Below are 137,782 nucleotides of genomic sequence, written 5' to 3' on the forward strand. Positions count from 1 at the left end.
CGTCATAAATGGTTAATTTAAAAAAATGGTGTAAAAATATAACTACCACAATTTTATTGTAAATAATAGTAAATGTTCATTTTTCGGTTTTCATTTTTTGAATAATACAGTGACTGTACGCACTGTAGAACTCACATAGGGATATCTAGTGATTGGCAAATGTTTGACCTGTTTTATCGACTAACTGCCGCATATTACTAATCTTTCCATTTTCCTCAATTTTGGATAGAAAATCGACAAAAGGAAAATTGTTTCGTAATCTTGGAATAAGGAGCTATCACCCACGATCGATATTATTTCTTTTTAAACAGGAGAAAAATGTTTAATGCATGTTGCGCTCTGTCCGAACGCCCGATTTTTTTTCGCAATTTTCTTAAAAACGGAAAATCCGGAAATAAAATTTCAAGCGGAGACTTAATCCGGAAAAAGGGAGAAAACGTTTTAGCTCATGAAAACTCCGTATGTGTAGCATAACATACATACGTAAGATGACGTAACATTTTTTAAAAGATTAAGTTAAATAATTATAGTTGAAAATTCTCATTTTGTCGATGGGATAGTTTATGCATTATTTGATGATTCTTATGAATATAATTAAAAACACATATTTCATCACTCAAGTAATATGTTAATAAATACACAAAATGTCACATTTTCAAAAATAATACCTAAAAACACATACAAGCAGTCATTATCACGTGATATAAACCACGTGGTATTTTCAGTTTAACTGTTATATCATTAAAGGCGAAAATCGAAATACTATTTTCATATTACGATATGAATACGGCAAGTGGCAATATGTATCATGTAGAAAAAAAAATACAATATACCTACTTAGTAAAGTAGCAGTAAGCTTTAAAACACGTTTGTACAATTTGCAACTTTATAGATCATGTATAATTTTATATTTATTGTATTGAAAAAAATAAAAGTTTCATATACAAAACACCAAATGCGAACAAAACATTGGTAACTATTTCAAGTTGAATACTAATCAGTTATTTATGTCGTAATATTTTAAGACTGATTTTATATTTATTCAGTAAACACATTTTCGCTCTAAGCAAGACGCGTACGTCGCCAAAGAAGTTCTATTGAAATAAAATATATATATCTATCATTTTGGCTAGTGCCTCAACTTTCGTTTGTATAGAATTTGTATAAAACAAATCAAGCATATTAATGCAAGGCAACAATGGACGAAATTTTATTTCGATTATCCAGTCAACTGGAAGCTCTGCAGGTAACAAAGTTCAATATTACGCAAAATACATAGTTTTCTAATTGTTTACGTCTATTCATCACAGATCATCAATGCTCATAAATCATTGACCTTGATTTCAGAACTTGAGAATCATTCCAAGTGAAATTGATATAGGTTTAGTTTTAAAATTAGATTTTCTATCAATCACATTACGATTTACACAAGCCTTTCTTCAATTTGTTGAATTATTATTTAATATTATGATTGTGATTGTAAACATAATGCTTTTATCAGACATTACAGTATTTTTAAATAAATTATGTTAATTATATTGAGAATTTTCGGCTTAAAATATATAATTCATCTTACTCTGCATCATAATTCCTTTAAGTTAATATTTCATTAATTTTCTTGACATTAAGAATAAATACAATACAAATTTCAAAAATAATATAGTAGTCATATAAGTTTCATATTACCTTGAATATGTTGACAGAAAATCATTTTATATTTAATATTTCAAGCTATTTTAATGTTTAAAAATGTTTTAATCACAGATTCAAGCATCTGTAACCACACAACAATGTCAGCAATTAGTGACTACATGGTTATGTCAAGGTCAAAGACTTCTTGAAAGTATTAGTAATGATTTACATGGGCTAGAAGTCAGAGAATTCATTTATCAAGTTTGTTTGTGGTGTCAAAAGCAAATTCAAACATTACAATATAATTTGGCATCGATAAGTTTTAATGCCAGATATGTTCATCAACAATTAAGAGATTTATTAACATTAAAAGGTACACTTTGGTCTTATAGAATAAATTTAATTACTCTCATTCCTTACTTTTTGTTAATTTTTTTGGAAAACAAACAAAATCAAACTTTACATTTTTAGTTTCTAAACGAGAATTAATTTACTTTCTAACTGGCTTACTTGCTGGAACATTATTTGGATATTCATTAGCTTTGAATTGGTATAATCCTCGACATCTTCATCACATGAAAGCAATTGTTTGCCATAATTATGTTGGTATAGAGGTGAGTAATTAAATTTAGTAAAACGTAGTACAATTAAATTTTGCAAACTTTAATTAAAATTAAAATGATAATAACATAGGGGGTGTCAACGATTGATGATTCTGAAATGCCCACGATCAAAAAGTCAAATGAACTATTGATTCAAGTTAAAGCTGCTTGTATTCATGATGTAGATATAAAAATTTGTTCTGGTTATTCAAGAACTTATAGAAGACTTTTAAATTCAGGAGTAAGTTAGTACCTCACATTATATCAGTAAATATTTACTATTTTCTGAAAAATCATCAAACATTGTAGAATTTTTCCATTATTTGAAGATTTGTTTATTAAAATTACAGAAAAATAAAGACTTACCAGTAATTCTTGGTAGAGATTGTGCTGGAGTTGTTGTAGATATTGGTCAAAATGTGATAAATTTTGATATTGGTGATAAAGTATTTTTAGCAGTACCATCATGGTCTACAGGGACAATGGCAGAGTATATTGTTGTAACTGAAAATAGAGTCGCAAAAATGCCAAAAATACTACCTTATGAAGCCTCTGCCAGTTTGCCTTACAGTGGCTGCATAGCTTGGGATGCTTTAATTAATGGTTCTGTTATCAAAGAAGGAAATGCAAAGGGTAAAAGGTATTTTAACGAATTTCTCTTTAACATAAAATACAGAAAGATAACAATAATTTAAAAAATTAATTGTTAGAGTATTAGTTTATGGAGGAACTACACCTGTTGGTTGTATTTTAATACAACTAGTGAAACTTTGGGGTGGTTACGTTGTTGCAACATGCAGATCTGAAGCTGCTCCAATAATAAAGGCTTTAGGTGCAGAAGAAATAATCTTTTTAAATGATTTGGATGCATCCAAAGAATTGGAGCTTCACAATAAGTAAATAGATTTATATTGCATTACAGATTTTAGACATGTATTATTTTCTTTATGAAATTTATGTAATAAATTTAATGTTATTTCATTTTTCGACAGTTTCTTTATGAAATTTATGTAATAAATTTAATGTTATTTCATTTTTCGACAGATATGATGCCATTTTCTACACTGGTGGACAACTTAAACATGAAAGTAGTCTGAAAAAATACATGTTACCTTATGGATCTTATGTATCAACAATACCTGAATATTTAGCATCTGATTCATTAGGATATGTAAGTGGAAGTTTATTTTCAGGGTGTATAAGAATCAAGTTACTGTTTCAGGTAAGGCAATCATATTTAAATACTTTATCAATTTCATTAATGATTATTTTAAATCTTTTTACAGTACTTTTTAGGTGTCAGTACTTATCATTGGAAAGAGGGATCTAAACTGAACAGTTCCTATTTACAATCATTGCAAGAACTTGCTGATGCCAATAAGCTTAAACCAGTTTTGCACAAAATCTATGCGCCACACAACATTGACCAAGCTATGGCTCACATTGTGGATTTTAGTGCAATTGGTAGTACTGTCATTAAGTTTTAATGGCGAATTTTTAAAACATTATATCTACAATAGATTATGTATTTTAAATGAACATATTAATTCTATTAAATTGAGTAGCGTTAAAATAATAGATAGTAATATAAAAATGTATATAACACAGTTAATAATTTTTAATTATGTACATCATGATTTTCCTTGGTTAGATATTGGTAAAAAAGTTGATTTTTAACTTTTTGTTTACGTTTAAATGCACAAAGTACATATTGTTGAATTTTCTAGACGATTCTGATAAAACTGGTATTTTTCAAAATTCACTGCATTCGTATACAGCGAATATTTATATTTCGAATTCAGTTATAAGAATCTTGCAATAAGAAAAAACTATTTTGATAATCTGTTAGACTTTTATAGCGTTGTTATAAATATGAACTTTTATTAAGTCAATCTGTATTAATGCATAATATTTTGCAAAAATAATTAATACAAATAATTGTTATAGTTCAAGTTTTAAGTATATTTTTTAAAAATTATTCATTAATTTAAAAATGTACAAAATTTTATGCAAATATTTTGTATGAACATTTGAGAAAAGCCACACTAAAAATAATTGTATAAACCACTAAATTTTATAATTCATGCAATTAATAATAAAGAAAATAAAGTTAATAATTGTTTTTTGACTACTTTGGTTTTCGTCCTCTAGTACCTCCAGTGGTTTTTCCCTTTTTGGCTGGTGTCTTTTTTTCATCAGCCTGTCATTGAAAAAAAAATAACAGTTAAAAAAAATGTAATATAATAAATATTTCAGTTCTAGACAAGGTTTATTTTACCTTCCTCTTTGTTGGTGTTGGATTAGAATTAGGAAGAACTTTAAAGAATGAATCTATTCTTCCTTGTGTTCCAACATGTCTAGCTTTCAATAATTTCTTTGCTCCATTTCTTACTCTTTCCTCGTTAAACTGTTTATCTCCACATAAAAATTTAACTAAGCCTTCTTCATCTGGATCATTCCATTTCAACTAAGGAAAAAAATATTTATCAAAGTATAAGATTTAATTGAATGTAAATTATATTTCAATATAATTTATATTATAACTTAAATAAAACAGAGTAATTTACATCAATCTCTTGCGTATCTTGAACTTCTGGTTCAATAAAAAGTTGCCTTGCATCTTTGTAATTCCAATCCTCTGGCACTGGAAACTTATTTTTATCCAGATTTTCCAAAATTTTTTCAAGAGATTTATAATTTTTTATTAACTCTATGGCTCTTTTAGGGCCAACTCCTTTTATACTTGAAGTATAATCACAACCCAACATTATACATAAATCTATAAACTTCGAGTTTGTTTTAATTACAATATCAGTTTCTTTTACCTATCAAAATCCATTAGTTTAATCAGACTTACTTCATCTCTAGTTAATCCTAAGCCATTTAATACTTTATCATAGTGTATCTCTTGAATAGGCATTTTCCGAGCTTCACTAAATGTCAATCGGCGTAATAAAACATTACACCCAAAAGTTAGAGCATCCATATCTTCTGTAGCAGTAGCATAAACTTTTCCTGACTTTACCAATACAGCACATTGAGCTTCAGCTTCACATGGAGCCTGAAACAATTATTATATCTTATTTATTGCCTTGATCTTCTGTATTCTATTGACTTACATCAATGTACGGTATCCCCATAAGAGTGAGTAATTGTTTTGCTTCCTCTGCATGTTGTTTTGTTACTTTTACCAATCTTCTATTAAATTTATCAATATCTTCAATATTACCTAAAATGGTTTATTTTCAATTACATTTAATATATTAACATAAGTCATTATGCATAATTTCAATCTACTATTCTAAATTAAAAATAGTAAATTAATTTATTATCAGTCAGTCTATTGTGATTCATCATAATTATATTGTGATTAAGTTAAGTTTTTTAGATGTAAACATTGTATCCATTACAATTTTACCACACATATCTTTTCAGTTAATACTAAATTTGAATTCCTACCTGCTTCTTCAGCAGCTTGTAATTGCTTTTGTGCTTCCTCTCTCCTCTCTGCACGTTTTGCTAATTCTCCACCTTTTAATGTTGGTGGTTTACCATCAAAAACATAAACAGGTTTTATGCCATTTTCAACCAACCTTATAGTACGATAAAATGTACCCATCAAATGACTGAAAAATTATAATAATTCTTTTTTATTATAACAATGATTTTTAACTTTAGATGGTTGGTATTTAGGTAGGTATTATAAGTAATATATTAAACTTGTACTATAAATACCTTGTTGTTTCGCCGTCAACAGAAGTCAATTGAGCACCTTCTGCCCTCACTGCTATTAAAAATTGATACAAACACATAGAAGCATCGATGGCAATTTTTCGACCTATTAAAAGGGAATGCTTTGATTAAACTATTATTTTCGAAAAGAATAATCAATATTTACGTATTTACCAAAAAGATGTTTTAATTCGCATTCTTTAATAGCTTCTGGAGCAATATCAGCAATTAATTTTGCAAGTCCTAGAATTCCCATCTTTTGACTGTCTAAATGAATTAATTTTGAAATAAATCCAAGAATATTTTTCCGAAGGTTATACTCGATTCTTCGCGAATGAAAGAAGAAAGCCGGCTGTAACAAACACTTTCCCGCCAGAAGCATTCGAGTTTCGACTAATAATTGGGAACACGGTATCCTCTATACTAACCTCGTATATATATATATATATATATATATATATATATATATATGTCGTATGCAGGGGAGTCATATATCTGTCATACTCATACATGTTAAGATATTACTTGGCGGAAAATTAAAAACTCAAAATTAAAAATTCAATTTTACATAAAAACATCAATATTTTTAATTAAATCAATAATTTTAATGAATTATAAGAACATCGGATCATTTTAAAAAATGGTTTAATTTTTTTATTAAATTGGAAAAATGTCTATGTAATAATTAAATAAGAGTAAAACAGGAATCTTTACAGTCTGTCTTCCACGTCCACTATATAAATTTATACTTACGAAAACTATGTACGAAATGTTTACAAAAATAATATATAGCAAAATAGTTATTGTAACATTTTGTTACAATATGTTAAATACATTTTGTTAATATATATGAAAAGATATATATAAAAATTATTTTTAAAATATAATACAATAAAATATAGTAAAAAAATATAATAAAATAACCGATTGAAATCGAAACCGAAAAATAACTGAAAAATTATATTTGTTTGCTTTTTATTTTTTTCATTTTTTAAAGATTTCTTTCTACAGAATTTTAAACAAAGCTTTTCGGTTTTCATTATTTTTGCGTGTTTTAACATATTAGCAAATTATAACTAGAATAAAAAATTCTTAAACTTTAATTTGGCGAACGTAACAAGCGTGCTGTAGCAAATGTGATAATTTTAACGAATTTTTCTAAAAGCTGAATGTCGTGCCATTCTTCTTGATGATTTTTTTTAAAAGCTTCTAATAGACTATATAACTATTGCAAAAAATATTTTGTGGGTTTTTTTAAATAAAAAATTTCTGCGTGATTTGAATAATCTTTATATAAAATATGGGCAAATTCACAAAACTTTTAATATTAAGCGAGACGGATAATATGATCAAATAATAACAGTAAACGCAATAGCATTATTCAGCCTCATTATTTTTCCTGTTTCAGTGGATATATATATATATATATATATATATATATATATATATATTAACATTTTATATGTTTTAGAAGTATGAAATGATAATTGATGTATCCAGGAAAAATTTTGCAAAAACTAAAATATGGTGAAAACGTGTGCGAGTTTTAAAAAATTACTAACTCTTAACAATTTTTTTAGAACGCCCTTGAATATTTCGAGTCACTTTTTGATTTTTCAAGTACTTTCCTACATATATTATAGCTGCACCTATAAGGTCGCGTATGTGCTTTGTTTCATTCAAAAATTACAAGGCTAAGAAAACGCGATAAGAGATTGTTGGGACGACAATCTCAAAGGAGTGGGAGTAATCTAGTATATTGGTCCGTCAGAACGTAAAAAAAAAAGATCAAGTCGTCGCCGCGCTGATAAACTTGCGAAATACGTTGACCGTCGTTAATTGGAAAACTGTTCTGCTTGCGTTTTTGGTGCTGTGGTTTTCCTCAAGCTGTGGGCAAATGCCAGAACACGAACTTGGGTTGGACCACAGAGCGTCAACTCCCAACCAAGTTCAATTTTCTATATGTCCCCCATAATATACTCCTTTCGAAATTTCCTGGCGTTCAAGAAACGGGTCCTTTATTTTCTGGAATGATGATTGGCTTGGGGCCTAGAGTTGTTATTAGAAGATTGAAGATCAACCTGCTTGGAGTCAAGAGAGAAGATTCAAGAATCAAGAGACGGGTCCCAGTTTTCTTCTGGAATGTTGGTTAGGCTGTGCTCGAAGATTTGGTATCTTGGGCAACCTTGGAGCTATCATTGGTTGAAGACGGTTTAACCCGCTTAGTTCAAGATTTTCTTATTGTCGAGGACGACAATTTTTCAAAGGAGGGGCTAGTGTTACGAATGCGATTTATAATATCGAATTCGTACGTTTGTATCCACGGCAACGTCAGAATAAATATTGTTATTTAGTTAGTTCACGCCTGAGCGTCAAATTGAAAGCATCACGCTCGTGTTTCAATAAAGTTTTAATTTGTATTATTTACGTATTTTTATTGATTATACGAAAACGTAACAATATGATAAACAATTAATATTAAAAGTAAAATATTAGAAATAATTTATTTCCACAAAATAGTCATCAAGATCTTACGCAATTTCTTACACAAGTTCTTGAACAAGAACTTATCCATTGTGAGAGCTGCGAAAAATGAAAAACACTTACTAGAACTTGCCTAAGGACTTGGCTAAGTTCTTACAATATTTCTTATGCAATTTCTTACTCAAGTTCTTATTCAAGATCTTTACTTCAAATTTTCACGAGGGTATCCAATCAAAATATCATTATAATTATCCGTTATGAAGAAATAAATATTTAGGATGACGTGTAGGCTCAAAAAGTACTACCTTCTGAAAAAGGCTGTACCTATAAGCAAGGGGTATTTTTCAAATATACAGTAATGTTAACTACTTTAACATAGACAATACCTTCCTATAAGAATGCCAGTGTATAAGTGAAATGATAGGAATGGCTTATTTTTTCAATAACTATATTTAGAATAAAAAAATTTACTTCTAATTAATAGTTGGCATTGACGGTTGTTTAAAATAATAATCCATTCCTATTAATACAGCTCTTATAAGAGTATATGCCTTTACTATAATAAAAGTGTACAGATCTATGTTATCGACTGATCTTTCAGATGCATATATATGTATATGACTGTAGTGAGAAATAATATTTATTTTCTAACGGATGGTTATAATAATATTTTGATTGGCTAAAAAACACTGCGTGTAATTTTTGCTAACAATTGAACAGATTTATTTCTCTCAAAACTTTATTAAAACTCTATAGCAGATAAAGTTATCGATAATCTGTAAGTGATCAACTTTGATAATTTTTTTATCACTGAAAATGAAATTACGTGGAGTTATAAATAATTTTTGCTATCTTTGTTAACCACGCGCAGTTTTCTATAATTTTTTATGGTCGATTTCCCACTGAGTTCCTTTAGCTGTCATTTACCCGTCACTGGACCTCACAATTTTCGTAAAGCGGGAGCGAAAATTGTGAGGTCTGAAGGCAACTGCTGGAAGCTTTGTGACAGAATCGCCTGAACCTACACGTGGTTGACGAATTGCGATGTGTATGTCATCGTACCTAACCTTATTTTATAATATAATGTAAGCTTTGTATATTGCAATCAAGATTTCATTAAAAAAATTATATGATGGCTGATTTAATTAAAACTATCGAAGATGATCAAGAAGTCCCAGATTTTTCAGAACCATCTGATGAAGAGGACGATGTAAGGTTTTAATTTTTATTTGTAAAAATTATGATTGTTTTTATTACAGCGTAACTGCGATTCTTGAGTTGCATTTTGGATTGCGGATAATTGTTTATTTTTAAAAAATGTTTTAGTTCCAACCACGTAAAAAAGAGAAGAAAAAAGATAAAAAAAATAATATCGAAGACTTTCAATTTATAACTAGCATAGAAGATTATAACAAAGATACTTGGAATGACCTTAGCAAATACATCAAACGAAAAGTTAAAACGAAACTTGATGATAAAATTAATAAATTTCGAAGTTTACACAATGAACAGGTAAGGCTACTTATTGCAATAATGTTGTAAAACACAACGTAGGTCGCATTTAATTTGTTGTCATTGACTTGGGTTTTTAGAATGATTCAGCAGGTAATCCTATAGAGATGGAGAGTGCAAATGACATATTTGTTTCAGAAGAAGATTTAAGAAAAGGTTAGTTCAAGTTATGCATATAATAATTCAATTACTTTAATACACTAATTTGCAAGTATATTACAAATCTAGCTTCCAAATTCTTTCTTAGATTGCTTTTCATAAAATAAACCAAATTCACTTAAAATCCTTAAATGTATTTTCTGTAACTGTTACAATTAAATGAGAAAATTTCAGACTCCATCAAGACCAAGGATAAAAAATTTCAAAAGCAAAAGGCTGCTAAAGACGAAAATCATCTTGTTGAATTTGAAGAGTGCTCCAGTTATGACATATCAGCATCATTTCAACAAATGCACTTGTCAAGACCATTGTTGAAGGTACAATCACTCACTTGAAATATCATTAACCATTCACTTTAAAATATTATGTTTAATTCATGTAACATTATACTAATGCACCAAATGTTCTATTTTAGGCTATTACATCTATGAACTTTGTTAGTCCAACGCCTATTCAAGCTGCAACTATCCCAGTAGCATTAATGGGCAGAGACATTTGTGGTTGTGCTGCTACTGGTACTGGTAAAACAGCAGCTTACATGTTACCTACACTTGAAAGATTATTGTACAAGCCAGTTGATGCAACTGCAGTTACCAGAGTTTTAGTTCTTGTACCTACTAGAGAGCTAGGTGTTCAGGTTTACCAAGTAACCAAACAATTATCTCAATTTACTGAAATTGAAGTTGGATTATCAGTAGGAGGTTTAGATTTAAAAATTCAGGTGAAAGAAAACTTAAAATATGATTTGAGTTATAACTAAGAAACACTAAATCTATGGTTTTTCTTTTAATTAACTTTAATGGCTATTGCTATTTCATTCTACAGGAAAGTATACTTAGAAAAAATCCAGATATTGTTATAGCAACTCCGGGTCGACTAATTGATCATCTTACAAATACACCGTCTTTTTCATTAGATACAATTGAAGTCTTAATTTTAGATGAGGCAGATAGGTAAGTAACATTGATTTTTATAAGTTGGTTAAAAATAATTGCTTTTAATTTACCAATCTCTAATCACAATTGCTTGCAGAATGTTAGATGAATATTTTGCAGAGCAAATGAAGCACATAGTTAGACAATGTTCGCGATCTCGTTCAACGATTTTGTTTTCTGCAACTATGACGGAAGAAGTGAAAGATCTCGCTGCAGTATCTCTTAATAAACCTGTTAAAGTGTTTGTGAACAGCAACCAAGATGTTGCTTTCAATTTACGTCAGGAGTTTATAAGGTGAACTAAATTATTTATTAATAAATGTTAAATGGCCACAGTGTAAATAATGTATATTTAATCCTTGATAAAGGATTCGAAAAGAAAGGGAAGGTGACCGTGAACCCATATTGGCTGCCTTAATTTGTAGAACATTCCATGATCATGTTATGGTTTTTGTACAAACAAAGAAACAAGCCCACAGGCTACATATTCTTTTAGGACTATTGGGAGTCAAGGTAAGTTAGCCTAATTTTGCTTCTTTATTTGGCGGTATTGCTTTCAAAAATGGAATTGTTTGTATCAAGGTCGGTGAACTCCATGGCAACTTGACGCAACCACAGCGTTTAGAAAATTTGAGGAAATTCAAAGACGAAGAAATTGATGTATTGTTAGCAACAGATGTCGCAGCAAGAGGTTTAGACATTAGCGGAGTAAAGACAGTTATCAATTTTGTCATGCCAGCCACTCTTCAACATTACATTCACAGGTAATATATTTTTCGACACTCCGTGCGCAAAGTGCGTCTTTCCCGCACGCTCGGCAGAAAACGTGCGTTGAAAATCGCACTTTCCACACGTCGTATCAAAAAATACGGTACAGCACATGTTCGGGAAAGAGTTTCTCGTCTCGTGTACCCTTCCACCCTCGCTTCGCTCAGGCGTAAAAGCCACACGAGACAATGAATCTACTTTCCCGCACTTGTATCGTAATGTACTATTTAAATAGTATCCAAGTATGTATTCTAACATATCTAACTACAATTATACTATATAAAATAGAGTAGGACGAACTGCTAGAGCTGGCCGAGGTGGAGTTTCCGTGTCGTTAGCTGGCGAACAAGAACGTACTTTAGTCAAAGATGTCATAAAGCACGCCAAAAATCCAGTCAAAAATCGTATTATACCTCCAGATATTATTGAAAAATATAATAGAAAACTGAAGTCACTTGAGGAGAATGTAGAAAAGATATTAGAGGAGGAAAGACAAGAGCGGGAAATCGCAAAAATAGAAAATCAAGCGAAACGTGCAGAGAATATACTTAAAGAATCGGATAAAAAAGGTGAAAGATCATGGTTCCAGAGTAAAAATGAAAGACAACAAGAAAAAGGTAATTTTTATGAAAATATTTGGAACTCTAAGTTTCAATCGATAATAAAATAAATGACTGTGACATTATTTTTTATAAAAGTGATATCCATTTCATAATAAAATATTTTTATGTAAAAATAATTAATTTGTAACTGTGTGTTTTAGAAAAATTGAATTTAACTGAAAAACAAAATAAAAACGCAAAAGATAAAAATATGAAGAATCACAAATCTCTCAAAATGGTAGATGAAAAAGCAAAAAAATCTAAAAAGATCGCTCAAAAGTTGGATCCAGCTGAAGAGCGAACTATGAAAGAATTGAACAAAGTAGCAGCTTATCAAGCAAGACTAGCGAAAAAAAATAACAAACAGAAAAAAATAAGAACAATGATTGATGACTCAGAAAGGAATCACGATCCTAAAAAAGGCAAGATTTGAATTAGAATATGTACTAATTTTTCTTATTCGGAAATTTACTCAATTATAATATACTTGCAGCTCGAAAACGAAAGGCGTCTTCTTTTGCAAATGACTTGACAGATACTAGCCGCAAAAATGTAAAGAAAATTCGATATGAGTAAGTATTGTAATTTGATGATGTACAATAAGCGCCCTTTGTAATGCCATTGTAGGATATATTTATTACAATAGACAAAACAAGCTACATAAAACAATAGAAAATTTTCTAATGATTTTATTGATCATAATAGATAGTTCCATAATTATTTTTCTAGTCTTGTATTCTACAAAATATTTATTTTTCTTTCAGAGCAAATGTGAAGGGTAAGAAAACGAATAAATCATCAACTAAATTGAAATTCCAAGATGGAAAATCTAAAAAACAAAAAATTTTTAAAAAGAAGTAATTATTACGTACTAGCATTAAGTTTTGTAAAATAAATCACATTTTAAATAAAATTGCAATGTTGATATTTTTACTCATGAATATATCATTACCATAAATAAAAAAGCGTAAGTCACTTGTTCATTTATATATATGATTTCAAAAAATGATTGTAAATAAAAAAAGAAGAAAAATAAATCTGCAGTAAAATTATTATCGAAATAGTAATATTTAAAGTATTAAATTTTCACTAAACTGCGTAATATAAGGTTTCATTTTATGTGGCATTATGTTATAAAGAATAATTGTTATTCATGGATTGTAACTGACAGAAAGTGCAATAACAAGTTATTATTGTAAGAACCGGATACTTTTTTTAAAAGATCTAGAAACTTTTTCATTATACCATCCTGCTTTACGTTAAATTTCTCCAAAGAAATGTAATTATTTTCTCGTTTTCTCTTGTTTTATAGTACTTTTTTTCAGTCAGTGAATTCATTCCGATTAAAACTTCGAATATTTTATTACAATTTTCAACTACACATGTTTGGTAAAAATTTTTTGTTTGCAATTTTTGTAAACAACCATATATTTTAAACTATGTGCTATTAAAATAATAAACCAAACTTATGATATGATATTTTTATAAATATTATTACTACGTGAATTCTCATCGTGTATAAATGGAACAAACAGTATTCTAAAACCGTTTTATCAAAATTTTTATAATTTCGAATTAAAAAAATAGTTATGTGAATCTAACTATTTTATCTTTCATCGCAGTAATTTTTATATTAATACTTCCAAAAGGTTGAATAAAAATATTAAAATCCCTTAAACATACGTAAATTACATATTCATTATAAATTTTGGAACTTCTGATCTCATAAGATATGTCTGATATTATGTCATTATGAATGTTGATGTGAAGTGAATGTTAAGTATATATTTTATTTTTGCTTGATTAATAGATAAATTTCATAATAATTCGAATGCATACCTGTACCATCCAGTGAGAAGCTCACTGAAAATGAAATACATACAATACCAATTATTGTACAATACAAATTAATCACAAGATTTATATGCCGTTACCCCATTTTGCAGATTCTATTTTCTAAATTAAATACCAAATTAAGTACCATTTTATCTTAAGGGGGTTAGTCGATTGCACTTTCAAAAAATCGATTTTAATCAAAAAGAAGCCGAAAACAACGAAATTGCTGCAAGGAATGTACTTTATAGAGTTGGAATCAATGATTGGATGTAAGTTGAAAAAATTTTTTCGTCACTTTGTTATAGTTTTTAAGTTTCAAACGTGTTTTTCTTGAAATCACTTTTTCAAAGTGCGTATCCATTGTAACTCAAAAACTACTCAATCGATTCTTTTCAAATTAAGTATATATTCTACGTGAAAACACGTTTTTTTGGTTCAAATGACTATAAAAAATATAAAAATGAAAAAATAACAATTAAAGACCGTTAGGGGGTGGCTTTAGTAACGCTTTAATGAAAATTGTTCGTTTTTTTTATTTCAGATAATTTTGGCTGAGATACAGTGGATATCGCAAGCAAATCATCTTTCTTGAAAAAGCTCCATCACTGGCATATTTTTCAATTTTTTTCTATTGAAAACATTACAGAATATTATTAAAACCATAATTTATAATGTATAAAACGTTTGAATAAATCTGCTTTATCCATATCTCTAAAAAAAATTTGCAAAAAAGTAAAAAAGTACTAAAACTAATAACTCCCCTTAACAACTATTTTAATAATACAAAAAACGTAACATTACCTAAATTATTCTAGTATATTAAAGTTGCCTAAGAAATAAAGTTTCATATTTTTAGTTATCGCTAGTAATTTCTATAAGTTGAATAGTTCGTACAGATAGTTATTGGTGTTAAAGTGTGATTATCAGTGTCAAAGAGAGAACTATTGTCTTAAATACATAAGTGACTGATAACTTAATCTTTGTCTTCCTTAGACCTATCATTAATTCTATAGAAAAATATTATAAAATTATTATAATATTATAAAATTTAAAAAATTATTTTACTCGCTAATTTTTTATTATAAATACAATGAAAACTAAAGTTCGTAGTAATCAAAAATTAAAGTTGTGACAATATGTTAATTCAATGCAGAATTATGAATAAATCCTAATGTGTTAAAATGTAAGGCCATTATTAAATCAGTATAAAATATGATGTAAACATTGTAAGAATGTAAGGTGAAAAGTAAAATAAAATAACATTTTTAAATTTAGAAATAAATTATTAAATACAATAGAATTACGTAAAACTATAGCCCAAAACGTAAACTTCGACTAAATTATGTTTATTCAATAAATCTGAAAAAAAACCCAAAATAAAGTAATCTTAAATACGACGAAATAATGAAGTTCTCGATTTAATGAAATGTTCTTTATTTCTTATAGAATATACAAAGTAAGTTTTAATTAATTAAATTAACAAATTAAATTATTTTTAGAAGTATATAATAGAAAGTTTGTCAGAATGATGATACTTTATTTTGTTTTGTAAATTAGGCTATCAATGCCCATCACACTGTAAATAAAATCAACTTTACTGTATAGCAATAAACAATTGTAAATAAAAACAAAATTATCGCTTATTTCACGCTTGTCCAAGTTCGGAATAATGTACACACACTGTTCCTCGTTATCAGTTGTTTTTAAATAAAATGTATAGCGATTTCAAACCAAGATGTGATGAGTCTCACTAACATTTTTTTACACAATGCAATGCTAAACTGCCACCAAGATTATATGAAAGATAATTTAATGTAAAATATTTTTTATACAGATATTGTGAAGCGTCATTCGATCTCATTTAAAGTTCAGACTTTCAGCAAAGTTTTGACGATCTGCATATACTGCTTCTGAACTTTCAACTTGGTTCAAGCTTACGCTTCATCTTCGCCTTAAAAGTTAAGATTTCTTTCGTACATGAACGACTCGAATATTTTATAAATTGTATTATATAACCAAAATAATCTGTTTCTAATTCGTGAGATATTCACACAAAGTTTGTATCGTATAATGACGTTATCACATCTTTAATCTTCAATTTTTTTCAGCAGCTTGAATTCTGTTTATTTTTTATTTATTTTTGTTTGTTTGAACAGCTCATTTACATGCATATTTACCCATCTTCTCAGTATCTTTGTGTGGTTTCTTTTCCGGCGGTTCATCAATCTAAATTATTAAAGGAATGTTTAAAATCTCGTTATACAAAAACATCTCTATTTCTACACAGCTACAAAATCGAAGAATTAAATGTTCATATCAGATACTTACTTCGTCTACGAGTCCAGGTAAATGAATCCTTGTTTCTGATGCCTCTGATGGCTGAAATCAGTTGAGTACTTTAATAAAGTTTCAAATGTACTTATAATAAAACATGCGATTGAAGGATAACGCGACTTAGTATATCATGCAGATTATGACATAAATTTCGATAATACAAATTCAGACAACGTCATACATCATATTTTAGTGCTATTACCTGAGCATCAATACATTCCTTTGCGCCAACATGCAGCTTGAAATAACAGTTGTGATTGCTCATGGTTTTTATTTTAGTTATTAGTTACTTTGTTCCCCAATTGGAAACGATCAAGTTACTGATCAATGAATGAACAAGTACAAATAATCAATAAATGTCAACTTAAATTTTAGAGCAATAAATTCAACAGTCAATGATGGATTAGAAATTATTGAAAAATTAAAAACGAATTAAAATTACAGGTGCACAATATCATTAAAATCTTTGTAAAATATACAAATTTTAAAATATTTTACTTAATTTTTTAATTTTTGATCGCTGATTGAATGTTAGTAATTACAAAAAAACAATACTAACTTTTCGATACAACTTTAATTTGAGCTTAAATCATTTTTCAAAGGATTGTATTGGCATAGATGGGTGTTTTTATATTGGTTAGTCATATAATAATAAGTAAATAGGTTTATATTTTAAAAACGGGATTGGTGGCGAAAGATTTCTCATATAATAGTTTAACAATTGAGTATGATAATTCAAATCTTCGTAATGTAAAGTTTTATACGATTTCTAAGCTAGCATATATAAATCTATGAGATCATAAAAATAAACAGCATATCTAAAAGGTATGGAATATTTTTTACAGTGAGAAATTATTTCTATTAGAATAATAAGTTCTGAATAATAATGAATTATAAATTTAATAAATATATTAAAAAATAAATAAAAATTCATATAAATTTGTAAATTTAAAATAAAAAAAAGAAATATATTAAATATACCGTTATTACAAGTGTAAAGAGGAACCTACATGTTGATATTAAGCGCGAAAACAAACCGTTCGTTCATTGATTAGTTTGTCTATTTCGAAAATAAGAAAAGCATCGAACTAATCTTACCCTTGCATCAGTTTCGTTTGGTCCAACGCCAGTTTCCTTTTGTTTGGCTTTCGTCTTTCGGGTAGTTCTTTCATTTGATACTGAATTTATACTCGTCCCTTTTCCCTTTGGATTATTCATATTAATTTGAAATTCCTCAGGTAAGTAATTTTTAGTGTTAGATATGATTTCGTCAGCTTTCTTGAAATACATAGTAGGTATTCGAGTCTCGCTCGGAAATTCCTTCATATCGAAGTTTGTCGTTTTCACATAAATGACGTTCATCGCCATATCGCAAACCGCCCACAGTTTCTGCAGAAATTCATGTAAAAAATTATTAACATTGAAAATGTTAAAGGATTTCTTTATTTTTTATATTGTATTGATTCTTAGACCGAAACTCGTATAATTTTTACTTACGTAATTCATATCTTCATCATCAGGCCTTAATGCATCTTTATAATTTTTCATTTTTTCAATGAGATTTTTATAGAAACCAAAGCAGTAGTATTCATTTTTCATAATTAGATGTTCTAAGATAAACCATAAGCACTGCTGTACAACTTTCAAGTGACTAACCGACGTGCAAGTAACAAAGTCGGGATCATGAGCAAGTATGGGAACCGCAAAAACTAACATATAATCCGGTAAGATATGGGGAAGTTTGCCTAAAATATAAATAAAAATATTTTATTCATTCAGCCATATTCATTTTTCTTTTGAAAATATAATTATTTATAAATATACCCATAGCTCTCTCTACTGTTCCTAATGACAGTGTTTTTACGTAATCCCTTCTTTTGTTGATATCTGTTTGCATGAAATTCTTTAATGTTTGTTTCAATTTTTTGTTCTGCTCCTTTCCTCCGAGAGCATAATAGCCCATAAAATCTAAAGGTAAACATTTATTTGGTATTCCTCTGCCAAGTCCTTTATGCAGTTTAGTACTGAATGCTTCTCTAACTTGATAAACCTCATCCACCATCAGCTGAGATAAATTGTAAAATTGTTCTGCTGTATACTGATCGCCGACTCCTTTCTGTTCGCAGATTTTCAACATGGAGCATCCAGCTTGAAGTCGTAACCAGCTCATTTCTGCTTTGCTTAAACGGTTTTGCTGAAGCAAGTCCCCTTTGTTAACTATAAATGCATTCAACATTCTAAAAGTTTTCTGAGCTGATAAAACATCATTTTTCAATCCTAAAAGCCATCGAGCCATGCATTTGAGCCCTTCAAGCCTGCATCGAGTTTCTTCAGGAAGTTCATCTTCTCTGCACCACTCTGCATCACCGCTTTGTTGCTGTTCACTGCTCTCTTTAACAAGTAATTCTTTAACAATCTTCCGAGAAACCATATTCTTTATTTGCAGATGGTACTTTTCCGGCAGATTGTATGCTATGTGTCCAAGAGCAACAATAGCAGTGCGGTAATGTTCCGATGTTGGAGAAAGAGCATTTTTTATTTTATCTATAATTTCCGGGAAAATGGTGTCATGATTGTCAACCATATTGACGTACAAACATCTAATAGCTTGTTTTGCTTGTTTTGGCGTTCCGGATTCTGCAAATTCCTTACACTTTGGCGTTAACTGCGACACTATGTCTGGTGATACCTCACATAAAGGCTTGTACTTTCCTAAAAATGTGAAAATTGAAAGAACAAGAGGAGCAACCATTTCATCATCCAATTCCAAAATTTGTAAAAGCTGCTGGAGAATATCTTCGTGTAAAAAATGCGGTGCAAACACGAAAGAAAGCATCTAACAACGAATAAATAAAGATTAATTATGTTCACATTATTCATATATTATTAAAATAGAAAGAATTAAAAATACTAACCAGTAATAATCTGAGGCCTTTTTCCCCAGCATTGTTAGGATTTAATCCAACTTCTTCAATAACATTCCCACTTTGAAGACAATCTAATACATACTTTATCAAAACCCTAATAGCTTCTTCATCGATCATCACGGAACTAACTCTTTCCAGCAGCATTTTTATAGTATTGTAATACAAATTCGTCATTACAGGTGGGCCTAATTTTTTCAAAACTGCGCTGATAGCTTCTGCACAATCTTTACACGAAACTGTTGACTGTAAAATAGTCTCCATGCCTTGCAGAAGAGCTGCATCTTTTTTCAAATGTCCACTAAATTTTTGTAAAAATTCTTGCACTTTTGTGGGGTCAGGAAGGAAACGAGATATTTGTAAAATCTTTTGAGACTGTTCAGGACTAACTCCAGTTTCCGTTCTCTTAATTATCTCGATCCATTCAGATACTGATCTTCTTACTCTGTAAGAATTTCAATAGATTAATTAGCAGTTATAAACGTGGTCATTTAAATAGATTAATGATAAGAAATGTCATAACGGAAACTTACGCGAGTTGATGTTTTTGTAGTTCAACAAAAGCTTTTGAGGCATAATCATCTATAGTACCCAATAAATGATAAAGTTTCTTCATTCTGTCTTCTGCTGGTGATTGATAAGGCACTAAACATGTGTTTAACAGTCTTTCTACTAGCAATCGATCTTCCATTCCCGCCATATAATAACCATGCAAAATTTTGTCTTTAATCCATGTCACAGCTTTCTTTGTAGCTTGTGGTACATCCGCATCGTTCAAGTGCTTTTTGTAGATCATGGCTAAGCCGGTCATTGCTTCTTTTCTAATCTTGAATCTCTTGTCCAAAGTTCTTTCTTTCACAAACTCCAGTAAATCTTCACTGTCGGACACTACTTCAAAATCTTTACGAGCCGTTGTTACAATTGCCATGACAACCTCGTATCGTACATTCTCATCAGCATCGTGCTGACGCATTTTCAGGGTATCGGTAATATCTTTTCTAAGTTCTGGATGATTAAGAAGAAAATGCATCGAGTACTGCACACACTTGGTACGTATAGCTACACTTATATCATTGAAACGCCCGAGAAAAGCTCGCCAAAGTTGCGGATGCTGCACTGCCAGTTGCGAGCCTTTCTCGGAAAACATTCGAGCAAGTAAAGCTACTGCACCAAGACGTTCTTGTTCATTTGAAGACTTCAGTTTACATTCAAGTTGAGGCAGGACGGATAGCAATACACTAGGGCATATATGATTAAGCTCGTAAATTAAATCGTATACTTTGCTGGAAATTTGAAGATTTTTTTCCACTTTGCCCAAAATTAGCACATGATTGAAAAACTGCAAAAAAAAAAAGTTAAAAGATTAGAAAAAATGACCATAATAAAACATCTTTTACTATGGACAAATTTAAAGATTACTTACTCCTTGAATATATGTTTCTAGAGTATCACTGCATTTTATTACAAGTTCTTTAGCTAGTGCGTAAGCATTTTTTTTCTGAGTCTTGTTGGGTTCAACAATATTTATAAGAATAATATCTAGCAGTTCATTACTGACAACGTCAGATTCAGTTATAAGTGGACATAATACATCAAGCATAAAACTTTTAACCTTTCCAGAGTGTTCGTCACTAAAAATTTTGATATTGATTTTATTTTCATGCAGTGTTTTTCAAGTGGGAAGCTTACCAAATAACTTTTACTCACTTGACAATTTTAAACATCAACGAGAACAGAGCACAAAATATTTCTTGACAGTCTTCAAGCTCAAAACACATATTAAAAGACTTAACATAAGCCAAATTTTCAAGAAGATAAAAATATCTCTTAAAAGCTGGATCTTTTGGATCTTTGAGACCAGCCAACTGCTTTATTAAAAATAAGAATATTGTTTTGACCTGAAATAAGTGAATTTGTATATAATTATGCAATAGATATTAACAAAAATATAAACAATCAATAGATATTGTACAACTTACTTGATCTGGATCCTTATATGGAGCTTCTGGAGCATACACACGAAGAACATCAGCAATACAGCATGCAATAAGTAATTGAACATCTTTGCTTTGATGCTGTAAGAAGCAGTCTTCTGCCAAATGTAATGCTAATGGAATATATTGTTGATACATTCCTTCATCTTGACCCATAGCTTGCAAAGTATGGGCTAAGGTCTATTACAAATAGTAAGTTATTTTAAATCAGTAAAAAAGATTAAATGAAAATTGATGATATAAACATTACCTTGAGTCGTCTTATTAACTCATCTGGCCCAAGATCATCTGTAACGGGTCTACACCCTTGTGGATACACAATTTCTGACATTTTCTAGGTTTATTTATTATATCCAACCAGTTAATTAAATTAAGTTTATGTTGTTTTAAAATACTTTCCAAACTCTGCAAAAACAAATAATTGATGACATATTGCTAATAACTTATATAGATTAATAGTTTATTGCGACTGTGAGTTTGTTTAACATTTTAAAAAATTCTTCAGAAAATCAAAGGAATTTACATTAAGAGGTTCTATAGGTAGTTGAGTTACACGATAAAGGCCTTGGTTACAAAGAGTTACTCCAATCAAGCGTATGGTATTCGTGAAATGGAAATGTCACCACTCAAGAAAAGCGTTAAAAACCCGCGGGACTCGCCGTCTCGAATTAGAGGTTATGTAGTTTACGCCAATTTCCGAAGCTTTCTAACGTATATTGACACAATAACTTTGTCAATAGCGTAGATGTAAAAGTCACAAAGGGCGCGGGTCGGTAATGATGTAATAATTAGTGGATATACAAGAGCATATTTACCTGAGGATGAGCATAAGGGAAAAGAGTGATGAGCCTGCGTTGCTAGAAAAGTCTGACTTCCGACCGCAAGAACGTAGGAAGAATGATGGAGGAACTAGCCTGCACTGCAGCTGCGGCGACACCTCGTCAAAAAATGTTTATGTTTACTCGATAAACTCCACTACACGCGCAAGTACTATTGCTGGGCTGCCGAATAGAGTGCGTTGAGTAAACAATACACAAACGTCCTGAGGTGCGAACCGCGCGAGACGTAAGCAAGAACGCGCGGGATCGAAGCACGGTAGCTAGCACAGTGCGTACACACAAGACAAGTCCGTATGAGTGTTTGATGTACGACAAATGCGAATCGGCGGTAAAGGCGTCCTGCCAGACGAACACTGTCGCTAAATACGGTCGTCTGCACAATATCCTCGGTAGTTCTTTACAAATCCGAGGAGTCGAAATTCCGAGCTGTCTCTGTAGCTGACACTTGGCATTGTGTTCGCGTCCGATAGCTGCTTGCCGAACGGCAGATCCTTCTCGTTCGCACGCTGCCCCGACTTTAATGCGGCGTTTCTCTACACACTTGCAACGCAATCACGACTGACCACCTTCTGTTTTAACTATTAGTTAGATACTTGTAGACGACCTCGCACCAGACCGCGACGATGTTTATCCTGCGGTGTGCGCTATTCGTACGGCGTGTCAAAGGACGCGACCGCCAACGCACTCCATCTACACCATCGACTATTTTGTATACCTAGTTTGGCTCCGTAGCTCTCTCCTGACCACCTAACTATAGTAAGATTATTTATAGTATACCAACCTAGATGGCTACATATATATATGCTTAAATTATGCTTTTCACGCCGATACATAGTATGTCCTAACTTACCTACAACATATTTTACACCTTCTATCCAGATATATACTTTTCAATTTTTACGCTTTTTATAGTCATTTATTTTTTTCTCTTATTTTTTATTTACACATAAGCTATTATAAAGTGTCATCTTTTTTACATTTCTTTTGAAGTACGAATATGACTATTCGCTTCATGTACGTTTTATCAGATAGATTTTTGATATGCCATTCGAAACAAAAGTTCCAAAAAAGCGGCGCTGCCGATCAATTTACGGAGCAAATCGAATATTTTCATTGATTATAATATTTTATAGACTTTTAAAACAGTTTTCAAACGGAACTTGACACAATTTTTAAATAGTTGTTTTGCACTAAAAAATATTCTGCTAAATAAAGCAACGTTTACATAGTCATACTCAGTAACCAATCAGGAAATCAGTTAGCTATATTGTTATTCCTCATAAGGTTATGTTTGCTACAACATCTGTGTAGAGATAGCCTGCGGCTCTCAGGCTGCAATATGGCAGTTCTAATTCTGGATAAAGTTTAATGAAATCATCGAAATTCGCTGAGCTTGTAACGCTCGGGATTTTAAAGTTAATCAGTTGGAATCATTTTATCGGTATGAAGCATGCGAGACCATCCAAAAACTAAAAAAAAAATGTAAAATCAGAATAGAACAATAAAGTGTAGTATTTATTGTGTTAAGCAAAGTACAAAATAAAAAGCGCATAATTGAAACTGCATTCCGATTGTATTACTCGAGTAGCATGACGTATACGTCCCTCCAATGCTCCTATATATGTAAGTACAAATACATTAATATGACAAATGCAGATTTTATAATTCTGAAGTTGATATTTCAGGTTAATTATAAAAATTAAGAACATATCCTAATTTTTTAAAGAAATATTATTGTCAAAGGGATATTTAGCTGATGTTCTAATTATAATTTGTCTCTGGTTGAAGAAAGTAATTTGTATATAATTATTTCAAAGAAAAGTTGAAATAATATTGATACATTTTATTTTTCTTATTATTTTTTTTAAAGAAAGGTGATATAAGTATTACAATGGCAACTGGTGGTGGTAGTTTTATTAATAAACCTGCAAGAGGTTGGTTGCACCCTGACCACCTTGTTAGCAAAGAAGGAATTACCTATGCAGTTCGTGTAAGTCTTATTTCATATATTTTTTCATAAATATCATTTTATGTTTAACCTACATTTACTTTACGTATTTTTTTAGTATATTGGGTGCTTGGAAGTTAACACATCAATGAAAAGTTTGGATTTTGAAACCAGATCATGTGTAGCAAAGTAATGATTATAAATCTTTTCATCTGTTGAAAAATTTACTTAATGTTTCTTTATTTTTTTAGAGAATGTATAAATAGAGTTTGTGAAGCTGCTGGATTAAAGTCTGCAGATAAAAAAAGACGAGTAAGGAGTACACACAGATAAAAATAAAATTTTACTTAAAAGCCAAGTTTCCATACTTATCTGGTTTTCAGGTTGATCGAAAAGTTTTAAGGGCAATCGCAGATAAACCATGCATGGACCATGCAGGAACAAATATAAATTTAACAATTAGTAGTACTAGTCTTATATTAACTGTTTTAGAAACTGGACAGGTTATTGCAAAACATGAAATGCCACGCATTTCGTTTGCTTCTGGAGGAGATACTGTTAGTATCATGACAATGAATTAAAAAACTTTTTTTTAATGAATAAATTTTTAAGTTTTGATAGAGTAATAACAAATTTTTATTTTAGGAAATTTTAGACTTTGTGGCTTATGTTGCAAAAAATTCTCAAGACTGGAGGGCTTGCTATGTTTTGGAATGTGGAGGTGGCTTAGCACAAGATGTCATATCTACCATAGGACAAGCTTTTGAACTGAGATTCAAAGAGTTCCTTACAAAACCCTCTTCTTTACAGTAAAGCATTTTATATTATTTAAAATTATGTAAGTTTGTAGTAATCACCAATTAACTAATTCATATGTACATGTAGTTCTTCGCTCAATGGATGCCTAAGAGAAGCTGATCGAGATTATTACAATGACCTACCAGGCAAAGTACCACCAGATATTGGACCACCTCCAGTACCACCTTTACCAATTTGTTCATCAACTTCACCAAACTTGAGACGTGCAAATACAGCCAATGCAGGAGCCACTTCTAGCAGCATCCAGAGTATTCCTCTTCCAGATCCATTAGGGAAAAATGCAAAACCATTACATCAATCGCCGGGTTAGCTTAATATTATTATTAAATGATTTTTAGTACATGTATTAATTTTTATATTCCTCTGCAGAAACTGGTAATTTGATAGATTTAAGTTCAGATGGTGGACTTATACCAAATACAAATCAGGAACATAATTATGTTAATGATACGGTAATAGCAGCAAGTCGTGAAAATCGACGTGAGCCTACAACATTTTTTGACGCATTCGACATGCGTATGTAAAAAAGATAATTTTTAGTCTATATATCTTCCATTACAAGTGTAACAAACTTGAATGAAATTGAGTAATTGCAGAGCCATTCAGTACAGCCATATCAGAACTGAATAAACTGAGTCCACAACTACAGAAGCAGCAATTGAAACAAGAGATTTGGTATCACGGTAGTGTCAGTCGCTCAGAGGCAGAATCTATGTTAACCCGAGTAAAATTTGCATTCAAATATATTATTTTTCTACCTAATTATTCAGCTTTTAATTTTCACTTGATTTAAGGATGGAGATTTTTTAGTTCGTGAATCGCAGGGTTCCCCAGGACAATATGTTCTTACAGGAATGAATAATGCGATTCCAAAGCATTTGTTACTGATTGATCCTGAAGGAGTTGTAAGTAGACTCATAACTTACTATGGAAACGAAATTTAAATATTCTTTTTGCCTATCTAGCCTCTAAATTTTTATACATTTGTTAACAGTTGAAATAATACGTTGTTTCACAGGTAAGGACCAAGGATCGTGTATTCGACAGCGTCAATCACCTTGTTAATCATCACTGCGACAACGCACTTCCAATTATTTCAGCAGATAGTGCTCTCGTTCTTCGATATCCTGTGCCGAGACGTACATCGTGTTAACTCTTTAATACATATAAAGTTTATTTCAATAGATTTTTTACAGTAGCAAAAATTCAATCAATCAAGTTAAAAAAAATATATCTCAAGTATGTTGCTTACTTACGATACTTTTGTATATAATACCTTTGTAGTATGTTCTTGTTAAACTCATAACGTATAATGTAAATGCACAAGTATTTAACGTCGAGAATCTAATTTAAAAGATTAAATTCGTTTTATGCGTTGACAAGATTTACCGAAATTTTTCAACTTGATTATAATGAAATAAATTTGAAATTTTATATTTTTATAAACAATCGATCGAATTCCATTGCGTACTACTTTTCGCGAATATATATAAAATCGATAAACGTAATTTTTAATTATTCATTTAACAATTTTTTAAATTTGATGTAACTCATGTTTTCTCTGTAAATTTTATGATAAAATAATATTAAGAAATATCAAGTAGTAATAAAACTTTTATTTTACATAACTTCATATACTTTGTTCTATCCTTAAAAAATGATTTTTTTACATAAATATCTTCATAAAAAATCTATCTACAGATTTTGGCAGCAGATTATTATTTTAAACAAGAAACATTGAAAGTTTCCTATTGCGGTAAGACGTCATCCTTGATTCAATCCAGGACCATGTAACTCAATGAAGCTCTCCAAAGAGCGAGGTACATTACCACTATACGACAAATTGTACGCTTTAACAGCTTTGGCTGCCATGCACTTTAATGATAGCTTTGTCTGCGTACGAAGAATTATTTCTGCAACTCCTACATATGAGCATTCGATCATTTGTACACAAAGAACATACGAAAATCGCTATATTTTGATAATTTGCTTTACCAGTGGTAGCAGCGTTGAAAGGAGTTTTTCCTTGACTATTTACAATATCCATGTGAGCACCAGCTTCCACGAGATCTAATATTATTGAGTGAAGCGTCAGAAAATCACTTATAGGCTTTTCGTATTGCACAATAATATGCAGAGGCGTGTTTCTTTCATTATCCATTGCATTCACATTGGCACCACATTGAATGAGTAATTTTGCAGTCGCCGCACATGGAAATCTAATGTCAATTATTCATTACATTAGTAGTTGAATTACTTGAACGGTCTGCCATTGAAGTTTATTGATTGTAAAGCATTTGTGCAACTCACTTGCAAACATCACTCGTATGAAAGTCGTCTACCGGTGTGTCCGCATTCACTGCTAAATGTAGCAAGGTTTGTCCATCTTTTAATGTCATTTGAAGGGCACATAGTTGGTGGACCATGTGGTGAGCTCGTCGAGTATCCGTCTCGTTATATCCTTTTTCGTTCAAAGTCATTAGCTTGGTTAAAATTGCTAAAATGTAGAGCGTTGTTGTTAGATTTGATTCGACTTCTTCCTAGAGTAGTGAACAAGAAAAATCGTCACAAGAATGGATGGAATGAAATGAGCGTGTAGAGAGCTGTTCGTACTAACAGATACAGATTGTTCGGAGTCATCTTTCAGGTCGGGTTCTACAAGTTTCTTTTGATTGGCGCCCAAGGCAACGACGCTTGCTTCCAAAACATTCAAAACTTGGGCAAATTTAACTTGCACTCCGACGTGTATCATTTGCGAGAAAACCTGAAACGTGAAGCGATAGAATCGAGCAATGAAGCGTCGCCTCCGTCAGCTGGTCACATACTTGAGCAAATCGTAATAAGTCTTTGGAAATGGCCATGTTGTTCAGTTGGCGTAGACTTAAAGCGTGTAGCCACAGATCTATGCAACGATCGAATCTTGCATTGTCCGCAAAAACAGCTCCCCGATAGATTACAGGCTGAGGCACGTCTGGATTTCGCCTTCCTTAGGTGCAGGCAGGAGCCATGATTATCAAAATAGTATACGATTGGACGGTCGGATTTTCGAATTTTCGGAAGCTAGGCTGTAGTAAGTATTCTCTCATACCAAGTATTCTCTCTCTGATGGTTAAGGACTCCATGTGAAGGGCATTGTGATTATTTTTGATAATTTCTAGCCTGTGCACGGTCTCCGATTCTCGCCAGTTTTCATAGGCAGGAATTGGCTCGGAGAGAAGCTTTGCAACAACGTTGTCTGGATCGGAAAATCTAAAAGAAGAGATCGCATTGGGAGGACGGCGGTGAGGTTGCGAGCGGTTGCGAGCGGCTCCGAGCGAAGACCTTAGCACGCGCCTACCTTAGCAGCATGGCCTTGTGCAAGTATTTGTATGCTTTGTCAAGACAATAGTGATCTTTGTCGTTGGCAAAGGAAGCGCCAAGAAGCTCGTAAGCTTCGATCGTGTCTTCCTTACTCACGTCTTCGTGCTCAACGAGGCACTCTACAATGTCTGCCCTTGCTCTTTCCGCTGCTGAAATTAAAGGAGTCATGTTTTTACCGCTTTTGGACATTTTCGCTCCGTGCTTAAGCAATGCTTTGACTACGCTATAGTGTCCGCACTCCGCTGCAAAATGCAAAGCCGTCTCTCCGTACTGAGCTTGCTCGTTGGGGTCCGCCCCATTGTCCAATAGGAAGCTGACCTGGCGTGTGAATAATGTTTTTTGTAGCAGGCACATCGAGTTCTAGCCCGAGACAGCCGAGGCTGCTGCCACAGAACAACTCACGATGTCGAGATGGCCTTTGTAAGCGGCGATCATCAAGCAAGTGTTGTTATTTTTGTTCGCCATGTGGATGTTGGCCTTGTGATGCGCCAAGTACTTGACGATGTCCAGTCTGCCGTCAAAGCAGGCTGCCCTCACGGGCGTCGAGTTGGTTTTCGTCGGGTGGTTAACGTTCGCGCCCGCTTTCACCAGCGTCTTCACCACGCTCAAATGTCCCACTCCTGCACATTTTCAATTGGTTCGGATAGCCATCGGTTGTTGACCCTCGACTCATTCTTACCCGCCGCGCACCACAAGGCACTGGCGCCCTCGATCACGTATCCGTCGAACTTGACTCTTGCCTCCTGCTCCAGGTCCAGTTGGAATTTTTCCAGCAGCATTTTCACCACTTTGTTGTGGCCGAATCTCGCGGCCGCGACGAAGGGCGAGCAGCACTGGCCGTCCGACTGCAACAGCTCCTGTAATCAACGACGAGAACGCGAGTAAGAGGCGATTGGCGCGATCGAATGGAGGAACGCCAGCGATATTGGCGACCATTCGAGATGTCTTTGTTGTCGGGGAGGCGCGCAGCGCAAATAAAGCTGGCTCGCAGCCAGAGCGCAACCAAGCTCTCGATCGGTGGACACGTATGGCCAGACACGTGCCTGGAAGCTCGCTTTGTTCGCGGTCGGACAAAGGACGTCGGACCGAGCCGCGTAGGTGGCTTACGTGAACGCGGGGCTGACCTGGCTGACGAGCCGATTGCCGATCTCGGCCGGCTGCTCGCTGAGCATCACGTAGAGGCACATGGACATGCCCTTCTTGGCAGCGAAGTAGGCTCGCCGCAGTAGCGAGCCGTCCAACTGCGCCTCCTCCTCCATCCTCGAGACGCTCGCGGCCACGAGGTCGGCGACGAGCGCTGCGCTCCCGGCACCGGTCACGGCGATCGTCGAGCTGGCACACTCCTCGCGGACGGGCAGCCCGGTCGACATGCGTCCGCGGCGCGAGAGAGCTCAAACAACACTAAAAGGACTGAAAGCGCGCGCGCGCGGGCGCGACGAGCGAAGGCAGGCGGGCGGCGGAGCTGCGCTTCTTTGTTCTCGGGCTGTGCAACCTGCACTTTTCCACGGCGATCCGTTGTTTCGCTAAACTGCTCGCGCCAGATCAAGCCAACGATCGTCATCGCGAATGGTCGAGCGGGAGGGGGGGGGGGGCGAGCGGCTCGGGTGCGCACAGCCTGCAAGAACCGCGACACTCCGTTTGCCGCTAAAAATAAGCTCGGCTTATTTTCGTGGCCGCGCGCGGCGGCTCTCGTTGCTCTCAAGCGACTCGGCCGCTTCGCGCTGCTCCCCTCCCACTTGTGATATTCTAATCGCAATCGAACGGCCATCGCGGCGGCCTACGAAATCCCCCTCGAAATAGAACGACAGTGCCAGAGATTAGTTGAGAGATAGCTGACCGTAATCTGCTGTTGCGCGATTCGGCGATCGCAGACACTCGAGCGGTCGAGTGAGTGCCCGTGAATTTTGCCTGCATTCCGTGTGCCTGACTGAGCGCCCTCTACTCATGCCAAAATCAAAGTCAAGATTAAACTGCTTTTGTTCTTTCCGGCTCGTTTTCCGCTTCGCTCACCTCTGTCCAATTTGGCCGTTTATCACTTGCTTGTACGCGAGCCCAAGAGAGCAACGCCGGCGGGACACGTGATCCGACGTGATCCAACCTCCATCTGATGATTCGAAGCGCCAGAGATACGGAAATACGCGTACTTACTCCCAAGCGAATCACCGCAGGCATTGCCTTCGAACGGTTTTTCGATTACGTGTGAAATGTACATCTAGTATACGACTGTTAATTTTAAAAAAGGACAGCTTGATGCATGGCGGAGACGCACTTGTGACCATCATCTGTTTATTTGCCGTGGGCAAAAAAAACGCGCAGTGTCGCAGGCAGGAGTGTTAGGTACGATACGGGTAGTGAATTCCAGATCAATAAACGAAAGGCCCGAATCGAGGCAAGGCATCTCTGGGCTCGAATCGTAGCGCTTGTGCGCGAGTTGTTGCGGATGCTGACTCAAGTGAAGCTAGGTTAGAAAGTTCTCGCTGCGTCATCGGACGATCGGCACGACAACCATTGAAAATAGCGAGCTCGCAGCGAAAGAGAGAGAGCCAATTGCCAATCAGCGAGGAGGAAGAACGTCGGTCGGCCAGGCTCACGCGCGTCCCGGCCCCAATGACTGACGTGACTGACGCCTGGTTCCAATAATAGAACGAGGGGACGAGCGACCAGATGGAGAGCGCGGCCAAAGGCGTCGAGTGGTCGCAGGAGCAGGCCTGCCGGAGCAAGCTGAGATTGGTGCGGGCACGGCGCGCGCGACGCCTCGACCAAGCAGCTCAAGGCGAGGCGCGCGGCCGCCAAGCCGGCCACAGCCACGGCCTCGAGCTCGTCGCCTCCACCACGCTGCACAAGGCCTTCGCGGACGTGTGCTTCTGCGACGCCACGCAGGTCGGGCCGTCGCCGGGGACCCCCCCCCCCCCCCCTCATGACCACCACTCGGCGCGCGTAGGAGTACCTGCTGCTGGACCGGGCGGTGGAGGTGCAGCGCTTCTCCGCGCAGGGCAAGCAGCTGCGACCCGCCTACCCGCTCGAGCCCTCGATGAGCTTCGGCCGGCTGCTCTGGTGCGGCGCCGAGGCCCAGTGCCTGGTCGGCTACGAGCCCGGCCAGCCGCTGATCTGGCTGCTGAGCCCGCGCTGCCGCGGCCTGCGCCCGGCGCTCGGCGGCGAGCTGCGCGCCAGGACCGTGCACTACGCGCCGGGCGCCAACCAGCTGGTGGTCGTGAGCGCCGAGCAGGCACTCACCTACCGCCTCGGAGAGGAGCGCGCGGAGCCGAGCGCGGCAGTTGCCTACGCCGACCCCGACTCCGGGCCCAGCTGGCAGCTGGACTGCTCGACACTGCTGGCCCCGGACGCAGGTAGGCCTGCGCGCGGCGCGCCGGCTCGCGGCTGCTGACCACGCGCTCTTGCAGCCTGGCCGGGCGGCCGGCTGGCCTCCTCGTACCTGAGCACGCTCTACCTGCTGGCGCTGCCGGCCGAGGGGCTCGCCGACGAGCCTGAGCACGGCCGGCCGCTGGCCAGACGCGCCGGCGCCGCGCCGGCGGCCATAACCGCGCTGCGGCTGTACGAGCCGGCGGCCTGGCTGCTCGTCGGCGACCAGCAGGGCAACCGTAAGTCGGCGCGGCTGCTCGAGCCCCCCCCCCCCCCCCTGTGACCGGCGCCCGCGCAGTGCTGGCCTACAACCTGGAGCTCGAGTGCGTGATGGCGCAGGAGGGCGCGCACGGCGCCCGCCTGGCGATGCTGCACCCGCACCCGACCATCCGCGGCTTCCTCAGCGCCGCCCGCGGCGAGCTGCGCGTCTGGAGCTGCGACATGCGCGCCGGGCTGGAGGCCTTCGGCGAGCTCGGCGGCGCGCTCGTCGCCCTTGCCGTCGCCCCCGCGGCCGCCAGCGTGCTCGCTCTCGCCGGGCGCCGGCTCAGCTTCCTGACCATGCACCGGCTCTACTGCTCCTTCGCGCCGCTCACGTATCGACTCACTCCCGCCTATTTGGCTCCCTTGCGCGTCCGCCCGCTTGGCCGGCGCCTCGGCTGAGCTCCGGCGCACGGCCCGGTTCTGCTGGGCTCTCCTCCGAGCAGTTTGCAGCAGCGGTCGAGCCGCTCGAGTTTCCGCCGAGGCCCGAGCACGCGTGCTTCTTCTCACGCGTGCTCTTTTCACGCCGCAGGTCCCCCGTCAAGTGCCTCACTTCAACGCAGAACCCCATGTACTCGACCAAAACCACCGTTGTAAGTAAAGACAATAGCGTAAGGATATTTTCTTCGGACGGCAGTCAACTGAGCGTTCAAATTCTGCCGGAAGAACCGTTGAATGTTGTATCGGCCGCATACTGCGGAAATGCAAGTAATGTCTCACCTGACCTTATTTATTCGAGTGACCAATGTGCATAAAAGGATATCCCCGCAGATCGATTATTTACGATTATCTCGGAAGCCGGCGAAATTCTTGTTAGCGATAGCAGCGCCTGCCCAATGAAATTCAAGTTGGTCTCATTTCAACGACTTGGCTCAAGTACGAATGAATGATTGAAAAATGCTACTGTTTTTTTACAAGGAGCGTATTCGTGAGCAGTGAAGAGCGGATAACCAGTATTGTTGGATACGAGATTTACGAGGAAATACGTAATGACGACGGTACCTCCAAACGTACGAAAGCTCCAATATTTTCGGATGTCCAAATAGTAACTCGACAGAGTCGCACTCACGCCAGCGTATCGATTTCTCGCAGGCAACAGAGTTTTCTATCCTGTAGGCATTCGGATCATTGCAGGAACAGACAATGGCAAGCTCATCGTTGTAAATAGCCTCACAGGAAAACACGAGTCGATGTGTTGGGTGAGACTTTTCAAGCAAGTTCGTCCAAGAGACGTTGTCGTACCGATTGGTGTGCGTGCGCGTGCGTTCTAGGCTCACCGTGGATCTGTGATGCAGCTGCGCTCGTCATCGATAAGTCATCGCCTAGTTTCCCTAGGAACTGATAAATGTGTCAAAGTTTGGCACATTTTGCCGGAGCTAGCGCAACCTTTGCACCTTTTTTACGACGTACATTTCACTTTAAGAATTAATCAAGTAGCCACTATGGGGTACGAAATCGTCATCTCTGTATCAGTAATGACACAGGGCTGCTCTGGCCCAAGTTTGCGAGTATCATTGACAAATGCTTTTACTTCAGGTCGATTCTATGTGTCGTGAATAGTTCGAAAACCGACAATGTGCACCAACTGATCATGTACCATATGAAGGAACGAGGTACGCTTGGATTTTTTATCGCCTAGTTCCTATACTGAATGTACGTAATTCGCCGAATACCATTTTCAGAGCGATTGGAACATCCTAACACCGATGATCACAGAGCACCAATTGTAGATATGATTACTTCGGAGTCGTTAAAAATATGCGCAACGTCGTCTCTAGATAATACTATTCGAATATGGAGTGATGACAATTGTCTTGTCAATGTGCGTACAAGTCATTTATTTTACCGCAAGCCAAACTTGAAAATCGAAATATATTTTTCTATTGTAGGTTTTGCGATTAAACCTTTGTGCATGGAGTACTGCATTCTCGTCGGTCAATGGAGACATTGTTTTTGGCGCTGGGCGACGTTTGTATAAAATACCTTATGAAAATTGTTAGCTTGACAAATAACCCGATCTACATTTCTTACCAAAGTAACGTGTGAATTGATTACCAAACCTATTTTAGATTTAACGCCATATTATCAAGCGAAAATGAGTACCACTGACTTATCCGAAGATGATTACGATGAATTAGTGGCTGAAGATTCTAAATACAGAATCTACGACAATGAAATCAACAGAAGCGCAATGCTGCATCCTGTTAATAGCTTGCTGCTTGCTTCAATAGATGTTTTCGATTCCAAAAATCCTCAAGTAGACCTCGTTCAAAAACAAATTTGTGAATTAATCGAGTCTCGAGATGAAGGTATGTGCAAAGTATAGAAGCAATAGCAATAGGGAGCAATCAGTAATTACTGTTTTTTTTTTTTTAGATATCAGAAACATCAAAAACTATCTTGTGACTTCGTCTAAAGTTATTACAAGTAGAGCACTTATGACTGCACAACAATGGGAAGAATACGTGAATGATTTATTAAGTAGTTTAACGCCAACTGTACCGCAACTACCAGAGTTTCAATTTAAAAGTATAGTCGAGACTAACTCGCAAGAAAACAAGGCGTACAATGAACCAGCCGTATTTCATATGCTTTTCGGTACGATCCTTAAATTAATTATTATTTGTATGAAAAAAAATCATATATTTATTTAAGTAACGATGTAGGCTACAGCTTGGACAATCTTCAGTACACCGAATGTTTAGCGGAAAAAATAATGAATGATATATTTCCGTTGCATGGATTCTTACCAAACTCGATTCTCTATAAATCCAAAGAACCAGAGATTCCTAAAGTTTACGAAAAGCCGCCAAAGAAAGAATTAGTGAAGTACAAATATCCAGTTGAATTTTTCAAAGTTTGTTCATTGAATTCTGTAGCTATTCTTTTTATTACTAATTTTATTAAACATTTGCCTAAAAACTAATCAATTTTAGAAATCACAAGAAAGCATTCTAGAAGCAAGAAAATCTATAAGACTTTCTCAGTTAGTATTGGTGGAAAGTAAAACTGACGAACAAGAAAATGCTTGAAATGTTTAACAATAAAATATTTAATTAATCAATATTTACAAAATTTTACTATATTATCAAAATCTTTGTATAACAATAAAAAAATATTTACAGCCTTATTACAATGAGTAATCAATTATTCTTCTTCTTGAATACATTTCTCTACCAGCTCTCGTAAATTAGGGTTCTCCATTGCTGCTGCAATTCTTTCTTTGTCATTGATTTGTTTATTTACTAGAATTAAATGTGGTTTATTAAATAGTCAAAAAAAATATCAATCACAATTGCATATCTTACTTTCTTGCTCGGTGGAGTGAGCACCATCCTTGATGTAAATATCTAATTTAAATAGAGCAAGTAAGTGACGTTCAAGTTTAACTCTTATACATAATCCAATAAGTGTAGCTAACGAACAATGTGGCACCGTAGGATTAAATTCTACTCGAATAACAGTTATACCTCCGGGTGTAGCCTCTTGAATTTTTATGCAGTCTTCATAAACAACATCCAACTGCTCCAAAGTTTGAGGTTTCTCTGGATCTTTTATTGTTCGAAGTAAATCTATAGTAAAGAAACTGTCATTAAAAAAGAGAAAAAATAAATTTAGTAATGTTTTAACAAGCATAACCTCTTAAGAGAAACTGTTACTTGTAATTGCAAGTTTCGACTGTAAATAGTAAAAGAAAAATAAAAAAATATAACAGAAATATATTATACCATAAATAGACTCTTTTAGCTCTGCCTCATCCTTAAACACTAATTCATCGTGATTTTTGGTTCTGACAATATCTTCGGCAGCTCCCATGTCGTTATCAGGCAGCAAACCATCTCTAATTTTGCCACCAATCGACAACTTACGAAAGAATGATAACATAGCTTTATTTCAATTACAGTTGAAGATCTCTCATATGCCGGCTCAGATGCACCTTTGGCAGATTACATAACAGAAATTTTACAATTAAAAATGATAATCAAGTGAAAGTCAAAAACTACTTCAGCACATTATCTTGGTGGCTCAGTACTTTCATAATGTATGTACATACATATGTATGTATGGTTATTATGATTACGTAGTAGTATAGGTATAGCTTTAAGCCAAGCTTTAACCTCACTGCTTTTTCAGAAACGTATATGCGCAAGCGCAATATCAAGCTTTAACTAAACTTTAAAGCTTAATTTAACTTTAACGTAGAATATGTATAGTCTGTTTGGGTTGAGTATGTATGTATGTACATACCATATATATACACGTGCGCACTTATGAATATAGAATATACACATATATGAACATAATTCTTGAAATAACAATAACAATTAATAATAATAATAATAATAATAATAATAATATAGCTCATTTATAAAATACGAATGTATATTTATAGCAGTAAACCTTATTTAAGCTAGTAATCATTGTGATTGATTTTAACTACGTGAATAATCTATAAAGAATACTAAAACTTTTATTATATACTTAATCTACTAGAGACTTTTAATATTTTGTTAAATACAGTATTAAATGTTTTTTTTTTTAATTTTATTCAAACATTTAACAAACAATAGGTCTTCTGTATATAAGAGATAAACTTCAAATACAGCATTCGTATAAAGTTGAAACCTAGTTCACATAATATTATGCAAGTAGTATACATCCAGTTTTCCACTACATCTATATTGAACTTGCGAGTATGCATATATATACATACGTACATATTTAGTAGCAAAAAATGGGGTCTGCAAATAGGTGGATCGCGACAAACAAATGTATTTACAAATCGCAATAAAGACAAAAGTGCTTCAAAGGCAAGTCCACAATGAGACGGCAGATTGAAGATACGCCATAATGTGTTAAATATCGTCAGAATTGACAATTACCGAATGATTTTTGATTGACTTATACTTATATATTTATCATAATTTTCTTAAACACGTTGCTACGAAGCGACTACAAACTACGTGCATGAAGCAGTGTAGGACGTCATGAAGTACCTAGCCTGTTTCACCAAAACGATTTTATCATAAGCAGTTTCTTTAAATATTAAAATCGAATGCGTTTCGAACGTGCGAGACACATAATCTCGTACATAGTTGAAGGTTATGTTAGTGTCCGATCCACCTAAGCGACTAGAGAGTAAGAGATAATGATGGACGGAGTGATTGAAAAAACCAAAGATTTTAATGAGCCAACGTCATTGACGAGGTATTTGCGATGATGTAAACAATATGGTCAAGAAGAATTCTTTTTAATACTTGGAGAATCAACTCACATAACCTGCCTTGTGACTTAATATTTACAAAACTATTTATTATGTGGATTTTATATAAGTAAGCTTATACTTTGAATGAGTCAGTAAAACAAGTATTGTATGATAAAATCCAAACAATTATATTAGATGGTTGTGATATGAAATTTATTATTGCTGCTTCAAATTATACCCAAGGTGGGTATTGAATTGATTTTACAATGGATGAGTGCAGAGTTGCAGATTATTTTGTTGTTGCTGGACTTCCAGCACAAGATGAAGTCAAGACAATTTTGACTACTGAAAATAATGAAGAAAAAAAAGAGAATTATGAGAAGCTTGAAGATTGGTGTCAAGAAGGAACCCACTTGAAAGATACTAATTTGCAAGCTCCCATCACTGATTTGGCTATTATTTTCCCAGCTTTTGGGGAAACCTGTCCAGAAGACTATACTTTACTCGAATATACTGTTACAGGATTCAAAGCAGATTTAAATCATGGTAGCTTACGAACTGATGAATGTTACTTATGTTACCGTAGAGGCAGAGATAAACCACCACTTGTTGATATAGGTAATTGGATTATTTAATTCTTTTATTTTCAATTCAATTAGTAAGCTAGACTAATATAACGTTAATGTTTTTTCAGGTGTAATATACGAAGGAAAAGAGCGAATTATGAAAGATGCTGAGATTGTAACACAAACACCAACTGGCTTAGTAGCCAATGTCAATAATTCTACGTCAAAAATATTTGTTACATATCGTAGAGCGAGTAAAAAGATGCCATGTAATTCTTTAGTTGTGACAGATGTGTGTATTATTTTGACAAATAAGGGAGAAACTCCACCTCATGCTTTTTGTGTTATTGGAAAAAATTTGAATAAGGGCATGCTTGGCAGTGATGTATTTTTGTGTTACAAAAAGTCCATGAACCGAGCAAACTTAATTTCATTCAAACCAGCAATTTTATACAAATATCCAACAGCTGATTACGATAGTTTTGGTTTTCCTAACTCAGTTGCCATGTTTTGTTTGCCAATGGGAGCCACCATTGAATGCTGGCCAAAAACTGCGAGTAAACCAAGGCCAGTTTTTTCAACTTTTGTTTTGACTGTAGCTGATGCTGCTCAGAAAATTTATGGATCTGCAATAAGCTTTTATGAAGAAGTTTTACCTCCAGATAATATAAGTGAAACTGATTACATCAAAAGTAACACAGATGTTTCAGAAGTAGAAATTGGTATGTTTGCAATATTGCATTTGTATTTATAAACATAATATCTTAATTCACAATGAAAATAAAATTTGACAGATGATGCAACGGAACCGTCCGAAATAATAACCTCAAAGCCACCACCCAAAAAGAAAATGTTTAAAAAGTTTGGTATTCTTGAAAAGTTGAATGAGACTCAGCTGGGAAAGCTACAGTATACCGATCCATCTACTCAGTCCTTAAATATAAGCAAATCCATATGTATTTTATCGCATTGGCCGTTTTTCGATACTTTCGAGCGCTTTCTCGTGTTTCTACATAGTCTTGTTAATCGCCAGCCACAAAATGTGCCTATCGAGAAATACATCTCGTATTTTCTTTGCGATATACCATTTCCTGGTCCTCAACGGCCTCGTATTTTGGTCCAATTAAGTGCTCACGATCACTTGATACTTACGCAGCCAGAGGATTTGGCTCTTCCACGTTCTGGAGCAAGCTTTCGTCAATTACTCTTAAACCTGGGTAAGTTGAGCATAAACATATTCAAGCAGCATACGCTCCAACAAATAATCAGACATCTATATAATGAAAAAAAAAAATCGTTTCAGGTGCGGATAACTGTATGTTAATTTTGTTGCTGACACTCACAGAACAAAAAATACTCGTTCATTCATTACGTCCAGATGTATTGACATCAGTCAGTGAAGCCATAGCAATGATTCTATTCCCATTCAAGTGGCAGTGTCCTTACATTCCGCTCTGTCCACTCGGCTTGGCAGAAGTGCTACACGCTCCTTTACCTTTCCTCATCGGCGTCGATTCGCGTTTTTTTGACCTTTACGATCCACCCTCGGACGTTAATTGTATCAACCTCGACACCAACAATATTGCCATTTGCGACGATAAAAAATATCTTAACAACAAATTGTTGCCCAAGAAAGCTGCAAGAATGCTCAAGAATTCTTTAGAGAAGTTGTATGCAAAGCTCATGACTATAAACAAAGATCATTTGCACGAGAAATCAACATTTTCCACTAATGAGAAGGATTTCAGCGCGGATAAGGAATTCCAACAAAAAAGAAAAGAACAACTTTTAGAGTTGGAAATACAAGACGCATTCTTGAGATTTATGGCGATGACATTAAAAGGGTACAGATCATATTTGTTACCTATTACAAAGGCTCCAACCGTGGGAACAACGGACCCGACTAGTTTATTCAATATACAAGCCTTTCTTAGAAGTAGAGATAAGAATCATCCAAAATTTTATAGTATGCTTGTTCGTACGCAAATGTTCATCAGATTCATTGAAGAGCGAAGTTTTGTATCGGACATGGACATGGCGGGCCTAGCTTTCTTTGACGAATGTACCGAAAGAGTGGAGGAAGAAAATGGTAAATGCGTAATTTTGAAACTTAAATTACTTGTACTATAATAATGTTTTTTTTTTCAAATCTTAGTTACACTTTTGGAATTGGATGAATCGCAGCATAGCGAAAGAACTGTTTTTATACCGCCCCCAGAGCCAGGACCAAATCAAACTTTTATAACATACGATACTTTCAAACTAGATTCTAAATTGATGCGGCCACAAAAGAATTTTCATTTGAAAAATCCAACGATTTGTACGCTTGGTATGGTACCAGGTAGCCCCATGGCACGCAGAACAAAACATGAAATTAAAATTGCCCAAAGAATGGCCCGTAAGCAGGTGTGTAATGATTTCGGTACTTTCACAAAATTGTAAATTATCACGCATGAAATTTACCAAAATTCCATTATCAGGCAGCTTTACCAGAACGATGGGGTCGTTGTTTACTCAACACGTGCTATAGTTTGTGGTTCTTACACCTGCCGTCAATGCTTCAAGTATCCAATCTGCCAGCTAATATTTTGCATCAAGCTTATGAATTACTCGTCAAAATGCAAAAGTTGCGTCTAGATCCCATGGAGGAGGTATGATTCATGTTTCGTGAGTCACAGCTTTTAACGATTGGTACTCATGACATGAATATTTCTTTGTAGGTTTGTTACCGAGCTATGATGCAACTTTGCGGTGTCTATGGACAACCGGTGCTTGCCGTTAAGTTACTTTTTCACATGAAACGCAGTGGAGTACAACCTAATGCTCTCACGTATGGATTTTATAATAAAGTAAGTTTTACGTAGTCCAAATTATAATAGTACAACTTTGCAATTAACAATAACATTTTTTGCAGGCCGTCCTGGAAGCCACTTGGCCTTCCGATATGACCAACTCGAGTCAGTTAATGTGGAATAAATTGCGTAATGTTATTGTTGGCGCAGCTCTGTTTAAAAAAGCTGGAAAGAAAAGTGCCAGGAGACGCCTAGGCTCACATAACGAAGCGATGCTTTTGCCTAATGATCTTAAAAATCAAAATTTAGAGCATGCAGTGTCCCGCTCAAGTCTCGATAGCACTCACTCGCAAGACACCGAAGCTGCTCATAGTGATTGTGTGTTAATTTTGTAGTGTCGAATAATGACATTAAACTTGAATTCGATTATTATTGAGATATGTGTTTACAGCCTTGAAAGAAAGCTCGATACCTGATCTACCAACTTTTGGCCTCAACGAAATGAAGAAACATCTTCCTCGACAAAACAGCATAGTCAAAGATATAGCATTGCTATGCAATTCGCAATCGGAAAATCTGAATCGGTCGCCAAGCGACCCAAGGTACTGCACACATTTGAAATGATCAAGTCCAACTATCGAACGGTAGTTTAATCACGAATAATAATTTAATAGGTTAGCGAGAAGCAATGAGTCTCCAGTCAAAAGTCCAGTAAGAACACCTGTCATGGAAAATGATCCTTTGGGGGCTTTAGCTAATGACGAAACGCCGATAGTTTCTCCTTGCGAAGAGAATGATTCAAATTGTTCGACAAGTACATTAACTGTCTTAAATAATGCGCTCGAGGACAGCCGTCCTGGCGGACCCTTATTATTTCGCAAGTACGAATGTGTTATTGTAACGAAGTCGAACCACAGGCGATGTATTTAATATGATTTTTTCTATCCAGTAACGCCACGTTGCCGCGAAGTGCAACTTTTCATCAACCAGCCGAGGAACTCGGAGGTACGAATGCTGCTAGTCATCTTCAGCGCAGTGAAACAATGCCACATTCAGTGCAACAGGCTGAACATGAAAGAGAACGTGAGCGAATCGAGTTTGGCAGTTTATGGGCACAGAATAAAGACAGTGTTACTTCTAGTTTATCCAGTATTGGCTCAAGCCTCAAACTCAGCTTCGGGTGAGAATTAATTTCAATCGTATCATAATTATGTAGATTGTATAATAACAGAGAGCAATAGATGCATTTTACAGTTCAATCAATGTTTCAAATTTCACTTTTGGAAAGCGTTTAATTTTTTGTTTCTAAATGATTGAATTGTAAAAAAAGTGTCTAGTGAATAGACATTGAACACTTGACTTTTATAAAAAAAAGTATTAAGATAGAACATATAGTCTTGAAAGTTTTCAATCAAAGAGGATAATTTCCTAGTTGGCCATGGACATCCAGGTAACAAGATTTTGTAAATACCCACTGATCATTACAATTTTTTCTCACATTAGATCTAGAAGCATGTCTTTGTATTTTTATTGATATTTTACAAGTTATTTTATATAATTTTTAATATTCATTACTATTTAAAAAAAAAATGTATCTTAAAATATGAATGTTTTTTAAATTATAGCCGTTAATTTGACAATGCGTATTAATATTACTCGCTAATTAATTTAATTTTACAAGAATTCCAACAATCATCTACTTCCCTTGCTATTTCATTTATTATGCACGTTTGGCTTGAGTATGATTTTGAATGTAGACGTTACTCAACTGGAGGACTCGCCTTTGGCAAAAACAAGGAATTGATATCGACAAATCAGCTGATAGAATCTCTCAGTCTTTCCAGTTACATAAGGTAAACGTTGATCTTGAATAAGAAATCATTCTTATACATATAGTAGATTTGCACATTTCTAGTTGATTTATCACGGTCAAGACGTGAGTAATGTACATTTTATTTAAATCGAAAGCTGTTCCATGCAAATATAAAAAATTAGCGTTAAATTAAGCAGACTATTTTTTAAATTGATTTGCATATTTCTTCGTAAAAAAACAATTACCTTACAAACATTGAAGATAAATAATGATAGATTATACTTGATACTGTTATATGTTCTGTTTGTGAACGTGTATCAAGACCATTTGCATGTTTTACAAAAAGTTCATAATAATTTTGACTGCGAATTGCGAACTATTCAAGTTTTATGTTTATTATAAATTTGCAATTGATATTCGAGATTTCCATATTTTATGCAAACGCGCACGTTGTGTTGACTAACTTTTAGAAAGATGGTATCTTAAATACGTAGAGTTTGAGAATGGCGATAGTTCTAAATGAAAGTTTGCTTTGATTTCTACAGTCCGTCGAGTCTTACTGGTAAAAAATCCAACGAAATCATCCTGGGTGGTTTGAACAGTTTGAAATCCGCCGTGACGTCGGTTGGAAAGAAGTTTGACGAGATCAAAGAGGCCATTTCAGCGACAAGCACACCCATCAAATCGAAGGAGCGCGAACAAAAGCTCGGTTACGGTGTATCTCATGAGAGTTTAGACTCGCTAACAGATGGCTCGCAGCAAGACCGCAACGAGCTTTCTGCCAGAATGGCTGGTAATTTTGACTACTTTATCCCTTTGTTCGCAATGTTCAAGTAATTATATAAGATTTTGCTGAATTGTAACTGATATACCTTAGCAAAACGCAAAAAATGGGATGTTTAAAGACATAAAAATGATGAGATGTAAATAATGACTATTAAGGAGAAACGAGTGTAGATCTTGGAGCGCTGTACGAGCTGGCTGAGTGCTTGTATCCAAAATCGACAAAAGAACAGGAGGAGCGCGTGGCAGTGGAGCTAGCACTGTCAAGTGCCAGTCGCTGTCACAACTGCTTAGCCATTCTCTACGACGAAGAAATTATGGCAGGATGGCAGCCCGAGGATTCGAATCTCAACACGACTTGCCAGTTTTGCGACAAAGCCACCGTTCCCCTACTAACTGTCACTATTTTCGATTACAGGTAGGTTCTCTTTCTGTTAATTCTGTATGATAAATATAATTCCGGATAAACGATTCGATTACTAATTGATGTTGCAACTAGATGCGAGGACGGCGAGAACAACCATGACCCATTGATGGCGGGCCTGTTGCAAAAGCCGCGCGAGCTGCCTGACCCAATAACCGTGCCCTACCTTAACCCGCTGGTGCTACGTAAAGAGCTGGAAAGTGTACTCGACCAAGAAGGCGATTCGTGTCTTACCAAGCAAAAGTTCATACAGGAACACCCGATCGTATACTGGAATCTCATTTGGTATTACGAGAGGGTCAATTTGCCCAGTCATCTGCCCGAGCTCTGGCTTGGAAATTGCGAGCGCAAAACCGATCCTCTCTCCACTTGCCCCACCGTTGGCGTACGCACGCTCTGGGACAACGAGAAATTGCACATGGATAGAATCCCCATGTATCTCCAGTGGAAAAATAACATCGAGGATCGAGCGTTAGTTTTCACATATAATTTTCAATGTCACTTTGTAACAACTGTTATTTCTTGTATTCTTTTTATTTAGTATATTCAGATATCACAAATATAGAGTCTAACAAATTATCTCCATAAATCAACCTGTCATTAAATTGTCACGTATTTCATTATAGGTTTATGCAAAATGTGATATCGTACGTTAGACGTAACGATTTAGCTGAGCCAATAAAACAAGTAGCATTGGAACGCAATAGAAATCGAAATGCCGAACAAACGCCTTTCTCTATTTATCGAGATATACTTTTCTTAGCTTTCATTGTTCTTGGAAGAGGAAATATTGATCAAGGTACGTTATAATTATTTACTCATTAGCATCAAATATAAAAAAAGATTCGACTAATTCTCGAATGCGTTTCACAGGAGTGTTTGATCGTGAATACTTGTTGTCGTTAGAGAAGTTGACGGAGGGAGAGGAATCGCTATTATGCACAATTGATGCTGCCCCTTCGCTAATGACGCTTTACTGCCGGCATTATTTCAAGCAACTTAATGTCTGATCGTTCTTGCACGTGATATTGAAATTCAAACTTGTGATGCTGTGCAATATATACAAGAAGCAAACAAAAGAGATGAGCTCTTCTGTCGATAATTGTGATCAAGTTTTGACCAATTTGATAAGGTTAAAAAGAGTAAAAACGAATTCAAATCACTTAAGCATATAACTTGAAAATAACTCACGTACAAGTTTATACAATGACGCCCATGATGATATCACGTTGTAAAGGAGTTGTACAGTGTTACGCGTAACGATGAAGTATATATATTTTTGGAAGGAAGCGACTCACCGATCGTATTAGCAACGCCTGGCCCGATAGAGAGACGAAGAAAAAAAGCGCGCACGCTCGCGATAGAATGACAACGAGAGGATGCTACGGGAATAAGCAAGTGAATCGTGATAAAATATAAGCTCATGTAAAGTCGATTTGGAAAAACTTCAGACGGTGATGTTTTTCTTAGACTATACAAATAAAGCAGTTGAAGTATTTTATAAACATAAGTTTGTTTTATTTCTGCTGGTTGTTCTAATATCTTAAATTTTATTTGTTAATGTCAGTGAGTATATTATTAGTTTGTCAACTTTATTAGTTTTCTAAAAAAAACTGAGATTGAAGAAAATGTAAACTATTACAACTGGATTCTTAAATATATAATTTGATTATTAAATTTTGATTTATAAACTTACTCAAATTCGTAATAAATACTATAAATGATTGTTAAAATATCAATTGCGAGCAGCAGAAGCCGATCATTCCCGATTTAATATGCTGTAGACGTTTTTATCCCTAGAAGTTTATCATTCAAGTTTATCATTGATTTGTAATTGGATTTGTAATGAAACACTTTCGTAAAAAGTATTTTCGTATGAGGAAACAATTTTTGCTAGCTTAATAGAATAAATACGCGTAATCATAAATTAATTTACAAGAAGTGCCGTTCCATAATTCATGATTATCTACGTCAGTTGATAGCGAAGCTTTTCTCGGCTTCTTTTTTTACCGTTTCTGTTATTGATTATGGGACACCGAGATAATTACTGTGTACTAAAATGCCGCTTTCTCTTCGAAACCATATATTGTCTGAGCATGTCACGGAACCGTTATTATCTACTTACATATGTTACATACAGAACGCTGTTATTTTTGTGCCTGTCTAACGAGTTTCTAAAGCACTAACACAAAAGGAAAAGGTAATAAAAATTAACTGCTAAATATACCGCACGAGTTTAACTACTGAGAAGCTGATTCTCCATTGAATTATCCATGTCTTTTTAACTTCTTAACACATTGGCAAATATATAAGTGATTTTATGAGCCTTATGAAAGTATTTTATTGTTTAAATGTTCTTTATAATTATTTACATATATATAAATTATGCTTGTTCAAAATTGACAATTTAGCAAATACAATGACTAGTTCGAGTAGCAAGCGGATGATAAACAACTTGCAAGAAGTTTTATATAATTTAAACGTGATTAATTATAGTTTCGTTAAACAGACATTGGAAAATTGTAAAGATTAAAATTATTTTCACTCCAATTCTACAAAACATTTTATTGACTACTCGTCGAGCAAAAATAAAAATCACTCACACCACGATCGAACACGTTTTAATTTCCACAAACAATCATAAATTGTTTATTTGTTAGATCGACTCGGTCTCTGTTGATTTCTAATGCTTTTTAATGCTTGATTCAAATACAGCTATACATTTTGCCGCAACAATATAACCGCATGCCATTTGATGATTTGCACGACTGAAAATGTTGCACATTTGAGTCTCTCTAGAGGAACGACGATTACAAAATGTGTTGATAATTATTTTAATACTTGGCTTAGCTATCCCAAGAATAAGATCACGTAAATGTTCTAACGACAAGTTTTACGCGCTTATGATTTCGACAATGGCGTTGATTATATACGGAAAAGCTTGCACGCATATCCTGTGTGAAAAAGAATAATTTCACGTTACGTTTTACAATGAGGACGCTGTAGCAACATGTTGCGGCTATCTAAGCATAACAATGAAACTTGAATGGATGTAGCGATCGAGTAACATTATTGCGAATTGAAATAAAGATCGGGCGGCGTTGTCATTTGGGAAATATGTTAAAAACTGAGATTCTTGTAGACAAAGTGAGGAACATTTGCCTATTCTGGCACTGCAAATAGCAATTGAAAAGCTGAAAAATTGACTGATGACAAAGCAGATTGGCAATGGATATTAAAGATTATTGCCCTCGTCGTCGCGATCATGTAAGTTGTGCAGGCGCAAATGCGAAATGATGAGATTGCGAGGAGAAAACTGCTAGATAAGAACTGGCTATTGCAGAGAATACTGACTGCAAGTAGAACAGACTTGAGTGAGGTGCTGTGTAGAGGAAGCCTATAGGCATTGTTTACGCAGCTGCAGACGTAAATAAATATCGCGCGTGCGAATTGAGAACTAGATGCGAGGCGAGGATGGCGCTGTGTAAGAATAAGGAAAGTGTAGTTAGGGAAGGCGAGAGCTACACTGTAAGACAATTTGGCGGGATGAGTCCAAGGCAGCGCGAGCCAATGTAGTTGACGAGCTGGCGCGGCGGCGGCGGCGGCGCAGCTCGCTGCACTCGCTCGCCCGTTAAATCAATTACGTCCCCGCAGCCCATTGGCCGACCACGAGCACGCCCCCGGGCTCGGCCCACGACGCGTGCCTGGCCAATCTCGGCAGCCTTGCCGGCCTATCTCGTCCGGGCTGTCCTCTGCTATCTGCTCCCGCAGCCCCAATGCCTATCGCATCCGCACCGCTTATATCCAACATTAACAACCCATCGCTTCGCCAGCTTTCGCTTCACGTTATTAGCCGCTCACCTGCAACCACCATTCTATCATTGGCTTGCTTCTCCAAGCGATACTTACTTTCTCGCTAATCTCCGCCGCTGCACGGCTGCATCTACTCCAATTTGATTTTTAGATATACCCAGCGCTTCTTCTTTCAATCGCCAATCATTAGCAGCTTACTCTTGTCTCGACGTGCTACAGCCTTATATCCTTCGCGCGCATGCTTTGCGGAGCTCGCAGATATGCATCACTCGCACTTAAAAATCGCTTGATCGAGTGCCGTTGCCTAATACTCAAATTACATTCTAAAAGTAGGCATATTCTTCATTGACGTTTTTATGGCAATATGCATTTTTACAGACTCAACCACAAATTAATTTCGAAGTATCTTTCATTCGTAAAATTCTTAAAAATCCTATTCCTTTTTCGGACGTACACCGCACTAATAATTATTTCGAAGTCCGTCACAACTGCTATTACCCATAAAACAACATGGGTGTCGGATAAGTTGGCTGTGCAATCATATCCATAAAGGCATCAAGGCACAGCAGTCCGATATAAGTTATGTGCAATAGTCGTGTGTAATTTCTAATGATGCTTGCATTTACGAAATACGTCTGCCAAGTATTGGATTTCCATGATAACACTATTACATTTACCAAATGTCATTTTGGCGTGAATTGTAGCGCAACATTTTCATAATTATTTTCAGGTCGAATGATTGTTGTGTGAAAGCAATAATATGGAAAGTGCAGAAGTCCGATGAAAGAAGTAGTGAGAAACATATAATAAGCGTACAATCACTTGTTTATTAATTGTTTTTCCTCGGTAATGACGGTTGATTGACGTAAATTATCCGCAATTGCAATGATAAATCGCACGGCTATATTATCGCCTGTATAATGAATTTCCGTAAACGCACTGAAAGCTAAGCTTGAGAGCGCATAAGTGGTGGGTGAAAGGGTACGATTTACGAAAAACGTACAAACAGTGATATAGTGACGACGAATATTTGGAAAACGAAAAGTTGACTTATCGAGCGAGGCGTGCGCTGCTCGGTCAAATACGTGAAATACGTGAAATACGTGGCGAGCGGCGCGACATCCTTGATCCAAGAAGAGCGTTCCGCGAATGACATTGTCGAACGAGGGAATAGCGCAGAACTATTGTCTGCCGACTGGCAAAGGTAGAGTCGAGCAGCGGGGGGTGGGTGGGGAGGGGGCAGAGCAGCGGAGCCGTAGGAGCTGTAGGACGGGCCGGCGACGCAGGAGGCGCGGCCAAGCGGGCCAGGGGGTGGCGCGCGCGCCGGGCGTGGCGGCGGCGGCGGCGGCGAGCGCCGGGCGCGCGCCCGCCGCCGCCAGTCCCTCTGCGGCCGCGAGCGCGCACGCTCCGCCGTCCCGTGCACCGAGGCTCCAGTGCGCGCAGCCCCGCATCCAGTCGCCCGCGAGACGCGAGAATGAGGCCCGCCGGCGCAGCCTGCCGGACGAGGCAGTGCGGCGCCGAGGCCGAGCTGTAAGTGGTGCCGAGCGACGGACACTGCGCGGGCCGCCGAGAGAGCGTTGCAGTGCGAGGCATGAGGCGCGCCGACGGGCGCGGGCCGAGTCGGCGCCCGACGGCAGGCCGGGCCGAGCAGCGCGCAGCGGCACCGGCGGCCTAGAGCAGGCGAGAGCCCGCCGCCGCGGATGCGATGCCGCGGCCGTCGCGCGACACCTATGGCGACCAGAAGCCCCCCTACTCGTACATCTCGCTCACGGCGATGGCCATCTGGTCGTCGAAGGACAAGATGCTGCCCCTAGCCGAGATCTACAAGTTCATCGCCGACAGGTTCCCCTACTACAGGAAGGACACGCGCCGCTGGCAGAACTCGCTGCGGCACAACCTTTCCTTCAACGACTGCTTCATCAAGGTAATCGCGAGTCCCTGCGCGCGCGGCCGTCGGCCCGACCGGTGCGCCCGACGAGGCGGCTGAGCGCGCTGTGGACGGCCTTGCGGGATCCGCGCGGGCGTCGGCATCGACTGCGGGAGCCGCTGCCGACGAGTCGCCAGGCGCTCGGGACAGCGCACGCACAACGGGTGCGCACGCGAGCCGCACGAGTGTGTCAAAGCCGCGCCGCTCGACGCGCCCGGACCCTTCTTCGAGGCTTTGCCGCGAGATGTCGACGCGTTCACGCGATCCAGACCTGTCAAACGGCAGGCTGCCGCCGCGGCTGGACTCGGACCCGCTGCCGCTCGGCAATAATTGGCCGAGCCACGCGATGCCCTGTGTCGGCTCCGTGTCGGCTCTGCGTCGGCTCCCTGTCGGCTGCACGTCGGCCGTTCGTCGGCGCCGGGCCCGCGCGCCGCGCGCCAAAGCCGTGCGCTTTTAACGCGCTCGTCCGGCCGCTCGTAAATCAGCGGATAATTGCACTGCTCGCCAGCCGTCGTCGAGCGTCCGCGTATCGACGTCGCTGACGCTCTTGCGCTCCGATTCGGTCGGCTCGTCGATACGCGTGTGCGCGGGCAGCAGTCGCGAGCGCCAGGCGGCTGCTAGGAAGCTCGAATGGGGGCCGCGGGCCGAGCTTCGTCCAAGCGAGACCAACCTTACGCGATGTCCAGACGCTGCGAGGCGACGGTGCAAAGGGCGAGGTGTCGGGTGCTCGAGTGGCCGAGGGCGGCGAGCGCTCGCGTGTCGCGGCGGATCGCTGGGGGGGAAAGCAGACGCGCCCGAAGAGGCGCCAATCGAACCGGACTCGAGTCGGCAGAGCGCGAAACGCAGAACTCGGCTCGGAGACGGCGCCGAGCTTGCACGACTTCGCTCGATACGCGTGCGAGCTGCGTGTCCCGGCGATCGAAGCCGGCCGTCGCTCGGCTCTCCCGTGGGCGCGCGCGCGCCAGCCGGCGTCGTGCACGCCGCTGTCGAGCGCCGCACCGAGCACCCTTGCGACTTGCGCGCCCCTCCAGTTTTTCGCAGTCTCGCGACGAGGCCCGTCGTGCTCGTCCGGCTGGAAGCATCGCGAGCATCCGCTGTGCGCCGGCAGGCCCCCGACCTTCGCGCTGCGCGAGCTCGCCTCCCGGGGAATGCCGCGAGAGCACCCAGGTCGCGCCAGACGTCGACTGGGACTGGGCATGGGGGTAGTCCGTTTGGCAGCGGCCCCGACTGGACTCGGCTGCCGTTGGTGCCTCCACGAACGCGCTCCGTCTGATTTTAATCGATCCGCCTTGCGTCGCGTGCGCCCTGTCCGCCTCGACGGCGCTGCAATTAACATGGCGACGCGGAGTGCACCGGAGCTGTGCGTTTGCAACGCAGCCTGCGATCGCAACAGCAATACGCGCTCGCGCTTGCGCAGATGGTCGCGATTGTCCAATTTTTCGTAGCGCCCGGCGCTCGTCGAACGGCATCGTCCAAGTGCGCGCGTGGTCGTGGGCTTTTGAGCGGTCGCTCGGCCAACTGCAATCAAAACACTGGCCAAGCTGCGCATCGCGTGGATATCCGGCAGTGTTGTCCAAGTTAGGAAGCGCGGTGCGAGCTTGCCGCGGAGACGAGCAGGCATTGAATCCACCGACTTCACGGTATTCATCCCGACGAATGCACGTCGATAAAGCTCCCCGCAGAACTTGAATTCTCGCGTTCGTTCGTCGGCCTGTCTCACGTGCGCGCAGAACGCACCGGATATGGAAATGAGGTGCAAGTCGAGACGAAAACGGGAGCACTTGGCGTAATTAGTTTTTCAATGAACTTTCAATGCGGAATCATCGAGCTGCGGTTGCATCGGTCGCGAGATAAGATAAGCGGCCTGGCTGTCGCGGCTAGCTAATGCGAGCGTTCGCATCGCTGTACAAGCCAATGGCGCGACAGCTGTCATTGTCCACGGCGTAATTGTCATTAGAGGCGCAATTACCTTGGCCAACCGATCGTATCGCCCGCAGCGTTACTCATTCCGTGCGACTCGACGTTGTTGACGATAATTAAATAACCCGTTTCCATTAGCCATCTTATTTGCTCAATAGATTTTTATTTTCAGCCCTTCCATTTTCGCCATTGCGTTTCGCAACAACTATCCATTATATTTGTCTCTCGGGCTTGTGCTGCTTGTGCTATTGGCTTTACACTCGTCAGCAAACAGTCGTGCGATTTCCGCTTTGTCCGGACAAAAATTGGTGTCTTTTTGTAGCCGTCACTGGTTTCTTGCGATAACCTGTAGTCGCCGTATACTCGTCCCCTTCAGTGCTATGCTTGGCCGGATCGACGAATAATGAAAAGCTCGCTTCGCGGCAAATCAAGAAAGGTAGTCAAAGTTGGCGCCAAATTTGTTCGCTATAATTATTGTGCTGTGCAACATTCTTTGCCGAGCGTCTGCGCGCAAGAGAACAACTGCATTTTTCATAATTTATAACGATCCGCTTGTAAAACTTGTACGGCCGAACAATTGAATTTGACGTATGAATCGATGGACTTAATTATACTAGGACGACTTTCATTGATCAGTTTCAACTTGTAATACTTGGATGTTCACTAGCGATGAAAGATAAAGTTACTTGTCAGAACTGGACATTTGGACAGTTATATGTTTTCGTGACAATTATTCGATTTGTTGTGTGTCGTAACACTTGAAAGTCAAATGGAATTTTCTTAAATCTTACAATTGTGTTTAAAAATTACGCGTAAGGCGATTACTCTTCTTGAGAAGTTTTTTCTGCGCTTAATTGTTTCAGTCAGTCGCACCTTTAATTTTGATGCCTGTCAACGGGTTAAATAAGTTGAGTTAGAACGACACAACCTCTCTTTATTGCCTGAAAGCAGAAAAAATTCTATAGATTTTTCTTTGAACTTGGCTAGTTTTCGTTTGGCCTCCACCGATTCAGTAAAAACATTATGCCTCAAAATTGAATCGTATTCGTTTGCTTTTCCCCTTCATTCTGATCATTCGGAATCACAGAGTCATCTCTGGTTAGTGGGTCAACATGTAGAATAGCAAAATTTCCATTTTAAACGGCGAAAGTTATCGTTCCGTGTAGGATTTAAAAAAAGGCTAAAGAGTGACTTGAACGTGTGAGGTCGTCTCGTGTTTTTCGCCAATCAATTCTCTATTTCTGACCCGACGTAGCGGGACTTTAATGTTCGCCTTAAAGTCACAAAGATCTACGCGAGATTTGAAATTTCAATTCTCGCAGCAGCTTTCTTGACAGAATATAAAAGCAATTTGTACTTTGAATCGCTGCACTGAATATGCGTGAGGCACGTGTACAAAAACTGACTGAGCAAAAGCGGCGCGTATCCATGACGGCGAGCATCTGGCAAGGTGGAACTTTGACGAGGTTGCACGTGAAGTGGGCGGGCTGGGGTGCACGTGAAACGTCGATAACGCGTGACCGATAGCTGGGAGCTTTGCGAATAGCGGGTCGGTCAAGTTGACGATGTCACATCCGGTAATTGCGGGCTGCAGGCCGTAGGAGATTTTGAAAAACGTAGAGCGGCGCAAAAAGAAAATTTGGCACGGAAAAACTCGCGGGGCGATTATGGGTCGCGCGACGAGACAGTAGAGAGTTTGAAGCACAAGTTTGCTACGCGAACAAGTAAGAGTTGAGCTTGGCAGAGTCGTTAATGAAGCATTTGGCGCGAACGCTGTATCCACGTTGCCGGGGCTTTCGTAACAACTCCAATTTGACGTCGGCTTTGATTAGCTGCGCTTAGCGGCAACAGGCTCGCGCATTGCAGCGATTGATTTAAGCGAAACGCCGTAAAGCCAGACGAGCCGTTACGCGCCTCTGAAAATACGATCGAACAATCGCGCTCGCGGAAGAGCTCGCCTCGATCGGCCCCAGCTCCCGGCGGCCGCCCGACGAACGGCTGACTGATGCGGCCCGCGCGGCCTCTGTTGCAGGTACCTCGAGGGCCGCACCGCCCCGGCAAGGGCGCCTACTGGGCGCTGCACCCGGCCGCGCTGTCCATGTTCGAGAACGGCAGCCTGCTGCGCCGGCGCAAGCGCTTCAAGCTGCACAAGCCCGACAAGGACCTGCTCAAGACGGAGCTGCAGGCGCTGGCCTCGGCGATGCCGCCGCCGCGCCCGGACCTCGGCCCCGGCCCCGGCCCGGGACCCGGGCCGGGGCCCGGCCTCGGCGCCGCGCCGCCGGGCCTCGAGGCCCACCTGGCGCCCGCGCCCGCCGGCGGCGGCCTCAGCCCCGGCAACCTGGCGCGCCTGCGCGAGGACCTGCTGCGCTGGGAGATGCAGGAGCGCCGCATGGCGCTGGCCTCGGCGGCGGCGCAGCAGGGCTTCGTCGAGCAGCCGCCGGCGCCGGCGCCGCCGCCGCCGGGGCCGGGCGGCTTCTACGCGGCGCGCCCGGCCGACGGCCCGGAGCCGCCGCAGGCCGGCGCGCCCTTCGAGGCCCTGCAGGCCTCCTACGGGGCCTTCTCCTCCTTCGCCGCGGCCTACCTGTACCCCGGCCCCGCGCAGGAGCTGCACTACTACGCGCTGGCCGCGGCGGCGGCCTCCTGCCCGGGCCCCGCGGCGGCGCGCGGCGCCGAAGAGGAGGCGGGCCGCTTCGCGGCCGCGGGCCCGCCGGCGCTCACGGGCCTGGCCGGCGCGGCGGTCGGCGCCGGCAAGCGCGCCAAGAAGCCCTTCACCATCGAGAACATCATCGCGCCGGACGAGCAGCCACAGGCGCCGCAGGACAAGCGGCCGCCGCAGCTGTCGGTGCCGCGGCCCGTGTACGCGCAGGCGGCCTTCCCGCTGCCGTCGGGCGCGCTCGAGCGCCAGCGGCCCGGCTACCCGCAGGCCACCTAGCTCTGCAGCGGCGCCGACCGACTCGTCCAACTATTTGTAAATGTAGAGAGCGACCGGACAGCGATATAAATTATTGTACATATTTGACTTCTAGATCGTATAAAAAGCCGAAAATAAATGACGATGATAAATACGAGGCTGAGCTTGGCCGTTCATTTTCCATGCACTCTGGCGGCGAAGACGCGGCAGCGTCGGGCGTCGCACGAACCGGCGATCGGCGGTAAGTAGGAAACCGTCGACGGGCCGACGAGCCGACGGGCCGACGGGCCGACGGGCAAGCGGCAAAAAGGGTGGCAAGCGGGCAGCAGCGCGCCGGATCGCCGGATCGCCGGATCGCCGGATCGCAGAGACGCAAGTCATCGACCACCCCGAGTAGCTGATCTGATTGCGTGTAACAGGCCCTTTCTTCGTCGACTTTTTCGAATGCCACGGCTGCTGTTCCGCGCTCGCCCGCTCCTCCTGCTCCCCCTCGTCTTGCCGTAATTTCATTTTCTCGCCGCCGAGGCGTGTCGGGCCCTCTTCGAGCTTCGTTAATTAAATTTCGTGCGAATAAAAAAAACCGCATCGCCGCGCGAGTCAACGATGAAAGTCCCGGATAATCGCGCGCCGCCCGGTGACGAATCGATCAAAACGTTTTCACCGGCGCGCCTGCCTTTTTGTTGGACTTGGTCGCGCGCACCAGACCAGTGCCTTGGCTTTCTTCTTTGCGCCCGTGCCGCCCGCGCCGCTGCTTTCTTCGCACCCACTTCCCGCGCGCTAGTGGCCGCCGAGCACCGCGATGACAAGCGAGGCAAGCTCCTCTTTCCGAGTCCATCGCGGAGCAGCGTCGGCGAATAAGACCCGAGGTGGCTGGCGAGAGCTGCGAGCAGGACGAGAGGACCGAGCGAGCAGCAACGAATCCAGAGGCTTATACATCGTAAACAGACCGCCGAAGCTGGCATAATGTCAAGATTTAATGCAGCGAAGAATGGAAAAAGAGGCGCTCATTATACACGCGTGTTCTCGGAAAGGCAAAGAGCCAAGTCGAATTTTTTATGAACTGGCTTTCTCCGCGCTCGGCCGAGAGAGCGAGGCTCCGCTTAAACAAACTGAATCGCCAGCGTCGTAAACAAGCGGATTAACGCGAATGCTAGGCGCGCGGGAAACGGATGGCGGCTCGCTGCCAGTTGGCGTCCAGCGAGCGCGTCCCGAACGCCCAATGCCGCGACGACGGCCGGCTGGCTGCCGCTCGCGCTCGGCGTGGATCAGCGGATTAACGATCGCGCCTCGGCGGCCCGACGCTAATGGGCCCCAAACTACTCGAGCGCGGCCAGCCGAGTGCGCGCAGTAGGCAGCTCGATTAAAGAGCCCGAGGAGCGCCGCCGTCTCGTGAGCAAATACGCCTCGTCCGAGCCCGAGTCCTTGGGCATGCATCGTCGATCACGCGGCTACTCCGGCTTCCGTGCGACGCGCACTCGGCCGGAAAGCGCGGGCTCGCGCCTTGACACCCGCTTTCGATCGGCCGCGCAGCCTCTCCTCGGTTCTCGGGGCGCCCAAGTTCAAGGAGCAGCGAGCGAGCGGACAAGTGGCGCAAAGAGCCGAGGTGCCAGGCCAAATCGATCGCCGGCTGCGAGCGATCCGCCTCGCGCTGTCTCGCTCTCTCGCGCTTCGCGCGCCTCGGCTCTGCGGCTTGGGCGCACTCGAGAGCGGCGGAGAAAGAGAGCGGGTCCGGCCGCGAGGAATTCCATCCATCAAGCTGCGAGGTCTTCTAGCAGCGGCGCGTTAGTTATAGTGCGCGCGCGCGCGCGCTCGTGTGTGCGTGTGCGCGTGCGCGTGTGTGCCGCCTCGGGGCCCGCAAGGAGCGGGCGGAGGGGCCGCGGCCAGGGGGAGGCTCGGGTGTTGATGACCAGACACGGCGGCGGCGGCGGCGGCGGCGGCGGCGGCGGCGGCAGAGGCTCAAGGCGGGATGCCTTTCATCTTTTCATCTCTGGCTGCGGCTCGCAGCCAGCCTCCTGCCGACTACGTGCTCGGGCGCGCTCTTCTCCTTTCTTCACACCTCCTCTCGGTTCGCCTCTCGCGCCAGCGCTCACGCTCTCGTGGGCCGCGAGTGTGCGCGCGCTCGTCGTCACGCCGATAATCGATGTCAGCCGCGCTGTTCGCTCTCGCGGACCATTTGCCAGCGGATCGCGGCCGCGAGTGTGCGTGTGCATCGCACACCTCGTTAATCGGCGCCTCTCCGCCTTCGTCGCGCCGCGTTACGCCGTCGTTACGACGACTTTACGACGCGAGCTGCTAAGCAGGCCATTTAATTTGCCTGGCAGCGCTGCCGAGGCGCACAGGCGCTCGTGGCAGTCGGCGAAGCCGCCCGCTACTGCGCGACCTTATTGGCCGCGAGAGGCCCGCGCGCGCGCGATCGCGAGGCCCGGCTTTTTACTCTGCTCTCGGGGCTCTGGCCAGTCGGAAATTAATTAGCGAGCGCTCGGCTAGCCGTTTGATGCCCGAGTTGCGAGCCGCCAGCAGCAGCCAGCCAGCCAGATTGAGGCTTCCATATCTCGCGCTCGCTCGCTTGCGTGCAGCCCCCACGGAGATGATCAGCCCAACCGGTTCGCACTAATTTGCGGATAATGGCTCCTTTGCCTCTCTCGAGCTTCGCTCCGCACGCTTTTATTTGGAAAGCGTTTAATCTAAGTGGAGGGAGGCGTCAGGCTATATATAAACGCCCCGCGCGCTCGCCGTACATGCCAGCTTTAATCTGCAACTGCTATTCAAATTCCAACGGCTTTTCGGCTCGCAACTCGCTCCTTTGCCGTTGCCGAAGCCTCGTTCGTTTTCCTCTAGCCAAACAAACAAAGCGCCGCCAGCGGATTCAATCTCGGTTCACGGATACACCGGCGTCGTTTAATTACACGGATCAATCGCGCCGCCAACGCGCTCTGGCGGTCTTCTATCGCCTGTCCCTGTAGAGAGCTCCTTTGGCCGGCGTCCTCTCGTGGGCACAAGTAGAGCAGAAAACAGATCAACGTGGAAAAAGTAGAGCTCTTCGGTCTTCCAACTGCCCACTGCTTTGGAGTCATTTGCAAGTTGCTTAATCGTTGGACGGCGGCGGCGGCGGCGGCTCAACGCTCGTCGATACGTTCTCGGATCTTTCTCTTTTTTCTTCGTTTGTACGCTTCTCCGTTGAGCTTCCCGAGCACGGTTAATGGCTCGAAATCAAGGCGCCACACCGACGATTACGGTAACAAGCTTTCGCACTATACACCATTATTTACGAGCTGCGTAAGCCACCAAAGTATTAGAACAGTTGCTTACACTGTCGCTGTTCGCTGTTGTTGCGAGTGCATTGCGCATACGTGCCTCGCGTTAACAACCTGGCTACGAGTTGGTGGCGCGAGGTGGCCCCGGCTGCCATTATGCGGCGGCTTGTGTGCGTCCAAAGTCGCGGCTAATCGCGCATAACGCGCTTGGCCGCAAAAACCGTCCGCGGCGCGTACATTGTAATCGCGAGATTGGCTAGTGCGCGCTTATCCGAATGCGCCTGCATTGCAGCCGGTACCAGGCCCGACGAACGCCGAAGCCCACGGCACCCACGGCAGCTGCGACACTCGGCGAAGCGCGCGCGCGCGCGGCGGAGGCTCGCGTAGTCGGCCGAGCACGAATTCGCTCGTTGCGGTCGCGGCGCGTGCAGGCGAGGTACAAAAGGAAGGCCACTCGCGCCCGGCGACTGGCGACGGCCAGGGGCGCGCGCTCCGGCGAGCCGGCTCTTACGAGGCGCTCTCGCTGCATCCAGCGAGAAAGCCACCGCGGCCCTGGCAAATTGTACGCACGCACGAGGCGACTTCCGGATGCAGATTGCACGGTGGGCTTGCCGGAACAATGCGCCGCTCTTGGCGCATCGCTGTAATAGCCGCTGTGCCGCGCTCGCGCTCGGGCATCAAAGGCACAGCATGGAACGACGACGAGTCGACGCGGGCCCGGTTCGGCGCTGGCGGAGATTGCATTCCGAGAGACCAGTCTGCAGGCACGGCCGGCTCGCGCGAGAGCGGAAGTCGAGGGCGGAGGCAGGCGCAGGCAGGCGGAGGCAGGCCGAGGCAAGCGGACGCGGCAGCTAGAGCCTTCCTGCCCTGCCGGCAGCTCCGTTTCCTCTCCTCGAGCTTTCGCGGAGCGGCGCTGCTGGGAACTCGCCGGCAGCGAAGCTCGGGCGCCGATCCGCCAGCGACGATAAACGCGAGAAGAGAAGCGGGCCGATTCGCGGAAAGCTCGGCCGCGCCGCGCTTCCCTTCCGCTGCCCCGGCTGCCCGGCTCTTCGCCGATGAGCGCTGCCCTACAGGACTGTGGCTCCAGCAGCCACAGCCAATGGGGGCCACAACTCTTCTGCTCGTAAAAGCCGTTCGCTGGAAAGCGACGCCGCCTCGCACAAGGGCTACTTTGCAGAACGAGCACTGCAACAAAACAAGCTTCCAACGCCAAGTCAATAAAACAAATTCAGTCGTGATTGTTAAAGTCGTAAGAAGCACTGTTACGCGAGACCCCACTGTGACGGCACATTTCACCCTATACTGAGCGATACAATCACCGCCATATAATACCCACGTACCATTAACTTCAAACATATGTAAGCGACTCTGAGGGGTTCTATTATTGCTCAGATGAATGCGCCCTCTACTTCCGCTAAGGCTCTTCTATTCGGAATATATTACTACACAGAAATATGCTTGCACGCATTATACTCTTCGCCTTAGTGTAATTGAATAACAATATCATCCGTTGCTAACCAATTTACGATATCTGCGAACACCATTTGCGAACAATGCAATCATCAACCAAATTATCGTGTTTTCAAACTCGAGTATCGCTCTTCTAGCTCATTTTCACCCATTTTTAAAGCCGAGTTTTATCGTCACTGTACAGCAGCATTTCCGAATTCTATATTCGCAATTCTTCTCTAATATTCAGTTCACTCCTCGTTAGCACAGTCCAAGATCGAACGAAGCAAACTATTTCTGATACTACTTTTTCATAAATTTTGCGCAAAGTAACAATTGTCCCATCGGTACATATATATAAACAATACTAAGAAAGACCAAATTGTTCTAGGTTCTGTAGTTTGAAAGCAGTACGGTAACATGAGCTCAGTTGCTGAATTTATCAATTTCTTTTCATTCGAAAAGACAGGATGAATTTCGGAGTAGTGTCAAGTACTTTTAATCACCAAGAGTTTACGGAAAAGAATTTGCGGCCAAACTTTTTACGTATTTTACGTTTTCGTTCAAATTTTTCACGCTGGAAATTTTACTTCATAGAAATTTCATGAAATTGTTGTTAGCACTCAATAACAGCTGTACTTATATATATGTATAGAAATGCCTAACTACAGAAAGTAAGTAAATCATCTGAATGGAGTAGAATTTTCAACGCAAATACTAATTGTGCCAATGACTTAGAAAAGTCAACTTGTCGATCCGACGGGGACAAAGCTTTTCAGATGGGATAAACGTAAGTAAATATCCTTCGCGACGCGTGTTTACCTAGGATCTGTCGATTTTTTCAAGCTCAAAAGAGTTAAATCAATATTAAAAATGTTTTTTTTAATGCGTTTAAGGTAATAAGCTGCTTTTAGTATGTTATCTAAAGTAGTAATATTTACAAAATCAAACCTATGTTTTTTTTTGTCATGTTTATAATGATAATAGACTTATAATTTTTGTTGAGCCGTTGGTTTATACACGAGGATTTGTCAAAAATGCCGGTAATATCGTCGTTTTGCTATGGACCTTTGCTAAATAAGCCGTTCTAATCGCACGTCTTTTTCATATTTTTGAAAAAATCTTCACTGATACAACAAGGTAGGTGAACTGTATCTAAATATGGAATCGTCCTGGGATTTTGAATCAGCTCGTATACTACAACCGTACGGCACTGTGGTATGCTATGTGCCCATTGAGAAACCATACCAACAATTAATAACGAATTATAAATAAAGTCGTTGCAATAATGTTGTTTTATGTTCTTTTAAAGACGATGACTTATTTTGCACAATCTTGAATATCTGAATCTAGTTGTTCCGGTTGATTATCGCACAGTCGAAATATCGATTTTTTCGGATATCATAAAATAAATCGTGCGCTGTCTCATCTGAAATCTACTTTCGTAAGCTGTCTTAAATAAGCCCTTATAGCTTGACCAACGTATTCTTAAGCAAAAGTTACGGAACAGGTTGACCGACCTTAATGCTCTTGCAATAAGCTTCAATTTGCTTGCAGTAAGAAGAATCCCTTAGCGCGCTAAGGGGATTTTCGTTCTAACAGTTGGGTCATTCGGTCGACCCTGTACCGAGAAGGCTGCTTAGGAAAAGCGCAACTTCTTGCCAAAAGCCCATTTCAAATTCATTATTTGGTAAATATTCTATATTATTCGATAGTCGTTATTTTACATTTATTCCATAACTACGAATACCTTTTTTCATTAACTAAAGAGGACTAATCGAAAATATTAGCTGACTCGAATGACATTTTGCTTGTTTTTCTGGCATCTGCAAACCTTGCCCTCGTCAAATCGACAAATCGATTGTATCCTAATTGACTTTTGCAGCACTTGTAACTGAGGATCAACTGAATCGTGTCAAGAAGACCAACAAATACCAGTGCTGGTATCAGCAATGACAAAATCACAAACTTTTCTTCACTCGCTCCAAGGGCCATTACACATAGTTTTGTAAATTAATTGTAAATAATGATGTGGCAGTAAGCTTGTAAAAATTAAAACGGTCCGGTGATGTTAGGAGCTAGGAAATACTTGTGATCTTTCAAGTCTTGGATCGGCTCGTCCTAAATATTAATTGCTAAGCCTGACTCGAGCACGAACAAGAGAAATCAGTAATAGCTCGGGCGTTATTTGATGAGTTGTTGGTAGATCGCGAACGGTCGGCGAGTAGGCCTTGAAGTTGGAGAAAAATCAATGGTAAGACACTCGCCCTGTCAGAGGACTAGGATAGAAAAGGGTCTTGCCATTCGTCGACGTCTGCAATCTGTCAAAGGAGAAAAGTGTGCGAAGGTGCAGCGCAAGGCGAAGCCGAAGCCGAAGCCGAAGCCGAAGTCGAAGCCGAAGCCGAAGCCGAAGCCGAAGCCGAAGACGAAGACGCGGAATGTAAGGATCAGAAGCGGAAAATGGTTAGACAAGAGTTATTTGGCGGCGGCTGCGCAGCTCGGCCGGGAATACGTAAGCGAGCGCGAGGTAAAGGGAAGAGAGCGAAACGCGTGCTCGGAATTGTTTGAGTAATGGACTTTGTCGGCGGTTATTTTGAGGCGGTGGCGTCGCTCGGTAACGAGATTTCTAAGCGATTATCGTAAATAATCGAGCGGCCGATGACTCTTAACGTCGCTCGCGGTCCAGATTAAAAGGCCTGCACGCTGCGCATCGACTGGGTCCGTCTGCCGCCGCTTTTTCGCGCGCGATAAATCAGCCGGCTGATGCATTGGCTTTAATTAACTGCAGGCAGCGAGCAAGCAGCCATGTTGCTCTCCGACAGGGCTTGGGCGCTCGGCTGCGCGCCGCCGCCGCCGCCGCCGCCGACGCCGCCGGCCGGCTCGCGTTTGCACTCCGGTCGAGGCCCCGACGTTGCGCGGCCCCGGGCCCGCGCTCGTCGCTAGCTGGCAGCTCCGCGTCGATAGCACGTCGTCGCCTCGTGCCGCGCGCCGTCTATAGAGATCACTTTAAATAAACTGCGCCGAGTTGAGTGCACGTGTAGAGCTGCTTACATTAACCCCGAACAAGTGCATCATTAGCTTCTATGTGTTTTCGCGGAAAAAATAGAAATCAGGCTACAAGGCGGCCGCTCGCCCCGTACTCGTCCAATCGATATTGCCAAGCGTCGATAAAGCACAACCTCGTCATTTCGCAGATAGATCATTGGAGCTATATACTCTGCCGTATCCACTGGCAAATCTGCTGCTAGCCTCGGCGACAGCCGTCAATTTCTCCTCAAAATCCAATCGGAAGCCAACGTATCGACTTGGCGCCGCTCCCAACATCCTCGTTCCACGCATCCAATGTAAATAATGTAAATATTTGATTTGCCTAGCTCCCATCGCTCCGTGGCAGCGCGTTTGTTTCGCAGTCAGCCGATTTCCATGCTGATCCCACACACTGTTGCGAGCAACGCCTATGGACTGCGAGCAAGAAAACCGTCTATTATTTTCAGGCTACCGAGTGGTAGTTTCATTCAGAAGCGCTCTCCAGCAATGCTCGGTGCTGCGCAACATACTATCAATTATCTTAATACCTCTGCATTGTCCTTGTTCTTCGTTGCACTCGCGTACTCCTCCATCTTTCGTCAAATATACATGTATCAATTAGCACTGAACGTCAGCTGCCTACTCGCGTGGTTTCGAGTAGCCAATACCAAATAGTCGTGGCGTTCTTTGTCCCCGGTCCCCGGTTCCCGCTCGCCTTCGATTATCTCAAATGGAAGCTTGGTAAAACTCAAATTGCAATCGTGTGACACAGTACTTTGTATAGTACGTTTCACGGTCTAGATGACATAACCGCGAATGCTGAGGCAAATATATGCGTGAGTGTAACATTATGCACTCCATAATACTGTTCAAGTTTTATGAATGCCCATAGCTCACACACAACGACGGCAATTCAAACGGAACGTGCAATTAATTTTTCGTTGATGAACAAACGGAATTGAAGTTGAGGCGAGGCGACCGTTGTTATGGTAGTCTTGCAAGTAAACGATTACGTGGCAGATATCATCTCCGAGGAACGGAGCCTCGGAAAAACTGTTGGCGTGACACCGCATGTGCCTGAATTAACAGGCAGCCGTAGCTTAATGAAGAAATCGCAAGCGCGATGTATAGAATCGAGTCGACTGTGAACGATTGGTCGTTGAGCGACGAATTGTCTGGCTGCGCGATAAAATACGATAGAAAAATCTCGAGTTAGAATGAAAAACGCGCGCGCTGCGGTCTTGCTCGTGGTCTTCTGCGAAGCAATGAAAAGCTACAATAAGGTCGGTGAAAGCGAACGAGCAGAATGCATCGAAAGCGCCCTGTTACTCCGCTGGCGTTGCAAATGTTTGTTCGGCAGCGCTGTTTCGGAGAGTAAAATGAAAAATTGCGCGACCGAGTCATATTTAATAAGAAGATGGATAGTGAAATAAAGAAGAGAAAAGGCGGCGGACGACGAGCGTATAGGCTTATGTAATCGAGTTGGGCGAACAAGCGAACAGGCGAACAGGCGAACAGGCGAACAGGCGGAAAGGGGCAGCTCGGCAAAAAAAGAAGCCGGAGAGCGCGAGCGCGGCATCTGAAAAATCCACAGCCGACAGTTCGAGGAAGAACAAGGCCATTCTCGGTCTGTTTCTGCGTTGGACAAGACGTCGGAATGGCCGCGTGCTACTTGAAAAAAGGCCGCGCTCTCGGCCGAGAGAGGTGGAGGACGAGGAAGAAGGGGGCGTAATTTGGCATCGTGGAAAAAGTAATGGGTTTCGGGGCCCGCGGGCCTGCCTGGCTCTCGCCGCTCCGGCATCTCGGCTCGGCCTGCTCGCATCTCTCTCCTCGCGCCTCGGCCTCTAGGTGCTAACAAACGAGCACCTGCGCGCAGCCACGCTGTCTGCGCCAGGCCGCCAGCGAGTCTGCTCTGCTCTCCGCTGCGCTCGCTGCTGGCCCTTCTTCGCCTCTTCCTCTTCCTCTTCGTCGTCTTTGCTGTCTCGCCTGCCGAATCTCGCGCGCACGCCCGCTCCTTCCCACAATGACACGCTCGGGCTCACCGCTCGTCCGGCATACAGCTTCATTTGCCTTCTCGTCGAGCCTAAGCAACGCACCGTCCCCGGTGACACTTGTTCGCGGAGTCGAGCCAGAGCCCGTATTTTCGAGTCGCCAGTGGTTCGAGTCGCGATCACGTCGGCCGCCGATCGCACGAGCTGCGACGTCGACGTCCAACTCAACGGCGCCGATTTCAACTCGTTTTCCGGCGGACTGAGCCGACCATCCATTAGCCATCCGATCGTGGTCCATGTACCACGAGCGAAACCACAATTCGGTAGCATTCGCTTATACTTTTGTCCAGCCTACGTTTTACAAAGACAATCAAGTGCCCGTACCGAAGCCGCATAGGCTGCGTCCAGTGTTGAACGACGCCTTTTATGCCGCGTCAAGTAATTGATTTTGGAATTTTGAGCGAACGTCGCAAGATGAGCTGTTTTGTAAGTTCGATAGAACACACGGTCTCGAGTAAAGCGGGCCCCTTGCCGAAGGTAGACAACCGTAACGAGGCTGTTGCTGCCGGCAGATAGATATCGAAGCGAGGAAGGCGAGTGAAAATGTTGGACGCCGCGGAGGTTTTAGATCGAAGCTCGGCTAGAGAGGATATTCGATTGGCAAAGGCCCGGGAGGCAGGCCAGGCGGGTTGGGCTTTGTTTGCCGACGCGTAAAAGGCCATTTCCAAAGAGTAGCCGTGCGAGAGAGCAAGAGAGACTTTTAGTGTGCGCGCGTGTTTGCGTGGGCGCAGTCGAGGCATTGTTATTAATTCTTCACGGATGGCAGAGCGAGTCTGCGTGGTGCACACGTACACCGAGACGCGTACGAGCAAGTGGGCGCGCCCGTCGACTTGCACCCTCGCTCGCCGCAGCCAGAGCTACGCAACATCCCCGCGCGCGACCCAAGAAACTGCGCTGTTTGCAGAATGTCGTTGAATCATTGCCAGCGCTTTCTCTCTCTCTCTCTCTCTCTCTCTCTCTCTCTCTCTCTCTCTCTCTCTCTCTATCAGCCAGGCCCGCCTGCCTGTGTGTGCGGGTGCCCGTGCTCGGCACGCGCCACCCGTGTCTTGCCTCTTTTTTCACTTTTTCAATTACGCTACCCTCTTTGTCATTCCCGACACGCTTCGCATTCTCCACGTCGCTCAGTGCCTCTTACACTTCCTCTTTTTATTTCTCATATAGCGCATTTCCAAAATCCCATTCGACAGACACATCCCATTTTTGCTTCTTGTTTCCAGTTGAATCCGTAACTATTTTCCCACTATCTAGCCAAGTAAACTATTTCGTCAAGCCCGAAGAGAAGGAGGTCTTGTATGCGATCTCGATATTTCCAATTTCAATAGCGGTGGGCTCATTTCAAAGCTTATGCAAAGCTGTGAAATTCCACGACTATTCCATTGTTGTCCGCATAACTTTGCGAGTAATCGCCAATCATTCAGTCTTGAAATTGTTACACAGTACTGGAAAACTTGAAGTGTACGTGTCCAGTCTAGCTGAAGTTTCCTAAGTGCAGTGGAAAGTAAACGATATATGTATCGGTTCTCTCGACCAGGAACGACAAAAACCTGAACAAGTGAAAATTGGTCGCTGCAAAAAACACTTGGACTTGTTGGCAGCTCGATAACTGCGGAATGATTCCATTATGCATCGAATAAATCGCTGATGCGTATTGAACTGCCGAATGCAATGGTAGAAGCGTGGAAAGTTGTGTTTACATCGCAGTTGCCCGAACCGAATGCCTCGCTGGAAGAACAAAAAATCCCGTTATATTGTCCGAAGACACTGACTGGCTCCATTCGCAGCGAGCGGCTGAAAATTCATGTATTCATTATCAGATCCAATATACTCAACTGTTGCTTATGAGAACAACTCTCGTTCAAAGTTCAGCTTTCGATTGGTCCGTACTAGCTCGTACGTGGTGTAAAACTTTATACAACGATAATTGTACGGGAAACACACGGCGTGCCTCGGTGATGGTGAGCTTTCCACGAAAACAGCGCGGTGTTTTCACGCGACACTACACTCGAGTTATTTTCGACGAGAGGCTAGCATTTGATTCAATTGAACTTGGCAGTCGAGCCAAGTACGTAACGTACGCATTACGGATTTGCAACCGATAATATTTGAAGAATTTACGGAATGTGATGTTACACGGAGCCACGGCAAATAAAAGCTATAATTGAATGGCAGCACGCGCAGGTGTATCGACTAAAGCCGAGTGGTCGCGAAAGCGAGGAGACGAGGTGGCCACGGGGGCTGCAGTCGGGCACGTTGCCCCCGCGGAGCGCGCGGGCCGCTGGCAGGCGAGGCGGCGGAAGGTGGCGGCGAGGGGCCCAGAGGAGAGACGCGCAACGGGCGAAGATCCGGCAGGTTCGTCTGTCGTTGGCGCGGAGAGACGCGCATTCCGCGGCTCGTTCGCCGGTGGCTAAAGCGCGGATACACTTGCTCGCGCGCGGCGCGGCAGCGGGAGAGAAGAAAACGAGGCAACAGCCAGGCCATTTGATTTTACGGCCCCGGCTAATGCGCTCTTTGTGTATACCGGAGCTCGCGTTTCCGCCCGGCCGGCAGCAGCCAGCGGCCAGCGGCCAGCGACCAGCGGCCAGCAGCTGTAATTTGCTCGCTCTGGAAAAGCCCGAAGAAAGTATTTTCGCGCCCCTCGCGGCTGCCTGGCCTGCTCGTTGATAGCGCCTCGCTGCAACGAGCCCGCCACCGCTTACGCACACCTCGGATTTTATCTCTGCACCGCCGCCATTCAATAATCATACGGCGAGCAAACGAGAGCGGCCAGCCGGCTCTGTATTTACTCGCGCCAGCCGCGCCAGCCGCGCCAAAGCAATTACAAATGATCTAGCGCAACCGGTCCGCGCAACACTTTCTAAAACCCGTTTGCCGATCCGATCGCTGCCTGCCCGCAATGTCAACAAATCCATCGCGACGCGGCTGGGCTGCGCGTTTCGTTGGCGCCGCTCTGCCTCGGAGACGGGGCCGAGCGCCGTCGCAGCTTCCGCTATCGCGGATCGCGGATTTTCGGCCGCGAGTGCCGGTCAGGCGCAGCAAGCCGTCGAGGGAATCCCCCCGCCCCGCCCCGACGACTGCCGGCGTGCTCGCCGTCTCCCGCAGCAAATCAATCACCGCGACGGCTCTCCGCTGGCGCAAATTTTCACACAGCCGCGCAGAGCCGCCTGAGAAACAATTCCGACGCAGACCACTTGCGAAAAGCTGTGCGAATACCTGCTGGCGGCAGATCGCGACGCTTTTTGATAAGCGGCGCAAACGGGTTCGGACACGCCCGTACTGATGGCACAACGAGGCAACGTAGAGCACGAGATATCGATAGAATCGACGGCCGAAAGAATCGAAGACGGCCTTGAGGAGTGTCTATAGAGCTGAATGCCGCCTGACGACGTGCGCAACACGTCAATTGTGTGTTGTGCCGGTATACGGAAAGACTAGCCCGCAGGTCAGACCGGCATACTGTTTGAAAGATTCATAAGTTAAGTACAGCTTGTAGAATATAAGGTGGAATAGGTTGTACAGTGCGAAAAACTATACGGCCGATAGAATGACGCGTTGAATGATAGAAAGCCAACTGTCGCTTCCGGTAGCTTTCAATATTTGATGAATATTTACACCAGCGCCGCGAGACGCTTGCGCTTTGCTTTACACGTGCAGACTTGCCATTGCGATTATTCAGCGTGGGAGTGCAGAAACGAGAAGAAAGTCAAAGGCGCTCGCGTGCTTTACTGATTATTAGCATTTGTCGGATCATCGGATTTGTCGTGCGTGCTGTTTACGTGGAATCTTGGGAAACAGCCATCGCTCTGTCGAGCTGAGAAGCGTCGGAGACCGAAAAAACGGGACGAGACGAGAGAGCGCGTCAGCGCGACCGGCAAGAGTTATTAATTAGAGCGGATTATGCGGCAGAGTTGGCATTGTTCCTCTCGCGGGCGTCGAATGGCTCAATTTTTCCTGGACACGGAGCTTTTGTGGAGAGCGGCCTTTGTTCGCGGCGACAAGCGGCGGCTTTCCTCGCTTCGGCAGGCTTCTTTATCGCGGACTTTCTTCTTTTTGTTCTGGGCAAACTCGGCATTATCGGCCGTGACGGAGCCGCCTCGCAGGCGTCGCATAAAAGCTACTTTGCCTCCTAACTAATAAGCCCATTATTCAGCGTGGCCCCGCGCCGCTCGTCAACGTTTTCACTCGAACGCGCCTCGTGCGATCGAGCCTCATGGCGCACTGATTTGCCGAACATTGAAACAAGAGGGAGCGAGCCCGTCGGCCGCCCGCCGTCCGCTACAATCAAACGCGCACTAAATCACTTGGACGTAACGGCTTCGAAGCCGCAAAACCACAACGTATCTGTTCGCGCTGAGCGAAAAACCAGCGGATCGCGGAGCGAAAGCAAAGGCCACGATAGAAGCGAGGCTCGCGGAATGTCAGACGCGCCGTTAAGAGCGCGTCGTTAATGGGCCGCGCGCTGCCGCGGGGCAAAAGCATATCCTTTCGGCCAGTCCGAAGCCAACGTCGCGCGATAAGTCCGGGACCGCGTCGATGGCTCCGGCTTCGAGCTCGCGAGAATGTGTGCAACGGGCTGGCTTGGCTCGCGATCGATCATCTCTACGATGCAATGTTTGCCTTTGCCTCTCCACTGATTTGGACCGGTAAGAACGCGTCGGTGAGCTGTAGGAAGGCGTCTTGTCACTCGACTTATTCGTCAATCATGAGAGATCGCCGCGGACAAGAGTCGAGACCCAGAGCCGACAACTGTCTCCGCGGAAATAGCGGGGAGATCGACGAATGTACGAACGTGCAAACTGTCTGCCGAATGAGCCTTTCGGGTCGAGCAATCTGCCACGGTCATGCACAAGCCATAAAGCAACGAGGGGGCCAACGGCGGCGAGAAGAGCACACAAATGATTTGATTAGGAAAACACGATCGGAAGATTGAAATCGGCGCGACGAATGGCAGCGATTTGACGGAGCGGCAGAAGGAGAGGGGACAGAAGAAGAGCACGGCCGAGCGCAGGAATAATTCATAAGCGTGAATAGTTTTGACAGGCGGGGCGCCGCGCCGGGCGAGAAAAAGGAAACGGCGAGAGACGGAAAATGGAAAGGCAGAGGGCAAAGGTTCGCCGAGAACAAAGGCGGAGGGAGATTGGTCGCGCTCGTTTTTCGCAATCACACGGGCGGCAACGGGGCGGCGAGGCGCGAGCGGGGAGTGCGCACGTATAGCTTTTTGATGAACTGGCTCGGAAGCTTAGCCGCGCGCGGTGCGAGGGGGCGATTGGTCACGCCGTGGCAGCGGTTAGACGCCAGAAATCCGCGCTCGTCATCCCCCTCCGCTGGCGAGAGCGCGTGCCGCCCCGAGCGCCGCTATAATGGACTTTTATCGGGGAGCCGGAGCGCCGCAAAAGTGTCGCTTTTAAAGTCCACTCGGAGGCTCTGCGCGCGCGCGCGCGCGCTACTAGTCATTCGTTACGCGACGATGTCGAACTAGGGGGATTACGAGCGGCGCGAATGCTGTCACGCAACGGCGCCTGCCGGGCCCGGCTTTTCGGCTCGTTCGCGGCGCGTCTCCGCCGCAGCTCCGTTGCGGCTGTGCGCGCGCACAGGTGGGCCGCGATCGCTGCCCGCGCATCTGTCAAAGCCGTAGCGGTGCCCCGGCACCTCGAGGGGGTGATTCGCACCGGGCGTCGCTCGTGCCGCGAGCACGGAGGCTCGTTCGGAGGGATTCGTTGGACGCTCTCGGCGATGACGCGCTTTCGCTCCTCCGGCGCGCCGAGCTTGCGCCTTTGACCTCTCGTGACTCGTGACGAGGCGCCGCGGCCTTCGCACGTGGATTATGCCGCCGCGGCTGCCGAGAGCTCCGGTCAAATCGAAGAGCTGCGCGCTTCGTCCACGTGCGCGAGTCATTAAAATTGCTTGTTCGCGAAAACGTCGAATAGCCGAGCAATAAAGCTAATGCGGAGTGCTAGACGCGCGGCAACTACAGGCCTGCTCGCTCGCGGCAAAGTGAATTATGTAAAAGCCGCGCGTAATGTGCCGAGATGCGTTGCATTGCGCAACGAGAGCGCGTCTTTGTGCTTCGCGTCCGTGACGGCGTACAGGCGGATGGGCGAATGCACGCTTCATTTTCAGAATACACATGTATTCAGTGATGATTGTAAAGGCGCGCGAGCGGCGCGTACATCCTTTCATTTGACCGCGGCTGGCTACTGCATCGCACTCGCTCGGGGCTAGCTTGGCAAAATCAGTTTTTATCCGGGCAGTCGGCGCCGCCTCGCCTCGCCTCGCCTCGCCTCGCCTCGCCTCGCCTCGCCGGCTAATTTCCCGTTATTTGATGATCGAACAATAACTCAAGAGAAGAGACGACTGCGACGGATGGCGTTGGAAATTCCGAGGGCGCAAGAAGCTCCGAATCGCGAGCGAGAGACGAAGGCGCGAGGCGAGGCGCGAAGCGAGTGGGCATCAGCCTGAGAAGCAGCGAGCCTCGCCGGCGATGCCGAGCCGTTGCCCGTTGCCGACGGTGCTATTCATTGGCGGGCAGCCGACTACTCGCGGCCGCCTGTGATTAGCCCCCGTGAGCCGCCACGCCGCTGCGCTCTCCCTTTCGCTGGCTCGTCTCTTCTCGCGCGCGCGCTGGCGAACGGAGCTCCGCGTCCGCAGCCGAGGGACTCCGCAGCCAACGACGAGCCTCGGCGTCCGTTGCCCCGGCGGCGCCCGCTGCAGCTGGGCCCCTGCGTGCCCGCGCGCGCATCCCTGCGATTACAGCGGCCAACTGCGCACGCGTCACAGGTCGCTCGCTTTCTCGGCCAAATTAGCGCGGCTGCGCCACTGCCGAGCGGCAGTCAAGTGCGCGCGCGAGAAAAAGAAGAGCAAGAAGAGCAAGAAGAGCAAGAGCACGAGCAAGAGGGCGCAAGAGGGGAGGGCGGCGGAGGGGCCGCGCGGAGAAGAAAGGAAGGAGCGAGGCTGAGCGAGAACGGAGGCAAAAAGAGGAGCGGACGGGGGGCGAGCTTCGTCGGCTCGTTTAAATCATCGCTCGGCTTCAAAGTTTGCGAGCCGATCGACAACACGAGCAACGAAACCACCAACTTGAGAGCGCGATTGAGCCTTTTGTCGTAAATTCTCGCATTTTCGACTTGGCGCGACCTTCAACCGCGGCCGCTCGCACCTCTTCTCCCGTCGGGATTGGGCTCTTGCTGCCGATCCAACTGCAGCTCGCCGAGCCAAAAAACGCAGCCTAATCGTTGACTTTGAGGCGTATCTCGCGCCAACAACAGCCGGCCCGCTGTCTTTTGTTGGCCGAATCTTCCATCATCCGCCGATCCGACAGCCTCTTGGCTGCCCCGTGGGAGGTCGAATTTCGCTCGTCTCACCGCGCCAATGCACGTGCACTCGCGGTTGCGTGCGCCTATTGTGCCAACTCGAGTCCTTCCGCACCTCTTCCTCTCGCGCTCCTGGCTCGTACGGTCGACGCGCGTCCTCGCTGTCCTCGCTGTCCTCGGCAGCGCCCGTTCCTGGAAGTCTCTACCGCGGAGTCGCCAACGACCATTGCGCAACCTTTGCAGGCAGCGGCCGTTTGCCGAAACCTCGAATCCTATGTCCTACGTTTCAGCTTCGGGATGCCAAATAACATTGGCAGCGTTTGCAAATGTTGGCCAACCCTGTGAATCGCGATCCGAGCGCAATCGAATTCGCGGAAGCGGCCTTTTGTCGTAGCCCCTGAGAATGACTTTCCGACAGCTTACTCGCCCGATCGACGGGCTCTGCCATGCAAACACGCGCGTTTTCACGACAGGCAATCCTCGCGGGATCGAATGCCATTGCTGTCGTTGAATATCGCGTGTCAATTGTCGGAAAATTGCTGGAGTCCAAGAAGAGGACTAGTGTGAATACAGAAGCGACGCGTGCACGACCAACTCTAATCGGCGCGCGATGAAAATGAAAAGAAGCTTTCGTCGAAGCTACTTGCTGCCGCGTCGTCGCCAAGCCCACCCCGAACAATTAATCGGACCGATCGCAGCAATTGAAAAAAAGGACTTGATTAGGAAGCGATGATGTGGTAGCGGCACGACTGGCCGGGCGGATTTAGCAACTCGGTTAATCCGCTCGGAGTGAGGAATGAGTTTGGCATGCAAATTGTCGGTGAATTATTGAAAAGCGGGTACGATTGGGCAATGCGCGTCGAAATATTTATTGACAGAGAGAACGAGAGAGAGAGAGAGAGAGAGAGCTGTATGTGCGATTGGGTATTGGCCAAGGTGAAACTGGTTTTGGAGCGGCGCGGCGCGGCCGGCCGGCTCGGCTCGGCTCGGCTCGGCGAAGAAAGTGGAGTGTGTCTGAAAAATCGATCGGATATGTTAGAATAGTGGTGTTGGACGGGAGAGCTCGGAGAGGAGCGGAGAGCCGGGCTCGGCTGAGAGAATGGCCGCGCGAGCAGAGTGTGAAACAGCGATTGGAGCGAGATGAGCGGAGCAGAGGTAGGCGTCGGGCATTCTTTGGCGGGCTTGCGGCCCGGAACGGACGATGTTTAGGTTGTTTGACTTGGCGGGCGCGCTGCGCTCTGTAATTATCTCGCCTGGCACGTAACTGCCTCTCGCTCGCTCTCTCGCATTATATATATCCGAAAAATCCGGCGGCCGAACGCTCGGCGGAGCAACGGACCGGTTTGCGCGCGGCCCTGCGGTGTATGCATCAGCTCGTCCGTCGCGACAACTGCCTCTCGTCTCGAGCATGAGCGAGCCGCGAGTCGCGAGCTGCGGCTCGTTTGCGCCGCTGCGAATCCCTGCAAAGCGTTGCTAATCGTTGCAAAGCGTTGCTAATCGTTGCAAATCGTTGCAAATCGGTGCAAATCGTTATGCAAAGCTGCTTAGTTGCGACGCGCCGCGCCGATCGGCTTGGTTCAGTTGCCCGCGAGCCCGGCCTCGACTCAGCGCTTCCTGCTGCTGCTGCTGCTGCTCCTGGCAGAACGCGAATATGTTGGCAAACAAGCATTAGCACACAAAAGACCGATTAATTTGCATCGCCGTGGAGTGCAGTCTGGCGCGCGCGGAAAGCTGCGCCCTGCGCCTTTCCCTCCTGGCGGATGCCGCCCATTAAGCCGCCGCAGCTTTTCCGCGCGTGCAAATAGACGTTTATGCTATCGGTATGCGTCATCTTCGAGCTCCGCTGACTGCTTCTGCGCGTGTTGCCGTGCGCTCCGCGAGAGCGTCTCGTCGGCCGACTCGGCAAACCGACTCGAGATCCGCTCGTCATCAGGAGCCTGTCATCGAATCGCCGAAAAGACCTGTCGAACAAAGAAGCGCCGGACCGGCCGGCCAATTTTTAATACACAAATGACGCCACGAAGAAGGAAAGGCGCATTAAGCGAGCGAGGCCCTCTAGCCATCGAGGAATTTCATTGGAAGCTCCTAATCGATTTGGAGGCCGTGAAGCTGGCCGCTCCCGCGCGCCTTTGAGCGGCCGAGTTTGGTGGACCACCCGACACCGAGCCGCGCCGCGCAACCGTCAACGCTCCCATTGTCCAATCTTGCACGCACCATTTTTCTCCCCTCCGCTCGCGCGCTCTCTCTCTCTCTCTCTCTCTCTCTCTGTCTCTCTCTTTTGACGTTCCACTCGGGGCCTCACTCTACTCTATTTCCGTGCAGTGGCATTCTCGGCCCGCGGCTGCTCACTGTCCGCTCGCTTGCCCATTACAAATTTGTTCTGGCTGTTTGAGTAAACAGAATTACGGCGCATTCAGACACGAAAGCTCCGAATCCACGTTAAAAGTGCGAAAGCAGCTCGAGACCTGCCACACAAACTGCCTGACATGCTTCTGTATACAGGTATTTCTGTCTGCCGGCTCGTCTTGGAGATGCATCGCGTGTCGGCTCTACTTAAGCTCCAATTTGCAGAGCGTCTCCCTAAATAAACATTAGGCCGCGTTGTCAAGCGAGCGCGCAGAGCGGGCTCTGCCGGTCGGTCCTGTCGGCTTGGTCGCGGGCCACGGCTCGGCCAATTAGCCACCGGTCTTCGGCGCTCGATAAGCCGCCCGGCGGAGCAGCTGCTGGCCGCGAGTCGCGATCGAGGTGCGATTCGCGCGCCGAAAGATCGAAAGCCGCCGCCACGGCCGCGGAGCCGGCGAGAGGCAATTGAAGCGCCTGGAGCAGCGAGAGCGCGCAGCGGCCGCCATACGTGCCACTTTGCTTAAGTGCAGGCTGGCTGCTCGTCGCTCTCTCGAGTTGCCGAGCTGCGGAGCGCTCGCGGCGCGAAAGCGTAAGTGTTTTGTGCGCGCGGCCGCAGCGCGAGCGGCCAGCTTTGTTTTTAATAGCCTCGTCGCTGCACTTGCCTTGTCGTTATCTCCTCCTCGTTCGCTCTCCTCTCCCTCTTCACATTCAGCTCGTTCAAACCGGCCTATATATCTGTCTTCATCCGACCTGCGCGCCTCCCCGCGCCTCCCCGCGCCTCCCCGCGCCCCTCCGCACCTCTTCCTCTGCGCCTTTCCGCTGCTCTTTGTTGTTGCCGTTGTCCTCGTTAATCAACGGACTGCCAAACAATCCAAGAAAGCCGCGGCTTTGCAGCTCATCGACGTAGCCGATCGAGTATGCTAATGACCGCGCGAGCGGCTAACGAGCAAATCATCTTGGAAGGGACTTTGATCGCCAAACACCTCTTTTTAGGTGCAAATAACGAGCTCGGTCGTGTACAGCGAAAAAAACCCGAGAGCAGCGTGCGCCGGGGAAAAAAGCCAGAGGGAAACAGTTGTAGAGATTGAGGTGCGCGATGCTGCGCGGAGTATACAATGTAGGTGCATAATGGGAAAATAGGCGTCTCGAATCGACGCGCGGGGAGGCGAGTCGGCACGTCGTGCGAGCTCTCTCTCTCTCTCTCTCTCTCTCTCTCCTGGCCTTATATATAATGCTAAATGGACGCGCGTATAATTTATGAATTATTATTTCGTAATGTAATGGCGCGGGGCGGATAAAGAGAGATCTGCCGCACACTAACGCTGTAGATGCTTATCCCGGCCACGCGGGGATGGCCATAGCTCTCCCTCTCTCTCGCTCTCTCTCTCTCTCTAAGTCTCGTCATGTTTTATGCGCTTGTTAATTAATTTGGCCGGGAATGACTAGCGGTCGCAAGGGCAGCGAGGTCGCTTCGGAAAGTCGGATCCACAGGCTTGCGGTCTCTGGCGATCGGGAGTCGGGCCCGGGGCCGCGCGCAGGCGATCGCTCGCAGACACACGTGCGCGCAGCTGCATTCGCCGATGTCTGCAGCAACGAGCTGGCGATGCAAGGGCTGCCCACTCGGTCGCGCTGGACTCGAGCCGGAGCGACTCTCCGGCTCTCGGCTCGCTCGGGGCTGCCCACCTATAATTACGAGTAACTCAGCCACATTTGCGTTGATCCGACACCTTAAAGATAGCATTTAGCGGGCCCTTTCATCTCCGCGGCAAACAAACCAATTTATACCGCAGGCCGCTTTGTGCAGGCCTGCTCCCTCTGCTGCCTCGCTCCCACTCGCAGTCGCGGCTAGGCGCGGGCAGAGGGGCCCAGGCCCCGCCTCCCGTACCTCCTGCACGCGCACTCCTCGCGATTCCCACTTTGCAACATCGATCAAGCCGCCAACATCAGCCCATCTCCTTATTCGCGCATTTATAAACGGCCACTTTGCTTCGCCTCTCCTCCGCCGCTCACCTTCCACGGACGTGCGCGTCGCTAAACCTTGCCAGGCTAAATCTTGCTCGACAATTGGCATCGCTCTCTCTCTCTCTCTCTCTCTCTCTCTGTTCGTGTCACCCCACGGCAAACGCTCGCTTCTGCCTATACACCGGGACGCCAATTAAATTACAGCTCACACCGCAATGTCAAGTCTTTCTTCCAAAGCTGATTTACACTTCGAAATGCAAAGATTATACGCGGAGGGCCAAGCGAGTATTAGGCCGCAGCACTCGCTTCCCAAATGTTTTATGTGCCTCGCGGCATTCACGCCTCGTTTATTTGCATTCCCCTCGCGACTATATATAACAGAAGAGGCCCGACGCCGACGCCGACGCCGATCCGTTCCACAGCACGCAGCGCGATGGCGGATATATCTCTCTCCTGTCCGCGACGAAGGAGCTTTAAGCGCGCGCCAAAGCTGCACGACGAGCCATGGGAAAGCTTCGCTTGCTGTCGCGAGCGATGTAAGCATTCGGAGCACATTGGGCACATTTCACACATTTGACGTGATTGTCTCCCCGTAAAGTCAACGCCGCGATCGCAATCAGCGGCTCGCCTTGCCCGGACAAGCCAACAAGAGGACGACGACGGTTCGTCGCGCCGCAGCGCAGCTCCACGTCCAACGCCAGGCCGCGCGTACAGAGTGGCAGTCGAAGCGGAGCCGGAGCCGGCGTGCCAGGCGGCACCTGGGGGGCCTTTTACACCTTCGAAAATCGTTCGTTCGCACCTTGGGCGTGCGGCGCGGCGGGTGGGGCGGCCGCGGCTCGCTCGGCTTGCCTCTGTTTTGCGCCGCCGCCGCCGCTTTCTCGCAGGCGCGCATCGCCTAGCTGCGTTACGTGCACGACGAGAGCGAGCGGCCTGCGACTACCGACAGCAGTTTTTCTCGCTCTATGTGTCAATATGACAGCTCTATAATAGAGCCTGGCTTTGCCGATGACCGATGACCGATGATCGATGCCCGCATGCTTATAGGCTCGCGGACGTAACATGATTATAGTCCAATTTGTCATTGATTCGCGCGTGCACGGTCTTTCTCAGCGGGCCTGGCAGCGTGCACGGAAAGTGCGTGGACAAGACTCGTCGAGAAAAAGAGTTGGCAATAATAAGCCACTTCCGAGCGGCGTGCGTGCGGCTCGGCCGCCGGGAGACAAGCTTTGGCGCGTTTTTGGCGCCCATTCAAGTAGCCGTGCATGCGTATGCGTGCTCCAAGTCCTGGATCCATCAGGAAACCAGATGTTCAATGCTCCTACGAATTCGCATTTCAGACGCATAATGCCGCTACTGCTGCCAGCCGCCCTGCCCAAATTGTTCACGGACCACACAACGATATGCTCGCTTTACTTCATCGCCATCGACGCTCTCTACAGACCTTTTTCTTCCCTTATGCTAATGCCCCTGCGGTTATTGCATTCTTCCGTTCTTTTAAGCTCTACCTTGGACTTTGTTACATGGAAACCGAGTTCCATTTCAAACAACAATTTAGCGTGTAGCGGAAGCACTGTGTACCACAAGTGTAACGCATAACTGTATATACTTATGTGCCATACATTTTTTCTTTTGCTTGACTTCTATGAAAAATACCGAACTCGCAGTCGACTCGCATCTCAACCTCAGTCTAACACATTATTTTTCACTCATCCTTCGTTAGCATGGGAACGGACAATGAGGTCAGAATCTTGGACCTATAATCAAATAGAATTTAAGATCGTATTTCCGAAATACAGTTGTATCGTACTGTAAATTCATATGCCTAACAAACTGATGTTCCCAACTATCGCCATGTTAACGTATTAGATGCCAAGTGTGAAATTGTTGATGCGTGTAAAGATGCATTAGACGTGACTTAATCGTAAAAAACTCGCAGTTTTTTTTGTGAAAACGTCTGACGTTTTGAGAAATAAAACTGAAATAACATCAGCAAAAATTGATTTGATCTGTCAGTTTACCAATTTTACAATGACTCTATCTACGTCGTATAAGCTTGGACAATTATTCAGGTAATTTATGTAGGTGCACGCTCTGCAGAACTAATATCGTATGGTTATCTCATATTTTATGATTTATTTGTTCCGAGTTACGCACTCATCCATCATTCAAGCTGAAGAAATACATTGCCCTACCGTGTACAATTATTTTATAATTTTTTTTTCTTCTACAATCGTTCTCATTATCATAAACTTCAGACAACACGAAACCCCTATCGTATAATTACACAAGTAAACGCGATTTTATTGATTCTTCAGCACAACGTAAGGCAAATTACTAAAATTCGTAGTAAATCAGTTTTGGAAAAATGCGCCATTCAAAGATTTTATCGTAAGAGACAGAAAAGTAAAATGCAGCAGCCGACTAGCGTGTGAATATCCATTTGTCTGTCAAATTATTAGAATCAATGGTTCACGTAAAATATCTACCTTTATATTTTACACGAAAAGTCATAATTCAATATGAAATTGGCCCTTATATAGCTAATTTAGCAGTTGACATAAATCTCAATGCTTTAACGAGAAACGTAAGCAGCGCTATTCCGGTCGAACGGTTAGATGTTAACACGAGATTGGGATATTTTGTACTCGTATGCTGCTTGTTGAGCCTTGGTTAAATCGATCTAAAATTGGCATAGATGCTATAGCGTGGATGCGAATACCAGTATTTTAGTTCGCTACACCGATTTTTCATGTATTTCCATCACACTCTCATTGTTTACATTGAGCAACACAATGTCGACCTGAAGAGACATTCAGGCCTCTTTTTTTGCGATAAGAGAAAGTACACGCTAACAATATTGTTTTAGCGAAAATTTACGAAACTTTTCAAACCTTCATTGAAAAATGTTATGCACACAAGGATATTGTTATTATTCAGCAGTTACAACCGAGTGCTCAACAATATCAATAGATTGCGGTAGATTTGAACGGCGCCTCCTGCGTTCAAACGGCAAATCATTGCTAAGACTTGGCATTGAGCTAAAATTATCCATCTTGGACAGTACTTGAAAAGGCACCTGTTCAGCATTCTTTCAAAACGTTGTGTAAGTCATGTCATTTCGAATCTTAAAGCTGATGTGCTTACGGTTATATACTGACTCAACAGATTACACAGTTGTTTAGATTCGACGTCTCTGTGCTGTGATTTAATTATTTGATACATTGTATTTGAAAAGATCGAAAGTTTCGTTTGGTCTATCGATACGAACAGTAGCACGCTTTATAATAAGTATTTTCTGCCTATTGTCATATCTGCTACCGTCGATACCTCAAACGTTACGTTTCAAAATAAAAATTATTTTCTCCAATAATCTTTATTTTAATTTGTCAGTCAATAGTCGCTAAATACAGTTAAATAATAAGACTGTATCAACGTTTCTTCAGCATCTTCAACTGAGGTAGTAAGTACGTGTGCTATGTAGAACGAGACACATAATCGTGTAATCATTTTATATAATTATAAAATTTACTCTATAGTGGAAACATTAAAAGTTATAGTCGACTTATTGCGGAGGAAAGTGATAGGACACATGGACTATCTAGACTTTTAACTAGTCTGTAAATTAGGGAACACGTAATTTTGGATAAGGCTATCGTATGTGACAATCACCTATAGTTATCAAATCCTATAATTCATTCATTTTATATTATAAAATACAAAAATTTTGATATTATAAAAAATTTAAAAACGCGTTATTAAAAAGGCTTTTAAAAAAAAAATAACATGCATCATTAAAAAAAATCGTTCCAACATTGATATAAAACGATAAAATTGTTTTATTCACTGCGTAAAAAGCCTAGGAGTACTAGAATGTCAGATATTCCTTACAAAATTACAATATTTTATTAAATTTACAAAAACAATGCGTATCGATGTCTTCGTACAGAGAATCAATCATAACTGTTTGTATTTGATGAAAGGATCATGAAATTATTTCAATGAAAACGTATAACGTTGATTTATATGATTAAAAGATCATAAGCTATTTTAAGTAATAAAAAAACGTACATTAAATTATTCAGTTAAAAAACAGTTTGTAGCAATTCATGAGACATGACCTGGAACTAATTATTCAGCTTAACGCAATTGAGTAGTTCAAATTAATCACAAGTTAGACAGGATGAATATGTGCAACTTGTTCGACATTGTTCAGAAATTGTCAGAAAAAATATTTATGTGATTTTGAAATGAAAGGGACACGGAGACAAGGAAATATAGCTAAAGTGAATGTAGAAGGATATTTTTTGATGGACCGTACTCTTTCGAAGAGGTACGGCCAAACTTCACATGATTGTGTTTGTCGGTGACTGAGTAAACTGCCAAAGAATGCCGAATCGGGGAAGCTGTTTACAGGTGTATACAGTTGTATTACGGATCGATCAATGATCAAGAAAAATTGGTGGGCACCATGCGAAAAATTGGAAAAGCTTGTAAGCAATGCCAGTATGACAGATGTAATATAGTATGGATTGACTAACGAACGGAGTAAAATACGAATAGAAAACAAGAGATGGTCCATATTAGCCTGTCCTACATAATTATATAGGGATCTAAAGCTTTTTTACTGAAAACAGGTGTAGATTGGTTGTCCGCTCATCCGCATGGGTAGCTCCCGAAAAAGATACCGAAGCAGAATGAGAATCGGCGTTGACTTGACGTTGATAAAATTGCGACTTGGCCGGCTGTGTCGGGAAGCCACCGAGGTCTATTCTCGAATGATCCATCATTGTCTCGTTTATGTACATGAAGCTATTTGCGTAGAAGCATAAATGAGCCGGATGCAAAACACAAGGAGTACAAAAGGGTCCGCGATCGTGCGAAACGTGCGAAAGGAGCAGCAGCATAAAGGTGGTAGCTTAGCGGCGTTGCAGTGATGGTGAATAGCGAGCGATAGATCGAGGTGCCGAGCAGAAGCGCACTTCGTCAAAGAGCGTTTCGAGCTGCGCGGAACAAAGTTGCAACGAGGAATCAAAGGAGCGGCGTATTATCGCTGTAGCAGTTTGAGCAGAGGCATCAGTCGGACAAAAGCGAGGCACTGGAGGCGCGGACGAGACAAAGCTCGGCCGAGCGGCTCGCGAAGCCACTTCCCGAAAGGAAAAAAATGAAGCGAGAGGAGGAGAAAGAAAGAGAGGAGCGCGCGGAGATGTGTACATTGGTATCGGTTAGCGTTTGCGTGCTCGCGGACGAAGGAAAGGTGTTGGTCTGGCTAGGGTCCGCTCGAGGGATGCGCGCGGCGCGTACAGTAAACGACGTGCGCGTCGGCCGCGGAGACAGCCAACTTGTTGACATGCGATCTCGTAATTACTGTTATTGAGACTGAGCTGCTGCCTGGACGCGGCGAATGCGCCTTGGAACACACTGTACGCATTTTATTTATTTTCTCCGGCTCGCATCGCGTGCTCTTCTGCTTGCACTCGTGCGACCTGTCTTTCTGGTTTTTCTCGCTCCGGATCTGCCTGCAGAAATGAGCACGGCGTTTCCGCGAGAAACTAGTATAATTTGCTCGTTCCTCGATTGAATTCACCGACGATAATGCGTGGTATCTATTTTAATTAGGCTGCCTTGCATTGATTGATCGTTATTGCCGGCGTTATGTTAGCTCGCGCAGTGCCCATGCCCGCTGCAATTATTGCACCTTTCTAGAAGTCAGCCTGAATCATTAATAAATTGGATTCGATGTCGTGAAACGTAGCGTGGCAAATGACGGCTGTAAATCAATCTGCGGCTCGTTTATGCGGGCCGCGCCGATTCGGCTATTGAAACTCAGGTCGCGATGGGTCGTGGCGTGCCAACAGATCCATCAATGTTCCAAGGATGCTTGGGCTTATTAGTGAGAGGCGCGATCATTGGAAACAACAGTTGGCGGAGAAAGTGTTGCCAGCCGCGGCGGATCAAACCGAAGCGCGACACTCTATTAAAATTGTTCGATCAATCACAGCCAGCCAGTCCGATTGTTCGCTGTGCGCTCGGGTCGTCGCTCCGAGCGATTCTCCCGAAAATCGATGACACGCGTGCACTGCGTGTACGCGCACGCGGGAAAGAACGGCTCGTATCGCGATGTTGTTAGGTGGCGTAATGAAGGAGGGAAAGGCCGAGAAAAAGGACCGAGACGAATGAGAGCATAAAAGCTGGCGCGAGAGAGCTCTCTCGCCTTAGTTGCCTGTACTTGCGCGCCTTTTTCTCTTCCTCCTTTGTACTTGTTCCTTCTTTTTTATTATCCTCGCTTCTCCTCCGCGAGCGCGGCCACGACGCGCGCACTTGGCGCTCTTTTTTTCTCTCTCTCTCTCTCTCTCTCTCTCTCTCTCTCTCTCGCTCACTTTTTTACGAGGGAATACTAATTTTCCTCCCTCTTTGCCGCCGCCGCCGGCCAACTTGGGGTGAGAGGGGAACTCCCTCGAGCGCGAGCGTTTAACCGCTACTTGTTGTTAACGACATTGTTGTTGGCTTCTGCTTACCATCTTTTTGCGTGTAAAAACTTTAGCTTCGATGCGCGTATGGTTTATTTACGCGCCACGCCGGAAGTAAGTACTTGTTTGAAAAAAGAATACAACTTCCCCTTCTCTCTCCACTTTGACACGTAACTGTTAAAATGTTTCCAAAGCTATTGCAAGTGAGCCCGCATTTAGTTTATCAACAATTCAAGCGGATGATGCCGCACTCATTTGAATGCATTATCAGGTTCAAATATTTTTCCCACGGCCGTATCCGGTGCTGCTATCGGCGATGGATTTTCAAGCGTAGCCCTTCGCGAATCGCTGAAATCGAAGAGTACTCGAATGCGATCGAATGTTGGATGCAGTGGGCGGGCGTCAAAGAGAAACAGTGACGCGACACGCATAGGTGTCATGCACCGCGCAGCGAAGGTGGTGAAATAGTCTAGCGCCATACACAAACGATGATCACCGTGTCCGGGCTATAAGCAGCAGAAGGCTTTGTTCTAGTTGCAGTTCCGATGTGTTCGGAGCTTGTCGATTTAATTACTTTTGCGCGCTACACGATCACGACGATGTCACTGACTTTGGATACGCGCGCACGAGGAGCGTATCGGCGCTCTCTATGCAAATGATTGCGGCCCGGCACCGCTTCGCATATGCAAGCCCATTTGCCGAGGCTTTGCGTTTCCAGCGCAGTTCCTTTGAGGATTTTCCCGGAGTGCGGTCTTTGCCTTCGGCCAGCAAGACGAAGCTCCGTTCGCACGGGCGCAGCCAGAGAGCCAATCCCACGTGGCGTCCGAGCGTAAAAATGGAGGCAATCAGTGGGGCGCGCGGCGGCCGCCAAAGCCGTCGACGTTGCCAGTCCGCGGCGCGGCGAAGACCGTTGACACGCCGCGATCGATGCCGCGGCCGCCCAGTCTATGCACGCGCGCCGAGCTACGGTTCAGCAGCCGGTTCGTCTCGGGTGCGCGCGCGGGGCGTCGCAAGGTGTGACGAGTCGCGGTCCGAATCGATAAGTCGGCGGCGTTGTCGACCGAAATCGCGAGCGGGGCCGATCGTCGCCGCGGGCCAGGATCGCGCGTGGCGAATCGCCGAGCGAGCGCGGCTATCGGTTCGTTCGATCGGCATCGATTGTCTCCGGCTCTGCAGCTGCTTCTCCATCGGCCGCCCCGGCGCTAATAATTGTCCTTTCAATTGGTGCTTCCGCCAGCGAGTGATGAATAAAGAACAAGCCGATCATCGAATTCGCATCACAGACACAGTGCCTCCCGCTCTCGCGTGCGCTCTCGGTTCTAACGTTTGCGCCATCTCCAACTTCACGCCTCACCGATGGATTATCGTCAATTTTACGGGCGCGAAAGCGTATCGCGGCGTGCTTCCAACCTCGGCTACACCGTTTAAATGCTTAAATGCGCTCTATTTTATGCCGATGCTGTTACATTTTCTCACCGCGAGTTTCGACCGCTTCGTTTGTACGCGATTGTCGCAGCCACTTGTACATCGCGTAACGATATCTTGCGAATTATACTTGGCACAAAACCAAAAGAATAACGTATCCACTAAAATGATGAAATGAAGGTTCTTAATTAGTTGCCTTGATGACCGTCATGTACATTCGGCTCTTTTTCATGAAAATATAATTGCCGCTTTCCGTGAGAAGCTCATGCGGGGCTTCCCGAGAGTAGAGAATTGTTTTGCTTTGACACGAGCGCGCGGTTGGCGATTATCAAAACGACATTTCTACACGCAGCTCTCTGCGATGTTAGGTGCATGCCCTCCACGCATGCCTGTTTTTACTGTGCTTCCTCAAAACAGCCTTACGTATTATGCGAACCAGCCTAATCACTGGCATAATGCCTACAATCCTATCTATAGTCTGCGGAAAATTGCCGACCTTCCAGTGGAGTAGGTGTAGGCTTGATTAACCAAGTCTGAAAATCTAATAATGGTCAAACTACATTCGTTCAAAGATTATCTTGCACGCTATACAAACTTTATTATATTTACGACAAAAAGTACTTCGAGATATAAAACAAATGTGCTTCGACGTGCGAAAATTAAGCACAGACTGGACGTTTCGGTTATTTGGGTGGCTGCGCTTGCTCGATCAAACATAACCGACGGACAATGCCCTTTGCTGCACTCGTACAATTTACCTAATTCAGCTGCAACGCGTACGCAGCTATCTAAGCGATTGCACGAGCACATTTTTCAATTTTATTTTGGCCAACGGATTTTACTTATCATTGATAAAATTAAAATTAAAATCCAATTCTTTGATGCACGGGCGTCAAGCCGATATGCGAGGCTCATTCGGTAAGTATCTCGCTTCTCAGAATATAGTGCTGTCATCGTCGCGTATTGTATACTCTAAAACTAAAATCTAATGCGAGTGCGTAGACAAAGATTCAAGTCGATACGTTGATTGTGCTTATTAAACACTATTCTCCATGAGGACAATCGATCAAAGAAACTGAAGAAATGCTCGGGAAATATTACGGAGACTCTGCTCCATCGCATGGCATGCTTCAAAGTTATATTTACGCGATCGAAGAGCGCAAGTGATACTCAGCATCCTAGATATCCAAAAGAGGAAATGATCGATAATGTTTATGACGATTGTCGATTGAAAGTGCCTGAGAATAGTAGGCTCTAAATATTTTAGTCGGATCATGGGGCACACGAAGCATTTTACATTAATGTTTGAGCACGAAGAAGCTGCCTGCAAGATACGTAGGTGTCGCGCTCGCTCACAGCTGATGACAAACGAGCACGTGTGATCGCGTTTCAGCAATGTTCGAGCGTGTTCCAATGCAATCCAGAGGAGATTCTGCGACTTTATCTTATTATTGATGAAACATGAATTTATTAATTTACAGAGGGGTTTAATCAATGTATATAGTTGAAAAGCGATTACGTTGAAAAATACATTGGAATTATTTAAATAAATAGAGTTTTCTATTTCAAAGTCACGGACTTACTCAACGACCCTCGTACGCTCCATTTTCTCAGTTGCTCGTCGCTTGGTCGTGCGAAACTCGACAACGATGTCCGACAGTTTAGACATAGGTATGGCGCGCAAACGATGCAATGTACTGAATATTCGTTAACAATCAATATGCACAACTGTAACGTACTGTAATTCAATACGTGTATTAATATTGCACGCTAATATATCTATGTCTTTATTGTTTAAAATAGGCTCTTCTTATAGCCGAGAAGTAGGGAAGAAAGGGATACCTGTCTGATAAATATACCAAAATTGTCGTTTTTGTTGTCATACGAAATACTAAAAAACGTAAAATAGCCATAAACTCACCTAAGAAGTTGAAAGAAATACTAAAATGTAAAATGTAAATTTAGATCTGTCGGACGCATGTCGGACGTTAGTAGTAAACATAGAATAATAAACATAGAAAATAGAATACATAAATTTATGAAACAATCTAATAGTCACTAGGTGGTGTAAGAGAGAATTATGAAGGAATTTCGAGAATATTCAATATCAAAATACAAAACGTACTTATCGGTCATAATTTGATAAAGAAGATATATTACCTATAATAATTACATGATATTGAAACAACCCTTACAATAATACTCTTCTGTCATCATGGTTTAAAAGTATATAAATTTACTATTTGAGACATCAGTCTATTACGCGGGAAGACTATACAAAGACGGCGAAACACTTTCGGTAAAGCCCTGATTAGTCAACCTATTGTATACGTACATAGTGTCGAGTGCGGCCAAGCTTCTTAACTATTTTATACCTACTCGTACGCGTACCGCGACCGCGACACTTGATATTTCTTCTCTATGTATAGTAATTTCGTTTACCAATGCTATTAACCTCCTAAACAATATACAATTGATTCATTTTGTTGCTCATTTCTACGTATCGATTGATTATGACGTTCTGACAATTAAATTTCAAATCCTAATTGTATTAGAAGTTGCACATTTTCGCAAAATGAATAGCAATGATATTTTTTTACCATCTTTTTGGATATAAATACTTAATTATATATTATAAAAAATTCTTATGTTTTCACTCCTGATATTTGATGATTTTATTTTATTAAATTTCTGATCTTAGGAGTTATCCCTGTAAATAATTACACACCTTGTTTTTCTTGTAAACGTTTCGCAATTCAATTTATTGCCACCTCAGTATATATCTGTTAAATATATAAAATGAATAATTTCAAATCAAATATAGTAATAAATTAAATATAAACCTACGTTTTTTAATATGCTTTGTATTGCAATGTTGATTAAAATAAAAATTATTTCCTCACATATATAACGTCAATATAAAATTATAACATCAATTAAATAAAACAATAATTTTTTGTCAGTACGGTATAAACACATCAATTATACACACATTAATTATATATTAGTTTAAAAACCCGAAAGAAAGGAACAAAAACAAAAATTTATTTAATTAAAAAAACTTGGAGGTAGAACAAGGAGACAAAATTTAGTAATTTAATTGAAAAACTATATGGACAAGAGGGGGGGGGGGAAGAAGAAATAAAATAGGAATGTAAAATAATCACGTAGCGCATGAGCTTCGGTGTGATTTGATATAATTTGTCCCGAAAACCATCAGATCGCTTAAATGAATGAAATAGTGAGTTTAAAAAAATGACTGCTATACCTTATAAGGTATAGCAGTCATTTTTTTATTATTTACAACTATAGCAAAAGGTAGAAATTGATATTTATTGTTGGACTTTAAACATATATTTTAAAAATATATTTTATTAGAAAAATTCTATTCGCATGATGACATTTATAACAAACAATGCAGTCATATCCTAAAAATATCCTTTGTGTTGTATCTTTTCAAAGTCCGATTCTTCGGCACTATGACTTAACAACGTTCAAATTTTCTAAGTTTCGTCGTCATCGACCGTTTGTTTATTACTATGCAATCGAAAATTGTGAACGTATCAATTTGATGCAACAAAAGATTGTGTGTAAGATATTGTTACATTCACGGTCTTCGAATTTTATTCATTTAGCAATAAACAAACAGTCAATGGCGACGACATTTAAAAAGTGAATTAAATGAATTACGTGTACAGAGACATTATATTTGTTACTTATGCTATTAGTAATGGACATTGTCCATTGAAATATATATATTTATAAATAACTAAAAGATAAATGCAATGCAGCTTGGAAAAAAAGTAAAAAATTGCTTCAAAATTTTTTTTTCTACAAAGTGATTAATATTCAATAAAACTAAAATTTATATAAATATTTAAAGATATAAATAGGAAATCATAAATTATATATACAAGTTAAAAATAAGCACAACACTCACTAGAGTATTATGCTTCATAATCTGTTAATTTTCGTAATAGCAAGCTCATTTACTTATTGTCTACCTTGTTAGATAGATTGTTAATAAACCTAGAGGAAATAAAAAAAAAAAAAAATTTTTTTCTAATATACAATAAAAAGTCTAGGATTGTAGATCTATATCTGGATTATATTTAGTCAATCAAACTCAGTCACCGAAAAAACCAAAATGTTCAAACCGTTCTTTGTTTATACATTTCCAAACATGATCCATATCTGGTGACCATATTCATATATACGAGGTGTGTTCAAAAAGTACGGTGACTTTGCATTTTTAAGAAAAAATATTTATTTATTTATCAATATTTATGTTGTCCCCTTCAAAATAATCCCCCTCAGATTATACAATATTATATATATTATACAATACACTTATGCCAACGGTTTTTCCAATCCTCAAAGCACTTCTCATTTAAGCACTTTTCGGTATAGCCTTGAGCTCTTCCAGCGATGCAGTCTTTATCTCTTCAATCGTTGCAAATCTCCGTCCTTTCATAGGTCTCTTTACTTTTGGGAACAAGAAAAAGTCACATGGGGCCAAATTCGGTGAATATGGTGGCTGAGGCATGATTGTGGTGTTGTTTTTGGCCAAAAAATCTCTCACAAGCAAAGATGAGTAAGCAGGGGTATTATCGTGATGCAAAAGCCATGAATTGTTTTTCCACAATTCTGGGCGTTTTCTTCGTATTGCTTCTCGCAAACGGCGCATAACTTCAAGATAATACTGTTTATTGACCGTACGTCCATATGGTAAGAACTCCTGATGCACCACGCCATGGTAATCGAAGAAAACAATGAGCAAAACTTTGACATTTGATCGAACTTGGCGTGCTTTTTTCGGTCTTGGCTCATCTGGGCTCTTCCATTGGAACGATTGGACTTTGGTTTCGATATCATAACCATATACCCATGATTCGTCACCAGTTATGACCCTTTTGAGTAAATCTGGGTCGTCGTTGACGTTATTCAACAGTTCTTGAGCGATGCTCATGCGACAGTTCTTTTGGTCAAAATTTAGCAATTTCGGAACAAACTTCGCTGACACACGTCTCATGCCCAAAACGTTAGAAAAAATTTCATGGCACGAGCCAAGCGATATACCAACATCCTCAGCAACTTCTCTGATAGTGATTCGATGATTTTCCAGAACAATTTTCTTCACTGCTTAAACGTTTTCATCAGTTATTGACGTGCTTGGGCGTCCAGAGCGAGGCTCGTCATTGGCATCTTCCCGGCCATCTTGGAAGAGTTTGTACCACTTGTAAACATTTTTTTTACTCAGAACAGTTTCACCGTATGCCACCGTCAACATTTCAAGTGTTTCGGAGCACTTTATTTTATTTTTTACACAAAATTTGATGCAAATCCTTTGATCCATATTTTTCGATAGCAAGAAATCGCCGAGCACGCAAAACACTTATAACCTTTACGCCTCTCACAACCAAACAAAAAATGCTATACACTTGAAACTTGGTACAGATGTTCGGGAAGAGTGTACCAACATAACAAAACAAAAAATCGATAATCGAAAGTACGTTGCCCGTGATATTTGAAAAGTCACCTTACTTTTTGAACACACCTCGTATTATCTATGCCTGGAGTAAAATTATACGTGGGATTATAAAGTAGGTTAAAGAAGGAACGTACTCGTGGTGTACTTTGATGTAATCATATCTATTATTATTCTTATGATATATCACATTTACAATGATCGACTATTATTATTGTTATATATTGTATCTTCAAGAACTATGTCCACGTGGAACGCTGCAGAGGTACCTGTACGCATTAGTCTTGGTTCGTTAGTCACGAGTAAGTAGACCTACCTCCCCCAAAATTTTTTATAAATAGTCTCGTAGGAGGAGAAAGATTGACATTTATCATGACTGGACCTAGAGCTTAAGATGGAATCCGGACCACCGGAATCGCGGTAATAAACTAATGGAAATTTAATTTCTAAAAATTCACACATGCTAGAGTTCGAACCCACGACCTCTTTTGCACAGAAGGCTGCGGTCTTACTTACTGAGCCACCGTGACTCCTAATAAAATATATATTAAACATGTCATAAAAATACTGCTATGGTTAAAGACATTTGAACGTAATAAATATTATCAATATTCATATATATTAAAAATGTATAAATATCAGCTATGAAGTATGTAGAAACTCATACAATTGAACGTAAAAATTGATATCAGTTGTAGCAAGACGTATCATTTTCATATTTTTAACAATATTATAGCATCATAGAAAAATTTACTGAGTGACATATTAAAAGTGTATACATAATGGAGCTTAATTGACTGATCAAGCAGAACGCACGTCTCGTACAGGCGCGGTGGGTTGGACGGTCAAGTCCAAGAGTGCGCCACGGCATTTTGTATGTCGATGATATCGATCAGTGATCAATTAGATAAAAGGATGTTCATTTTCACAATAAAATTATAAAGATAACAAATATTTTCATCCTTCTATACAGGTTTAATATTTTTAACAGTTCACGGCACGTTTCTCAAAAAATCTAAAAATTATTTTTTTATAATGAAAAATTTAACAGATTGCTATTTCGAAGCACATTCGAACGTTATCAAAATTTATAGTTTGCATAAATCCGATTGGAAAAGAAACGATGAAAAAGGGGTTGAAGACCTCAACTTGTCAAACTTGATCTTGTGGGCAGATAACTGTCACTTTATTAATAACAATAAAGTTTAATGGACAGGTTCGTTTTCCACAGATATCGTTTCTAGACGGTTTCATACTACGCGAATTTTTAAATTCTCTTTATTTTTTATTGAACAAAAAATATAAAATAGTATTTATTTGAAAAGAGGATTGTATTGAATATGATAGAATTTCTACAAAAAATTCAAGTAAAAAATAAGTGGCCCAAAATATACTTCACAAAATATTTTTTCGTTTTGTATTAAAAAAAAAAAAAAATTCGCGTAGAATGGGTATCTGCAGGAAATAAACCCGGCAAAACAGCATGATACGTTTCACACACATAAGGATTCTGCAAAACTTAAAAAATTTTTATTAAATATTGTGTTTATTAATTGAACACGAAAAATAACATAGTATTTACAAAAATAATTGTTTACATTGGCATAAAGTATTCTACGTGAAGTAATTATATAATTATAATTATACACGAATTTTTTTACAATTTTTCTAGATGATTTTTTGTACAAAAATAGTTTGAATAATATTATACATGAGTCGATTTATCAAGGGTCGATGTAACGAGCTCCGACATAAATGTTGAAGGCGCGACCTAGGCGACACTGTATACAATAGCTTCGCAATGCACAGTACATTTTGATCAAGTCAAAAGTTTGAAATACACATCAAATTTGACAAACATTATACTTTACCATTACTATATCTTATATTTAATCAAAACTCACAAAATGCTATGTGTTCCATTGCCGATTAACATTGTTATTTTATATGGTTGTTATCATAAGATGGCCGAATGTTTATTTCTTCAGTCAGAAAGTGTTCAATATCTGCTATAATGCATGCCTAAACTGAAAACTATCTATAGCTGATATTGTCGCAATACATCTACTAGTGCGCATATGTTTACTGGGCTGTGCCCATCAATCGGTTCACGCGAAATAGTACATTTTGATGCATGCATGTGCTTCGACTTTCATCATGATTTCTAGTAGATTTATGTAATAAAGAACAATATTCATAGCAGTTTAAGTAATTTACTTGTTATAAGTACATTTGATTTCATTTTATGATTACGTAGTCTTATTACCTGAGTATAAATTCTATTTTTCTTATCAATTTTGTTTTCAATTATTTCAAATTTTGGTTATGATAAAAACTTGTTCCCAAATTGTTACAGTATCATTTTTCAATATTAGCGTTTTAAAAAATTGTAAATTAAGCAGAAAAGTTTTTAAATTACTAATAACAATGTTACAAAGTTATTCATTGTGACAAAATAATAATTTGATTTTCCTAAAGTAAAATTATAATTAACTAATTCATTCAATTAAACGTATAACCCTAAACTGTATATCCAGTCATGATACGTATAAAACGTCGCCACTCTTACCATTCCCAAAGTAATAGGGGAGGTATAAGTCTACATACTAAGCTAATGACTATAGAGAACCAAGCCTAATGCGTACATAATGCGTACAGATATCTATAGTGTACCTCTATAACGTTCCACATGAACGTAGTTCTCGAAGTAATAACAACAGCAACAACAACAATATAATATTCAAAAATACTAATTATACATTAATAATAATTTAATAACTAGATAACCTTTTAAGCAATAATCATTTTTCTTTATAATTGTCAATTTGATAGTTAATTTCGATAAATCAAGGCAAAGTGATGAAAATTAAATTGCTTCCATGGTTTCCTTTTATCGTTTTAGAATAATGTAAGATTGTTCAAAATGATATTGAATTAGAAGATACATGTAAGAAAAAATCTATTACGTCCTTCAAAATTCTTTAAATTTTTATAAACGAATAACTATGTTATTTGACAGTTGTTCTTTTTTATTAATTTGCTTATAGTATCTAGTAAGTGATTTTCAATGTAAATATTTTTTAGATAACTTATAACATAAACAGCCATAGCTTACTTTGAAGTAGGTAAAATTTCCATCAAATAAATTATTTTTACAAAGTAAAAGTTGCACGAATACGTTTTCAAGAGATTTGCTATTTTTTTAATGATTATTAAAATCTATTTATCTTTTAACAATTGGTAAATATTACACTTCTATTATATCTACTACTATTATAAAATCTGACTACATGTCTTAATCTCATTAAACATGTGAAGCTAGTGAAATCTAGTAAAAATAGCACAAATGCTATACGTTATTTTCAGATGTAAAATGAAATACTTTTACATTAAATAACAAAAGGTCAATCTCCAGCAATTTAAAAGGCAAGCCGTCATTTTTACGTTAACATTTTTAATAATTTATATTGGTTTTTAATAACTTTCAGTCTTGTCAAGCCTGTCTACTAGCAGTATCAAGTAAGTGTATAAACAAGGAAAATAAATTAAAATAAAAAAATATTTATCACAGTTGGTTACAAAAACTGAATTACCGTGGCATAATAAATTCCAGTAAAAATGTTATATCAAGTGTACATTTATATGTAGTTTTGATATTAAACGTAAAACTGCTTCAGTAGTTGATTAATTCCATATATTAAAAAAGTGCTATTACGTATTTTTCGCGAAAATATAATTATAAACCATCTGAATATTTCACTGATTACATACGATGCATATAATATAATAACAAACTATTCGCGGCAGGCCCGCCAAGAATGAAAGTTATCAAAATTAAATTTATAAATCATTAAATATTTTAACGTATAAATAATGTCTTGCTATTTAAATTGATGGCGATTGTGCTTTTATTATTCAATGTACTGTTATTTAATTTTGCATTTGAAAATAATGTACAGCCGTCTTAGCTAGATTTCACCACTTTCACAAGTTTAGAAATAATTAAATGAGATTAAGACATATAGTAAGATTTAAAAGGAGTAACAAATATAAAGTAAACGTAACGTGGATCGATGTATTAAAAGATGATGTAACTTGAGACGGTATTTTTCAGAAGATTTATTGAAATTCTATATGTAAAACGTGAGTAATATTTTGAATATTTTTTACATAATAACAAATTTTGTCCACAAATTTATGCATTCATGGAAATATAACAGTTTGATTGATAAGCAGTTTCGAACGTGATTGACGATAGACAATTATTCGAACGAGTTTGAAATTTTATGCTTTTACTCTTTAGCTCGATAGTTTTCAGGCAATATTATCGTTGAAAACTCCCCATAGTATGATGAAAAAATAATATACACTTGTGGAATATGAAGTAATCGCGTAAAGTATAAGTCGGCTTTATAAAGACACGACCGTACGTAGAAGAAAACCTATCAGGTAGAAAGTTATTCCGTTTGTGTCAAATAAAAATTGGCTAATGTATAATATTATTCAAATTGTTTTTGTGCAAATGAATTGCGTGGAAAAAAAAAAATGACAATGACCCATGATACATGTTCCATGAAAAAACATGACGTTGAATGAAAATTTGTCGAGTCGATCTGCGAGCAAATCTGAGCCCGCTCGTTAGGCGAATATGATATAGCCAGGAATCGCAGTAAGCGTTATAAGGTCATTTATTCGAGCGCATAAATTGGAAGCTGGAGTAGTGGCGAGCGTAAGAGGGGTAAGCAATGGATTCAAAGGATAACGAAAGAAGGCGATGGTGGCGACAGTTGGAAATGATAAAAGAGTCGGCGCGTAGAGCGCCGAGGCGGTTTACGTATAAATCACTACTGGGGCGCGAGGCTCGAAGTGAAATCTCGAAGCGTCGAGAGAGCGAGTATGATTGAGGAGCGCGCGCGCGCGGCTCGGCTCGTCGCTCGCTCGGCGGCGAATGATAATGATAAGAATGGAAAGTCGAAGGCGCGCTGCGGCGAAGGCTGCAATTTGTGTGCAGCGAGTTGGCGTGCACTCGCTTTTGCTCCACGGACGGCAAACTGGAGCGGAGCCTTGCGTGCTGCATCCTCGCCGCGGCTCGGCCGGCGTTTCGCGAGCGCGTCTTACGCGGGCCGCCGCGCGTCGGGGCCAAGGGTCGGCGCGCCGCTTTAGCGCCTGCTCGAACGGAGATTGCCCGCTAGCGGCCACCGCTGGCTCGTCGCAGCTGGTCCACCGACGGGCGCGATTCGCGGCGGAGTCGCGCCCATCGAGCGGCGCGGCGCCGATTATGCTAATGGGTGCATGTCTGCGGCCAGTAAATTAGCCGTCGGCCCTGCCGGCGCGCCGATAGCGTGCGCCTCGGTTTTCGCGCGCGCGCGCGCGCGCGAATGCAAATAGCAGTGCGAGATGCTTATCCGCGGCGCACATCTTGCGTGCAGCCGGCATGTATTTGCGCGAGAGGCCTGCTTTCCTTTGCCGGGCGGCGCGCCCCGGCGAGCAACAGCTCTAATTAATTCATCCGCTTATTAATTGATAGCCGGCAGCAGGCGAGCGCGCGGGGCCCTCTGATCCGGCCGGCCCGCTGCTCGTCTCTATTTGCTCGGCGTTGATTCGCTGCTGCTCGATGCTAATGACGACGCGCCGCGCGCCGGACTGCCGCTCGGCTGCGTCGCGCGCTACGTGCCCACTGGGCCGGCCGGGAGCCTCGCCTCGACCACGAGAGGCCCTCGACCGTCGCCGACGAAGCCCGGCGGCACTTGCTGCTCGCTCGCGTCTCCCATGACTAATCGCGCGGCCGATGGGCTCCGCCGTTTTTGCGCCGGCCCTCTCGCGCCTCTCGCCCCTCTCGGCCGCGACGCGCCCGTGCGATCGATCGCCCAACGATCGATCGCCGGCTTTTTCCGCGGCGCGCCGGAATCGCGCGCTCATTTGCCGCGGTTAGGCGCGCACGAGCGGCGAGCCGAGCCGCGGGCAAGGTGCTTCTGCGCCCGCTGCCGGCGTTCGTAATTGCTCAATCCGGCGCTCTCTCGGCGTCGTCGCGATCATTTAGCGCGCGCTCGCTCGCGCTTTTCATCGGCGCCGCTGCTCCGCGCGAGCTGGCGCTGATCGAGCCATCAGCCGTCCGCAGGCTATCGCCGATTGATCCAGCGCCGCGACTCGGACGTGCGAAAGCTTTGTTCCGGTCGTTCGCCGAAGATGCACGTTGGCCTGTCCGGCCCGGCACGTCGGGCCGCGGGAGCAGCGAGCGGCCCCAACAGGCGCCAAGCAGACATAGCTCGCCACCGACTCGCTGAATTATTCACGCGTACGCAGCTCGAGCGGCTCGTTGTACCGCTGCTTCGACTCGGTTGCGTGCAGCTATCAGCCGTTGGAACAACCTATAATGGTCGAGCGCCAATTATAAATTTACACGGTAAATAGTGCCAAATCAAGCATAAACGACATATCAATAGCTAGCTGTCGGCTTTTTATTTAGCCGCCAACAGCTAGCAATTGCGCACGCGCGAGCCGTTGCGCGCGGCGAGCGCGTCGCTTCTCGTCGCGCTGCCTTCGATTGTAGCTCCTGGAATGTTTGCGCTGTTTCGCGTCCGCTGCGGCCCGATCAGCGAATAACGATGGTCGGCGGCTGCGAGCGCGCTGTTTACACGAGTTGCCTGCGCGCAAGTCAACGCACGCAGCGCGAGCGAGCTGACTGTCGACGCGAGGACAGTCGTTGGTCGATAGGCAGAGGCGAGTCGGCCGAGCGCGACGATGATTTTTCAAACGGTTCAGCGCCGACAATAAGCCAAATTGCTTAGAAAGCAGTCGAGTCGACAGAACGCTGGCCGTAAAGCGAGCGAGGTTTTCGAGCTCGCATGAGTGGAAGCTCGACGCCGCGGCGGGCTGAGCCAAGAAAAGCGCCTGCGACCGGAGACTCGAGCGAGAGAGAGAATGTGCCAGTAGCGTAACGAGTGCCAATTATCTGGCAACTCGGTAGCTTTGGGCACAGGCTTTCTCCGCTTTGAAGCAGCAGCAGCAGCAGCAGCAGCAGCAGCAGCAGCAGCAGCAGCAGCAGCAGTAGCAGCAGCAGCAGCAAAGCGTCAACAATGGAACAATGAACAAGTTGCCGGGAGCATCAGGTGCGCGCGTATTTTTCGATAATAAACTTTTATTCGATTCCGCGAAGACAATTTTCGCGCGCGGCGCAGCACACTGGACACAGTGATAAAAGTTATATAGACGAGCGGCGGAGAGAGAGCGAGAGAGCGAGAGAGCGAGAGAGCAACGCCGAGCAGGCATTGTATACGGCAACACAGTTGCTGCTCCCAACAGCTATACATTCAATCAGCTCGGCGAAGGAGAGCAAGGAAGCGCGTACAGCGGCGCGCTCATTAAATTATAAGCGGCGAGCACTCGGCTCCCAGGCCGCCGCGCGTACATTGCCTGCAAAGTGCATTGGACTGGTGCGCTGGCCGAAAACGTCCGGGCGTCCGGGCGCTGCGACGGAGCCGACGAGCGGCACTGGCCGGCGAGCAATCGTCAGTTGGCGCGAGGCGAGCGCCCAAGGCGAGAAGGACAAGGCGTGCAGTTTACGGCGGCAGGCTTTGCAAAACAAGAACAGAACAGATGGTAATAGTCCTTTGTGTCGGAGGCGATAAAGGAGGAGAGAGGATCCCGAGCGCAAGAACAAAAGCTCAATAAGGCGCGAACGCCGGGGCATTAGCGCGCGGTAAAAAGCCGGCCGGAGCCGATGGAAAAGCCGCGGCCGCGGTGCCGGAAAGCGCCTCCCACGAGCTCGGCCCCCGTGCAATATCCGAGGCCGATCCGGGGCAGACCACCGCGACGCGCCGGCTCCCACGGACCCGAGCGAGGCCTCTGCGCTTGGCAAAAAACGAAGCTCGTGCCGGCGGTGGTTTTTGCGCGGGCGGCTTGTCGAATTAGCGGCGCGAGCGCGCCGATTCGCAAGTGATGAATTGCCCGTGCAGCCAGCCACTCAAATTCAATTACTTTTTTTCGCCGCTTCGCGGCGCTTTGCGCTTTGTAAGCGACGACTTCCTTCAATTAGTTCGCTCGCGCTACCAACCGCCGTCCATTTGTCTGCGCCGCGGCCTTTCTCTCGGCCGAGCGCCGAGCAGCGGTAGCCGCCTAATAAATAAATAAATAAATAAATACAGGCCGCGCGCGCGCGGGCCCGCCAAGGCCAGTCGGCAAATTGAATACGTCGAGTGAGAATATAGGCTTGATAAATGTTTGCCGATAGAGCCGAGCGCGCCGAGGCACGGACGAGGCACGGACGAGGCATTTGGCAAGTGCGACTCGCGCGGAGCTCGTTTAACTTTCGGATAGGCCGCGTGTAGGCTCGTGAATGTAGCGTGTAATTTGGCGAGTGGCGGCGGCGGCGGTGGCGGCGGCGGCAAGTCTTTACGATGCTCTCTCGCTCGCTCTCGAGCGCGCGCGCGCGCGCTCGTCTAGGCTTGCTGCGCCATTGGCCGAGCCGCGGCGTCTTCCCCATTGGCTGACTCGCGCTCGAGTGCGCGCCGCGAGGGGGGAGCGCGCTCGCGCTCTCTCGCATCGACTCGAGCGCGAAAGCCCGACTTGCGGCTCCGAGGCGCAGAGCACAGCCGTAAGGGAGCGCGACCGAGGGTTTAAATGCACTCGCTGGCTTTTACGAGTGGCTCAAACAATAAGCGGCTATAATTGATATATCGACGAGCGGCCTCGTAAAAGATGCATCCTGCGCGCATCCCATTCACCTAATGCAGCACGACGATAAAACTGCGCTCCCCTACACGTGTATACATGTATATCTGTGTTTTCCGAGGCTACGGCTTTTTAATCCCTCCACGCAGAAACGGACAACTCTCGTAAATCGCGCCGCAGCCCCCCCCCCAGCCTCCCCCCGCCCCGCCGTCCTCCGACTTAAATGCCCCGACTTGTTTGTGCCTCCTTAGCTCCTCCATATTCAGCTCTCACTCAACCATGCAAACTTCAAATTTACTGTACTTTATTTCTGTCCTTTCAGACTTCCATGCCTCGAGTTTTATATCTTGTTAAACGGCACCTCTTACGCCTGGATTAAAAACCATTCAACACCTTTCTTCCACGTCGCGCAGCCCATTCTCACCTTTATTGTCGTTACATCTGCTCTTGCTTCATCAGTGTGGATCAAACGTTGGAATTATGTCTTACTCCCGGTAAAAACAATAATGATCGGTCATGCTTGAATCCCATAAATCACAGGCTGCTCTGGATTTGTTCGTTCGCAATACAGAGCCGGGCGATTGCACAATAAACGCTGAGAAATGTAATGAACGTAATTGGCGAAAAGGGAGTGTTGGAAAGTGATAAATGATGAGCTGTAAAGAGCGTACAAGTTGCAATATGCAGAACGTGGGGTGGTGCGGATCAAAGAGCCGGGCGCAGTAGTCGAGGAAGCGGCAGATAAAAAGTGAAAAAACAAAGGTGATTGCGTGAATTGGAGCTTTTAAAGGTAGGCATTTGCGGTTGGCAGCTCGCAAAAGGGAGCATACATCCGCTGACTGGCATTATTAGCGCGATGAGAGAGAGAGAGAGAGAGAGAGAGAGAGAGAGAGAGAGAGAGAGCGCTTGGGCGGACAAAGAGAAAGAAAGAAATGCGAAGGGTAGAAGGAGGTAAAGGCCGACGGGGAGCTGGAAGGGCAGAGGGAAGACAATGAGACACACATGTATTCGCGTATGTCTACTAAATTATTCACAGGCAGTTACCAGCTCGTCAGCTCGGCACCGCCCTCCTCTGCTTTTCGCGGCGGCTCGCTGCTCGGCTCTTCCACGTATCGTATTCCGGCGATTCAGAGCCAGCGTCTCGGGCCAGCTCCAGAGCCGACCAGCTGCAAGCTGTCGTCCAGGGCTGCGCGCACTTTAATCGACATCGACTGGTCGCTGCGGTTTCCAACTTGCTCGGGCGCTCTTTGCCGCGCTGCGCGTGCATAATCAATCGGGCAGCGAGCCCCAGCGGTCGCGCTCGTCCTCGCGGCGACGCATTATTACGGCAAACTAGCCGGCCTCAATAATTGATTAACCAGCGACTGGTTGTAGTGTCGCGACGATAACGGCGCCGCGGCGTCGTCGCTGATGGATCGCGGCTGTGCGCGGCTGTACGCGGCTGTACGCGGCACGGCCGATCGTTGATGCGCTGCATGATGGATGAGCCGCGCCGCTATTTTTGCCCGCGCGCTCGGCCACGGCTTTTGTCCTGGTGCTGCGCCCGGCTAATCGGCCAATCTTCGCTCTCCGCGGGCCGCGCGAGCGCTCGCCACCGTACGCGCGCATTCGTCTTTGTCTGCCTCGATTGCACTGGCTATTTTACTCTTTCAATCGCGGCTTTTCCCCCGCTCGCTCTTTCAGCTCTGCCGCCACTCTCCGCTGCTTCGCTTCTTCTCCGGATATCGACGCAATTACGCCATCGCGCCTGCGTTCGCTCCCTACGTACCTTGTCATTTGGCATTCGTGCCAAAGCAACTGCTGCCTCGCCTGCGTCTAGTTATACTTGCGTGCTCTTGCGCCTATTTCCTTAGACCTGGTGCCGCTTCGATGTTACGCTCTTTCGCCATCGTCTTCCTAATCTTATACGATCGTACCTCCTACCTACAACTTCGATGGACGCGTCGAGTATGAAAACGAGTAAACATTTCTCGTATCTCGCAAATACATCACGCTGCTCTTCGTTTGCAGCTCCAAAACGCAGTGTCAAATATTTTTTTCTTGCGCTATCTCCTCGTTCGTCTTTTCATTGCCCATTCCAACAGAACAATGTCATATGTCGAAACCGCTACTGTCAGTTCAATGTTGCAAGCTACAATTGATTTGCGATGCATCTCGTGTATCACGAGCAATTCCATTAAAAATCCCACAACTCTTTCGGTACAGTTTGTCGACTGTTCAAGCTGTTTGAACGCTTTCAATTTCACCATTGCGTCATGCTATCATCAATTAGAAGCTCTCGAGTAGCCCGATCCATCGGCTGCTCTCCTATGACACCCCGTTTTTCCTGCTTTGCCGAGCTTGCTAATCGAGCCTTCCTCGAACGTATCAGTTTGAGAGGAAAGCGAACCAAAATATGGCGTTCGCTGTATCTCGGTCAAGTCGATTGCAAATCAGATTATCGCGCTATCTATTATCGTTCTCTGACGGATCCCCATAAACCACGACAGATAATGTCCCGTTGTTTATTGATTTGTGCGTAGGGTGATCGATTGACCGAAAGGAAAAATAATAAGCAGCGCCTGCAGGTCGATAATAAAATGTCACGATTGGCATGTCGGAAGTGAATTTGGAGGTGCAGAAGTGATTTGCCGTTGCACGACTATCGAACGGTAGCGTTGGAGATTAAAATCGAGGAGGCGAGGAAGCGCCGCGCGTTGCATCCGCAGCGAGCACGGAATGGCAGCGGGAGCGGCGTTTGTAGAAGGGTTGGTCGGGAATTAATAAATTGTAAAATGGTCGGGAAAAAATGAAGCTATTAGCAATATACATAAAGCGAAGCTGATCGCTGGCGGCGAGGCGGATGAGCACAGGTGCAGCGTCCGGCCGGGGGAGGAGTCAAGGAGGTGTCGGCTGCGGCCGGCGGCCGTCTTTGTCCGCGGCGCGTTCGCTCGGGCGCGACTCGGATTGGCCGGCTGGATCGCGCGGCGCTCGGCCCTTCCCCCGCGGCGTGCCCGGCCCCGCCCACGGGGCCCGCCTCGCGTCCGCGCCGGCCGCGGCTCCGCCCGTCCGCTCGTCCGCCGCGTGCTGCGCCCGCGAGACTGGCGGATAGCTCCGCGCGCAGCGCCGCGCCGTCTCTCGGATGCTCGCCCCTCGGCGCCCGCGGGCTCGCTCGACCAGCGACCAACGCGTCGGCATTGATTTAATTACGCATCGGTTTGCTCGCTTACGAGCGCCGCTGCCCCGCGCTCCGGCCTCCTGCGCGCGAGGCAGCCGAGTCGCGTCTGCCTGCTCGCGTCCCGGCGCTGCTGACGACCCCGTCGACCGTCGTCGTCCGAGGGACGCACCTTGCCGCCGACTCGTCTCGGCGCGCTCGCTCGACTCGCCTCCTCCATCTTTCCCAACGCTCGTCCGTGCCGACAAGTATGCGCGCTCCCTGGCTTCCTTTCATTTTTATTTGACCTTTGATTGTCGGTAGGGGAGGGCGGGGTCCAACGACCGCTTCGATTGTCAAACTGCCTCTTCGAGCCGCTCTGCAAATAGGCATGCTCATCGACGATCAATGACCACTTAGCCAATCGCGTTCACAGTCGTCTGCCCGTTATACACTTATTCATCAGGTACTTATATTAGATATATTTTCAAGATTGACCGCCAATTTTCCTACTGTTCAACGATCATTTTGTACTTAAGTTGCATCTATAGCCGGTTACTCAACTTTGGATACTTAACGCGCGATGACAAAATTCCTTTTTTTTCTTTCATTGCTCGTAATAAAAGAGTGACTGATGGATCAAACCGAAAAAAAATTGGAGGTACTCCTTGTATTTTATTTCTTCTAGTTATTATCCTAATTAGTTATCTACGTTTGACCACAAAAAAATCATTACCTTAAAATTCGTAAGTTTGATCGACAAGAGTTCTATTACGAATTTTCGAAAATCAAACGTTTTTTGATACTACGTTGTTTTGTAAGCCTTGAAAAGTGCGTGTATTAAGTTTGAAGTCTCAATATTCATTAGTAAAAATTATAGAAGCAATTTGGTGAAACGGCAACCCGTCACGGCATCGACTTTTGTCATTTTCCAGCAACATTTTCGTTAATAACAAATGCGGGCTATAATTTTCATCGAGGTAATCAATTCCAAATTTAATTAACTTTGGTCTGTCAAAGTTTCGTAATGTTCTAAAACTTATTTAATCTCATGTTAAAATTTAGTTCAAAGTAGACACAATATAGTTTTCAGTGTATTTTTCTATAAAAAGCCTATTTCCCCATGTTATTTTTGTAAAGTAATATAGAAAGGAAATCAATAACATTACGAAACTTCAACACAATAAAGCTAATTAAATCCTGAATTGAATGCCTTAGTGAAAATTATAATGCGTTATAGATTTTTTTATCATTAATGGAAATGTTCCTAAAGAGTGCTGAAAATCGACCCCGCACTAGATTGATTATATATATATATATATATATATATATATATATATATATATATATATATATATATATATTTTTTTTTAATAAATATTAAGATTTCAAGATTGATACATGCACTTGAAAGTTTATCTAAACATATTGAACCAACAAAAGTCGGACAAAGACTAGAAGAAACAAGATACTACGATGAATAACTGTTTTATTGTAAGCGAATGAAAGAAAAAACAATTTGTTGACTAATTTTTTGGTGTACATTCAAACAATCTTAATGGATGTGTTTTAAGGCTATACATTTCCGAGATGATCCCGTTTCGTAATTCACTCGGTTGCAATCTAACTGAGCGACTACTGAACCGTTTCAATATCAAAAATTTGAATTAATTTCAAATTTCCAATTGCACACCATTTTCAAACTTTTTTATCTCTTGATTATATTTTTATGTATTATTCTCCCGCAATGTGTTTTACTTTAATTATTTCGAACGCCTAATTGTATGTGGCACTAATTTAATTTTTAAGCCATGGCAACTCTTGACTTTGATTAATTTCTCCAATTTTTATTAGCGGCTGAGTCTACATTTTCGTTATCATTTTTTTGAGCATCATCATAGTTGAAAATTGTTTTGGGTTATTCTTGATTACTCTTCTATATTTTCTTGAAATAAATTGCGTCAATAAAAAACAATTATAGCTGTGAGTAATTGATTTTACACTCTCAGTTGTATTATATACAGCATTCCTTACCCATTATTAATTACTTCGATTAAATTAGTTTTTATTCTAAAAGCACTGACAAAGTACTACTAAACACATCATGTAATTGTGAGTAATTGCAAAGATACGCTTCAATCAAGTCAATAATGAATCGCCACCATAGCAAAAAGTATACGTTTTCGAATAAGCCTACTCCATTTAGATCAAATCAAAGATTTACGCGAATATATATATATATATATATATATATATATATATATATATATATATATATCATCAAACGTAATGCAAAACTTCCTCCTTTTTCTAATCGCTAGAATATTTCTGACGAATATAGTATATACTTGTTTTTATTTCAGAGATTAGTTTTGAACATGGGATGTTCTTATTTATTAATTATGTATAAGTTCTGGCTACGTAAAAATTATTCTATTAATTAACAATTTTTCTCTCGTGTCAACATTTTTTCTACAAATTAAAAATCGAAAATCATTCAAATGTTGAACAAGAAATTCGTTCAACCGCATATTTGCAAGTGCATTGTGAGCATAGATACTTGTACTTTGAAGTTGGGACAAAATCTTTTTGTCCATAAAAATATGCAAGAAGCCATAGCCTCTTGGTCCGATACTTGATTTTCATAGGGACAGGCTAATCTGTAAGCGATGTAGAGTTTTCATAATGTTATCAAGTAGACCCTGAAATTAAATCCTTTCGATGGAAAAACAATTTTCTTCCGAAAAGTTAAACGATTCACAAATTAAGCCAAAATAAATTTTTATTAAATAATTGACTAATTTTTTGGAAAAAAGCATCTGATTACATAGTTAGTGACAAAATTATAAATAGTACGTATAATTTTTGAACGGTTCATCTTACCAACCAATTTTTTTTTCTATCGAAAGAATTTAATTTCAGCTTTTATTTAATATTGCGTAAACACTACTTCATTTAAATTACAATCTATCCTCATTGCAAAATAATCATGTATTTCGGCTGTCTCTATGAAAATAGCCTGTAATTATGGATAAATTGAGTATTAGAACGAGTATCGATAGATTTTTGCATGTTTTTTTATATAAAACCATTCTTTAAAATTTTAAGTAAATTAGTGATCCAAACTCTCCTCATCATGTCACAATACCTAAAGTCATGTAGAAAATTTCATTATTTTTTTATATCTAGAGCTCTAAAGAAAATAGCTTTTTAATAACTTTTTCATAGTGGATTTATAAAAAGTTCCTGATAAGCTTTTACTAAACACTTATAAAACTGATACACATTACGATGAGATGTGCATGGAATTAAAAAAAATCAGTGAAAGTTTCAAGCTCAAACCCAATATTTTACGGCTTATTTCGATTTGAAATGAATTTCTGCAGCAAAAACTATTAATATAATCTGCAGCGTCCCATATGAACATAGTTCTTAAAGTAACAACAACAACAAGAACAGCAGCAGCAACAACAACAACAACAACATCATTAATACTCATATAGCTGTCTAATTTATCAATGAAAATGAGCCGTCGAACAATTATTTTGGTTATGTTCGTATAAAACATTTGCCCTTAAAATCATCGATCAAACTTGCACTTTGAAGACAAAACTTTGTCAATGAAGTCAATTAGCTCTTAAAATTTTCGTTTTCACAAGTAGAATAAGTGATGTACAGAGAAACCTATATATAGAGAATCTAAAAGTTGACCACTAGTAAAATGTTAAATATAAGGACAACAATGACAACAATAAATGATTATATATTTTAATACGCGTGAATTTAACATTAAATGGCATGCAACATAAAAATTATCATGTTGTCGGAATTTGATAAAATAAAATTCACTTTGTTTAGGCTGTATAAGCTTGGTGTTGTTAGTTGTGAAAAAATGGACACACTATTTCGTTTCAATTTGTTTTACAAGCCAGAAAACTATAGATATTGCTGTTCCTCATAATATATACGTCCGATTTATGTTAATTCGTATTATTAATCTAGTAGATTCACTTAAAACTTTAACTGAAACCTACATTAATTAACAATAATTTACACATATTCACTTTAACAGCCAGTAACGTTTGTATTATAGGAAAAAAATCGCAGCTTCGAGTAACAATAATCAGAAACGTCAGTTTTATCTATTAACTTATTAGAGTACCAAATTTTAATATTATTAATTTTAATGGAAGTATAGTTTAATGATTCTATTAATCAAAATAAAAGTTTACATTTCAATTATGTCCACGTAATAAGTCTGCTGTTCATTTTCGAAGAAAACTAGATATAATTTTAGGAAAATAGATGAAAACAAATGAGAAGTCATATGTATCTTACGAATAATATTACTCGATCAAAATTATACCGTTGATAATAACATTAAAAGCGAAAAGTATAATATAAATATAAGTATATATAAATATTTAAAGTAATGTTGTTAAAAAATTTTTTTTACATAAGACCATTTTTTCTCTATCATTGATTGTTATTTCACAAAATGCATAATAGGGGAGACCCGGGCAAAACGGACATAACAAATTATTTTGGTTATAGCGAATTACAATGTACAGGTATATTCTTCATATTATATAATGATAAGAATTTCAGTATGTGCGCAGTATCCGCGGTGATAACATCGAGTCTAACAGATATTATTTACGTATGATTTTTGGTATCTATGGAAGTGTATCAATTATTCGGTCTTTTAAACATACACTTTAAAAATAGCATGGGATTTGAGTAATTAATTATTAACAAAATAACTCTATAAGGATTCAATTAGCTTTCATAAATAAAAAAATGCCCTTTAATAAATAGAAAAGTAATTATTTATATCTAACACACCCTTTATCTAAAATTATGATTACATCTTTTTTACATTATTTATAATATTAAAAGTGATTTTCCATGTAATTTTTCCAGTTTGTCTATTTTTACTCCTTGTAGCTCGTATAGTTGGATCTTTGATGATGTTATATTTCCTTATTGGCGGTGCGGTTTACTTAGGGCTATTAAAAGATGAGTTATCGAACTAAATATTACTCTTAGCAAAAACGCTGAGAAACCGTATATGGTATGGAGGGTGGAACTTCTATTTACCATATCGACGGACAGCCCCTAATATCGAAATTTTTTAAAATATTTATTTTTCTTAAATTTTCCGTAGTTTCATAAGTAATTTCGAAACATCATTTATCAGCAGTAATTAAAATGGTCTACAAATATATGAGAAAATCAAATTGCAGACAATGGATTAAAAGAATATATGAAAGCGCGACTTTAAAAGAAATATTAAAAAATGGAAATGCGTTATTATTTATTTCTTTCTTTATTTATTTATTCCTATGTCTATTTTGCTCTAAAAATAACAAAGAATTTATTTATTTTCATTTAATTAATTTTTTTATTAATTTATCGTATTGGTTTGAATAATTTTTCAAAGCGGTTATTGCGCAGATGTACTGGCTATCATATTCATTTCACGTTAAAAATATAATATAAATTTTTTTTATTTGGTTCCTTTTTCTCTCAAATTTTCAGTGTCCGTCTTGCTCGGATCTCCCCTAGTACGTACAGGAAATGAGGAAGTGCAAGTAGGAACTTTTTTTATAATGGCATTGATTTGCTTAGTTTTAATTTGAATACCTCTTACAGCAATAATATGGCGAATTACTACGAAGAACGATTCATTCTTAATTACACCGTTACGCTCGCTTACATTGTGAATACTCCTTAAACGTTTGGTTAACTGATTGAGCAGTTAAGTAATATAATAACTCTAATGTAACTTCAAGCTTGTTCATAGACAACAGTAAGTCTTGAAATTTTATTAATTTAGCTTGTTCAATGAATATGCGCAACATATATTCAGAACTATTAAATTAATTACTGGATACTTTTTCTCATCATCGTAGAATACGACCATGAATAAAAATCATTAAACAGAGTATGATTGCAGAAAAAACTGCTCGAACAAAGAAGTACATAATAGGGATAGGTTTGATAAAATCATAAAATCAAATTATCTGTTACAATTTATTATAACTATATTTTTTTATGTTGTCATGGCTTACAACATTTTGTGCATATTTTAAAATTTTTTAATTTTGTTTGATTTCAAAATTTGCTTTTTAAAGTACATTAAATCTTGCTTCGAATGATATAAATAATATTGCGACGATATATTATCACTATATCGTTATAAATGTATATTAATTTTTCATTAAGAGTGTATAACAAGGATATCTATTATTTATCTAGGCACTATTAATCGTGATAGGCGTGTTTGGAAGGTGCTCATGCGTTATGCATTTGTTTTATAAACAAAAAATTTGATAAAAATCACCAGAAGTATATAAAAGAATCGTTTTATTATTGAGATATATTGACCTATTTAAAATTCTGCATATTATATAGTTCAATTATTCATGAATGTAAAATATAAACTCATATTAGATTTGCAAAAATAATCTTCTTATCAGTATAAAAATTACATTTTTATGTAAATTGAAAAAATAATGGCCAAGATCATTTCGATGAAATATTTTAATGGTGATGATTAGTAAAAAGTAACATGAATGATGAACAAATAAATATTAATACTTAGAACTATTTTTGTGCGTTAAAGAGTGCACTTATTTTTATTTTTTCCAATTGTAAATTGATTACGATGAATTCGTATAACAGAAGACAGCCTGTTTGCCTTTAATATAATGCATTAGTTTTAAGAATAAAATATATATGTAAATATATTTCAAAATAAATCAAACAAAACAAATAAGCACATAAAAAATGTAAGTACGGATGTATTATATATTCATAGTTACTTTTTTGGAGGACCCCGAAGGAAGATTGACATCATTAAAAAGTTTATTAATATTTCGTTTGTATATAAATTATCGACATGATCATATATGTATTAAAAAAAATTGCAAGACTAGATGAAGCTTACTTCAGCAAAATATAAAATAAAAGTAACTCTTGCACCATTCGTTACAAAAAATCAATTTACAATCGTTATTCAAGTATTTCATAGGATAGAAAGCAGACATTCAATGATTCCATTATTATTCTGTAACCATTGAGTTGAAAATCAAAAATTCAGTAAAATATTATGGTATATGAACTTTTGAAACATTGAAATGGAATTCGACGAAGTGAAGATCTGGATGCTGGAGTCTAAGTTGCAGAGCTACGCAGTCTGTTAACATCACTGGTTCTTCACAGGATTAACGAACCCGCACTGATGGTTTCCTCTTTAATTCAGGAGATTTTACAAAAATCCTACGAATAAATATAATCATGATGACATTGAAAAACGTTACACGAAGGCGATGTGAAGTAAAATGAAAGGTATTACTACAGATACAAACATGAAATTAATTTTTTTTCTTCGCAAAATCTATAATATTTTATTCACATCTCCTTTGCATTTAATAGTATATTGCACTCTCAAGCTACTTGTTAAAAAAGGACACACAAAATTCATCTCAAATCAAAGTATTATTAAGGCATATTTTTTAATTTAATAATATATTGAGATTATATTGGCGTGCAAGTTAATTATAATATTAAATTTTTTTTAATTACTGAAAACATTACTTTCACGATCAATTCTAATAAGCGTTAATTTTTTGATCATCAAAAGTATGAAGTATATTGCGTGTATACGTTAATTCAATCCGTTAGTTAAATCAAAATAGACATATCTATGTAGAATATAACTTGAAAGTAAAATGTTGTAAATATTCTTTTTTAATTAAATACAGTTAATATTTTCATACGCAAACCATTTTGTATTGATAGCTCAGCTAGGATTATTATATTGCATTCAAACAAAACATGTTAATGTTATTGACTTTGTGATTGGACAATACGCGAGGGTCAAACTACAATAAGCTTCGATTTTTTAAATATTGTAAATAATATTTTGTTAGCTGCGCAGTAAAAATGTTTAAAAATTAATGAACAATTATCACGTATGTATACCTCATTTCATGAAAAAGAAGAAAATGTTATATTACCCAATTATTATGATAATATCTAAATATTTTTTAAAATAAAATAAAAGTTAGGCATTATAAATGCAAACTTTCGTGATTCAATAAAAATCATTATCTTCGACACTTAGATTATTTTGAAAACGAAATTGTTAAATTTATCACAGACACAAGCTATATTACTATTGATTCGTATAAATAATAATTATCTAACGAGTTTCGAAGAATCCATACAGCAAATGATCAAAATTGTTATTTAAATACACATGAATTGACTTCATAGCAAGACCAACTTGAACTTGAAACACGACTTTTAAATTGTATGATTGCTAGCGCTACTCGAGATATTAATCAAAAATGTTTCTCATGCAATCTGCACGAATTTGTATTATGCATAAAAAAATTATGACAATTCTCAAGCATAAATGTATCAAATAATTTTTCACCATCAGCTTACCCATCCTACTCGCTCAGAACAGGAAGTAGAGACCTTTGCGGTCAAAAGAAAAATAAGTTATATGAAACGTTCAATGCAAATTTACTACTTATACTAATTAATTTTTTTTTATTTAACCGTTATGATTTTGAAATAATTATCCGTTTGGAATGTTAACGTTTATTTTTAATTATTGGTAGAAACAGTATGCTACTATTCATATTAACTTACAATTCTATGTTTTGAATAGTGGAAGATGAACACATCGAGTCAATTTTAACGTGACAATGTTTATGACATTTCATTTGACAGTCTCGACATTCATAGCCTTGTTTACCTAATCGGCGAGCCAACGTTTTTTTGCAAACTTCACATACTGTACCTCTGTAAATAAAATGATGTTATCATTTTCATTTGGCTAGCTATATAAAATTACAGAGGTATTTAAAGTATATTACCCAGGCATGTGCTTTGCAATGAATGTATGATCGTTGAAAATATGTAGTTTGGTGCCTTTTTTCTTCCATCTACTTTTTTGTGCCAATGATAATGGAACGAGATAATGTCTGTAATGCAGGTTTATGCATTATTATAGATTAATATTGAAAATTGTATCTCCTGATAGGCATCATTTTGCGTTTGCTAAATGACGTAAACGCAAACTACTATTGATAATAATCTTACTTTCGAATGCCATTTTCCATTGTTTCAAGCACCAAAGTAGACGCTTCATTGACATAAGTCCTCATCGAAGTACCACTGATTGCAGATGCTTCGCTCACACTTGATCTTCTTGAATGTTCTTCTCGTCCTGTAATTCGTAAAAGCTATTGTAATATCAAATACCTATCAAATAGAAAATATACGTAGAACGACTTTTAAGGATTGAGTTGCGGAAAAGAAAATGGAATTATTCATTGCACATCTTGGACATGAGGATAAGACTGAAAATATTTATATACTTTTTTACATTACGTTTATTTTTGGAAGTTCAATATATGTGGTATGCTATACATGCTCGCTCAAAATTTTAGATTGTTATGAAAACTCTTATTCACATAAATAAACTATTAATAACTTTTTTATTAATTATAATTTTTCCGTCTTCGTGCTTTGTTTGTAAAAACTGTATTGTTAGTAATTCTTAAGGATTTCAATCAATAGGGAATCATTTCATTCAATTATTATTTTTGTAATTTGTTTGGTGGTTTTTAATTATAACATCACAGAAAATCACCTAGGATATTTAAATAATTTAAACAAAAATCAATAAGCAACACTTAATTAAATTGTGTTAAATGTTAATTCATAAAAAATTAGCTTTAAGTTATGCTCACGTCTATGAATATTGTCGTTGCAAAGAGGTTGCAAAAGATACTACGAAACAAATTAATCATTTAAACCTTGCTTGTAAATACAGATGCACACCTTTTACTACTTGCTAATTTAATCATATCACGTAGAATCATCAATCTGAGTTTAGCAGTGTTAGAAAAAATTTTCGGCATTTAAATACTGAAAAAAATAAGCATAGGAAGATATTGTTATGTTGCTTTTATAATCAGTATAGAGTCTTTTAAATTGATTAATAGTCAACGTATATAGCACATATGAACCATCATTTAAAAAGCAAAACTAGCATCAAGTTGAATTGCATATTATAATAATTTTAAAGTTGGAGGATAATGGAAACAACATCCTTCAAATTTACAATAGATATCGAAATATATAAAGGAAATACAATAGGCACAAATAATTTATCGTTAATCATGCTCTTGCGAATTTAATTGAAACTTAAAAGATGGGGCGAAATAGCGTTTAGATTGATAGGCAACATGTATTGCAAAAGATATAACTTTATGAATGTAAACAGTGTGAACGTGATATTGTTTCGAATATATAAGTATAGTTAATAGTATATTATATCATGTGTTTTTACGACTTTAGAAACGAATTGAATTTTTCTGTAAATGTATATATCGTCTTATATTCCATTTAGTGATGAGCTGGATTTATAAAATAAATCAATATTCAGCCTTTTTTCTTATTTTTGTACATATCTAATTTTTAGTGTTGTAAAATCAATATAATAATCAATTAACTAATAAACTAATTACCAGATCCTGGATCTTTCGCTCTGTCAGCTGAAATTGATCTTGAATGAGCGTCTTCATGATCAGGATCCTCTTCGGGTCCAACTGATCGACTTCTTGTTTTTGAGCGACTCAACCTTTTTCTGATTGTCCCAAAAAAGTCTCTTCGTTTTCTCCTACTTCTTCCCCTATCTAACAAATATAAGTTTAAATGTATAAAAGGCTTTTGAAAAATTAGCTAGATATGTAATACCTTTCAATCCATCTGAATTTGATGTGGTACTATCTTGCCCTGTTGCATTCATCTCTTTATCCCCATTCTGAAAGGTATAATTTATTAAATAAAATAAAATAAAGATTATAGACGAAACATATAGTTTGAAAATTAGTTGTTAAATCAGATATGTCTAAGCATAAAACTACTGTTAAAATGAAATATATTTACTTCTACTGGGATTTCTGTCCATCCTCCATTTTCACTCAATCCGACCTGTTGCATCATTGTAAACAGAGCATTCAAAAAATGTTATTGTATTCGTTAATAGGATAAACTTTTGATCAAAAGAAATTTTTTTTAGTTTCAATATGCTATGATCAACTTACTATATGTTAGTCAAATTACGCTTACCTTGACGACTTGTCGCTCGGGTTGCTAGAAAAACCAAAATTACGCTTTATAATAGCGTCTTAGTGAAATATTCCAACATATTTTTCGCATGCATTTCAAACTAAACACACTTTGATCAAATAGAATTAGTCAAATAGCTTACTCTTTGTTGGCTATGGACAATCAATGTTCCCTTGTTACCATTAGATTGACCAGTTCTATACGGCGAATTAATAGCAGAAGTGCCGTTCGTCATAAAATCTGTAAAAGAAATTGATTATATTGTTTCTGATTTTTTATTTTAAGAGTATTTCTCTACGATTGATACAAAAAATCAAATCATTTCACAACATGAATATCATTGAACAGTTTTAATAGGTCACTATAATCTATGAAAATTAGTTAGGAACTGTTGGAATGATGAAACATATTGTTGGTATGTCTATAAAATATGAGTCAAATTAAGCACGTGCAACTTTCAAAACACAAATGACAGCGTTAAAAATCAAGATTAACCGTGCAAATCACGCTTTTTTATCGCACCATACTTGTAAAACTTTATAAAATTCTAACTATAACAATTCAATCCAAACTGTATTGATGTATGCCTGAAATTCTTTAAAAATGAAAATTACCTACTTTATGAAAATTTTAAGACGACTGCTGACAATCGTCAAGTTACCATTATACTGTTGTACTTCTTATTTCCGTCAATTACTACAATAACTCTCATTGAATTAAATCACACGATGATATTTGTCATTAGTGTATATGAATGTTTTGAATGATAGTAATGGTAAAAAAATATAAAGTTTTGAATCATACTGCAACATTTTGCGAAAACGCTTTGTACTTTGATACTTTTTTTCTAAAATGAAGTCTGGCTATTTTATAAATTGGCATGTTTATGGGTGGAGGCAAAACTCAAAATTAACTTAACAATTAAATCGAACCCAAAGGAACCATTCACTACTCAAAAGTATCATCACATATCTGCTTATCTACTTGCGGTAGCTTTCTTTTGATCTACTAAAATCTCAAGCAAATTAAAGTGTAGAATAAATAGTATAAACAGTTCAACTCGGAGACAGGCTTAAGACGGTGCATCTAAGATTTTCTGATATCAAGTGCAGTACATTCCAAATTTATAAAAAAATGTTCTTTGATGAAACATTATCATGAAATGTGTTTCAAATATGTAACTTTGAAAATGTAACTGATAAAAGTTGAAAGTCAGTTTCGAATGATTTCATCATGATAATTGTATGTGTGTTTGGTAATGGCTTTTAACACACACAAACACATAAACAATATAAAAGTAATTTACAATATTGACCTTAAAATTGGTAGATTTTGATTTATTTTGTATGCTGGATATTTCACTTACATTTATAAAGTTACTGAAAATTATTAAACACTTGAAATCTTTGAAATCATAATCATAAGAATATAAGACTAATATTTTAGTTTACAGGATAAAGGGGAAATAATAAAAAAGGCGACAGTGAATAGCCCCTTTGGGCAACAAGTAAGTGTCTTAGTGTTGAAAATCTACAACGTTGCTTTGCAATTTGTCTCGGTGACGAAGGAAAAAGAAACCAGAAAGTCGTCTACAAGTCGTTAGAAATGCAGACAAGGCGATCAATCAATCAATGAATGAATCAATCAATCAATCGGCCGGGCCGACAGTGCTTGGAAGATGCAGGCTTATTTGCTGATTGGTGCTCGCGGACTTGGCGTGTCTGTCGTCAATTGATATCGAAAAGAAATGTAATCTTTAGATCACTTATGTATCGATTGAAGGCGAGCACGCGGGGGTTCTGTCTCTTACTAGACGATAAGATCGATATTTACCGGCTCCCGGTTCGTTTGTAGAGTCGTACAAAATAAGTGTACTGTTACCGTTGTTATAGTTAATGCTAGTGTTGCTCAATAAGTTGTTTGTCGGATTGTAGGTACGTGTCGGTGAAGATGGCTGCTTGATCGTTTCCTTCACCTTGTAAGGCTTGTTGCCAATTTGAGGCACTTCCGCACCCTCGATAAAGAGAAACTGAAATAGTTAAAAATAAGCCCATCAGACAGTCCAAGATTGACGAGCGTTGCTCAATTGCCTGCCTCGCGCGCGCGCCTTCCTCAAACTTTATTGGCTTTTGTATAATTACTTCGACTGTGAGAGTGCCCGTCACTTCGTCTTCTTCGTAAGGTCGCGCTTGCAAAGGTATGATTTGCCTTTGACTCGGGTTCGCCAGCAACTCTTCCAGGCCGACGATACCGAGGCCCAGAAATCGCTCGCTCTTGTTCACTCGATCGTACACCTCCAGTAGCACTTCCGTCGTGCTTGGACTGACGTCGCTGCAAATTGCCAAACGTCACAGTCGAGCGAGCCGCAGCCAGCTGACGATAGCCGAGAATGGGGTGCACTTACAATAAAAACGCCTCGTCCCAGACGGGGCTCTTCGTTTCTTTCTTCACGGAAGTCTGATGCCTCTGCGGTGGCTCGTCGAGCTCCACCACGCAGTATGCTTCTTTGCATTGGCTCTGGCCGGCCAGATCCGCCGCTCGGACGACTTTCACCAGGAGTCGGCGTTCGCCCGGAGCGTATTGGTGTATCGCCGAGGTCGAGGAGTGGGCGTGGCCGGTCCGTCGGCTGATCGTCGAGCTCGAGCCACCCTGCACACGCGAGCGCCAGTCGGCGTCATTGCCAATGTCGAAAGTAGCCTGACCCAGCCTGAGCAGCTCTTGGCTTACCATGGTATCGTAGTGCAAAGGCATGGAGTAGCCCGACTGGTTGACGGGCTCGCGCCATAATCGAGGACAATTGATGTACTGAGATAGATTGAGGTGCAGGTTGGTGCCGCGTATCGCGCCCACAACGATTTCCGTAAGCAGTTCCTGCAGTTGAGCCTCGTCCAAGTCCTTCTTGATCGTGCCCACTGGCGCCAGAGAGACTTTCACCTGGAGTACAGTGACAAGCAGCAGAGGTTACTGAGCTCTACGCGAACAGAGTTGCCACTGCCGTGATACTGGCGACGCGTACGTTACCTCCGGCCAGCCGTCGCACTTGAGATCGACGAGCAGCTTCTCCGTGATGCAAACGACGTTGAGCCGGGCTCGGAAGCGATTCACGTTCACGCGGTAATGGCTTGCCTCGATCTTGTCGCCGTGCTGGCGGAAGGCCTTCAGCTGCAGTGCAGGTGTCGCCTCGCAGTCGCACGTTATCGTCTGCAAGCCACCATGTTAATCAACAGAGCAAAGCACATGTCGTGCGAGTTGCTTCTATTTGCTAACTCACCACGTCGTCCTTCGAGTCGCATTCGCAGAAGATGTTGGACAGAACAGGCGGGTGGGTTTCCGGCAGAACTCGAACGAATTCCACGCCGATTCCGTGCTGAAAAACAAACGTTGCCATATAAATTCTACTCGATGATGTTTGATCATTGGATTATTTTCAGTGAAAACTTTGCAATCATTCATGCGCGTTGATGCGCAGCTCGAAAAATAGCATACGAGGGAGCAATCCGAGGGCAAACAGAAAAGCAAAGTATATATAGGTTCACGCGTGGACGGTATAGACAGTGGGCCACGAATCGGCGTGGGCGTACATACAAACCGACACCGATCACACAGTGTCGGCGCTGCTGCTACCGCTGGTTCAACACTATTTCGGATGGGGACTTCCTGACGTCACTATGCCACTACGCGCGCGCGCGCGCGCGCGAGAGAGAGAGAGAGAGAGAGAGAGAGAGAGAGAGAGAGCAAGCGCAACGTAGCTGAATCATCGATACAGCTTAGCGCATCTCCTGATCGCTCGCATATTAGCTTTTATCGAGCTGCAGCTAGTCGTTCATTCGATGTGCGTGCAAGGTGGCTTCCTCTTGTTCTTTCTCAATGGAAATACAACTAAGCAGCACACCGGATGCCACTTAGAGCCGCTTGTACCAAGAATAAACACCAAAATGGTGCAGTCGCTTGTACGCAACGACTTCCAGAACAGCCGCTTTTCCGTTGATGATAACGATGACGAAATCGATGACTTCACCGTTCGAGCATCGACTCAAGAATACCCTTCTTACTCCCGCGTTGATTTTCCCTCCCTTTTGTTTTCAAGCGCAACAAATCCTCTGCGTGCACGAATCGTATCTTTGCGTTCGAGTATACCGAAAGAACTGCTATTTTTGAGCTGAAAAGCAAGTGAGATCGGTGTCGAGTAACACTTTCTCCGGAGCAATCAATACCTCGATCACTGCGCTCCAGATCAGCCGTCGAGAAAACTCCCAATTGATGCAAACATTTAGTCGAGTCAGATTTATTTGTCAACTTAGCCGCACGCTTATTAGCACGCGCACTCAGTTATGGAGGGAAGCTGTCCGAGAGCGTTCGATAATAATTCAATCATTGACGGGGCGTGGCGGATCCGACCTCTTATCGTCTGTCGAGGCTCTAAATTTAGAATGGAAATAAAGCGATTGCGCAGGTTAGACGAGCTCCAAATGACACCTGTTGCCCCTTGAGTAAAGATTCACGTTCGCGGACTGCTCACGTGTATCGCCGAGAGACAGAGAGACAAAGAGAGAGAGAGAGAGAGAGAGAGAGAGAGAGAGAGAGAGAGAGAGAGAGAGAGAGAGAGAGAGAGAGAGAGAGAGAGAGAAAGCGACGAGGGCGAGGCTGACAATTACTAGGCGGACAGAAAAGATAAGCTCGGGGGAGAAAAGAACGACATTGAGCGTGTTGGGACATTGCAAGACACATCTGTGGGATTGGCGAGCACAATACGCATTAAAAATAGTTTTGCCAGGCAGTGGGCTGGAGCGAGCAGAAGCCTACCTCGGCGATGGCGGAGGCGACGAAGTCGTTGAGCGAGTTGACCCAAACGGCGAGGAGCTCGTCGAGCACGACGAGGTCGGTGTGCAGCCAGCAGAGCATCTCGTTGGCCCATCTGACGGCCTCGGCGTCGGCACCCGTGGCCGCGGGCAGGTGCAGCGCCCGCGAGCTACGCGCCGGGCTGACCAGCGGCCCCGAGTTCTTGCGGGTGAGCCGCTTCCTGGCCGGCGGCGTGGGCGGCACGTAGGCCGCGGGGCCCGCGAGCGCGGCCGGACCGGCGGACGCGCCTGGGCCGGCGAGCTGGCTCCTGGAGGCGTTGGCCGACCTGGACTTGGCTACGGCGGCCGCCACCCCCGAGGCCGAGGCCCCGGCACCCAGCAGCAGCACGCTCTCGCCGATGGCGCCCAGGCCAGCGGCCGCGCTGTGCGCCTCCCTGGCGGCCGCGGCCGGCGGCCCGTGCTGCTGATGCGTCTGCTGCGGGCTGGCGGCGCTGGCGCTACTGGCACTGGCGGCCGAGTGCAGCGCGGTGGCCTTGCCGCGCTGGTAGAGCTTGTTGTAGACGAACTTGCCGACGCACAGCACCAGCAGGCCCAGCAGCATCCAGCCGAAGATGAGCATCGACAGGGTGTCCATTGTCGCGTCGGCGGACGGCTCGAAACTGCATATCAGATCGTCCACCCGCTCGGCCAAGTCGGCCATATTGGCCCATCCTCCTGCCAGCCAGGTCCAATTGGACGTCGTGAGCATTCTTCGGCTATTTTCACCCGCAAGCTCGAGCGGCGTGCCGCCGCCGCCGCCGCCGCCGCCGCCGCAGCCGATCAGCGCCGCCACGCACCGACTCGCGCTCTATTTATAGGCCTCGAGCGGCATGCACGCGTGGCCTGACCCGGCACACGGCAGCAGCCAGCTCCGGCGCTTCGGACGCCCGTCGAGCTTTCCTCGCCGGCAGCCGCTCGCCTCCTCTGACTAGCAGCGCACCAACTCGCTGCGGCTTTCGAGTTCGTCGCGTCGAGCAGCGGCCAGCCTCATCTCCTCTTGCCTCAGCTGTCGCGTCGATTGCGCTGAGAACCGGCCCTCGACCTTGCCACAGTGCCGCGGGTGGTTGCCGACGAAGCTACTGCTCACCTGGGCCTTGCATTGGTGTCCTCGGAACTAGCGTCTCTTCGCGTCGATTGTCCTTGGCGAAAATTCACGAGCGAATGCCTCCGTCGTCTTTTGCCACGCTGCAATAGTAAGCAGCGAAACGTTACTTTGCATTCACAGTTCTGGAAACGGCTGCATGACGTGTTTCATTGATACTCTACCTCGCTTTATTCGACATCGCTATCCTGACGCCTACTCCTCCGCATCCGCTCACAAGTCGTCAGCGATATTATTAGCATGCTCAGACTGAAAAATGAAAGCGGAAATTAGTCGGGCAGCCAATTACTAAAGGGATTTGTGATGCCTGTTCATCGGCTGTTAGTTTGAAAGCGTGTGAGTTTTGTGCTACACTGTAGAACTGTGCAACAGAGTTGTTTTAAGATAATTAAACTTGAGCGAAAGTCTGCAACGTAATTTAGCGCTGCCTAATGCGTATTCGAGGATGAAATTGAAGTAGGCATGGCTCGAAATATAAGAAATTGATGCGGGTGTCCGCCCATTTAAAGACGTGGTCAACGAGGAAGCGGGCGACCTTGAGATAATTGGAAGAGTCGACACCGCTTATTGCGCTAGTAGCCGATAACAGGGCGCTGACGAAAGAGAGAGAGAGAGAGAGGGAGATGCAACAGTCAGGAGGTCAATCGATTAACGACAAAACGACGAGCCAGCGGGGATCCAGCGAGACTAAACGAGGTCGATTCGATCGTAAAATCTTGCCGGCGACACTGATTTCTCGGCTCATTCGTCTCGATACACCGATGATCACACGCAAACATAAAATTCTTCAGCTTCTCGGTTACGTAAAGCATTCAGCAAGAAGACTGGATATACGTGACAGTGCTTCCATGCGTGCTTTGAGAATAGTTCGAGCCTCTTCAATCGGACATTAAAGTTTGTTACGACCACTAATTAGCAAGATAAACAACACTTCATTAAGAGACTAATGATATAATCGCAACTGTGTTTCTTCTAGTACACCAATCAAATAGTTTAATACAAAGCAACTGGAGTCGTTGATACAATGGAAGCACATTACTTATAGCATTTAAGGGCTTTCAGACAGAAAACAATCCAATTAAAATCCATGTTAATCTACCACTGACATAATTGTTTATGTAAACCGCATTTCTCTAGGCTATTTCATTGGGTTTGCTTTACTGATTTTTACGTAACGTGAGGAGTGCCACCATAACATTCAATGAATAAAATCTTCTTTTTCTATTTTTTAACGGATTAAAAAACTATCAAAGTCAACTTATTTAAAAATTAAATTCAATAAAATAAATAATACGTAATCAACTAATTTCGGTAGCATTGATGTTAAATGTACAATCTAAATGTACTACAGAAACTTTTGAAATCTATCTATTATCAAGAAATATTATTTTTTCATAGAATACTGGACGTCGTTTTCACTTTACAGATTAGATGTAAGACGTAGAAATAAATGGCTTTGCTATCTTATGAAATGTGTTTTCAAGTTGGTGCCTTAACTGCGTGAGTCACAGTTTTACACGCTGGCGCGGCTATTGTGTGCCAATAAATACGAGTCTAAAACTCGAAAGATACGTATGTTAATACAGAAGATAGAAAAAAAAAGAAATACGTCGAGTCTTCTTATATTCGACTAGTACGCAATATAATGCATGTGTGTCAATGTTGCTCAAGAGTACAAGTGTTTTTGTCGGTTAACGTTAGAAAATTAGAATTTATGACATTGTCTTTATAAATAGAAGTGTAAACAATCCTATCAGGAATGCAGTGAAACAGCGAGCTGTATAAGCACTGCATGAAAACAGTTGTACACAAGCATTGAAACAACGCGTAAGAAACGAAGCTTAAGCCCCTTATTCATGAGTGTATGCTACCCTTCGTTGCACACCCTTCAGCCCTACTCGACGCGTTCGTTGTTCGCTATCGGGCATCGATTTCCGTGGCCTCTACGTATATCTTTAAAACAGAAACACTCGCCTCTATATAGCCGCACCTAAATGTCTTTCACCTCGGCTTTTGCCGCTCGATCTCTCGCTCTCGCGATTCAAGATAAACCTTTACACGTTCGTTCGTTCGCACGCGCGCGCGCACACACACACAGCTGTTATTCCCACGTTCTTAACTTGCCTCTTCGTTTCTATTTTTTAAACAAAAGTAACACAGGGCAAAATTACAAAACGAACAGTGCAAAATCAACTCACTACGCACCGACTTGATCATTAAAAAGCTTTTTATTTTATTACGGTAGTTTGGTGATAACGGTAAAACAACTGTTTTATGAGAACCGTGACTTTCAAAAGAACTACCGAGTAAATAAGACAATTCGATTCGGAATAGAAAAAACTGGTGCGCTAATTATAAAAAATTGCTCGAAAAAAAGCTCTGCCTTCCCGTTTAAAATTCACGAGACAATGTCTGGTATAACCTAAAAATCTATGACCATTCAACAATGTTCGACTTTCACGTGTTATCGTCGGAATGGTCAAATACAGGTTGCAATCTTGTACTAATGCTCTCGGTTAAATAATCCATTAAGCGTTGCATTAAATTGGTGAGAGGGATCGAAGGAAACAAAAAGCAGCGAGACTTGCAACTTGTCGATTCATAACAATAATTATTCACAACTGTTATCTGATAAACGGACGACGCATCGATGAATTTCGGGATCAATCAGAAGCAAAGTTGCGGCGGTGGTACCTTGGTGAAAGTGCAGCACAGAGTCCAGGACTGAAAGTGTAAAAAAGGAAAACTGGAGCCGCAACGCAGCGTGAAACAACGGCTGAACGATGCGCGTCGGTCACACTGTCGCGACACGCGCTGTGCTCTAACTATACCTATGCAGCAGAGCGAGAGCAGAGCGAAACTGAAGGGAGATGGCGCGAGTTGGATAAGCGCGAGCAGGCGTACTCGCCGCGAAGGAGAACACGCACACTCGCTGCGTATACTCGCGACTGCTATGACGCGGCTCCCTTTCCTCCTTTCTTTTTTGCTTTTCCGCATTAGCGCCACACGCTGCCAACTGCGTTGCTCCGTAATTACCCCTGCTTTTTGCGCAGTCTGACTTATAAGCGAATGATGCTCCACGGCTCGAGTGCGATCGCACAAGCCACAAGCACAGTAGCATGTGCACTAAGGGCGTAATATTCGTGTGCACGTGCGTCGCTTGACGGTAGACGCGCGCATTTTATTTTGTCGTCTGCTATCGATCGGCTCTCGCGACGTCAGAAGCATTTGGCACATTCTACATACACTACGCGTGCATGCATGCGAGACAATCTGACGCCAAAGCCAAGGGGCATGCAAGTTGGGGTGTGCGAGCCAAGATAGCACAAACCCCTACTAGTATATATGGTCACGAGGTTGTAACGTGCGATTTCACGTGCCTTTTGCTAACACCCTATATTCTCTATACGAATCATCGATATCTGACCGACTCTAGCAAACTTACCAAAATTTTAGTATCTATCACTGTGCAGTATTAGAAAACTATTAATCAGAGACATTATGTGATTAAAAATCATTTTTATCCTTGCCGAACTTAGAAACGAGTAGATAATGTTCATATTTTATTGTCAGTTAACATTTGCACAGATTGCCACATGACTCGTATCGAATCCTCTAATTCTTTTATTTACATTGATTCGATCAGTGTTCAGTCTACTGACTGAATTCCATGTTCTTATTCTCGCTTTTCAAGGAAATATTTTCGTTAACTTGCATTTTATCAGTTATCTGGAAGCATTTTCAGTACTATTTTTAATAAATCGATATAGAAACAAACTCGAACAATGATTTTGCATTGTTTGCGTAGACTTTTTTAAAACTATTCCAACAGAGAATCTCCAGATATGCAAACTTAATATGATCCAGAATAGAAACTCAATACAGGTCATACCCAATTGAAGGTTACTATGTTGTCGAGAACTTTTCAAAAAGATTCATGCTAACTAAATCATTTAATTAGACATCTAACCCATTTACTTTTTTGTAGGAATTAGCCTGTTAGTATTGCGAGGAAAATGTTTATCCACTCACGTGGAAATGAAATTAGTCATATATAACGTAACACCGTACATAAAAATAAAACAAATTCTGATATATAATCGTCAAAACCTTCCATTTTTCAATACTATCTGATCATGATATAATCGATTAAAAGTCTACATATAATTTTTAAAAAGCCAGTTTTATTGAAAAATTCAAATAACTTTATAAATTATAACTATTTCAATGAGGATTCGTTATATTGTTACAAATAATTTATAATTCAACTTTTGCCTTTTTTTCAATAAATTACTGACGATAACTTGCGTAGACATAAATGTTTTATTGTTTATCATTCATTTACATTAATTAAAGTGCGCCGCATGTTGGTTTTTTTTAATTTTTTAAATGTACGTCACTCTTAACTGTTATTTTAATCTATATCCAAATTGAATAACGACACTGCAGTTCGCACGATTAACTCGTTGATACATAAAGTACATTCCACATTCGAGCATTTAAAAAAGAAGACAAATGCTGCAAATGTAGATCAAAATACAACCAATTCGCACTTCTTCGTAATGAATACTGAATTCAAACAAAAATTATTGTCTTTCTATAAAATAACTGAAATACTGTAAAAAGAAATCGCGAGGATATTTTGACTATTCGACATTGAATATAAGGAAAATACTAAAGAAATCGGTACTGGCAAATGAAAAAATTTAGAAAAAATTTATTTGACCACAAGGCTATCGGGGATGATAAAGCATTTATGTGAAAATGAAACATCATTCAAACTGAGCCAGTAATTAGTTTTCACACAAGACATTGCCAATGATTGTTTGATAGTTTAAAGTCCATATTCCAGCGTCGTCTACATGTACTTACTTTGGCGTTTTTGCCATTACAATTTCCATAAAGGATGATTCTACATTGTTTGTTTAATTGTGCAGCTAAAATGATTACAAAATGAATTAAAAAGATTCTTTCTGCAACATTTATAATACTAGTCGCTTCGCTTAGGTCCATCGAAATCGTAAACTACTTAAAGGCTATAAACTTTATTCGTTTGTGTTTAATCATATACTGTATAAATGCAGCTATTTAATACTAACTTTTCCGGCGACTGTTCCTTGCTTTCAAGTTATTACTATTATAACCATACTGAATATTAGTGTTATTCATATTACTTTGCTTATTATTTTATGTAATGTTTTATCATTCTCGTGAGTTTATTGAGTTGATCAAGACTAACTTTGTCAATCAAGTTTGTTTGATCGTGTATTTCCATGAGTATTACCAAATGACAATTCTATCTTTCGAATCGAATACTCAAGGTTAGGTATACAGAGTAGTATATTTTTACGTATTCTTTTAAACCTTTCAATGTTGATATTTGATTCCTTCAACTAAATGGAAGTAAAACCATGGACAAATTTTTGGAGTAACTCGTCGATTGGCCTTTCTCAATTTCATAGTGCGTCGTTTTATTAATTCGTAAGTAGTAAATCAAAAATAAATATATCCTACTGGAAGAGCCCATGTAGAAATGTATTTACAAAAGGACACGCAAGGAAAACGAATTAATGAAATTATATTGGATGCTCTCGAAAACTATTTATGTTATTAGAATTCCTGTTATTGAAATAAAATTAATGAAAAAGTATCCACTTACAATCGCGAACGTCGTGTTTTTAACCTTCGCTACTTATATTGTTATATATCAAAAAAAAGCAAACAGCGATTATTTATCAATCGTGCAGAACATAAAAAAAGCACAAGAAGCGTTATAAGTGCCTTGTTAAGCTTATATAATCTATATAAATATATAAAAAGTATAAAAAAAGGTTTGAAAACTGAGTTTTTTCACGTCATCCTATATTTTTGTGTAACGTTATTTTACTGTCCTTTTTGCCGTCTCAATCTCAATCAAAAGTCAATAATCTACTTCTCTATCATATTAACTTCAATACATTACTCACTTTTCTCTTATACTTATTCTTTTGTAACTACAATCAATAATTACTAAGACGCCTTACTGTTTCCACCATAGAAATAACTCACTTATATTTGTTCGTCGTATCTAGACTAGAAAATCCGCCATCATAAAATTCTCCTTCGTTAAAAGGGTTGCAAAGTGGAATACAATTAAATGCCTTTATTAGAGTTGTTCGACGAACAATGAAAGATATTTTAACAATATCAAAAAATTCAAATAGATTGTTGTTCACTACTCTCAGAAGTGCAATCCACTTTGCAACAAAGAATCTTTTTGAAATTCTGCTGGAAGCTTGAGAACAAGCGTTCAAGGACGACGACAACGCAGAAAACCCCCGGAAATTTTTGGAAAATCTTTGCAAGACAGAATACTTTGATTCGTTCTCATTCTTACAATTTAGATTGATGTTTGACATGCCGTTATTATTAATTAAATATCTTATTTCTTATTATTCAGTCATATAGATTTTCTGAAATTCGATTGTTTTTTTTTTAATTTTTTGTTTTTGTTATTTTTTTCGACAATTGTAAAAATTTAAGAAATTTGCGTCTCTTGCATAACGCATATATAAAATTATTTTCATATAAAAATCGTCAATTGGAATTATTTATCGCCATTGCGTCGTCACGTTACATTTTTCACATGCTATAATATTTTTCGTAGACTTAAAAACTAGGATGAAAGTTTTGGTTTTTCTACCGAAAATAAGTAAGTAAAATGCATCAAATATGTTCTTTTTTTAATTCCTGGCGACCATCTAAATGCATGAATTAAAATTAGCTGCAATAATTCTTGTCAAGTAATTAAAAAGTTGTTTTATATGAAATTGAAGTGTTATTATAAACTAAAATAAATTCAAATAAGATAAAAATTTTAGTAAGAACTCAAATTTTTTTCTTTTAAATTGAAATAGTTAATAAACGAAAAGAACTTTAAGATTTAGCATTTTACTTTTATAAACACCTCAACTTCGTGGTTAAAAAGTCAAAAAATTCTGTACAAGTTTACAAGTAAGAGTGGGATAATCTTACAAGAAAGGCTTTACGAATCGGACAAATCACATTTGAGAACCCGTTAGATTGTTATTCTTTCGAAACATTTAAAGTTGCCATTCAAAAACCCAGTAAACTAACTAAATAGTATGAAATTTCAAGTATTCATACATAAACTAAAATTATTTATAATTTTCTCGTCAAAAGCTATAAAAAGAAATATGCCAATTGAAAGTCACTGCAAATTAATAATAGTAATATTTTAGAATGTCAGATTGTTAAGTGTGAATGACTATTTCAACAATTTTAATTAAGAATAAACAATCTAGAAAATAGTGCATGGCCCGCAAGTTACACCTATTATATGAGTGAGTCTTTTGTTTTTATACCATTCTTGGCAGTGAAAACACAATTTGTTTGTCGCTTCGCCACTAAGATTGTCCATTTTATTGTGCGTGTTGCGCATTGAAATAAGCCCACTCATTTGATTCATCTAAATCGTAGAAAATCACTGGAGATAAACATTTTCAAAAACCTTAAAAATTCAAAGATGCTCTTGAATTTTCAAAAGTTTGTTTGCACTGTACATTACAAGAAAATGTACTGAATTGCAATTTTATGCCGTGTAATCTATTGATCTATAATTCAAAATTGTACGTTGTCTTTGTAAATTAGTATCTCAAACGGCATTCTTATGACTATATCTTAAATGCAACGAGCCCGCGTCCGTCTCCGTGATATCATATATCATGCTACATAAACGTACTTACACAGAAATGGCTGATATACATGGATATAACTACACTGTACTCGCGATTGCGTAATAAAAACCTGCATCCAAAACGGCTGTACTTGTGGATGACGCTTTTGCTTGAGCTATCTAGTCAAATCTCTTGTTAATCCCTTTGTTAGCTAATTTGTGTCTTCGTTCTTCTTACTCCTGCTGTATTAACGTGACCTTTATCTTCTATTCAGTTCACTTTTCACAGCTAATACGAGCAAGTTAAAAAAAATGCATATTATTAACCAAATAGAAAAGCTAAAAACTCGACAAGTATTGAACAAAAAAAAGCTAAAAGTAAGTGATTGAACTTTACCGTCAACAATTTCTTGTTTTATCTTCTGAAATTCTTTCCGCACTTCCTTCATTAGTTCTACTTTGAAGGCCTCCATATCCTGTGCGGTTATCGATGAACCGTCATTAACACCATTAACTTTGAGGAGAGTGTCCTCGGATGCAGAACCAAACCTTTTGCGGTGAGCCTTGGGCGATTCAGCGCCATTTGAAAATTTATTATTGCTGGCGCTATTTGAAATCGTTGAGTTATTTTTATCCCAAGACTTTTTGTCGGGAGAACTGTCAGGTTCCTGCAATGGCGAGAAAACAACGATAAGTCAATAAAATTAAAATTAAAGTATAATGCACCGCGTGTAACAAAAATAATTGTCATCGTACGGGTGGCTGTTCTGGCTGCTTCTTTTCGACGGCAGCTCGTCTACGAGCAAGCGTCTTTGCCATTTCCATCATCAATGGCGCCCCTAACGCACCGGCTACCCCGTCGCCTCCACCGCTATTACGTCCGAGCGTTCCATAATTTCCGCCACCACTTCCGCTGCTGCTGGTGCTTGAGCCACTATTTTCTATTGGTTGTGACTGCTACATTGAAAAAAGAAACAGTTGATTCCTTGGTTTGTCGTTTAGAGAGAAGAAAATTATCATATTTTGAAGTGAAAAATAATACCAACTGATATTAACTTATAATAAGTGGATAACGTCACAGTCAAGTTTCAAACATAAAATGAGAGCTATTTCTATGAATTTGTATCTAATGACGGGTAGGATAAAAGTGATTTTGATGTAAAATAAAATAGGTGAAGTAGATTATTTAAATGTCTTTTAGATACTTGTAGTTTTACCTGTAACCTCCCAGTAAGCAAGCTGTGAAAGAGCTACGGAAAACCCGTAAAACTTCTAGTGAACTATTTGGTGAACGAAGTTATGAAATTTCACGAATTAAAGATTAATGATGGCTAAATATGAGTGTACACAAGAATGAATGTCAAGATAATTATTCGGCAGTGATCGGAGATTATAATCAACGAGAAGTCTAAAGAGTGTCGACTGTGAATGCAGCTTCGATTATCAATACACATAAGTGTAGTGGCGAACGCACCTGCTTCTTCTTGAGCTTAGCCGCCTGCAAGGCCGCGGCGAGCGAGTTGACGTCGGGCGGCGCCGGCGGGCCGTCCTGGCCGTTGGCGCTGGGGGCCGGTGGCGGTGGTGGCGGTGGCGGCGCGACCGCCTGCATCGGCGGGGGAGGCGGCGCGGGCGGGGGCGCGGCGGCCTGCATGGCCGGGGCCTGCAGGGCCGGCGGAGCGGGAGCGCTGCTGAGGGGAGCATAAGCGTTAAGCTCGGGCTGCTGCTGGTAGGCCTGGTTGAGGCTATTGGCCGGGGTGCCGTAGGGATTGTGCACGAGCACGGGACTGCCGGCGGCCTGCAGCGGCAACTGGTGGTAGGGCGCCTGGGTCTGGCTGTAGCCGGTCGCGTACTGGCTATTCAGCGAGGCCCGGCTGCCGTACTGGCTGGCGGTCGACGCGTACTGCTGCGCCTGGTAAGAACCGCAGCCTGGCTGGGGCCCTAGGGCCACGGCCGGCCCAACCCCGACCTGCCCGCCGACAGTCCCGTAGATGCCCCCTATGGCCGCGGCCGTCGACTGCTGGGACTGCGCGTACTGTTGGCCGACGCCTCCGGGGAAGTTCATCATCGGCGGGGCAGGCGGTGCTGCTGGTGGCTGCGGCGGCGGCGCCGGCGGCATCTGTTGCTGCTGCTGCTGCAACGCCGGGCCCTGGGGCGCCGGAGCCGGCGGTGCCGACGAGGTCCTGTGATGGCCCGACTGCTGCTGTTGCTGCTGTTGCTGCTGCTGGTTCATCACGTTCGGCGGACAGCTAGGCGACACTGCGTTCAGGCCGTTGCTCACTGCAAATGCCAAGCGTCCAATTGTCGATCAGTTGAAGCACGGCTCAGATTTACAGCGGCAAGGCTATACAAATCCTCTACTGACCTTGGTTTTGAGACATTCTGCGTTCCTGGATAATGGCGACATCTTCTCTTGTCATCGTCCTGCGCAAACGAAATTGATCGATTGTAAGGAGTCTTGGGAATAGGGTGGATTTGCTAGGCGCGAGAGACAGGCTATTCATACGAGCTTCCCAGATATGGGCATTGTTTCGGTAGGGAACGGAAACAAAGTCATTTCTCACACTTATTTTCGTACGGAGCTAGGATGTGCGCTCGTGCGTGCGGGATAGTAGGTCGGCAACTCACCGATATCCCATATCTTCGTCGTACTGAGAATTAGGCTGCTGTTGTTGTACGATTTGCTGCTGCTGTTGCTGATAGACGGGTGGTGGTGGTTGCTGCTGCTGTTGCTGTTGTTGCTGCTGCTGCTGTGCTTGTTGCTGCTGCTGCTGCTGCTGCTGCTGCTGAGTGACAGGAGCAAGTGTCGGGCCAACGTTTCTCGGTATGCTTGTGCCGTTGCTCAGCACCTAAAAATCCAGCAAATTAACAAGAGCCACTGGTTTTTTTCGTCAATGGAGAAAAGAGAAAACACCAACGTCGAGGGCTTGGAGCATGGCCTTGGCGAAGGCATCGGCGTCGTCCTTGCTGGAGAAGTTGAGTCCGTAAACCTGCTTGTTGTCGCGCCACTGGTGGAAGGTGACCGTGGCCTGGTTGTACTTGAGACCGCGCAGAATGGCGCAGTTCATGACGATCTCGTGGTCCTGGAGCTTGCGCCCGACCACGCGGAAGGTGTTGTTAAGCTGGTGGTGGTAGAGTTGTACCTTGGACAGACCCGAGGAGCTGCCGCTCGGCACCCACTTCTTGTTGACGTCGTCGTAGACCATGACCGAGGCCCGCGCCGACGATATGCTCACTTCCCTGCAACAGTGGCAAGAAAGAAGTGCGACATCAGATGGGGTTGCGGATCAGGGGATCAACGGATCAGCGGGATCGGAGGAGGCGGCGCGACGGAGGCTACCGGTGAGCGGCGACGAGCCTGGCCCGGGAGCGTCTGGACTCGTGGCCGCTGAGGCGCATCTGGTAGAGGCTGCCCGAACGGAAGGCGTTCATCGCGCGCCTCAGCGGTCCGCGCAGGAGCGCGGAAGGCAGCAGCGATCGCCGCGGCTCGACTGAGGCGAGGAACCGGGGCAGGCGCTCGGTCACGCGCTCGAGTCCGCGAGCAAATCGGATGTAGCGCCGCTGATAGCCGCTCCGCTCGGCCGCCGGCGAAGCCTCTCTCTTTTCGCGCGCGCGCTCTATCAGCCGCGCGGCCGCAGCGCCCTGAGCAGATATACCTCAGCGGACTGCTTCCGCCTGCTGCAATCGCGCGCGGCCCGCTTTCCTGCTTCTTCTGCTGCGCACTTGCGGAGCGGCCAGCTGTACCCAGCTGGGGGAAGGGGCATCTGTACGCCGACAGAAATCGGCACTGAGCGCACTCTCCCCGAGCACCACGGATGTATTTCGCGGAAGCGCTGCGCTCCCGGATCTCGAGCGCTGGCGACGGCGGTGTAGCGCTCTACGAGCGAGCGCCCCTCCTCCGCGCGCAAACAGCCCCCGACGATCGGCAGGCCGACAGGCGAGCCTTGACGCTCTGAAAAGCGCGCGCCTCTACGCGACTGGCCGAGCGGTCGCCGAGCGGTCGCCGAGCGCAGCCACCGAGCGCAGCCGCCGATTAATAGCGCGAGGAGCGCGAGGAGCGCGACGAGTCGCTCTCCGGCAGCTGCGTCGTCGGATGGGGCTCTCCATTAGCGATCGCGAGCCGCACTCGTTGGCTGGCTTTGCGCAAGCAGCGTTTCTCCCAAATAATCCTCTGCTCGGCAGTTCGTCGCCGCAACGCCCTCTCGACGCTCGGCGCTTGAGCAACGCTCCATGAAATTGGCCTCGACCGGTTTTTCCACTCGCATATTTAGCCTACTTCGCCTAATTACAAATCTGCGCGTTGTTCCCTGCGGAACGTAGCGCGCTGGCTGCGACGATCCGAATAACCGATTGATCAGCAGTCGCATCGGCGAGCGCACGCAAGCATTCGAAGGGAACGCGCAGCGCCGATGCGTGACTCGTGCCGACAAAGTGCTTGCGTGCGACACAGTTGTCCAATGTCGCCGCGAGCGCGAGTCAAGTGGCGACTGCACGCGAAAAGGCGGTTGCGCGTGGCTAGCTCTGATGCATCGTTCGATGCTGCGTCTGCTCGTTTACCAGCCATGTATTTATTGTACGAGCGAGTCAGGACAGCAGCTCGGAATCCAGGTCGCGAGCGGGAAGACAGCGGCCCGCGGCCGAACAGCTGGCGCGAGCGCGAGCGACCGGCAAGCGAGAGTGGGCAGTCGCGGGCAGTCGGCAGCTGAGCAGCGCGATCGCAAGTTAACGATAAGCGGCAGCGAGCATTGGCCGGAGAAACGCGGAAGCTGCACTGCCGGCGAAAGTAGCAAGTGGCGAAGGTGCGGTGCTCGCGGTCCGAGCTGCTCCACCTGGTTACGACGCCACGGCCAACTCGAGTTCCTCTGCCTGCGCGCCCCCTTGGCTCGACCGTTTGTCGCGCGCGCGTCTCTGCACGCGGACGGGGCACGTAGCTCGCTCGCCTTATCGAAGCCGAGCTCGCTCCTCCTCTCTATCGAAAGACAAACATTCGGCGCGATAAGCCGCCAGCTCGCTCGCCAGCTTTCGTCGGCCGGAGTCGTCCGAGGCTCTGTCGCGAGCCGGGAAAGCTTTGGACCGGTAGCCGCCTAAGTTTCGAGGCGTCCCGGACCAACCGCGGGCCAATGCTCGCGGTCGATTTGGCCAGCCGCCTATTCCTCGGCTCGCATTGCGCTTCTTCGCCCAGACGCACCGGATGCAGGTCGAGCGCGCGCGATCACAGCCTTTCCCTTTTGAGTCTTAGCGCGGAGAGCTGGCCGCTCCGGCCTCAACTAGACGCAACCTTTTGCCGCGCGCGACCGCGCGACCCGTCGCCTACCACTCGTTCCTACTTCAATGTGCTCTGCGCTCTCTGCCGTGCATCTCGCCTAATTAGCTTCCGACCAAGCTTGCGCTCGTTTTCGGCGATCCGCCAGGCGACTCGCAGCAGCAAGCACGTGCTCGCGATTACGGCCGATCGATGCATCAGTGCGAGGCGCGAAGCGGCGCAAGGATAATGCTCGCTCTGACGGACAGCACGAGCACGAGCCATCCTTGGCATTCCGACTACCTGCACGCAACTTGCGTATCCGGGATTCACGGAATGCCTACACGACTGACCTCCTAATCGTCGACGCTCCGTTCGTTCACAGCTTGTGCTATTTCATTGCAATTGGACAGTCGCTGATTCAACAGCAGAAGCAAGACGAAGCGTTAATTGATCGAGCCTGATCTTGGCCAATCGGGTATCTGTTACGAATGGTTGAGCTGTCGCTATCAGCTGACGAAACAGTGCACCCAGCGAAAGTGCGCGTGTGTCGCGTGAGTCAGCGGAGATCCGGAAATCTCAGGTGTAATCTGTGGCGATTACGGAAAGGCCGCGTGACCGCACGCAGGAGCTTTCTTGGAAACAGCGTCATCGAGGAGAATCCACGATCGCTCATCGACGCGGATGATTAATCGAGCGCCTCCAGCACTAAAAGAAGTGTGTGTCCCCTAAGACGAGGTTGCTCTTCATATAATTAATAATGCAAGAGGGTTATTCGCCAAGCGCGGACTGTCTGCGCTCTGCAATCGGGACGTTTGAACGACACGCGAGAGCAATTAGGTCGGATCAGGCGCTACGGATCGAACGGCGCCGCCACCGCCGCCGCCACCTCGTCACGCCTCGCTCGTCTTTGTTTTTCCTCTTTTCTTTTTCGACCTGGGAGAAATCTCGAGCGGGCTCGGATAATGCAGATCTTTCTATTTCGCTCGAAGGAACAAAGGGCCAGAGCGCACAGCTATACGACAAGAGAGCCGGGAGCTTCTCTCGGCTGGCAAAAAAGGAACGGCCGAGGAACGAGAATAATAACTTGGCGCGCGCGTAGCCGAGTTGCTTGCAAACATTTACCACGGATGAGGCTGGCCAGAGTGCCAAAGTAATGAGATTTTTTTTTCCTTCCCGGCAAATCTCTCAGCAGCCGCGAGCCGACAACTGTTTGCAGCATAAAATATTGATTTTTTTCTCTCCTCTTCCTTCTCTACTTCGATCTTTCTTACTGGGCTTCTGTAGCACTACGCGTATTGCAGCAGCATCGTAATTGTCGTTTTCTACGAACGACACTCAACTGTCGCTGCATCGCCAATTTCTCGAGAACTGAGGCAAATGTTGATGGAAACAATGCGCGCCGCAGCGCATTTTTTCTACGTAGACCTCACAATAGCCTACATTTCCAATTTAACCGCGTTCCGCCGCACCATTCCTCCGGATCAGATGCACATATCCTCAACTTCTCCTTCTTTCCAGTCATCGACTCGTATCAAAGATATTTATAAGTCGCGCATGCAAGTAATGAAAATCCAATAAAGTACCGTTAATGAGCGAGTCCGCAGTCGATAAACTCGCCGTGCAGCGTATATACAGCACCGAGCTAACGCCAGAGTTGGAAAAAGGACGTCGAGGATTAAGCGACACGAGAAGGAGCGCGGCGCGAGCGATGACTGTAACCGAGAATAGCCGAGAGAAAAAAGGAGCAAGAGAGACCAAACGAAAGAGAGGGGGCAGCGAGAGAAAAAGAAAGACAGACAATGCACTGATGAATGCGAAACACAGAGACGAAGAGTGAAAGAGGCCTGGGGAGAAAACAAAGTATTTCGTGCGAAATCTAGACGCAGCAGTCGTCGAGTATCTCTCACGTCCAGCGTGCCATAAAACTTGAGCATACTCCGCGTCTCTCGCTTTCTCCTCAGACAGGGAAAGTGTCAAAGTGCAGAACAACGAAATTGGAGAAAGAGGCAAGCAGAAGCTCGTGGAAGCTCGACCGACTCTTCCTCGAGAAAAACTATCTGGGCCCTAATGCCGGGTACAAAGAAGAGAAAGAGATATAGAGGAAACACTCTGACAACTGCTTCCTCTGTCGCTGTTGGAATAGCGTCCTCGGCCAATCACCTCTCTCTCTCTCGTTCTTTCTCCTTTTCTCTTCTTGTCGCTCTATGTCTCTAGGCTGCACTTTTTATTGCTTTTTTTCGGGAGTTACAGCAAGCTCGAGGAGCGGTAATCAAAGTCGAGCGAGGCATGCAGAGAGAAAAAATGCAAGCAGTTTCAATCGAACAATGGCCGGCATATACCCGTACGAGTTGCTCGGGGGAGCGAGCGAGCAAGCGAGAAGGAAAAAGTGGGTATATGGTGTTCTCGCTTGCGGCCGACACAGAGCGAGAGAAAGAGAGCCAAGGGGGAGAAGGACAGAGAAGCTAGCGCGAGTCGCCTCGCACATTTAAATGGCCGAGCTAGGACCGCCCGGTTGGCGTCTAGGTTAGGAAAGTCCCTTGTACTCCGTTTTCTCTCTCTCTCTTGCGCGCGCGAGAGATCGATTTCGGACAGGGAGCGCCGCGCACTTTGTTTATTTACCTCTGCTGATGGCAGCTAGAGAACAGAAGAAATAAAGAGGAAGTGGAGTTGGCTGGGTACTTGAGTGCAAATAAAAAAATTAATACTCACGACATGTTTGCGGCAAGAGAGAGCGAGTGCTATGCCCTCAAGCTGGAGGTCGTCCTGCTGTTGCTGCTGCCGTTGCTGTTAATTCTGTTGTTGGCTGCGGCAGCTGCGGCGCGGCAAAAGATCTCACCGATCCCATGAAAGCACGCGAGATTCGGACACGACTTACGGTAATCGGACATAAACGTGGCTAACAAACCGAAAGCGAAAGCAAACGACCGACAAGAAAACCAAAGTGAAGTTCTCTGCTGCTGGTTGTCAGTCCTCCAGCTTGGCTGTGGCGAATTTGACGCGCGCGCACATATACAGCAACGAAGAACTCTCTCGCACGATCACGGCACAGCTCCGCCGACTTCGCCGTAGAATCCACCGTCACCGTCGTCCCACTGCAACATCTGCTCCGGCCAATCAGTCTCTTTCTCGTGCTGCTGTACTCGCTTGTAGGTATTATATTGCGAAGATTGCAGCCTATCCTATTCGAGCCAGCAGCCTGTTTCTACAGTCAATAGCTTGCGCAGGGTTTTTACTGTATATTCTGTTCTGATACAGCCTAGCTGCTGTAGCCTGCCTGAGTCTCGGCTTCGTGCTGCTTCATGCACAGACTGTTGGCCAAACACTAGACGAGCGAACGAACGAGCACCGTCGACTATCCAAACCAAGCGCGAGTGAAGCGCCGTTCGTCGTTCACCACAATTTTACACACACACACACACACACACATACACACACGTGTATGTGATATTTCATACATCCAATCATGCCTATTGTTATTCTTTCAAGTTTTTCTTAATTTATGTAACCAATTAATATTGAAGCGTTTATGTTCGCTCTTATAATGTATAACATTTACGATATTTTATATTTTATGACTTTCTGCTTAAGGGCCTTTCCACACTTAGGAAATATTCTTGTGATGTCTTTTTCCAAATGATTTTGCACCTCCCAGAACATTAGTACAGTTCACCGTCTACCTCCCTATACGTACTCAGAGGTTTAAGAAGTTCAGAAGGGCAAAATACGTTCGTTCTCTGAACTTCTTAAGCCATAGAGTATGTACATAAATGTAGATGATGAAATGTACGAATGTTCCGGGGGTCTATTCTGAAAAAAAATTTTGTGGTAAATCAGTGTGTCACTTCAGTTTACCACAGAATTAATCACTTTAGATGTGATAAATGCTTATGACATGTGCTAAAATTTTTTTTCAGAATAGGCCCTCGGGAGGTGTAAAATCACACTGAACAAAAATATTAGGAATATTCACTCAGTGTCGAAGGGCCCTAATATATATTTACACAGTACACATACGGAGCAGTGTTTTGCTAAACCGATAAACTGAAATTCAGTTCTGCAACAATCTGTGCGATGTATATATATTCTGCTTAAACATTAATTCGTAACCCGCCAAATCCAATTTATTTTCGACGATTGAGCAATCAGTATTGTGATACCAAACGAGATTACGTCAAGGGCTTATTTTGGTAAGTTATGTTCCCGCAACTAATCAGAAAAAATCCCTTTGATGCGATCAATGTTCAATCATCGAAAATAATTTGAATTTTGAACTTCGCGGGTCACAAAACAAATGTCCGTGGCCCGTGCAGTGACGACAGTGTAGAGTGCAGTGTATTGGAATATTGGGATCCGAAAAGTTAGCTTCGGTGCCCCTACCAGTAGAAATCGCAAGTCGTGAAATAGGCTCGTAGAACGTAGAATGGAAAGCTACTTGTATTTACATATGGCAATTGATGGAGTAGCTCTCTAATATCTTTTTTTTACAGTTGATATATACTTTTTTATAGAAGAGAATACTTAAGTTGATTTTGTAATTCATAAACAGGCCTCTCAAAACGATCTTTTTCTGATTTATAATTCCGGCTAAATTTGGTACAACAACCAAATCTCGTTATCTCTTTTTCACTTAGTAACATTATTGCTGAACCATACGTAATGTTTTGCACCTTGTTGAAAATAGGTATAAGATATATTTTTCATACCCTGAAGGAATTTATTATAACGAGATCGCAGTGATTTTATCATTACCGAAGTAAATGTTATTAATTATCATTCAAACCGTTGACTATTATATAGATTGATTATATGTACTTATCAGAATATATTTACACAGCAGAGTGCTGTTATTTATATGAAAACTACGCTCAGTCTTGTCTCACGGCTTGCGATTTCTGACGGTAGGGGCGCTGAAACTAACTTTTCGGATCCCAATACGTAATACATTTAGAAAAGCTTGTTGCTTATCTCAGTTCTCTTATTCTCAGCTCTCTTGTTCTTGAATCTTGAGCACGAGCATGGGTGATGGGCGAGCCGTAGATAGTTAAAATACCATTGCAACTTGTCATTGATAAGAGTAAACTTGACGTATTTGCGTTGATAATTATATCTCATACCTTATCTTTTTCAATTGCGTAGAAAAAAATTTATTACATTTAAATATTGTACAATTCTTGTGAATTACAATCAGAAAAGAATTCATAAACTTGATCAATTAAATGGTAAGTACCAATAAATCGAATGATTCAATGAAAATATAAGTGAAACTTTACCTTTTCTAGAAATGGAATTGGCAAGAAACGTTTGGAGAAGGTCTCTATTTGTATATCAGTCCAGTATTCAAGCATCACTTAGAACTAGGCAAGTTTTGAAACACGTGTTTTACTGAACCTTGCATTTGTGCAATAATTGAATTTTTTAATAAAATTTTGGAAAAATAAAAATTAGACAATATTTTGTGTGATTTTAAAAAGTGTTCAATATCGCAGTTCAACCAAATTAAATTTTCTTTCTTATTTCTACTTTACAGTTCAAGTGATGCATCAAATATAAATGAGACTCATACCGTCTCTAAATTAACAGATCTACAATCTAAGATCACAGATGAAAAAGTTCATAGTGCGTTAAGAGCAACCGAAGAACTGTCTTCTTACATTGGACTAGCCAGAGAATTTGCTAATGACAGTAAAGAAGAGCATCCCTATGTAGATAAATTAAAAAGAGTTCAAATGATATTGTTTGATCTTCACCATACTATTTTAAGAGCGACACCTGGAGAGAAAAAATTATTTGAACATCGACACACTAAAGACTTGGACGAATGGATTGAAAAATACTCAAAGCAATTACCACCTCCTGAAGATTATATTATACCAGTATGTAGTTACAAAATTTTAATAAATGAAAGCATATCATGAATAGCATTATAAATTTTTAAACCAATAAATTTTTTATTACATTTGTTGTTTTTCCTTTTTTAGGGTGGAGGTAAAGCTTGTGCATCTTTACATGTTGCAAGAACAATATGTAGAAGGGCTGAACACAGTCTCATGCCTCTTGTAACAAATGGTACTCTTGACCAACAAGCACAAACATATCTGAATCGACTGACAGATTTTCTTCTCACTATATCTCGAATTGCTGCCAAATGTGATAAACGCACAGAAAATATTTACATACCTCGGGCAGAAGTTTCAAAAGAAAAATAAAATATTTGAAGAATTAATTGACTTAGAATCAGTGCTGAAAAATGATCATTGTTGTTGTTTTTGTGAACAAAATATACGAATCAAGCTGCTTGATCAGAGCCTTTTTACAAACTACTTTAACTCATTATCAAATTGGATTGTACATTGTAGAAAAAAAAAAGACTCTTAATCCATCATGTTAGGTATAAATATTTACACAATATTTATTTATTAAATGACAACTTAGAAATAAACAAATGTTATGTTAATGTAAATAGCATTTATAAAAATATATTCAAGTTAAACATCAAGTTACAATATTAAATCTCCTGAACCCTGATATTGCTGTCCACATAAGATGTACAACATGATTATGACAATTAATTAATATTTAGAGAAAGAAACAAACTGTTAAAAAGATTCATTCTAATATTTCTTCTCCTTCGGTTATTTCTTTCAAATTTAACAACTCTAGTATTCCAGAACCTTTTGTCTCTGATCTTATCAATTCATCAATTTCACGATAATGTCCTGGATCTATCAAGCAAACTAGATTCAATGTTCCACTATCCCAATCTTCTGATTCAATTTTTGATAGTAGTTTGACTAATTTTTCTCTTATCTTTCTAACCTCTTTTCCTGAAATTGTTATTTTCAGTCTCATTTGTGCTCTTTCCAATGGTATGACTGTTTTCAATTGAGGAATCACATCTAAAGCCTGCTGTTTTGCATTTCGGTTAGGTTTGACTGAAAAATG

The 137,782-nt window shown here is 42.4% G+C and overlaps 14 protein-coding genes across 28 annotated transcripts in view; 7 read left to right on the forward strand and 7 right to left on the reverse strand.

The window, feature by feature from the left end:
* The first annotated feature begins 748 nt into the window (after positions 1–748).
* LOC131667454 (reticulon-4-interacting protein 1, mitochondrial-like) lies at positions 749–4,114 on the forward strand. Of its 2 annotated transcripts, none has more exons than XM_058940878.1 (9): positions 749–972; positions 1,047–1,246; positions 1,765–2,005; positions 2,173–2,246; positions 2,326–2,475; positions 2,585–2,874; positions 2,945–3,130; positions 3,279–3,456; positions 3,521–4,114. In XM_058940878.1, the coding sequence occupies exons 2-9, from the start codon at positions 1,199–1,201 to the stop codon at positions 3,719–3,721; spliced, it is 1,368 nt and encodes a 455-aa protein (XP_058796861.1). In that variant the 5' UTR covers positions 749–972; positions 1,047–1,198; the 3' UTR covers positions 3,722–4,114. The 2 variants fall into 2 exon arrangements, with proteins under 2 accessions (XP_058796861.1, XP_058796860.1); XM_058940877.1 differs by having other exon boundaries at positions 2,104–2,246; positions 3,521–4,095.
* A 61-nt stretch (positions 4,115–4,175) lies between these two features.
* Positions 4,176–6,359, reverse strand: LOC131667455 (flap endonuclease 1). Its single transcript, XM_058940879.1, has 8 exons — positions 6,141–6,359; positions 5,970–6,072; positions 5,694–5,860; positions 5,354–5,463; positions 5,092–5,295; positions 4,802–5,020; positions 4,513–4,701; positions 4,176–4,434 (listed from the first exon to the last, which is right to left on the reverse strand). Exons 1-8 carry the CDS (start codon positions 6,346–6,348, stop codon positions 4,363–4,365), a joined length of 1,272 nt encoding a protein of 423 aa, XP_058796862.1. The 5' UTR covers positions 6,349–6,359; the 3' UTR covers positions 4,176–4,362.
* Positions 6,360–9,454: 3,095 nt separating this feature from the next.
* Positions 9,455–13,442, forward strand: LOC131667480 (probable ATP-dependent RNA helicase DDX27). Its single transcript, XM_058940910.1, has 13 exons — positions 9,455–9,660; positions 9,777–9,962; positions 10,043–10,118; positions 10,296–10,438; positions 10,537–10,842; positions 10,947–11,074; positions 11,154–11,351; positions 11,425–11,569; positions 11,639–11,820; positions 12,113–12,441; positions 12,588–12,848; positions 12,920–12,998; positions 13,191–13,442. Exons 1-13 carry the CDS (start codon positions 9,580–9,582, stop codon positions 13,285–13,287), a joined length of 2,211 nt encoding a protein of 736 aa, XP_058796893.1. The 5' UTR covers positions 9,455–9,579; the 3' UTR covers positions 13,288–13,442.
* A 2,268-nt stretch (positions 13,443–15,710) lies between these two features.
* On the reverse strand, positions 15,711–23,069 carry LOC131667439 (sister chromatid cohesion protein PDS5 homolog B). Of its 2 annotated transcripts, XM_058940844.1 has the most exons (13): positions 22,330–23,069; positions 21,765–21,919; positions 21,500–21,694; positions 21,228–21,418; positions 20,944–21,151; positions 20,054–20,859; positions 19,512–19,965; positions 18,421–19,432; positions 18,094–18,341; positions 17,695–17,985; positions 16,799–16,834; positions 16,591–16,641; positions 15,711–16,488 (listed from the first exon to the last, which is right to left on the reverse strand). In XM_058940844.1, the coding sequence occupies exons 2-13, from the start codon at positions 21,843–21,845 to the stop codon at positions 16,420–16,422; spliced, it is 3,642 nt and encodes a 1,213-aa protein (XP_058796827.1). In that variant the 5' UTR covers positions 21,846–21,919; positions 22,330–23,069; the 3' UTR covers positions 15,711–16,419. The 2 variants fall into 2 exon arrangements, with proteins under 2 accessions (XP_058796827.1, XP_058796828.1); XM_058940845.1 differs by lacking the exon at positions 16,799–16,834 and having other exon boundaries at positions 22,330–23,067.
* Positions 23,070–23,453: 384 nt separating this feature from the next.
* Positions 23,454–26,694, forward strand: LOC131667432 (SHC-transforming protein 1). Of its 2 annotated transcripts, XM_058940834.1 has the most exons (12): positions 23,454–23,976; positions 24,039–24,144; positions 24,224–24,343; positions 24,420–24,490; positions 24,553–24,613; positions 24,685–24,858; positions 24,947–25,110; positions 25,187–25,425; positions 25,490–25,636; positions 25,717–25,844; positions 25,915–26,025; positions 26,139–26,694. In XM_058940834.1, the coding sequence occupies exons 3-12, from the start codon at positions 24,245–24,247 to the stop codon at positions 26,271–26,273; spliced, it is 1,329 nt and encodes a 442-aa protein (XP_058796817.1). In that variant the 5' UTR covers positions 23,454–23,976; positions 24,039–24,144; positions 24,224–24,244; the 3' UTR covers positions 26,274–26,694. The 2 variants fall into 2 exon arrangements, with proteins under 2 accessions (XP_058796817.1, XP_058796816.1); XM_058940833.1 differs by lacking the exon at positions 24,039–24,144.
* Positions 26,695–26,716: 22 nt separating this feature from the next.
* Positions 26,717–29,985, reverse strand: LOC131667431 (protein fem-1 homolog B-like). Of its 2 annotated transcripts, none has more exons than XM_058940831.1 (10): positions 29,605–29,985; positions 29,160–29,337; positions 28,883–29,100; positions 28,458–28,798; positions 28,209–28,369; positions 27,946–28,106; positions 27,738–27,884; positions 27,431–27,660; positions 27,116–27,339; positions 26,717–27,042 (listed from the first exon to the last, which is right to left on the reverse strand). In XM_058940831.1, the coding sequence occupies exons 1-10, from the start codon at positions 29,848–29,850 to the stop codon at positions 26,885–26,887; spliced, it is 2,064 nt and encodes a 687-aa protein (XP_058796814.1). In that variant the 5' UTR covers positions 29,851–29,985; the 3' UTR covers positions 26,717–26,884. The 2 variants fall into 2 exon arrangements, with proteins under 2 accessions (XP_058796814.1, XP_058796815.1); XM_058940832.1 differs by having other exon boundaries at positions 29,588–29,720.
* A 132-nt stretch (positions 29,986–30,117) lies between these two features.
* On the forward strand, positions 30,118–35,238 carry LOC131667430 (uncharacterized). 2 transcript variants are annotated; one of them, XM_058940828.1, is made up of 16 exons: positions 30,118–31,360; positions 31,422–31,827; positions 31,882–32,079; positions 32,139–32,433; positions 32,631–32,806; positions 32,870–32,945; positions 33,017–33,108; positions 33,191–33,297; positions 33,370–33,545; positions 33,635–33,711; positions 33,781–33,920; positions 33,988–34,093; positions 34,168–34,407; positions 34,475–34,696; positions 34,765–34,955; positions 35,035–35,238. In XM_058940828.1, exons 1-16 carry the CDS (start codon positions 31,145–31,147, stop codon positions 35,128–35,130), a joined length of 2,814 nt encoding a protein of 937 aa, XP_058796811.1. In that variant the 5' UTR covers positions 30,118–31,144; the 3' UTR covers positions 35,131–35,238. The 2 variants fall into 2 exon arrangements, with proteins under 2 accessions (XP_058796811.1, XP_058796813.1); XM_058940830.1 differs by lacking the exons at positions 31,882–32,079; positions 32,139–32,433 and having other exon boundaries at positions 30,118–31,827.
* Positions 35,113–36,242, reverse strand: LOC131667433 (MIP18 family protein galla-1-like). 2 transcript variants are annotated; one of them, XM_058940836.1, is made up of 4 exons: positions 35,827–36,242; positions 35,569–35,670; positions 35,407–35,448; positions 35,113–35,343 (listed from the first exon to the last, which is right to left on the reverse strand). In XM_058940836.1, the coding sequence occupies exons 1-4, from the start codon at positions 35,981–35,983 to the stop codon at positions 35,246–35,248; spliced, it is 399 nt and encodes a 132-aa protein (XP_058796819.1). In that variant the 5' UTR covers positions 35,984–36,242; the 3' UTR covers positions 35,113–35,245. The 2 variants fall into 2 exon arrangements, with proteins under 2 accessions (XP_058796819.1, XP_058796818.1); XM_058940835.1 differs by having other exon boundaries at positions 35,117–35,343; positions 35,407–35,670; positions 35,827–36,222.
* Positions 36,243–36,747: 505 nt separating this feature from the next.
* LOC131667489 (DENN domain-containing protein Crag) lies at positions 36,748–45,057 on the forward strand. Of its 5 annotated transcripts, XM_058940928.1 has the most exons (19): positions 36,750–37,431; positions 37,500–37,922; positions 37,999–38,592; positions 38,665–39,087; positions 39,174–39,959; positions 40,026–40,276; positions 40,351–40,521; positions 40,591–40,719; positions 40,785–41,040; positions 41,114–41,264; positions 41,337–41,543; positions 41,612–41,842; positions 42,095–42,112; positions 42,420–42,515; positions 43,021–43,268; positions 43,418–43,676; positions 43,758–44,153; positions 44,309–44,481; positions 44,556–45,057. In XM_058940928.1, the coding sequence occupies exons 2-19, from the start codon at positions 37,571–37,573 to the stop codon at positions 44,690–44,692; spliced, it is 4,878 nt and encodes a 1,625-aa protein (XP_058796911.1). In that variant the 5' UTR covers positions 36,750–37,431; positions 37,500–37,570; the 3' UTR covers positions 44,693–45,057. The 5 variants fall into 5 exon arrangements, with proteins under 5 accessions (XP_058796912.1, XP_058796911.1, XP_058796909.1 ...); XM_058940929.1 differs by having other exon boundaries at positions 36,748–37,922; positions 43,433–43,676; XM_058940926.1 differs by having other exon boundaries at positions 36,750–37,922.
* A 3,834-nt stretch (positions 45,058–48,891) lies between these two features.
* LOC131667481 (forkhead box protein B2-like) lies at positions 48,892–54,403 on the forward strand. Its single transcript, XM_058940911.1, has 2 exons — positions 48,892–49,419; positions 53,375–54,403. The coding sequence occupies exons 1-2, from the start codon at positions 49,201–49,203 to the stop codon at positions 54,272–54,274; spliced, it is 1,119 nt and encodes a 372-aa protein (XP_058796894.1). The 5' UTR covers positions 48,892–49,200; the 3' UTR covers positions 54,275–54,403.
* Positions 54,404–106,861: 52,458 nt separating this feature from the next.
* LOC131667450 (uncharacterized) lies at positions 106,862–120,759 on the reverse strand. Of its 2 annotated transcripts, XM_058940870.1 has the most exons (18): positions 120,618–120,759; positions 118,088–118,172; positions 116,787–118,006; positions 115,255–115,350; positions 115,005–115,184; positions 114,711–114,917; positions 114,388–114,632; positions 114,125–114,314; positions 113,865–114,012; positions 112,126–112,223; positions 111,984–112,007; positions 111,801–111,845; positions 111,609–111,675; positions 111,380–111,547; positions 109,947–110,073; positions 109,721–109,828; positions 109,494–109,646; positions 106,862–108,110 (listed from the first exon to the last, which is right to left on the reverse strand). In XM_058940870.1, the coding sequence occupies exons 3-18, from the start codon at positions 117,528–117,530 to the stop codon at positions 108,056–108,058; spliced, it is 2,655 nt and encodes an 884-aa protein (XP_058796853.1). In that variant the 5' UTR covers positions 117,531–118,006; positions 118,088–118,172; positions 120,618–120,759; the 3' UTR covers positions 106,862–108,055. The 2 variants fall into 2 exon arrangements, with proteins under 2 accessions (XP_058796853.1, XP_058796854.1); XM_058940871.1 differs by lacking the exons at positions 111,801–111,845; positions 111,984–112,007.
* Positions 120,760–122,106: 1,347 nt separating this feature from the next.
* On the reverse strand, positions 122,107–134,144 carry LOC131667487 (protein enabled). 4 transcript variants are annotated; one of them, XM_058940920.1, is made up of 9 exons: positions 133,550–134,142; positions 128,514–128,835; positions 128,224–128,444; positions 127,961–128,019; positions 127,632–127,875; positions 127,073–127,283; positions 126,355–126,555; positions 125,996–126,266; positions 122,107–125,887 (listed from the first exon to the last, which is right to left on the reverse strand). In XM_058940920.1, the coding sequence occupies exons 1-9, from the start codon at positions 133,552–133,554 to the stop codon at positions 125,859–125,861; spliced, it is 1,563 nt and encodes a 520-aa protein (XP_058796903.1). In that variant the 5' UTR covers positions 133,555–134,142; the 3' UTR covers positions 122,107–125,858. The 4 variants fall into 4 exon arrangements, with proteins under 4 accessions (XP_058796903.1, XP_058796902.1, XP_058796901.1 ...); XM_058940919.1 differs by having other exon boundaries at positions 127,073–127,286; positions 133,550–134,141; XM_058940918.1 differs by having other exon boundaries at positions 126,355–126,552; positions 127,073–127,875; positions 133,550–134,144.
* Positions 134,145–135,767: 1,623 nt separating this feature from the next.
* LOC131667460 (corrinoid adenosyltransferase MMAB-like) lies at positions 135,768–137,060 on the forward strand. The gene is made up of 4 exons (XM_058940887.1): positions 135,768–136,059; positions 136,120–136,198; positions 136,368–136,713; positions 136,819–137,060. The coding sequence occupies exons 2-4, from the start codon at positions 136,122–136,124 to the stop codon at positions 137,044–137,046; spliced, it is 651 nt and encodes a 216-aa protein (XP_058796870.1). The 5' UTR covers positions 135,768–136,059; positions 136,120–136,121; the 3' UTR covers positions 137,047–137,060.
* A 378-nt stretch (positions 137,061–137,438) lies between these two features.
* Positions 137,439–137,782, reverse strand: part of LOC131667459 (ribosome maturation protein SBDS) — a 1,276-nt gene continuing 932 nt past the window's right edge. The window contains exon 2 of the mRNA XM_058940886.1: positions 137,439–137,782. This exon is cut by the window's right edge and continues 292 nt beyond it. Coding sequence (XP_058796869.1) covers positions 137,447–137,782 — 336 coding nt within the window. The 3' untranslated portion in view covers positions 137,439–137,446.

Source organism: Phymastichus coffea, unplaced genomic scaffold (genome assembly GCF_024137745.1).
Source record: "Phymastichus coffea isolate CEN01 unplaced genomic scaffold, Cenicafe_Pcof_1.1 PCOF00066, whole genome shotgun sequence".
Taxonomy (NCBI): Eukaryota; Metazoa; Arthropoda; class Insecta; order Hymenoptera; family Eulophidae; genus Phymastichus; species Phymastichus coffea.

Excerpts from the sequence above, each read along its gene's own strand:
- LOC131667454 (XM_058940877.1), top strand. The coding sequence starts at position 1,199 with ATGGACGAAATTTTATTTCGATTATCCAGTCAACTGGAAGCTCTGCAG. Across the intron at positions 1,247-1,764 it reads GTCAACTGGAAGCTCTGCAG|ATTCAAGCATCTGTAACCAC; the intron begins GTAACAAAGTTC and ends TTTTAATCACAG. Across the intron at positions 2,247-2,325 it reads ATAATTATGTTGGTATAGAG|GGGGTGTCAACGATTGATGA; the intron begins GTGAGTAATTAA and ends ATAATAACATAG.
- LOC131667455 (XM_058940879.1), bottom strand. The coding sequence starts at position 6,348 with ATGCTTCTGGCGGGAAAGTGTTTGTTACAGCCGGCTTTCTTCTTTCAT. Across the intron at positions 5,021-5,091 it reads TAGGATTAACTAGAGATGAA|TTTATAGATTTATGTATAAT; the intron begins GTAAGTCTGATT and ends ACAAACTCGAAG. Across the intron at positions 4,702-4,801 it reads AAGATACGCAAGAGATTGAT|TTGAAATGGAATGATCCAGA; the intron begins GTAAATTACTCT and ends TTTTTTCCTTAG.
- LOC131667480 (XM_058940910.1), top strand. The coding sequence starts at position 9,580 with ATGATGGCTGATTTAATTAAAACTATCGAAGATGATCAAGAAGTCCCA. Across the intron at positions 10,843-10,946 it reads GTTTAGATTTAAAAATTCAG|GAAAGTATACTTAGAAAAAA; the intron begins GTGAAAGAAAAC and ends TTCATTCTACAG. Across the intron at positions 11,075-11,153 it reads ATTTTAGATGAGGCAGATAG|AATGTTAGATGAATATTTTG; the intron begins GTAAGTAACATT and ends AATTGCTTGCAG.
- LOC131667439 (XM_058940844.1), bottom strand. The coding sequence starts at position 21,845 with ATGTCAGAAATTGTGTATCCACAAGGGTGTAGACCCGTTACAGATGAT. Across the intron at positions 21,419-21,499 it reads CATATAAGGATCCAGATCAA|GTCAAAACAATATTCTTATT; the intron begins GTAAGTTGTACA and ends CACTTATTTCAG. Across the intron at positions 16,835-17,694 it reads CAAACGAAACTGATGCAAGG|CTGCATGTTGGCGCAAAGGA; the intron begins GTAAGATTAGTT and ends TGTTATTTCAAG.
- LOC131667432 (XM_058940834.1), top strand. The coding sequence starts at position 24,245 with ATGGCAACTGGTGGTGGTAGTTTTATTAATAAACCTGCAAGAGGTTGG. Across the intron at positions 24,344-24,419 it reads GAATTACCTATGCAGTTCGT|TATATTGGGTGCTTGGAAGT; the intron begins GTAAGTCTTATT and ends GTATTTTTTTAG. Across the intron at positions 24,859-24,946 it reads TTGCTTCTGGAGGAGATACT|GAAATTTTAGACTTTGTGGC; the intron begins GTTAGTATCATG and ends TTTTTATTTTAG.
- LOC131667431 (XM_058940831.1), bottom strand. The coding sequence starts at position 29,850 with ATGTCGACCGGGCTGCCCGTCCGCGAGGAGTGTGCCAGCTCGACGATC. Across the intron at positions 28,799-28,882 it reads ACAAAGGCCATCTCGACATC|GTCAGCTTCCTATTGGACAA; the intron begins GTGAGTTGTTCT and ends TTCACACGCCAG. Across the intron at positions 27,340-27,430 it reads CATACGAGTGATGTTTGCAA|ATTTCCATGTGCGGCGACTG; the intron begins GTGAGTTGCACA and ends AATTGACATTAG.
- LOC131667430 (XM_058940828.1), top strand. The coding sequence starts at position 31,145 with ATGGAGAGCGCGGCCAAAGGCGTCGAGTGGTCGCAGGAGCAGGCCTGC. Across the intron at positions 33,109-33,190 it reads TGACGACGGTACCTCCAAAC|GCAACAGAGTTTTCTATCCT; the intron begins GTACGAAAGCTC and ends GATTTCTCGCAG. Across the intron at positions 33,298-33,369 it reads AACACGAGTCGATGTGTTGG|GCTCACCGTGGATCTGTGAT; the intron begins GTGAGACTTTTC and ends CGTGCGTTCTAG.
- LOC131667433 (XM_058940835.1), bottom strand. The coding sequence starts at position 35,983 with ATGTTATCATTCTTTCGTAAGTTGTCGATTGGTGGCAAAATTAGAGAT. Across the intron at positions 35,671-35,826 it reads GCTAAAAGAGTCTATTTATG|ATTTACTTCGAACAATAAAA; the intron begins GTATAATATATT and ends TCTTTACTATAG. Across the intron at positions 35,344-35,406 it reads TCACTCCACCGAGCAAGAAA|TAAATAAACAAATCAATGAC; the intron begins GTAAGATATGCA and ends ATTTAATTCTAG.
- LOC131667489 (XM_058940926.1), top strand. The coding sequence starts at position 37,571 with ATGGATGAGTGCAGAGTTGCAGATTATTTTGTTGTTGCTGGACTTCCA. Across the intron at positions 39,960-40,025 it reads AAGAGTGGAGGAAGAAAATG|TTACACTTTTGGAATTGGAT; the intron begins GTAAATGCGTAA and ends TTCAAATCTTAG. Across the intron at positions 42,516-43,020 it reads AGTCTTTCCAGTTACATAAG|TCCGTCGAGTCTTACTGGTA; the intron begins GTAAACGTTGAT and ends TGATTTCTACAG.
- LOC131667481 (XM_058940911.1), top strand. The coding sequence starts at position 49,201 with ATGCCGCGGCCGTCGCGCGACACCTATGGCGACCAGAAGCCCCCCTAC. Across the intron at positions 49,420-53,374 it reads TCAACGACTGCTTCATCAAG|GTACCTCGAGGGCCGCACCG; the intron begins GTAATCGCGAGT and ends CCTCTGTTGCAG.
- LOC131667450 (XM_058940870.1), bottom strand. The coding sequence starts at position 117,530 with ATGCTCACGACGTCCAATTGGACCTGGCTGGCAGGAGGATGGGCCAAT. Across the intron at positions 114,013-114,124 it reads CGGGCACTCTCACAGTCGAA|TTTCTCTTTATCGAGGGTGC; the intron begins GTAATTATACAA and ends TAACTATTTCAG. Across the intron at positions 111,846-111,983 it reads CCGAGCGACAAGTCGTCAAG|GTCGGATTGAGTGAAAATGG; the intron begins GTAAGCGTAATT and ends ATGATGCAACAG.
- LOC131667487 (XM_058940917.1), bottom strand. Across the intron at positions 128,020-128,223 it reads GACGAAGATATGGGATATCG|GACGATGACAAGAGAAGATG; the intron begins GTGAGTTGCCGA and ends TCGTTTGCGCAG. Across the intron at positions 125,888-125,995 it reads AAAACAAGAAATTGTTGACG|CTGTGAAAAGTGAACTGAAT; the intron begins GTAAAGTTCAAT and ends TGCTCGTATTAG.
- LOC131667460 (XM_058940887.1), top strand. The coding sequence starts at position 136,122 with ATGGAATTGGCAAGAAACGTTTGGAGAAGGTCTCTATTTGTATATCAG. Across the intron at positions 136,199-136,367 it reads CAAGCATCACTTAGAACTAG|TTCAAGTGATGCATCAAATA; the intron begins GCAAGTTTTGAA and ends TCTACTTTACAG. Across the intron at positions 136,714-136,818 it reads CTGAAGATTATATTATACCA|GGTGGAGGTAAAGCTTGTGC; the intron begins GTATGTAGTTAC and ends TTCCTTTTTTAG.